The sequence below is a fragment of the Leucoraja erinacea genome, chromosome 27, assembly GCF_028641065.1.
Source record: "Leucoraja erinacea ecotype New England chromosome 27, Leri_hhj_1, whole genome shotgun sequence".
Taxonomy (NCBI): domain Eukaryota; kingdom Metazoa; phylum Chordata; class Chondrichthyes; order Rajiformes; family Rajidae; genus Leucoraja; species Leucoraja erinaceus.
Window position 1 is genome coordinate 24,334,549 of NC_073403.1, and position 144,179 is coordinate 24,478,727.

The window sequence follows — 144,179 nt, forward strand, 5'->3', positions numbered from 1 at the left end:
TTAGCCTTGCTGTACCAATACCTCGAAGTGTTCATAAGTATAAAATGTCCCAACCCACACCATGTTCAAAAAGAACCCTGGACTTTCACACTGCCTCCACTTTGTATGTACAGCCTGTACACACACTCATTTCATTTTTGTTACTCCACAGGCATTTAGTTCAGAGAAGATTCAGAGTCAAGCCATGGCACGGCTTGCATGCTTTCATCTCCTTCAAGGCAAAACCATGCAGCATAAGTGGCAGCGAGGCATCATTTCTGGAAGAGCTCGATGCAGGTCATGCACGCTTTGAAAGAGGAAAACAATGATGCACCTCCACAAGCCCCTACAGCTCCTGGCAAGCCTGTGATCTCAGTCTCTGAGGCCGGCCTCACAAGCTTCAAAATATGCTTCAAAATTCCACAGATGCAGAAAGTATCCTGCTGGTTGCATCAAGGCCTGGTATGGCAATTCCAATGCGCAGGAACACAAGATGTTGCGCAAAGTGGTGGAGTCAGCCCTACCCACCACTAACAGCATCTACTTGAGGTAGTGCCTCATGAAGGTGGCATCTATCATCTAGGATCCCCACCATCCTTGCCATTCCATCTTCTCACTGCTATCATATAGGAGCCTGAAGTTCCACACCACCAGGTTCAGGAACAGATGCTTCCCTACAACCATCAGGATCTTGAACCGACCTGCAACCCTGGTCCTACCTTGGCAATGGAACACTGTGGTCCATCTCTTGCATGGTCATGGACTTGTTTTCTAACTGTGTTTTGCACTAACATCTTGTTTGTGTATCGTGGTTTACACTGTCTTATACAATTTATGTCTTGAGTTTCGTCTTAGTCTATGTGTCTGTAATGCTGCCGCAAGCAAGGTTTTTATTGTGCCTGTATCTCACCATAATTGTACATGTGGCATTAAATGACCTAACTTGATTTGAATGTTCCATGGCAGTCAATGACAAAGAAACAAAGAACAGTAAATGCTGGTTTATACCAAAGATAGACATAAAAAGTGCTGGAGTAACTCAGCAGGGCAGGCAGCATCTCTGGAAGAAAAGAATGGGTGACGCTTCGGGCCGGGCCACTTCTTTAGACTGAAAGTAGGGGATGAAGGAGGGGGTGAAGAACTGGAAGTGAAAAAAGACCAGGACCAAACAAGGCCAGCCACAAATGACCTTAGGCCTGGTAGGTCCATTGTTGTCGTAGGTAAGTGTGATCTCAAGAGAAACAATGTGGAAATGTATGGAACTGATAAAATGACTGGGGAGGAGGAAGATGGAGATGGAGAGAGGGGGATGGAGAAATGAGTATGAGATGAAGTTAGTTAAATTCGAGAAATTAATGTTCATACCGTTGGGTTGTAAGCTACCCAAGCAAAATATGTGCTGTTCCTCCAATTTTCACTAGGCCTCACTCTGTCAATGGAGGAGGCCGAGGACAGAAGGGTTAATGTGTGAAGGTGTGTTCTGCAGGTGCCTACCCTCTGGAAGTGTTCAGGTAAACATTTTGCAGTGACATATGATGGCAAACAATCTCACTTTTTGTTTCACCTGCTATTTCACCGACTTTCAGATATTTTGTGGGTCATCCACCTGGATTTCAACTCTACACGACAACACTTGTTACCACACAAAAGATAAGCTTCAATTTCCAGGCTATGTTGCCCACGCTGTTAATCAACTCAGGAAGAATGTAGTAAATACTGAACAACTGCAGCACAAAAATAGTCCTGTTCTTCGTTTTCAAGCTACATGCCCAAAGAGTTAGAAATATCAACCCTTAAGCTGGACGTCTGACATCTTGACAAAGGCTTCAGTCATTCAAGTAAATCTCTCTGTTTATAACTGCAGGGAGGAGTGTGGAGAGCAGGAATCGTGTAACTATGAAGCACATGTCCATTAGAATCTCATCAGAAACACAGTTCACTATCATTACAATTAAGATATTTGTAAAGCCTCCGACTGGAAGTCCGTGCAGAGAGTGGTGAGGACGGCTGAAAAAATCATCGGGACTTCTCTCTCCTCAATCGGGGACATTGCGAGCAAATGTTGCTTGTCTAAGACCAGCAGTATTATAAAGGACCCCACACATCTCCATCATGGATCGTTCACTCTGCTGCCGTCGGGCAAAAGATATCGTAGCATAAGGAGCAGAACGTCAAGGTTTTGCAACAGCTTCTTCCCACGGGCCATCAGACTCTTGAATGCCATATAATGGGCCGCCACCATTATCTATTTTATCTTTTTATCCATTTTGTCTTTTTATCCATTTTATCCTTCTGTTTAATTTTTGAGTTGCACGGGGAGCTAAATGCAACGGAATTTTGTTTAGAATTGCATATATTGATGTATTTCTAAATGACAATAAAGTTTTGATTGATTTGATTGATTGATTGTAATGAAAGTTGAAACAAGCAAAAAATGTAAAACCAAGAAAGATAATAGATGGAGAATTTTTGTAACAAAGAACATTTTCTCAAATGGCTGAACACTTGTCCACTGCCCTGTCCTCATGCCAGGTTCAGAAATCTGTTGGCCATGTCCCCACATGGTTAGATTGGAGAGCTATGAAATTGCACTGGCATTTTCCTCATCCGTCATTGGCCTCAATACAAGTACAGAATCACTTTCAAAAACCTTTATACTTTCGACTTTAGACTCAAGAGATACACAGAGAAACAGGCCATTCGGCCCATTGTGTCTACGCCGACCAGCAATCACCCCATACAATGGCACTATCCTACACACTAGGGACAATTGGCAATTTTACCGATTCCAATTAACCTACAAACCTGTACGTCTTTGGCATGTGGGAGCACCCAGAAAAACCCACGTGATCACACGAAGAACATACAAACACCATACAGACAGCATTCAAAGTCAGGCTCGAACCCGGGTACTCTGGCACTGTAAGGCAGCAACACTACCTCTGCACCACTGTCATGCTTGGCCCATTTCCAAACTGTCAAGGTTGTTATCTTGCTTGGTTAAAACACACATATGGACAAACTAAAATTAATCCTGGCAGATTGAATATTGAAATGAACCGATAAAATCCCATCTCGTTGCATTGATTTGCTCTCTGCGAATTCTCCGAAAAGCTGCTATTAAAATGCCCAATTAGTTTTTAAGTCCATATAATCACAGCTTCCAAGAGGGCTTCTGAGAAAATATATACTCAGCATTAGGAAAGGAAGGGAAATGCTGCTAGAATTGGTAAAACGAGTTCTGATTCATAAACGAACCGCTGAAATGTCACTAACTTTGCTCAAGCAGTTATGATTCAGTAGCGGGTTTGTATATTATATATTGTATTTAATCCAGGACCATACCCCTCCAGTCACAAACATTACATTATTTAAAGAGTGATCCTTCAAAAGATAACTGGAAAAAAAATGGTATAATCAGTCATGTTTAATTTCCAAGCTAATTTATTCCTTGTCCCATGATTTAAGCTGTTGGAAATACAAATGGCATTTCAGCAATAAAGACAAGAGACGACTGGCTATGTATTCAAAAGCATTGATGTACAATGGCACAGCTGGTAGAGCTGCTGCCTCACAGCGCCAAAGATCTGGATTTGATCATGACTTTGGATGCCGTTTGTGTGGAGTTTCCGCATTCTCCTTGTGACCACGTAGGTTTCCTACAGTTTTCTCCCACGTCCCAAAGACGTGCAAGTTTTGTAGGTTAATTGGCCTCTGTAAAATGCCCCTAGTGTGTAGGATGTGGAAGAGGATATGTAATAAATGTGATTGATGGTTGTTGTAGGCTCAGTGGGCCGAATGGCCTGTTTCCATGCTGTATCTCTGAACTAAGCATTGGACATTGCATATTACTATAACAGATTGATCGGTCAATACTGGAGAGAACCAAAACTCTGTAGGATGTGTGAGATCATGTACCTTTAGCCCTTCACTGATCAGTCATCCTGGCACTCAAATAGATGGGAGCGCCAACACCTCCGATTTCTGAATCCGCTCCCCATTTAGAAAATAATCCACGCTTTTAGTCGTACTACCAAAGTGCATGTCTCCACATTTTGCTACGCTGTATTCCATTTGCATTCCATTTGGACCTTCTGCACAGTAATCCTGGGAAATCATGAGGAGAACACAATTGAAGCCCTGCTGCTTTCCCTCTTCTTGTCGGCAATTCCGAAGGAAAGAAAGACCCTTCATTTTGGTGACCAGACCGACGTCCCATTCATCCATATTTTTCCGCAATCTTCAGTATGATGCCCCTTGATTCCAAGTGGAAATGTGTGTAAGAATTCCTGTTTTTCACATGAGATCATGAATATGTCTCTAAACTTTCAGTGCGTTGAAAACACTTCCATAAGATGAGAACAGTTCCAAACCAAAACCCTACACCATTTTACAGAAAGCAACTGTTGGTGGTAAAATATTGATTGGTGGTAACCTGTTGGTTGGTGGCAACATAATAATAATAATAATAATAATAATAATAATAATAATAATAATAATAATAATAATAATAATAATACATGTTATTTATGGGCGCATTTCAAGAGTCTCAAGGACACCTTACAAAAATTTAGCAGGTAGAGGAAAAACATGTAAGGGGAATGAAATAAATAGTAGAGACATGACTAGTGCACAAAGTAAATACAGAATTCAATACAAAACACAGTATGAGGCAATTAATGCACAGATGAAAAGGGACGGCACGTGGGGCTAAGGATAGGCAGAGGTGAAGAGATGGGTCTTGAGGCGGGACTGGAAGATGGTGAGGGCCACGGAATTGCGGATCAGTTGGGGGAGGGAGTTCCAGAGCCTGGGAGCTGCCCTGGAGAAGGCTCTGTCCCCAAAACTGCGGAGGTTGGACTTGTGGATGAAGAGGAGACCAGCTGATGTGGATCTGAGGGACCGTGAGGGTTGGTAGGGGGAGAGGAGGTCAGTGAGATATGGGTGGGGGCAGATGGTGGAGGGCTTTGTAGGTGAGGATCAGGATTTTGTTGGTGATCCGGTGGGAGATGGAAGCCAGTGAAGTTGTTTGAGGACTGGAGTGATGTGATGCCAGGATTTGGTGTGGGTGATGAGTCGGGCGGCTGCGTTCTGGACCAGTTGGAGTTGGTTAATGTAGGTGGAGCTGATGCCAAGGAGAAGTGAGTTGCAATAGTCCAGTCGGGAGGAGATGAAGGCATGGATGAGTCTTTCAGCAGCGGGCGGTGTGAGAGAGGGTCTGAGTTTGGCGATGTTGCGGAGATGAAAGAAGGAGGTTTTAATGACATGGCGGATGAGAGGCTCAAGGGAGAAGGTGGAATCAAAGATCACGCCAAGGTTGCGGGCCTGGGGAGATGGGGAGACAGTGGTGCCGTCGATGGTGAGAGTGGAGTTATTGATTTTGCTGAGTGTGGCTTTGGAGCCTATGAGGAGGAATTCTGTCTTATCGCTGTTGAGTTTGAGGAAATTATGTTGTATCCAGGTTTTTACAGCTGACAAACAGGAGTTGATATGGGAGAAGGGGGGGGGGGGGGTTGTGGGGGGGATTTGGTGCCAAGGTAGATCTGGGTGTCATCAGCGTAACAGTGGAAGTCCAGATTGAAGTGGCGGAGTATCTGACCAAGGGGGTGGATGTAGATGATGAAGAGGAGGGGGCAGAGTACAGAGCCTTGGGGAACGCCTTGAGTGACTGTGGCTGTAGCAGAGGTGTGGTTGTGGAGAGAGATGAAGTGGGATCTGTTGGAAAGGTAGGAACGGAGCCAGCTGAGTGCAGAGCCTTCAATGCTGAGGTCTTTGAGTCTGGTGAGCAGGATGTTATGGTTCACTGTATCGAAGGCTGCGCTCAGGTCGAGGAGGATGAGGATGTTGAGGGAACCAGTGTCAGCAGAGGTGAGGAGGTCGTTGAGGACTTTGAGGAGAACAGTTTCTGTGCTATGGAGGGGGCGAAAGCCAGATTGGAGGGGTTCAAGTAGTGCGCAAGGAGGTGGGAACGTATTTAACATGGCTAACGTATTTAATTTGCATCAGTGTTTCGGTTCAGATTGATCCAAGATGAATTGAATGAGATTTTTATTCCGACATCTGACTTCTTCGAGCATAGACAGTCAGAACCTTTTCCCCAGGGTGGAAATGTCAAAGACAAGAGGGCGTAATTTTAAAGTGAGGGAAAAAGTTTAAAGGAGATGTACAGGGCAGTTTGTTTTACACAGACAGTGTTGGGTGGCTGGAACACGCTGCCAGATGGTGGTGACAGCGATGATCAAGGAGTTTAAGAAGGAATTTAAGAAGCATTTAGTGGCAAGGTGTGGACGGATATGAATCATGTGCAGGCAGAATGAGATTAGCTTAGCTTGGCATCATGTTCAACATGGATATGTTGAGTATTGGGCCTGTTCCTGTGTTGTACTGTTCTATGTTCCATTTTGTTTCTCAGAATGGACATACTGTAAAATTTAATTTTTCTTTCATTTTCATTATAACTAATCATTAAAAGATGGTGGACTAAACCGCTGACATTTTTAAACTTCATTTATTAATAGGCCAGTTAGTAAAACGAGATGTTTCCTCTTAATATTTACAACAGATAATCCAAATAAATCAGTCAATTCAGCAATAATAGGTGGGGAGATTCATAGAAAGAGCTAATAATAAGTGAACTATTGGTTTTACATTTTCAACATGTGGCTCATTTACACAAAAAAAAATGTAAGTCCCAAAAAGAGATGGAGTTCGGCGAAGACAGTTAAACATTTTTTTAATCAATACACGGCAGCACAGTGGCGCAGCGGTAGAGTTGCTGCCCTACAGCGCTTGCAGCGCCGGAGACCCGGGTTCGATCCTGACTACGGGTGCTGCCTGTACAGAGTTTGTACATTCTTCCTGTGACCACGTGGGTTTTCCACGAGACCTTCGGTTTTATCCCACACTCCAAAGACATACAGGTTTGTAGGTTAATTGGTTTGCGTTTGTATACTTGATATGTGTAAATTGGCCCTAGTGTGAGTAGGCTTGTGTTAATGTGCAGGGATCGCTGGTCAGTGCGGACAGGGTGGACCGAAGGGCTTGTATCCGCTCTGTATCTCTAAACTAAACTAAACTTCTGGTTTAATGAAACCCAATGAAACACAAATTGGTCAAGTTGATATTTTTGGTCTTATTATAATTGCCATTGAATTTATTCATTGATGGCTAATTTATCCAGGCCTCAAAATACCCAACAGTTAAAGGGAGACCAGATCTGTTAGATCATCTGTAAGCTTCTTTCAGATTATCATTCAACCCTTCTGACCTCTTTCCCGTAGGCTCTTCTGATTTCCTCTACAAGACATCTTCTTGCTTTGGTCTCTTGCCCCATTTTCCCCTCTGGATTTTCCCTACTACCCACCTAGGCTCGGTGGTGATAAGTTGCTCTCAAAATGGCTGGCAGTGCCAGGGAAACTGATGGTGGACAAAAATGCTGGAGGAACTTCTTCAAGGTAGGCATGTTTGAAGTTTGTCTACCTTCGATTTTTCCAGCATCTGCAGTTCTTTCTTAACCAGGGAAACTGATAATAAGTGTTGATCAGGTTATTATTAAAATAATCAAAGCTTGTTTCAAATCTTTGTGCCTTGGCTTCCCCTCCCTTCGCTCCCTCCTCTCACTCTCTTGCTGCTTAATATTCAACTGTTAATATTCAAAATGAGCTTTCTAAATTAAGGTTATTAAATAAAGGTTAATAAAACACTGGACAAACTCTTTCATATTTAAATGCAGCACTCAATTTTCATACACGATCCTTGCTGGCAGCTCATTTCCCAATATGACCTTTTATTTTATCCTTGTGCATAACACCTGTATACAGCTTGAATAAAGATGTAGGTTGGCTGCGCTCAGAGGTCTGACTGAATGGAGCATGTCAACTAATCCTGAAACATGAGTAAGTGTTGGGCAAAAGCCCAAAAGGCAACATTCAAATCCAAATCTTTTCTCAGAATACAAAGTAACCTCCAATCTTCATAAGAATTCTGCTGAAGGTAATCATTGCCAGCCACAAAGATGTGCTTTTTTTCATTCTGCTACTTTAACAGGGCTGTCAGAAAAGTCTAGAGTCTGTAATAGAAATGACAGATTGCCGGCAAACATATCTGTACTATATTGTGAAAATCTGTATGTGGGTCTCATTCTTAAACGTCTTCTGAGAGTCCAAGCAAGAAGTTATAGTCACACAGTTCAGAGTCAGAGCTGCAAAGCAAATAAATAGGCCCTTCAGTCCAACTCGCCGATGCCCAGCAAGCTGCATAACCCAGCTAGCCCCACTTGCCTGTGCTTGGCCCATATCCCCCCCACATCATGCCTATCCATAAAATTGCCCAAGTCCCTTTCAAATGTCGTAATTATATATCCACCTCTACCACTTCCTCTGGTAGCTCATTCCATAAATGCGCCACTATCTTAATTAAGAAGATGCCCCTTAGGTTCCTTTAAAATCTTTCTTCTCATCTCAAACTAATAGCCTCTTGTAGACTCCCCTACCCTGAGGAAAATACCATGGCTATTCTCTTTATCTATGCCCCTCCTGATTTTACTAAGCTCTGTGTACATAGAGCAATGCAGCGCACAAACAGGCCCTTCAGCCCACAATGTCAACGCCAAATTAATCTAATCTCCTCTGCTTGCTTGTGCAAAGTCATCCATCAGCCTCCTTCATTGCAAAGAGGATAGACACAGCCTCTCCTTTTAACAAACTCTCCAGACCCAGTAACATTCTCATAAATCATCTTTGCATCCTCTCCAGTGTTTGACATTTTAGAGGATGAGTTCTACAAGCATTATAGCTGGATCCTCCTCACTTTAGATGTGCAGGTCAAGAAATGTCCATGTGCCGAAGGAACCAGAGGGAGGAGAAGCAAAGGGCACTATGTGATAAGCTTACCATCATTCACATTCATTTATCACACATTGCCAGCAGATAGAGACACAAAGTGTTGGAGTACCTCAGCAGGTCAGGTAGCATCTCTGGAGATAAAGGAGAGGTAGCATTTCTGGTCGAAACATCACCTATCCTTTATCTCCAGCGATGCTGCCTGACCTGCTGTTACCCCAGCACTTTGCGTCTATCTTTGATATAAACCAGCATTTGCCGTTCTTTGTTTCTTCACTATTGTCTGCAGTTTAGCTGTGACATAGCCACATGACATTGGATTAAATAATGTCTATTTTGATCGTGTCTGGGTAATATAGCATCAATGGCAAGCAGTTGAGCAGCATTAAGCAGGACAAACTACAGACTGCAACATGGCTGCAGATACAGTAATAATAATAATAATAATAATAATAATAATAATAATAATAATCTTTATTGTCATTGTACAAGACAACAACATTTTGTTGGAGCAGTCCTCCAGCTGCACAGGAATATGAGTATAAAAATACGTTTAAAAAAGAACTATAAAAAAAATTAGACTATTAACATATAGGAGTATGGGCGGGTGTGTGAGAGAGAGGGGGGGAATCAGTGTGGGAGGGGGATAGAGTTCAGTAGTGTCACAGCTCTATGGTAGAAGCTGTTTTTTAGTCTTGTCGTGCAGGCGCTCAGTGTCCTGTATCGTCTTCCTGAGGGCAGGCGGGTGAAGAGACAGTGTCCAGGGTGTGTGCTGTCTCTTGACCCTCCGGATGCAGCGGGTCCGGTAGATGTCCTCCAGTCTGGGGAGCTGGGTGCCAGTGATCCTCTCAGCAGTCTTAATGACGCGTTGGAGAGCTTTCCTGTTCTCTGCGGTGCAGCCAGAGTACCATACTGTGATGCAGTTTGTGAGAACTGACTCGATGGCTGACGTGTAGAAGCTCACCAGCAGCTGTTGTGGGAGACGTGCCCTCTTCAAGCACCTCAGGAAGTGAAGCCTTTGAAGTCCTTTCTTGGCCATCGCCGTGATGTTGACGGTCCAGGTCAGGTCGTGGTTGATGTTGACCCCGAGGTACCTGATGTTCTGCACAGCCTCCACTGTCTCGCCGTTAATGGTGATGGGCTGATGGACGAAGGTCTTCGGTCTCCACCTGAAGTCCAGGATCATCTCCTTTGTTTTTGCTGCGTTGAGGATCAGGTTGTTCTCACGGCCCCAGCTCACCAGGTTCTCTACCTCTGTCCTGTAGGCGGCCTCTTTGTTACTCGTGATCCTGCCTACCACGATGGTGTCATCTGCAAACTTTAATATGGTGTTGGCCTCGTGGATGGGTTTTCAGTCGAGAGTGTAGAGGGAGAAAAGGAAGGGGCTCAACACACAGCCCTGTGGTGCACCGATGTTCAGGGTGATGCTGGAGGAGACCTGCCTCCCCATGCGCACAGTCTGTGGTCGGCCGGTGAGAAAGTCCAGGACCCAGCTGCTCAGGTGTGTGTTGAGGCCCAGGTGGTCCAGCTTGGTGACTAGTTTATGGGGGGGGGATGGTGTTAAAGGCGGAGCTATAATCTATGAATAGCATCTGCACACAACTGTCCCGCTGGTCAAGGTGTGTCAGGGTGAAGTGGAGGGCCAGTGACATTGCGTCCTCCGTCGACCTGTTTGCCCTATAGGCAAATTGGTGGTGGTCTAAGGAGGGGGGGATGCTGTTCTTCAAGTGTCCCAGTACCAGACGTTCGAAGCACTTCATCACCACCGGTGTCAGCGCCACTGGCCGATAGTCATTGAGGGACCTGATGGCTGATTGTTTTGGCACAGGGATGATTGTGGCTGTCTTGAGGCATGTTGGGACGGAGGCCTGCAGCAGGGAGGTGTTAAACAGGTCCGTGAGCACTGCAGTCAGCTCCCCTGCGCAGTGCTTCAGAACCCGCCCTGGTACTCCGTCAGGTCCGGTGGCCTTGTTGGGGTTGATGTGCTGCAGGGTCCGTCTCATGTTGTGGGGGCTCAGAGTCAGCACCGGTGGTGAGGGTCCCTGCTGTGCCCGTATGTTGTCACTCCTGTCGGCGCAATCAAACCTGGCAAAAAAACAGTTCAGGTCATCAGGGAGAGATGAGCTTTGTACGTGTGTGGAGCTGTTGTAGCCGGTGATGGTTCTGATGCCCTGCCACATGCGTCGTGAGACTGAGCTGTTAAAATGCTCCTCGATACGCTTCGTGTAGCGGTGCTTGGCTTCCCTGATGCCCTTCCTCAAACTGGACCTTGCTGTTCTGTAGGCCTCTGCATCACCTGAGTGGAAAGCTGCATCCCGGGGCCTTCAGCAGACCAGTTACAGCGCCATTCATCCATGGCTTATGGTTGGAGAGTGTCAGTATTGTCCTCTGTGTGGTGACACTGTTCATACAGAAGGTGATGTAATCCAATACTGATGAGGTGTAGGTGTTGAGGTCTGTGTGGTTGTTGTGAGTGGCAGTCTGTTTAAAGATGTCCAAATCAGTGTACTCAAAGCAGTTCTGTAGCGTGTCCATGGCTCCTTCTGGCCAGACCATGATGGTGCGAACTGTTGGCTTTGTCCTTGCAATGAGGGGTCTGTATGCAGGTGTTAAGTACAGACTGATGTGATCGGATCGGCCAAGATGGGGGCAGGGGGACGCTTTGTAGCCCTTGGCAATGTTGCAGTAGACCTGGTCCAAGATATTGTTTCCTCTGGTCGGAAAATCAATAAACTGGTGAAATGTTGGCATTACAATCTTCAGCTTGGCGTGATTGAAGTCTCCTGCTATTAAAAACACGCCGTCTGGGTGGTTGTTTTTCAGCTGGTGGATAGCATCATGCAGACTAGCCAGTGCTAGCTTAGCGTTAGCTTGCGGTGGTATGTAAACAGCAGTGAGGAACACCACTGTAAACTCAATAGCAGTGTCAGGGATGTTCGGATTCAGCCAGGTTTCGGTGAAGAAGAAAGCTCAGCTACTTATCCGGTTTGAGTGAAGCCTCAGTCTGAGTTCGTCGATCGTTGACAATGGACTGGGCGTTCGCTATAAACAGGCTGGGCAAAGCTGGTCGGTCCGGTGAGCTCCTCAGCCTAGCGTGGATGCCGGCCCGCTTGCCCCGCTTTTCCTTCCTCTCCCGTCTCCGTCCCCGTCTGCCCCGCTTGCTGCTTCGGCTCGTTATCCAGGCAGGCACCGCTGTGCGGAGCAGCTCCTCCGATATAGCAGATGGAGGGGGTGGAATGTAGTTTGTACTCCGAATATTCAAGATGTGCAGTCGGTTATAAGTTATGTTCGTTCCCATTTGAAGGGAAAAGCTCACAGTGCAGAAAGTAAACATTAAAAAAAAACACGAAAAACACTAAAAACCGGCAACTAGAGGGAGAGCTCCGAGCTGCTGCGACTGTGCGCGCCGCCATCTTTCTCCGCTGATTGTTATAAAGTTATACTGATTGTTATAAAGGCCCATAGTGACCTTTGTAAACAGTATTGTTGAATGACACAGAAAAAAAATACAACACACAGCTCCACCTCCAGAATGACCATCAAACAGAAACTCGTGAATTAATAGACGCAAAATGCTGGAGTAACTCAGCGGGACAAGCAGCATCTCTGGAGAGAAGGAGTGGGTAACATTTCGGGTCGAGACACTTCTTCAGACTCGTGAGTTGAGTTGGTTGGTAACTTGTTCACATGCTTATAGACTCACGCCTTTGTTTTTGCATTCTGCTTAGAGCTGGTCATTCCTTGCTTCTCTCTCACTTCACCTTGAAGACCACAGATCAAGCATGAGCTGCTCTTTCTGTAACACATCCTTTATCGCCAACATTTAAAATTAGATAGAGCCAATCTTTCCATCTCACCATTCCTCTGTTCTGTGAGCCTATTAATAACTATAGCTGAAGTTGTACCATTGAGCAGATCAGAGAAATAAATGCTAACAACTTACAGACAAATAACTATTAATAGTTAAACAAGTATTATGAACACCACAAAGGGAAATACATTTGTATGCTTTTCACCATGTTTCATGCCATTAATTGCAGTGCAGTACTTTCCTATTAAATTTATCTCCATTAACCTGATCAATTACCAAGGAGAGCCATCTTCAGGTATACATTAGCACACCGGAGTGAAAATTTAGTGTGTGCTTTTCCATCTTCTACAGATGTAGCTTAAAATACATTATTACACAGGCTCCCAGCAAATAGTACAACTCCTTCCACAGTTTAACAATTCCCTCTCCACCTGCTCAAGATATTGTTTTGTTTGTCTTCTTTCCACAATGACAAAACTGGGATTACGAGCTTATTGGGAGCTTAAAAGGGACAATTCTTCCCCGGTTAAGGTTATGTGCTGCAACATTTCACACACTACATGCAAAGTGCATTGCATAAATTTGCCAATAGATGAATAAAAATAGCACATGAATGAAGTAGAAAACATTCACGTTAAGAATTTTGATGGAGGAAGCCAGTCCATACCTAGAAAACATTATCACCATAATGCTGTTTCTTGAAGTGTGTTGCATTAATTGGGTGTGATTTCCTGACTGCTTAACTATTCTGACAATTTCTGCACCATTACAGCACCAGAGACCCAGGTTCGACCCTGACTATGGGTGCTGTCTGTGCGGAGTTTGTATATTCTCCCTGTGACTGCATGGGTTTTCTCCGGGTGCTCCGGTTTCCTCCCACACTCCAAATACATACAAGTTTGTAGGTTATTTGGCTTTGGTAAAATTCTAATGTGTCCCTAACGTGTGGAATAATGCTTGTGTCGGAGCAGATCGCTGGTCAGCAGGGACTCAATGGGCGAAGGGCCCGTTTCCACACTATACCTCTAAAGTCTTAAATCAGCAGTGCCTTGGAACTTTTACTGTACAGTTCATGTTTCAACAAATTATTGTGGCGTGGACACAACATCCACATCAGGCATCCACCAGCTCTTGTCATTCCAGATGTTTTGAAACATTTTAAATTAAATTAAATCACATTGTTCGAAGAAACACCCATCAGTGGACATTTCTGGCAGCAATGCTGTAGCTGTTTAATGAAGGTAACGGGTTCCACCTCAGCACTCAGCCAGGTATGCATCCAACTTTCATGGCCTCTAGATGATTATGCCTTTGCAGCATCACAATGTATAACGTTACCTTCTCTAAATGAGGCCTTGCACCCATCTCATCCCACATCACCCTCACCGTGCCGACCCACACTGTCCGCCCAGATTCCAGTTTTGCAAACCACACCTCAAGCATTAGCACTGAACCATGCTACCAACAACTAGAGAGCAGCCCTGAGCTACTATTTATCTCATTGGAGACCCTTGGACTATCTTTAATGGGACTTCATCTTGCACTAAACGTCTTGGCCTTCATTATCTATCTGCACACTATAGATAGTTCGATTGAAATCAAGGATAGTCTTTCCGCTGACTGGTTAGCATGCAACAAAAACAACTTTTCGCTGTACTCCGGTACACATACACTGTACAAGTGACAATAAATTAAATTAAACTAAAGTAAATTAAACTAAAGACTTGACAAATTACTGAATTTTGGCGCAACAGACCCATGGCCAGCATGTTCATTGTCACAAAAAAGACCCACAATGCTGGAATAAATCTGGGATCAGGCAGCGTCTCTGGAGAACATGGATAGGCAACATATTGGGTCAGAACAATACTGCAGGCTGATTAGCCGTTGGGGACGAGGAAGTTGGAAGAGAAGAGTGGCAGAACAAAGTCTGGTGAGCGATAGGTCGGATACAGGCAAAAGGGATTTTGATAGGTGGATGATTGGACAAAGGAGGAAAGAAGATAATACTTTATTGCCTTCCATCACAGTGGGGAATGTGGAGGAGCCGCTGTGGTGGATGTTTATGTCAAATGTTTATGTAGATGTGTGTCTTGTTGCTTTTTTGGTATGGCTGTATGGCAAACCAAATTCCTCGCATGTTGCAAAACATACTTGGCTAATAAAATGATTATGATTATGATGAAAAGATAAAAGGTGTGAGGTAAGGATAGGAGAGGTGCAGATAGTGAAGCCAGAGGAAGACATATCGACGGCAGAGAAAGGGGAAGGGGAGAAATGGTTGCAAGTCCATGTGGAGCATAGGGAAGAGATGGGGGAGGAAAGGGGTGTGGGTAGATCCCTAAAACTTAATGTTCGCAGCTTTAGGTTGTAAACTTGCCAAGCAGAATATGAGGTGCTGTTCCTCCAGTTTGCATGTGGCCTCGCTGTGATAATGGAGGAGGCCCAAGACAGAAAGGTCAGCGTGGGAATGTGAAAGGGAATTAAAGTGGCTAGCAATCGGGATCAAGTTGTACTGCAACCCTTTTGAGCATTTTGAAATCTGCAGCTCAATTTCTAGGCCGTGGAGTCCAATTATTCAGCTGGAACTACCTGAGTGTGACAGAGATTATTTTATTTTCCCATCAGTAATTTATGGCCACTCAGAGCTAGAGTTTCAATATTCCATCTTTTTGTGTGGCAGGGAAATGCTGGAAGTGGAAAGGCTGCATGCATAATTTCCATCAATTGGCTCATAAAACTCAAATGTTTTATCTTGGCTTGAGGTATGATGCTGTTGGAAATTATGAATGGAATATGGCTTTTAATTAAATATTGCTTGTTGAAAATTTGCTCCTCTTAGGTATGAGTACCCATTCAGTGTAATGAAAGAGCTGTACGTTTGCATGAGGGACTGCCTGCCGAAATCCTTGAAGCATATTGCAAAGATCATTATTTCTTTGGAAGAATTGGTTTCAGCTGCAGAATTCCGCTCAGGCAAAAAAAAAAAAAAGACTTGTTGACACATACGCATGATTTACTGCTTCTCTAAAATCTTATTTGATTTTGAAGGAGCTTTAAAACCTTTGCCCTGACTGGCAATAACATCAAAGACTGAAAATTCAACTACTTTATGCAATTAAAGATTACATATTTTTTCCCTGTGATTGAAGCAGGGTAAAAAAAAACATTTCTCGGTCAATTTGTATCATGATGACAATTTGACCAGCTGCCTGTGTGGGAATCTCGCTTGTGAGTAGCTACAAATTCTTGGGCATTTAAATCTCAGATGTCCCGTCCTTGGTCCAGTACATAGTTGTAAACATGAAGACAGCGCACCATTTTATTTAAGTTTCAAGTGAGTATCAAGCGGCACGGCGGTAGAGTTGCTGCCTCACAGCACCAGAGACCCAGGTTCAATCATGACTGTGCTGTCTGTACGGAGTTTGTACATTCTACCTGTGACTGTGTGGGATTTCTTCTGGTGCTCCTGTCTCCTTCCATATTCCAAAGACGTGCCGGTTTAAAGGTTAATTGGCTTCTGTAAATTGTCCTGTATGTGTGTGTATCGGAATCGGCTGTTTCCATGTTGTATCGCTAAAGTATAAAGATTTGGCATGTCACAAAATGTTGGAACTAATGTCGACAGATGCATTGTAGGAAGTATCCCACTGGTTGCACCATGGCCTGGTATGGCAATTCCAACACACAGGAATGCAAGAGGCTACAGAGAGCGGTGGACTAAGCCCGGTCCATCACATGTAGTACCTTCCCCACCATCAAATGCATCTACATGAGGATGCCCCCTTAGAAAGATACAATCTATCATTAAAGGTGCTCACCATCCAGGCTGTGTCCTCTAATTTCTGCTACTGTTGGGCAGGAAATTCCATTGCCTAAAATTCCACAAAATCGGGTCTGGAGCAAGCACTTTCATAAAACTATCGACCTGCACGACCCTAATCCTAGCTCAGAAATGCAACATGATGGGCCACCTCTTCTAATGCCATGGACTTGTTTGAGTCTTATTGTATTTTACACTAATGTCTTGTTTCTGCACAGCCTTTTTCTTTTCAATGGCTTGAAGAATCCACGTGTAAATTAAGGAAACATTTTTGTATAATTTATGTTTATGTGTGTTGCCAGAGTACACATGTGCCTGTGACGCTGTTGCAAGCAAGACTTTCATTGTACCTGTACCTCGCTGCACTTGCGCATTTGACAATGAACTCGACTTGACTTGACCTTATTTTTAAAGTTATCTAAAGAAAAATACAACTCCAGTATGTCAGTTTTTTTGGGGAAAAGTGCTTTGTTCCCAGATAGTTAATTACTGCAGCGGTCAGTAATACTTCAAAAAGAGCTCAACTGGCTCCAACTAATTAATGTAATTAGTCAATTCTCTTTGAAGGGAGCAAATTATCCTCAACAGAATAAAACTTACATCTTGCAGCAGCTGATATGTTTCTGTGTCTGGACTTCGTGATGTTTCTACAGATTCAAAACACAAAAGCTGCAACCCAAATCAAATACAGTAAGGATCTAATTTTCTCCTTTAGGGCTTTTTAAAAATCATTTTATGGCAGATTTCAACAATAAATGGATCAATAAACCGTTACTGAATTAGAATAGAAATTGAACTTTAAACCAACAGTTCAGAAATATCTTGATCTGCTTTACAACAATTGATATATTGATCTGAGTGTGCGTTCGAAATCTGTATTTTTTATATAAAGTAATACTGAAAAAATTCATAAGCCTGTAGTAAAATCAATCAACATTCTGGACATTGTTTGCTTTGGGCTCCATTACAGGAGATGAATTGCAAATGAACCACATAGTAACAGCAACACATTGTACTCTGCCTCAGATCTTTCCTCAAGACTGTTATTGTATAGTGCATTTTGCATCACCCACCAGGGACTAATTCCTGAGCATGAATGTTTCCCTGCCCATTAGCAATCTGTTGTGCTTTCATAAGTCAGATACATTTTAGGAGAATTCCTGCAAAAATAATGTGTAAAGAAATGATGTTGATTTGTTTTTAAATAGGTGATAGTCTATCTTGCCAGAAATTAAGCGTTTAAAACAACGTCAACCTGCTTTTATTTCACAGCTTTTTTTTTTTTTTTTTTTTTTTTTTTTTTTTTTTTTTAATATTTTATTTTATTAAAAGTAAGCACAGTCATATGGCACCAAAGTGCCTAATATATATTTTCATAATACATTTTATGTACAACTTCTTTTTTTTTTTTTGTTACATTGAAAAAAGATGAGAATAAGAAAAAGAGGTTAGATAGTAAAGGATAGAAAAATGTGAAATATATAGTGTGTGAAGAAAGAAAACGAGTAAATGAAGAAAGTTGAGAGAGAAAATAGTGAAAAGAAAAGGAGATCATTATTTATAGTCTTGACCAACCCTCGTCCAGTCCTGAAACAGTTATTTTTTACAATTGTGTTGCACCATATGATTCCAAAAAAACGACGAATGGAGACCAACTCGTTATGAATTGGTCTGATTTATCCATTAGGAGGAATCGCATTTCCTCAAGATGAGCGGTGTCCAACATACTTGCAATCCACATTTTAAGCGTTGGTATTGATGTACCCTTCCAAAATTTAAGTATTAATTTTTTTGCTATTATTAAACCATAATTAAGGAATAGATTTTGAGATGTGTTCAATTTATTCCCATCTTCCATTACACCAAATATAATCATTTCAGTATTAGGTTCCATTCTTGTCTTGAATAATTTTGTAAGTATTTCAAAAATATCATTCCAAAATCTATAAAGTTTTATGCAGGAAACTAAGGAGTGTGTTATAGTTGCCTTTTGGGCTAGACATTTATCACAAGTGGCGGATATATTTGGATAAAATTTGTTCAATCTTGTTTTTGAATAATATAATCTATGTACAATTTTAAATTGTATTAGATTATGTCTTACATTAATTGAACATTTGTGAATATATATCAGGTATTTTTCCCATTTAACCTTCGTAATTTTTATCATTAATTCCCGTTCCCACTCTTCTCTAAGTACCTCTGTCGATGGTAGGTCTATATTTAGAATACTATTATATAAATAGGATATTAATTTTTGTGAGTCAGCTTCAATATTCATTGCTTCTTCCAATAAGTCAGGAGTTACTTTTTGATATCCTTGTATATATTTTTTCACAAAGTCGCAAATCTGAAGATATTTAAAATATTGGTTGTTTTTCAATTTAAATTTTAATTGTAGTTGTTGGAATGATAGTAGGTTTCCTGTTTCGTACATATCCCTGATCCTTCTAATTCCGAGACTTTCCCATTGGTTATATGTCTTATCAATAAGAGATGGTTTAAATAAAGGGTTATTCGCAATTGGCATTAACAGTGATAGATTTCTTAATTTTAAAGATAATTTTATTTGTTTCCAAATTCTTATTGTACCATATATAATTGGGTTCTTCTTATATATTGTGTTATTCAGTTTTTTGGGGGAAAAGAGGATCGTTCCTATATTACAAGGATGACAATCCTCCTTCTCCATTTTTATCCATTCTGTCTGTTGTGTAGAACTATCCAACCAATAAATCATATTCTTAATATGCACTGCCCAGTAATAATACATAAAATTCGGAAGTGAAAGTCCCCCGACCTCTTTTGGTTTACATAAGTGTTTTTTTGTGATTCTATGTGATTTATTGTCCCAAATATAATTTGTAATGTTAGAGTCTAATTTTTTTAAAAAATATTTTGGTATATATACCGGTATAGACTGAAATAGGTATAGTAATTGTGGTAAGAAGATCATTTTTATTGCATTTATTCTACCTAATAATGATAAGGGAAGTGTTTTCCAAAATTTAATCTGTGTATTAAGTTTATTTAATAAAGGTATGAAATTAGCATTGAATAATGCTTTATATTTTCTAGTAATCTGAATACCCAAATATTTAAATTTTTCTGTTGCGATTTTAAAGGGGAACTTCAGTAAGTGTGTAGGTTCTTGAGGTTTTAATGTCATGATTTCGCTTTTGTTCCAGTTTATTCTATATCCAGAAAAAGACCCAAATTCCTCTATTAAGTTTAATAAATTTGGTATGCTCGTTTGTGACTTTGTAATATATAAAAGTATATCGTCTGCATATAATGCGTTTTTATTCTTTGAGTCCCTGGTATTATAGCCCTGAATATTCAGATGAATTCTTATACTTTCAGCCAGGGGTTCTATCATAAGGGCAAATAGCAGGGGTGATAGTGCACATCCCTGCCTATTACCCCTTGATAGTTGAAATTTTTGAGATAACATGTTATTAGTTAAAATTCTTGCCATCGGTTTATCATATAATAATTTTACCCATGTTATAAAATTCTCTCCCATGTTAAATTTTTGTAGTACTTTATATAAGTATTGCCACTCTACCTGATCAAATGCTTTCTCTGCATCCAAAGAAATAATTGATATATCTTCTTCCTCTACTTTATGCGAGTACATTATATTAAACAGACGTCTCAGATTATTAAATGAGTATCTTTTAGGTATAAACCCCGTTTGATCAGGGTTTATCAGTTTACTAATATATTTGCTTAATCTACTTGCTAAAATCTTAGCTAAAATTTTCTGATCTGTATTTAAAAGTGATATAGCTCTGTACGAGCCCGGATCTTCTAAATCTTTATCTTTTTTTGGAATAAGCGTAATAGTTGATTCTGTTAGTGTTTCAGGTAGTTTGTTTTCTTTAAAAGCATGGGAGTATAAATTAAATAAATAAGGGGCCGTTATCTCCTGAAATTTTTTATAAAATTCATTATTAAAACCATCTGGTCCCGGTGTCTTACCATTTTTCAGCGATTTTATTGTTTCACTTATTTCTTTGATTGTAATTTCACAGCTTTAACATGGTAAAATGGTGAATCACACAAATAATATTTGAAGTCAAGACTATTTTCTGCATTGTACTTTTCCCCACCTCAAGATTACCCACAGCACTTCACAAGCAATAAAGTATTCTTGAAGCCTAATCATTGTTACAATATCTGAATTGTTACAACCATTTTGTGTGTAGAAAACTTCACAATGTCCCTTTATGATAATGTTTCAGTGACAGTGATCGATGGATGAAAATTGGCTTGGACATTGGGGCTAGAGTGTTTGCTTTTCTTCCATAGTATATCTTACATCATCTATGACAGTGGGCCAGACCTAGCTTTAAACATCTCATCTTCAAAATGGCATTACAAGTGGTATGGTCACCTCTCAATTCTACATTGAACTGTCAATATAGATACATGTAAACAAATCTACAGATTTGGAGTCGAGTGCACAATCTTCGGATGTACATTAAGTTGTGACTGAAAATTCACCCATCGCCCCAATGCTCACTGCCCTGCTATGAGTTCTTCTATGGCAAAGTTTAGAATTCCAATCCCTTTATTACCATCCAATCACTTTAGCATTATCAAACTTTGCAAATCTCCCAAGTTTTACTCTTCTTTCTGCATTGCCAATGATCTTTCATTAACTTCAAACATTAAACCGGCTTCTTTCTTCACAGCGGCTAGCAGAACTATTGTGTACTTCAAACAGTCACCGATTTTATTTCAAGTTTCCAACATCTGCAGTATTTTGTCTTTGGATTATGCTGGGGGATACCCAACAAACAGGTCAACATGGTATAAGTTCCTGAATAATATTCTAAAGGCATAAGGAATGATCTCCCCGTTGGATTGCAACCTTGTTGTGGTCAGGGAGCTTGTGTGTCTCAGTGACCCCTAGAGCTACGCCAGTGGGAGATTCATCTCCTGTTAGGGGTTCCCAAGCTTGACAGGTCGAAGGGTAGAGGCGAGACGAAGAGTGATCCACTGGTCCTCCAGGTTGGAGGTTGAGCACAGGGCTAACAACCCTATCTCGTAAAACAGATATGTTACGGAAACAGCAATTGAAGAATTCAACACTACTGAGTAAAGGACCTTCGTTGCTGCCCTACATGCCAGGAGGCATAATAGGCAGTAAGTAAGTAAGTAAAAGGAATGATGTTATCCAGTACACTCAGATGTGGAAATCATGTCAGGGAAACAAAGATAACTCGCAGTCAAAAATGCTCTGTCTATTTTCAGGAATTATACTACTTAACAATGGTTGTTATCACATTATCCTCCAGAGAAATGGAATTCCAGCTGCATAAAAACTAAACTAAACAGTATTTTGTGACTGAATGTCTGTGCATTACAGTAATTAATTCATATGGCCTCAGTTTGCATATGGTTGGCATGTTACATTTAGAGAGCTGGGCCAACTCTATCTTCTTCTTGCGTATGGCGTGCACAGCCTAAAGGACAACTTGTTCTATTTGATCTTATTTGATTGTGCACGCCGGGTTAATTGCATTCGTCAAAACAGGGCAGACCACGTGAAGGTTGCCATCTTCCACCCCGGCCAACTCTATCAATGTAGTAGGAAAGAACTGCAGATGCTGGTTTATACTGAAGATAGACACAAAATGCTGAAGTAACCCAGCGAGCCAGGCGGCATTTCTGGAGAAAAGGGATATAGGTGAGACCATCTTCAGATCGTCACCTATCATTTTTCTCTAGAGATGCAGCCTGTCCCGCTGAGTTACTCCAGCATTTGCTGTCGATCAATGAAGCAACCTATGCCAACTATATGCAAACTGAGGTTTGGCAGGCTGGGTTTCAACACAGTCTCTTTACATCTCATTTGTAATGGACTGGACTGTATCTGGCAATAGTTCTGCTATTTGCTGGCAAAAGGCATAATAATATACATTAAGTTCATGTCATGTGTTTTCAAAGCTATTCAGGAATTGTTTCTGATAGTAAATGGATGTGAGCTTGGAAAAATAAATAAATTGTTATACTATGAAAACTATCTGATGCAGGACAAGAGCAGTGCTACTGATTTAATGAATGAACCAGAAACTAGTGTCTGTTGACTTTGAAGTTCTTTAGTCAAAGTGAAATTGTATTAAAATTCACAATCTGGAATCCTAAGCAGGGTGTGTGAATCTTTTCCACTTTGACAAAGGAACTAAAGTCAATAGAAAATGTAATAAATGGGAACTACAGATGCTGGTTTGTACGGGAAGAGGCCGGACCCAAAGCGTCACCTATCCATGTTCTCCAGAGATGCTGCCTGACCCGTTGAGTTACTCCAGCACTTGGTGTCCATGTCTGAATCATTCTTTCATCTGGGTGAGGGTTGGTTCCTAGCAGAATGTCTGCATGGAATTTGAGTTGGATATCCACTGTAGTCCTCAAGCATGATGGAAATTCCTGAAGGTCTACCTACTGCAGCAGAAAGCTATCAGACCCCAAGAAAATGGGCTGTCCCTCCCACTGAAAACTAAAAGACAATACAGATGCAAGAAATATGAAATATAAAAAACAGAAAATACTGGAAATGAGTCGGGCAGATCTGTGGAAAGAGAAACAGAATTAACATGCTGGGTATTTCCAGCCTTCTGCTTTCCATAATTTTCAGATACTTGGTGCCGAAATGGGTTAAGTCTTCAAATGTAATCTTTCAGGAATTGAAGTTAGAACCTAATTCTAAATTTAATAATTCTGATTAAAAAAGACACAAAGTTCTGAAGTAACTCAGCGGGTCAGGCAGCATCTCTGGAGAATATAGATAGATGACGTTTCATGCCTGACTATCACGCAAACCAACCTCCCTTCCATTGACTCCATTTATACCTCACGCTACCTCAGCTAGGCCAACAGTATGAGTCGCACCCTGGCTACACCCTCTTCTCCCCTCACCCATCAGACAAAAGATATAGAAGTGTGAAAATGTATACCTCCAGATTCAGGGACAGTTTTGTCTCAGCTGTTATCAGCAACTGAATCATCCAACCACAACCAGAGTGCAGTCATGAACTACTATCTACCTCATTGATGACCCCCAGGATATCCTTGATCAGTCTTTGCTGGCTTCACATTGCATAAACGTTATTCCTTTATCATGTATCTTTGCGCTGTAAATGGCTTGATTGTAATTGTGTATTGTCTTTCTGCTGACACGTGACAATAAACTAAAATGGAACTGAGAAGGATCGCGACGTGAACCATCACCCATTATCCATGTCCTCCAGACCCGCTGAGTTACTCCAGCACTTTGTGTGTTTTTTTGTTAACCAACATCTGCAGTTAATTGTTTCTATTTCTTAATAATATGGATGTATCTGAGAACATACGTGAAGGAAGAAAGTCACATTTCATAGAACTTTATCTATCATTGCTTTCGATATTGCCTGATTTATAACTGCTGCTTATTATCTGCTGCTTTGAGCCACTAATTAATGTGCAAACCATTATAGTTATTCATCTTTATTTTACTAAGTAGTGAAGGAAACAGGCTGTAAAAAGAGAACTCTCCTAAATCTTTGCTCTCCTCCTAAATCTTGCAATGGTGACCATTGTTTCTTCAACAAAGAGATTCACTGTCCATGTAGACAATTAGAACCTGTTTTTCCCCAGGCTGGAAATGTCTGACTAGGGGACACAGCTTTAAGGTGAAAGGGAAAAAACTTAAGGGAGGTATAATGGGGGAAAGTTTTACACAGAATGTGGTGGGCGCACGGAACATACTGACAGGAGTTAGGTATGATAGTGGCATTTAAGGGGCTTTTTAAATAGGCACATGGATATGCAGAGAATGAAGAGACATGGATTATGTGCCGGCAGATGGGATGAGGTGATCTTGGCACCATGTTATTTTTCTGCTGCACCAGTACGGATACGCAGATGACCTGGCCCCACTGCATTTGGACAGGAGTTGGTCAAACGTGGTGGATGTGCTCTCAGCGGATATGGAACTTGTCGAGGGCCACCATATGACCTGGGGACTAAAACTGAGTGCGGCAAAAACCACCACAACGGCCTTTCACCTGAACAACAAGGAAGCTCAACGCCAGCTAACCGTCACCCTCAATGGATCACCCCTATTCTATACCTCATTTCCTACATACCTTGGGTTGAAACTAGTGGGCAGCTGACCTACAATCAATACCTTGACGCTCTCCGTGCTAAAGTCTCGGCACGGAACAACCTCCTGCGTTGCTTGGCTGGATCGTCATGGGGCGCCAGGACATCTACTCTCCGAACCAGTGCTCTTGCACTCGTGTACAGCGCCGCTGAATACGCCGCCCCAGCATGGTGCCACAGAGCTCATACTAGCAAGCTAGACGCCATCCTCAACAACACCTTGCGGATCATCACTGGCTGCCTACGCACTTCTCCGACAGATCTTCTGCCGGTGCTCGCAGGTATCGCAGCCGGCAAGCTTCGCAAAGAGTACTTCACCCACAGGCTGGTGTGCAAGGCCCCATCAGATGCCAAACATCCTTTGCACCACCTCGCCCAGGGCTCACAGCGACTGGGACCTCAACGCCTGTCATCTCGTCGCCCCTTCTCCCGTCATGCAGCGACCCTCTGTGGCTCCGGTTTCAACACTAGGAGCATGGAGAACCAGCTGGGAACAGACTTCATAACCTCCGCAATTCACTGTTGCACCGAACACCACAGGCCCACCCGGCTCAGACCTGCCCCGCATAGAGTGGGTCACCCTGAACCGGCTTTGTACAGGGGTCAGCCGGTTCAACGTCAACATGTATCGCTGGGGGGCTGCGTTCATCAGCAGCCTACATGTGTGGAGCAGAGCAGCAAACAACGCAGCACGTCATTTTCGACTGCGCTGTCCTCCGCACCCCCCCCCCCCCCCCCCGGTGCAGGGGTAGATCTCACGGCTCTCGACAACAGCACAATGAACGGGTCTGGAGGGCGTTACATAACCTCTGCTGTCTCAAACACAAGAAGCAGAAGTAGAAGAAGAAGGCACCATGTTCGGTGCAGACATTATGGGCCGAATAGCCTGTTTCTGTTCTATGGTGCATGTTCTATGTATTATCTTATTCTCCTCAAAATAATCCTCGCAATAACAAATCCACCTTCAACCTATTTTCAAAGCAATTTCTAGAAAGCTTATTGAAGTGCACATATAAAGATTGTCTCATAATACTGAATACGGGTTCAAGTAACTAATAGAACACATAAAATCTACAAGCACAAAGACGTCACATTCTCTATAGGAGGTTTTTAAAATGATAAATGAGCAAATTAAGATGATACTGACCATGACAATGGAAGCAGTGAGCTTTGTTAATACTTGCACATTTACCGTGAATGGTATTAAACATAGAAACATAGAAATTAGGTGCAGGAGTAGGCTATTCGGCCCTTCGAGCCTGCACCGCCATTCAATATGATCATGGCTGATCACCCAACTAAGTATCTAAGTATCCCGTACCTGCCTTCTCTCCATACCCTCTGATCCCCTTAGCCACAAGGGCCACATCTAACTCCCTCTTAAATATAGCCAATGAACTGGCCTCGACTACCCTCTGTGGCAGAGAGTTCCAGAGATTCACCACTGTGTGATAAAAGTTTTTCTCATCTCGGGTTTAAAGGAATTCCCCCTTATCCTTAAGCTGTGACCCCTTGTCCTGGACTTCCCCAACATCGGAAACAATCTTCCTGCATCTAGCCTGTCCAACCCCTTAAGAATTTTGTAAGTTTCTATAAGATCCCCTCTCAATCTCCTAAATTCGAGAGAGTATAAACCAAGTCTATCCAGTCTTTCTTCATAAGGCAGTCCTGACATCCTAGGAATTACAGACAGCCTCACCCGGTCCAGGAACACCACTGGGACCGTCAAACGGGCCCATCAGCGACTGCACTTCCTGAGGAAACGAAAACAGGCCTCACTCCCCACCAACATCCTCAGGACTTTCTACAGGGGTATGGTGGAGTCTGTACTCACGTACTGCATAAATACATGGTACTCCACCTGCAACTGCTCTGACAGGAAGGCTCTGCAGAGGGTAGTGAGGGGAGCAGAGAGGATCATTGGTGTCTCCCTACCCTCGGTACATGAACTGTTCCAGAGCCGCTGTCTGAAAAAAGCTCAGAGAATTGCTAAGGACAAACTGCACCCCCTCCACATACACCTGGATCTCCTGCCATCAGGCAAGAGATATCGAAGCATCAAAGCCCGGACTACAAGACTGCTAAACAGCTTCCTACCACAGGCTGTGAGGCTGCTAAACAGTTACTCTGTACTCACAGTCACTTGATTCTGCGGCTGGCACGGACACTTTAATAACTGGCACTGGCCACTCAAATCAGCTGCCCCGGACATTTTTATGATTGGTTTATTGTATTTTAACGTTGTGTTTTACCTGCTTTTAACTATTTATTTATACTGTTCCATCAGGGACTGGATTGTTTTTAGTGTTATTATGTGTGAAACGTTTTAAATTTCATGTGCGATGCTCCGCTATTCCCTGGGAAACGTCTTTTCATTTTGAACTGTACAACTGTTGCTTGCAAGATGACAATAAAGGTTGACTGATTGATTGATTGATTGATTGATTGATTGAATTCCCTCATCCAGATCATTAATATATATTGTAAATAGCTGGGGTCCCAGCACTGAGCCTTGCGGTACCCTACTAGTCACTGCCCGCCATTGTGAAAAGGACCCGTTTACTCCTACTCTTTGCTTCCTGTTTGCCAGCCAGTTCTCTATCCACATCAATACTGAACCCCCAATGCCGTGTGCTGTATTGTATTAGATGGCACAATGCCGTATTGTATTAGATGGCACAATCAAATTCTAAGAATTGTGTTGATTCAAGATTTGAGAGCTGACAGCAGTACCTTGGCAATAGTTCAAGGCAAGTTTATATGTTTCAACTATTGTGGTCTGTAATTTACTTTTATTTAATACCTGCAAGAGTTCCTTCTTGAATGTGCCAGCCCTGAATAAGCATTCAACCAATTTCTAAGGTTTGGTGGCACTTCATAATATCTTGATCAGTGCTTCTGTGCATCTGGCCTTCATTTTAATGCATGCTGATGGTGATGAGTCAGCTACAGAGCAGGTCAGCCACAGTTGACCAGGCAGATGTGAGGTCCTTAATATTCTGAACAGTGAGTTACAGAAATGGAAGTGTCGATGAAAAAGCAGCACAATGCAGCCAGTGGCTGTTCAACATTGTGATGCCAATCATCCACCTCAGCACAGGAAAAGAACATTATTACCTCTTAAATGGTTCAATATAATTCTTACTGATTTTTCCTTTATTCTTTCTCTCTTAATCTATGTTTACCTCCTTTCAGTATCTGGTGTAATTCTTCAAGGAGACAAGGGCAAAGTTTAAAGCCACACATTGTTTTACACAGAGCGTGGTGGGTGGCAGAAGCACCCTGCAGGATAGTGGTTGAGGCAGATGTAGTGGCTTTTCAGAGGCTTTTGGATAGACACATGGATATGAGAGACGGACTGATATTGAACATATACAGGCAGAGATTCGTTTGTCTTGTGATCATGTTTGGTACAGGCAGGCATCGTGGGCTGAAGGGCCTGTTCCTGAGCTGTACTTTTCTATAATTCACCTCCGTTGCTATTGCTATTTTTTGACCCTTTAATAAGTCTCGAGGAGCTATAAGATTAACCATCAGCAGTGGGTTTAAATTGTTTTGATTAAGAGATACATTATTTATTGTTCATTAATGCCAAGTTTCTCCTCTATGATGTTAACTCACTGCAATGCCACAAAATGAATAAAGCAAAAAACATCATGGCTAAAAGATGGTGGAAAAAATTTAATCAGAAAACAAAAATTCAGCAAAATTTTGTTCATTTTCCTCTTTTTCGTATAAATAAACTTAAAAACATTTTTGTGGATGTGAATTTTGGACAATTATATCACAAGCTATATTTTTTTAATCCAACGTCACTTTGACTTTTGATCATTTTTCCATATCTATGTTTTCTGACTGAAAGAAATGTTGAACTAATATGCAGAGCCGTATGTCCTAGACCTATAGTGTGCTTATAATATCAGGATTATGTTAATATACAGTATGTGCCAGTGGGCTGGAAAGAATTATTTTACACAAGTCAGTTGCTCATCCATCTGGATGGGAGTTACTATATGCTACTGCCAGGAAAGTTGGAGTCGGCTGTTTTGGCAGCATGGCGCTCCTTGGAACACAGAGCCAAGAACTAAATGCAATGCACAGGGACACAATGAAGGTCATTCCAGTTGGTGTAAGCAGATACTTTGTGTGAATGAGCATGCTGATACATTTTGCTTTCCCATTTAGCTTCAAGCTCAAGATGCATTGTCAGACCACAGCAGGGTTACCACGAAGGTTGTTCTTATCTTCAAAGACAGCATAACGCCTCGACAACATCCACATTGCAGAAATAATTAAGCCAAGGTTTAAAAGGGACTGTCTTGCAAAATTTCCCTGGTATTCCTCTTGCGCTCCAAACCTCTTGGTGCTCTACAAAAGGCTGAAACTCTGCATTCCATCAGATCAGATCATGAGGCATGGGAGCAGAATTAAGCCATTCGGCCCATCAAGTCTTCTCTGCCATTCGATCACGGCTGATCTATTTTCCCCTCTCAACCACTTCTCCCCGTAATCTTTGATGCCCTCTTTCCAGAAAATGGAACATAGGTCAACAATTGAGTTTTCACCATCTTATGTATTTTAGCATAAAACAGAGAAAAAAAAAATTGGAGTACAAAGAATGTGTTTGAGATGCTGTTGCTAGTAATAAAAATCCACCATTTTTGTATTTTGCACCAAGGCCACAAATTATGGACTTATCAAAATGATGTGTTAAACAGCACTAGAGTGCCTTAAGGGCCTGTCCCACTTGGGCGTCATTTGCACGTGATTTACGCAACATCATTTACGTGTCACAACGCACGACGCATGCTTCGTGATGCGCGCACGGCGTGACACATAAATGATGCCCAAGTGTGACAGGCCCTTTACAGTCCAAAACAAAATGATACAACAAGACCAATATCCCCATCTCAAAAAAAAATCTTATTGGATGTGCTCATCTCCTGGCTATTTTCTATGAAGAAGAATTTCTTTAGCCAGAGGGTGGTCAATCTGTGGAATTCATTGCCACAGACAGCTGGGGAGGCCAAATCATTGGGAATTTCTTAAATGGAGATTGACAAGTTCTTCTTTGGTAAGGGTGTCAAAGGTTGCGGGGAGAACGCAGCAGAATGGATTGAGAAAAATATTAGATCAGCCGTTATCGAATGGCAGAGCAGACCCGAAGGGCTGAATGGCCTAATTATGCTCCTATATCTTATGGTCATGTATAGCAGCATGTAGCAGTTTTCACATCAAACTGGCCAGGCTGTAGCAACATATTTTGTCTGCCGCGGAAGAGAATGACAGACCTCCCAATTTGACTCTAAAGAAGACAGCCACAAAATGCTGGAGTAACAGTCAGGCGGGACAGGCAGCATCTCTGGAGAAAAGGAATGGGTGATGTTTCGGGTCGAGATCCTTCTTCAGACTGAGAGTCAGGGGAGAGTGAAACTGGAGATATGGAAGGGTAAGGTATGAAAATGACAGATCAAAGCAGACAATGTTCAAGGAAATGTAGAATGGTTCATTGTTGGCTGAGGGGAAGGAGATAATGAGGTATACAAATAGTAAAATTAAGCAGGGGAACAGTGAAATTGCTGGTCAATGAACTGCATGCAAGTGGATCCTGGTGGTTGGTGGAGAAGACCCTCCAGAATGAGTCTGACCACAAAATCCTTCAGGCAGAATTGACAATCACCATATCACAGGAACAATTCTAAGAGAAATGGATGGGGGAGATAGAGGAAAAATATACTGATGGATTGCATAGAAAGTTCAAAACCTAGAGTGTGATTATAATGAGGGGTTTACTTTTGCTGACCGCAAAAGTGATTGTATGAAGGACAGATGGGTAAAATGTTTTTAAAACATTTTTACTTTTAAAAAGGTTTTGAGGGATATGGCCCAAACGTAGGCAAATATAAACTAGCTAAGTTGAGCACTTGGTCAGCATGGACAGTTAGGTGCTAGGACCTAGTTCTGTGCTGTATGATTGTATGGCTCTATCATCTGGCAACTTAAATAGGAATACAAAAGAGTTTGCTAGGAAAACACAGAGTGAAAGAGTAGTACATGGAGGAGTTGTAGAAGTCCCAAAAGCTATTGAAGGTGTACAATTCATGAATACATTAAACCAAGCTGCCAGTTAGTATCCGTTATTTAACATATTCATTTTCCCTGCTGAACTCCGCTCTATGCGAAGTTCAGAGGACGCCAGCTAGTACTTGCTATTTAACATACCCACTGTCATTATCATTATACCTCCAATACACACACTTGCCATTTACATGTTTGTTGTCATGACCTTTGAACTCCACCGCGTGCAAAGGTCAGAGGACGGCAGGCCGTATCAGTTGTCAACATGTTCATCGCTCTTACATGTGGCGCTCAGAAGCCATCAGCCGGTATTTGCTAGTAACACATTCACTGTCATTATCTTTGTATCCCGTTTCATGCACAACCGAGGTTGCAATCTAGTGCCAGGTATTAATACATTAAGCATCCTTATCTTTGTCCTCTGCTGCGTGCGGAACCAAGAAGTCGCGACTTTTGTAGAATGTCAGAGTAAAGTATAGATCCTGGAATTAATATATCAATCTACCTCACCTTTGTACTTCCTCACTTGTCATCTTTTTGGTGTATAAATGTCCTGCTCTCCCGAACTAACTTTGGACTTGTGATCACAGCCTTTGACTGAGACACTTCTCCCCTTGTGCAAGTTAAACCCACTGCTGATGGTTAATCTTATAGCTCCTTGAGACTTATTAAAGGGTCAACTTCATCAGAGTGGAACACAAGGCAAAATTTGGGAACTTCCACCTACATTTGGGAACTACCACCTCTGGCTTCACAATTCACAACTCTTTTGTCAGTCAGAGGAGGTTTACTGAACTAGTTGCTGGAATGGGGGCTTGTCTTAGAAACAAAGATTAAAGGCTTTTATCTAGCAGGGGTGACTATAGTAAAACATACAAAGGGCCTGTCCCACCGTATGAGGTAATTCAAGAGTTCTCCCGAGTTTTCCCCTAATTCGAACTCGGGGAATGTCCGTAGCGGGTCCGTAAGAGTTCGTGGATGCAGGGAATGGAGGAATAGGGATCATGTGAAAGCAGATGAGGTTAGTTTATCTTGACATCATGTTGGGCACAGATGTTGTGAGCCAAAGAGCCTTTTCCAGTGCTGTACTGGTCTTTCGTTCTATGTTCAATCTGTTGCAGGAAGCAACTCATTTGTCCATTTGATGTCACAGGAGGCCCTTTGACTGCATTGACAGACTGGACGGCCAAGTGACAAATCTTTCATGCCATTTTAACTGCTCAGTGGTAGAGTTTGCTGCAGTCTGTGCTGCTATGCCGAGAGCAAAGAACAAAGGTTGAACTGTGCCTGATCCTGAAGCAGGAAAGCTTCACACAAAGCAACAAACATCAAAGTTCTATTGATGGGAAAGATGTGTGGAATTTATTTTTTCATGGACGTAAACAAATCTAAACCAAAATTAACAAATAGGAAAAAGTAAAGTGAAAATATCAAATCAAAAAATATTTGTCGGTATGTCAGTAAATCAGAGGGCAAATTTCCAATCTGATCAACCAACTTTATATTCAACCAAGTAAGGAATTATAATTAATTAATGATCAAATCAGTTGACTGCAGACAAGACGAGACTGCAGACTGATAGACAAGAAGAGACAGATAGGCATTTTTTCAATGGTTTAATTGCGAAAGACTCTAATAATCCAACACCTCGGTATTTTGATGGTGCCGGACTAGTTGGATATTACTCTCTTGGATATCACTCATTAATACCCAAACACATATTTATTTCCTTACAAAGAAGTACAATAAATTTTCCAGTGAACCTGATAAGCTTAAATGGAACGGGAAAGATATAAGCACCCCAGACTTTACCTGCACCCAGTCCACAGCCCGGAGGTCTAGTCACAAAACCCACATGTACTTTGAGGTTGAGCAGACTAGGACTTTATTCTTTGGAACGCAGGAGGATGAGGGGTGAAATTATAGAGGTGTATAAGATCGTGAGAGGAGTAGATAGAGCAAATTTGCAGTGTCCTTTACCCAGAGCAGGGGAATCAAGAACCAGAGGATATGGTGAGGGGGGGGGGGGGGAGATTTAATAGGAACCTGAGGGGTAACATTATTACACAAAGGGTGGTAGGTGTACGGAACAAGCTGACAGAGGAGGTAGTTGAGGCAGGTGCTATCATAATGTTTAAAGAAACATTTGGACAGGTACAGGCTTGGAAGGCTATGGGCCAAATGCAGGCAGGTGGGACTACTGTAGATGGGGCATGTGGGTTGACATTGGCAAGTTGGGCTGATGGGCCTGTTTCCACACTGTATGACTATGTACTCTGAACCATTGGCTCACATTCTGAACAGAGCAGTGAGTATGGACCATCAGGATTTCCAAACACTCAGGTGCCAAATTGTTGAAGTTTAATTTTCTCTCACGATTTGATTTTCAGTAGATATTTTAACATTGAACCAACTATTCCAAATTGCATTTTCTGGTTCAGATCCTGTGGCAGCAAGTTAACCACCACCTCACCATCGCCTGTAGGGACGGCACAGTGGCCCACTGGTAGAGTTGCTGTCTCACAGCGTCAGAGACCCAGGTTCGATCCTGACCTCGGGTGCTGTTTGTGTGGAGTTAGCACATTCTGCCTGTGGTTGCATGGATTTCCTCCAGGTGCTCCGGTTTCCTCCCACATCCCGAAGGCATGCGGGTTTGGAAGTTAATTGCCTTCTATAAAATTACCCTTATTGTGTAGGGAGTGGATGAGATAAAGTGGAATCACATAGAGCTGGTGTGAATGTGGGATCAGTGGTCAACAAGGACTCGGTGGGCTGAGGGGCCTGTTTCCATGTTGTATCTCTAAACTAAACTAAACGTTCCACCCACAAAACATTACTGGGATTAGGTTAAAAGTGAGAAGTTTTTTTCAACTCGTACCTCACCCACCCAAATCTAGTTCTGTGGGAGTGAAGGATCGCTGGTGTCCATTTCTTCATTTAATGAGACTGCATTCCTGCATTTATTTTTCTCTCCGCCAACCTTAATACGGATTGGGTAGGTTTCACTTAGCTCGAAAAGTACAGGCAGCCAGAGTAAGATGTAGAGCTGTGTCTTCCCACGATTCCTGAGAGACAGGAGATACAAGCAGTTTGTCATGTTCACACAGAGCACCTTGTGTAGCACTGACCTGTGTTATTTGGGATTTCTAGTGACCTTAACTCCTGGTGTAAAAGCCCTCAAGTTGTTTGGGTATGTCTGTGCGGAACGGATGACAGGCAGCACTTGTTCACTACAACATTTCCAATGACCTTAGTCTAATATCTAATTAGATAAAAGAAGCTGCTGCTTGACCTTTGGTACGAGTCAATAAAAAAAAAAGACAAGTGCCATTTCTGGTTATCTTCTAACTCACAAAACACCTTCCACAGGAATGCAACAAAATAAGAACAGGAGTAGGCCACTGGGTCCCTTAAGCATGCCCTGCCATTCAGTCTGATCACGGCTGAACTCTTCTGGCCTCGAGTCCTGTACCAGTTCCACACAACCTTCAATTTTGCAATCTTTCACATATTTATCTATCTCCATCTTTAATATAGCTAATGATCTGGCCTGCACCACTCTCAGGGGCAGAGAAGTCCAGAGTTATTACCCTCTGAGAGAAGTAATATCCACACACTTGTTTTAAGTGGCCAGACCCTTATTTTGAAGCTATAATGTTGATGCTGCTATTTTATTATCATGTGCCTATGGACCTAGGTACAGTGAAATTCTTTGTTTTGCATGCAATCCAGTAAAAACATACTACAGATAAGCACAATCATACCTTCTGAACCTTCTGAATGTTGTAGTCAGCAGGGCAGTACTCTGCATATCGCCAACTTGGACAATTTAACATTTTTATCAAGCCAATTAACTTTGGAGTGTGGGAAGAAACCGAAGATCTCGGAGAAAACCCACGCAGATCACGGGGCGAACGTACAAACGCCATACAGACAGCACCCTTAGTCGGGATCGAACCCAGGTCTCTGGCGCTGCATTTTTTGCTGTAAAGCAGCAATACTACCGCTGTGCCACCGTGACTGCCCGGTCATAGATAACTTATCATAGATAAGTGGAAAAGTGCAATGGTTGCAGTGTAATGGTCGTGTAATAGTAGAAGCTATGTTCCTTTGTTCATGACTCTTCCACTTCTATCCTGTTGAGCCTTCTTAACATCTCAGATATTTGAATTCAGTCATTCTTCCAAACTCCGAGGAACACAACCCAAACCGTCCAGCGACTCTTGGCACGAGATCCCATGATTGAGTCCGATACATCTCCTCCAACTCCCTCCAATGAAACAATATCCTTTTTTGTGATAAGGGATCAAAACTGCGCTATCTGAAGGGCCTCAACCTGAAACATCATCCATTCCTTCCATCCAGAGATGCGGCCTGTCCCGCTGACTTAGTCCAGCGTTTTGTGTCTATCTTCGGTATAAACTAGCATCGGCAGTTCCTTCCTGCACATAATCAGTATTCTAGGTATGGCCTATGTACAACTGTACAAAACCTCTCTATTCCCACCTCTCCTTCACCATGAGGCCCAAAATGCCGTTGACTTTCTCAACCACATCTTGGGCCTACCTGTTAACTTTTTGTGGTCCGGGCACAAGAGCATCTCGAATCTCTTCAACGTCACTCATTTGCAGTCTCCCTCCATTTAGATGACAATCCATCTTTTGATTTCTCTTTGACAGCAAGCAGTCCTTACATTTTAAGAACTGTCATTCAAGAACACATTGCTAAATAGTGGTAACAATTCATCTCATTCAATGTTAGCTCTCAATGTCATTATGACATGATGTTGGCACAGCTGTGCTTGCAGCCTGTATATCTCTGTACATCTTTGTGACCATTTCCCATTCCAGCACTGGTGCACATAATTTAGGCTGACATTACAGTGCAGCGCTGAGGGAATTCTGCATTGTCAGTGATTCTGACTTTTGGATGAGTTGTTAAACCCAGTGGTTAAGCTCAAGCAAGTGTAATAGATCTCACTGCACAGCTCAGAGATGACAGGAGAGTTCCCCTAATGTCCCGGTCAATATTCATTCTTCAACTCACGCCGCTGAAAGAATATTAACCGACATGTAACATCGTTATTGTTCATGGGTCCTTGCTGTGTGCTGCTGAGTTGCTTTGCTGACAGCCTCAGTGATCGGATGTCGGTGGAAATTGACTGTAGTATGTATTTGGATATTCTAAGGCTATGATTTACACCATTTAAGTTCTATTACAATCACTTACTTGCTCCTGTTAATGTTATCATTTCATTATAAAAGCCCTTACTTCTTAAACATATTTATATTTGTGAAATGCAATGAACCAACACAACTGTGTAGGGCGTTCAAATAAAGGTTGCACTGAGTTCAGTAATAAAGGCACTCAGTTGATTTTTTTTTAATACCATTGTGTAATTTCATCTAGGAAGTGGGAAATTTGCCAATATTCAGAAAAGGCGATAAAAGCTTTCTCCCAATGTAAAAAAAAGATAAAGTATAATAGAACAGCTTGATTCTTATTTTAAAAAGTGCCCTTCTGCCAGCTGAAGTTATAGTGTGCCATATACACACACAGGCTGGGGTGAACCATTCATCTTAAGTAAGAGTTGAAGGTCTTGTACATTCCTTTTCTCTGCGTTATACTGCCATTTTAGAATTAACATTTTTATACCAATGGAATAAAAGCAAAAATAAACTTTCCAGCAAGGTCCTTACCACATCCAAATCCCAATTATCTGCTGGACACAGTTCCCATTTTTCAGAATAATCACAGTTAAAACTTGGGATAAAAATTAATTTCTTGCCAAATAACAGCACCTAACAAATCTCCTCACCTGCCCAATTCACCACAATTCTTTCCTCTTTGTTAATCCACACTTGTTAAGTGTGTCAGACAGGTTTCTGGCGCTTCATTAAGCTTCAGGGAGCTTTAAGGTTTTCTTCGCAATTCTAAGAGATTTTGAATTTAAAATGCATTATTTGAGATAATATTGTGAAATAATAAGAGATCACTCTTCCCAGGTCAATCCAAGAGCATGGACTGGACTTTGAAAATGGCTCTAAAACATGGTGCCTCTTCCATGCGGGATCAATAGGCTATTTCTGTACAATTTGCTAATCGGGCATGTGCGTAGCTTTGGCGATACTCTGCTAGATTGTAAGAAAATAATTTCACTGCGTTTGCACTTCGCTCAGGTGACAATAAATGCACCATTGAACCACTCAATTCAGACCATAAGACTTATAAGACATTAAGATCCAACTTCAAGTAAGACTCCACCCCACCCCATATGCACAAAACCCCCGCCCCCCCCCCCCCCTTTGTAGGCTCTTCTCCTATCTCACATTTTTCTTTATACCCACTCTTTTCCCCTCTCTTGTCCCTTTCCACCCATATTCCTCCCTCCAGTTTCACATTTCATTCCCCTTCTCAGACACCCGCTTGTCTCCTTTTTAGCTCTAGCCTTTGTCACTTGCTCCATCCATTTTGCCAATCAAAACCCCCCTCACCTGTCACTTGCCAGGCTTTGACCCACCCCCGCTCCTCCTTTCCAGTTTTCTCCCCACTAATCCTCTCCGTCACAACCCAAAATGTTGTCTGTCCATTCCCTCCACAGGTGCTGCTTGAAGCGCTGAGTTCTGGGTTTTGCATTAAGATTTGTAATTGTATTTGGATTACTTTCAGTACAGACAATCTCCAATAATTCTGATAATCAGACACCCTGGGGTCTTTGATGCCAGACTAGTTGACTTTTCAGACTATTCACACAAATATATTAATACCCGGCATTCAATTTTTTTTTTAAGATCAAGCACAGCAGTGTAATCAATTTTGGCCTGAACCCAGTTAGTTTAACCAGAAACACAAGGAACTGCAGCTACTGGAATCTTGAGCGATCCACACAATGCTGGAGTAACTCAGCACATCAGGCAGCAATGTAACTCAGCACATCACAATGCTGGAGTAACTCAGCAGGACAGGCAGCATCTCTGGAGAGAAGGAATGGGTGACAATTTGGATCAAGACCATTCTTCAGACTAGAGTCAAGGGAAAGGGAAATGAGAGATATAGAAGGTGATGTAGGGAGATAAAATAAATGAATGAAAGATAAGCAAAAAAAGTAACAATGATAAAGGAAACGGGCCATTGTTAGCTGTTTGCTCGGTGCTGGGATCAGGCAGCATCTCTGAGATGCTGAACAGAGATGATGAACAGGCAACATTTCGGATTGGGACCTTTCTTCAAACTACTCTTAACGTAACCTGAGAAATGGGACTTGGTGAGCCAGATGGTTAATAATTGGCATTTCTGAACATTGGATTCATGGAGTTTTACCGTAGCGACATTCTAGAACGGTAAACGGTGAACTTTCCCGAGCAGTTGTTTCACAGTAAATTTTGACATGGAAGACGGCTTCGAGAATATTTTTTGTTAAGTTGCAAACCTTATTATGTTTGAGCTGAATGCCATTTGGAAACACACAAAACAATTACAAAACCATCAGAGTGCTGGCTTTATTTAACTCTGCCACCATACATCAGGCAAGTTCCACTCATATATTTAATTCCTGAGCCTGATCCGAAGCAATACTTTGACAACTGGCATATTTGACCCCCAGGCACATGGCTTGATGTTTCATCTCAAACATGCTGTCTGATTTTATCAGGTAATTCGTGGATTGACTGGTCTTCCTGTATGCGTTCGGAAACGAGGACATTTGTTTTGAATTATTTGTTAGTCTTTTTTTATCTATACACTTCGATTTTTCAAAAGAAATTGTGAAAGACAATTATAGAATCAATTAAATATACAACACAGAATCGGCCCACCTTGTCCATGCCAACAGTGGTGCCTCTCTGCACCACCCCGCAGTTGCCTGCATTAGTCCCATATCCCAGTAGGAACTTACCTCCCCAAGAACCTGTCCAACCAACTTTTAAATGCTGCAATTGCATCTGCCTTTACCACCACCTCATCCCAGATAGTCACACTCTGAGTGGAAAAGCGTCACCCCTTAGATCCCAGGACAGCACAGTGGTGTAAGGGTGGCACAGAGTGTAATGGTAGAGCTGCTGCCTTAGTGCCAAAGTCCCGGGTTCGATCCTGACTACGGGTCCCGTCTGTACGTTCCCTAGTGACCACCTGGGTTTTTTCCGTGTGCTCCAGTTTTCTTCAACACTCCAAGTCATACAGCTTTGTTCTTAGTGTGCAGGATAGTGTTAGTGTACGGGATGATCGCTGGTTGGTTCAGACTCGATGGGCCGAAGGGCCTGTTTCCATGCTGTATATCTAAAGTCTAAATCTCCCTTAAATTTCTGCGTTTTCATCTTAAACCTGTAATTCTGGGCTCCCATGCCTTGCGAGAAAGATTCGGACTATATTTTCTATCTGCGCCTTTCATAATAATAAAAAAATTTACAAGGTCACCTCTTAACCTCCTACATTCCAGTGAGAATACAACCAGCCTATCCAACCTCTCCTTACAACTGTGGTCCTGAATTTCAGAAAACATTGTGATGAATGTAATCTGCACGCTCTCTCTCTATTGCTACCACATCTTTCTGACAGCATGACAACCAGAGCTGTACACAATGCTCAGTGCAGTCTGACCAATGTTTTTTACAACCGCAACATGACTCGATGACTCTTTAGGCAGGTGGGACTAGTGTAGATGGGACATGTTGGTCAGCATGGGTAGCTTGGGCCAAGGGCCTGTTTCCATGCTGTATGACCTGTTGACTATGACATACCAACTCTTTTACTCAGTGCCTCATGCTATGATATGATACCAAATGCTTTTTTCACTGTGTAATCCATGTAGACGGCTTCTTTCAACCTTGAACATACACTCAAGGTCCGTCTGTCAATCAATTTTCCTAAGGTTCCTCCCCTACATTTTGAAATATCCTACCAGAATATGATCCATCACTTTTTTAAATTGCCTTTGCCACCACTCCCAACTTTCCAACTGGTCTGTGTCCCAGTATATTCTTCGACAACCTTCTGCACTATCTACAAGTTCATCAATTTTGTGTTAAATAGATACATAGACAACAGGTGCAGAAGTAGGCCATTCGGCCCTTTGATCCAGCACCACCATTCAATGTGATCATGGCTGATCATCCACAATCAGTACCCCGTTCTTGCTTCTCCCCATACCCCTTGATTCTGCTAGCCCTAAGAGCTCTATCTAACTCTCTTTTGAATGCATCCAGTGAATCGGCCTCCACTGCCTTCTGAGGCAGAGAATTCCACAAATTCACAACTCTCTGTTTTGCCTCATCTCGGTTCTAAATGGCCCACCCCTTATTCTTAAACTGTGGCCCCCGGTTCTGGATTTCCCCAACATCGGGCACATGTTTCCTGCATCTAACATGTCTAATCCCTTAATAATGTTTTTGTTTCCCTGAGATCCCCTCTCTTCCTTCTAAATTCCAGTGAATACAAGCCCAGCCGCTCCATTTTTTCATCATATGACAGTCCTGCCATCCCGAGAATTAACCTCGTGAACCTACGCTGCACTCGCTCAATACCAAGAATGTCCTTCCTCAAATTATTGTCCCACAAAATTACAAATTATACCACCAACATTCTCATCCAAGTCATTTATACTTATATATTATAATAGTCTCAGCATCGATCGTTACGATACAACACTTGTCACAGATTTCCATTCAGAAAAACACCCATCCATCATTTCCCTCTGCGTCCCGTCACAGAGCTAATTTTTAATCCAGTTTGCCAATAGCCTCGAATCCCTTGTGATTTAACCTTTTGGAATAGCCTATCATGCAGAATCGTGTCAAATGCCTTGCTAAAGTCCATATAAACTACATGGATTGCCAACCCATTTAATGTTTACAGTTGGTGAAAAAATAAGAAAAATTGCATCAGATGATTGATAATCATTGCAATGGAACACAGCTGTCTAGTATTATTTTCCAATTGCATCGTATAACCAAATTATACAACAGTATGAGGAATGAGAGACACAGCATGATGCCAGAAATGTAAGGATATAAAAATCAAGAAAACACAGGCTCCTTTCTTCCCTGGGAATAGGGTAAAGAATGACTAATGACCTCATAGACTATCAAACATCAACAACTTCTCCTTTGACTACTCTTGCTTTCTCCAAGTTAAAGAAGTAGCTATGGTCACTCGCATGGGCCCTAGCTATGCCTGCCCTTTTGTCGGTTACATCGAACAGTCAAACTTGTTGCAAACGTACACTGGCACCGTACCCAATTCTTTCTCCACTACATTGCATCCGACACCTGTGCATAACTTGTTTATTTGCTTAACTTTACCACTATTTTCCACCCTGCCTTCAAATTCACTTGGTCTCCCTCGGCCGCCTCCCTCCCCTTTCTTGATCTCTCCATCTCCATCATGGGTGACACAGAATATTGACAGACCTTGACTACAAAACTACCGACTGCCACATTTACCAGGACAACGCTTCCTCTCACCCTGAGATCCTGAGCTGCAAAGTAGAAGGGACAAAGGGAAATGGTCAGGTTGGCTGGCATCCTTGTTGTTACTTCCAGCCTATCTGAGGCAACACGCAGTGAAGACATAAAGGATGGAAGGATCCTGAGATGGACTGAGCTGGGATGATGCCTGGATTGTAAAGTGTTAAGAAAGGTTGGAACTATTTGGATTGCTTTCTCTTGAACATCAAAGGCTGAGCATGGACCTGCTGGCAGTATATGAAACTATGAGAGGCACAAATAGCATAAATAGTTAGAATCTTTCTCCCAATGTGGAAATGTCAGGGTTATACTATAGGTTTAAGATGACTGGAGGAAGGTTAAAAGTAGATTTACAAGGCCATTATTTTTTAACACAGAAAGAGGTATGTGACTGGAACGCACTGTCCGAGGGTGGGAGAAGCAGACAGCAACTAGCAACATTTAAGAGGTATTCAGACCGGCACATGAACAGGCAGGGAACAGATGGATAAAGGCCATATGGAGGCAGGTGAGATTCGTCAAATTGGCATCGTGGCTGGTGTAGCCTTGGCGAGCCAAAGGTTTTCTTCCTGTGCCTACACTCTCCTATGATCCAAGTTGTATTAGATATTCCTGCTTCTGTTTCCCATGTATTAGGGCGAGCTAGATTTACACTGACACTGGAACAAATTTCAAGGCCTTTCATGGTGATGAAATCAGACAAAAGTCTAAATCAAGACACGAAGGATATATTAGCTAGGGCAAGTAAACTTTGGTCACACGTAAATTAGATTGTAACAAAAGATTGCAGGAGAAAGCATTAAGTAATGAATAAGTCATTGTCAGATAAATAAAGATCTTACTATTTGATTCGCTCCATTTAATCTCAGCTCATTTGGGCAATTCATGTGAGCTAATGCGGAATTCACAAAATGCTTAATATGTAGAAATTACCAAAGAAAAGTCATTAACAGAAAACAGCATTTTGATGCCAATAGAAATACTGCGTGCAAACCCATACAGACATCATAGACCTGTTGTCGACACCACAGTCATGTCACTTTATGTCCTCACAAAGAAATGAACTGAAAATATAGCTGAAAGAAGTCCAATTCCAGAATGAAAGGAACATAAATGTTTTAGTGGCAACATCAGTAAAACAGATTTTCCACTTCCCTCATCAAAGCTTGCCTAAATTGATAATTAAAGACTTATAATGAGACTGTCTTAGTTAAGAAACCAATTTTGTATAGTTTGTAAACAACATTGGATAATTTAAGAATACCTGGGTGTGAATTAGGTTGAAATCTAATCAGCAAATTTAATTACTTCATATAAGGATTAAAGATGGCTCTCCAACAATGAGCTACAGATTAGAATCTGGCAATTCGTTTAAATTATTTCTGCATAGAGTAACAGTCACCCAGAAGTAAAATGGAGAATAAAATCTAATCAAAGAATGCTGATAGCTTAGAGATAGACTCTTGGTTACCCATGAGTGAATTCAATGCTGGAATGTAATCAAATAATTTAAATCTTCATGTGTATAATAATGTTTCAAATAATTATTTTACAAGCTATGATTACGAGCCAACTGATTTACACACGGATTATCAATAGAATTATAAATTATATGCTCGAACAGAAAGATTCTGATAGTTTATTTACAGATACACGATGATATGAATTTCCTTGAATAAAAATTTGAACTATTAAATAAAGTTGGATTATTTCTTTAGAAAAGATGATCTTAGTAATGCTAACAATGGAATCACTAGATTGTATGAAAAAGCATCTAATTCAATAATGTCCTCCGGTGAAAGAAATTTGCTGGTCTACTCAATCTGTCCAAATATGTGACTCCAAACCTACCAATGTAGTTTTCCCTTAAATACATCCTTAATCCAGGGGCAATTCGGGATGGATAATAAATGCACACATTGCCAAGTACACCAACAATTCATGTTGCAGTCCAGTTATATCAAAAGATTAACAACATTTTACATTAAACCTGGCAAATCAATAAATCTAGGAATGAAACAACTCAATCTGAAGAAGCTCCCAACGAAACATCATCAATCCGTGTCCTCCAGAGGTGCTGCTTGACCTGCTGAGTTGCTCCAGCACTTTGTGTTCAAAGTAAGTTTCAAGCTTATGCAGTTCCTTGTGCCTCCATGAAACATTGCAACTGTTTTAAGGCTAAAAAAAATGGCCGGCTAAAATTTGTTGTTTAGAACATTATTCCAATAAGCATAGTTTTTCCTATTTTTAGCCAGTGAAAATAACTTACAAAAAACTGCAAGACCGTACTATTCTACATATCTATTTCGTGAAAAACATCAAATGAGACGCGACTTAATATCTTCAGAGAAGATATGCATCCTCTTGGTGTTGATATTGGTTATTATTATCACACGTACTGAGATACGGTGAAAAACTTTGTTTGTATGCTCTGAATTCAATTCATACTATGCACAAGTGCAATTGAGCTGTGTATAAGTACAACAGGTATTGCAAAGAGACACAGCATTATGGCATCCCAGTTACAAAAAAAGTGCAAATTAAAAAAGTGCAAAGATCACAATGAGGTAGGTTGGGGCATCAGGACTATGCCCTTAGCATATAGGAGGATCAATTAGTAGTCTGATAACAGCAGGGAAGAAGCTGTTCCTGAATCTGGCGGAATGGGCTTTCAAGCTTTTCTATCTTCTGCCTAATGGGAGAGAAGAGGGAATGACCAAAGTGTAAATGGTCCTCGGTTATATTGGCTGCTTTCCCGAGGCAGCATGGTATAGATGGAGTTAATGGGGCTGGTTTGTGTGATGGACTGGGCTGCATCCACAACATCCCGTAACTTCTTGTGGTCTTTGGCAGAGCTGTTGCCATACCAAGTTGTGATACATCAAGATCAAATATCAAATCTTGATATTTTCTATGGTGCATCTGCAGATGTTGGTAAGAGTTATTGGAGACATGCCAAAATTCCTGTCTTTCGAGGAAGTAGGGGCATTGGTATGGTTTATTGGCTGCTCCTTCATGGGACCTCTCTCTGCCTGTCCTTCCTGTGAAACTTCCTTCTCCTAATAACTATCTTCTCATTAATCCTTCCGTTCGGTGACCTTGTACTAGTTCCTCCTTCTCTCATCCTACCCCTCTTGTAAAATTTATAATTTTACCAAGCCAATTAGCCTACAAACCTGTACATCTTCTGAGTGTGGGAGGAAACCAGAGCACCCAGAAAAAACCCATGCAGGTCAAGGGGAGAATGTACAAACTACGTACATGCAGCACCAGTAGTCATGTTTGAAACTAGGTCTCTGGCACTGTAAGGCAGCAACACAACTACTGCGCCATTTGTGCGAATAGCTGATCAATGATCAGCGTGGACTCAGTAGGTCGAAGGGCCTGGTTCTACGCTGTAACTCTAAACTAGATTTTAATATTAATTGATAATGATATGGGAGGAGACAGCTCGAGGGTTAAGGAATAGGAGGAGACAGGGCTAGCAAACTTGGGAGAATTCAATGTTCATGCCATCCGGACGCAAGTTACCCAGGCGGAATATGAGGTGCTGTTCCACCAATTTCCGGTGTTGCTCACTCTGGCAATGGAGGAGACCCAGGACAGAGAGGTCGGATTGGGAATGGGAGGGGGAGTTGAAGTGCTGAGCCACCGAGAGTTCAGGTAGGTTATTGCGGACTGAGTGGAGGTGTTCGGTGAAACGATCGCCCAACCTCCGCTCAGTCTCACCGATGTAAATCAGCTGACATCTAGAGCAGCGGATGCAGTAGATGAGGTTGGAGGAGATACAGGTGAACCTTTGACGCACCTGGAACGACTGCTTGGGTCCTTGAATGGAGTCGAGGTGAAGGGGCAGGTGGGGGAGGGGGGGGGGCCTTCATAGCAAGAGGATTTGATTATTGGAGCAAGGAGGTCCTACTGCAGTTGTACAGGACTGTGGTGAAACCGCATCTGGAGTTTTGTGTGCAGTTTTGGTCTTCTAATTTGAGGAAGGACATTTTTGCTATTGGGAGAGTGCAGTGTAGGTTTCCCAGGTTAATTTGTGGGATGGCGGGACTGACATGTGATAAAAAAAATGGATTGACTGAGTTTATATTCACTGGAATTAAGAAGGATGAGAGGGAATCTTATAGAAACATAAAAATTCTTAAGTGATTGGACAGGCTAAATGCAGGAAAAATGTTCCCGATGTTGGGGGACTCCAGGTCCAGGGGACACAGTTTAAGAATAAGCGGTCGGCCATTTAGAACTGAGATGAGGAAAAACCTTTTCACCCAGAGAATTGTGAAACTGTGGAATTCTCTGCCACAGAAAGCAGTGGAGGAAAATTCACTGGATGTATTCAAAATAGAGTTGGATATAGCACTTAGGGCTAATGGAATCAAGGAATATGGGGTGAAAGCAGGACCGGGGTACTGATTTTGAATGATCAGCCATGAGCATATTGAATGGCTGTGCAGGCTCGAAGGGCCAAATGGCCTATTCCTGCACGTATTTTCTTTGTTTCTATGATTCACGCACACCTGAATGGTTTATGGACAACTGAGTGGAGTAATTCCATTTCATCCCTGTATAGATTGCCCACTCCTCAAATTGTCCCTCGATCCATGATCCAAACGCTCAAGATAGGGGAAGGAACCTCGCAAAGCTACTGAATTCTAACTAATTTCCTCTTCCTGAAATGCCTGCAGCAAGCGAGGTAAAGGCTTTTGTATGCAGAAAGCGTGCAAGGACCTGCATGAGGGAATCTTGCTGCATGAGGCCTTACACAAAGTAGGTGAACCTTCATCACATCTTTTTTCAATTTCCATCCAATTATCTCATTACTATTTTGGAACCTTGCCTTCTTTAATGAGATGCAATCTTCCTGATGTTATAACAGTACCTACACATGACTGACTGTGAAGAGTTTTAGATCATGGAATCATAAACAAAAATTCGAGATAAATGCAAAGCTCTGTCCTTTATGTGAAGAGCTGTGATCAAATTAAGGTCGGATGATAATTTTCAGCTGCTGGAATCAGACCCTTATGTTGTCAGACAAAATACATAGTATCTGTAAATATTATAAATGGGTTTTACTCTCCACAACTCAATAGTGACATTTCAAAGAGAAGAAATGAACACACAAATGATCCAGAGAGTAATTGCGGCAATTTTCAACCTGCATGTTAAACATGTAGAACAATTTGCTCACTGTTGTAAGGCCTGGTACGCTTTTCATTTATTAATTTTCAGTTATCAATATCAAAAGAGCACAAAGTGTTGGAGTAACTCAGCGGGTCAGGCAGCAACCCTGGAGAACATGGAAAGGCGACGTTACGGGTCGGGATCCTTCTTCAGTCTGTTTCTACTAATATCAATTTCAGTGGCAAATATTTGCACTTGTGTTATAGACATATTTTACAGTGTATAATTGAGACTGAATCCACCTGCAATAAATCCTTATGAAATTTTTATCTCTCTCCCAATCCAACTGTTGTTCAACCCCAATGTCCTTCATTCAACCAGTATTTACTCCGTCTCAACTGCCAAACCTTCAAGCTTGGATATTTCCTTCCTAAACCTTTCTTTCTTTCCGCCACTTCTTTAGGATGCTTCTTAAAAGCTTTCGTTTTAGTTTAGTTTAGTAATACAGATCAGAAACAGGCCTTTCGGACCACCGAGTCCGCACCAACAAGCGACACACACACACAAGGGACAATTTTACATTTATACATTAATACCAAGCCAATTAACCTACAAACCTGTACGTCTTTTGAGTGTGGGAGGACACCGAAGATCTGAGAAAACCCACGCAGGTCACGGGAAGAACGTACAAAATCCGTACAGACAAGCACCCGTAGTCAGGATCGAACCCGGGTCTCTGGTGCTGTAAGGCAGTAGCTCTACTGCTATGCCACCATGCCACATTTGGTTCATGAGACTTGGTTGAATTTTATGTGATACTGCTCTGGTACAATGCCTTGTGAATGAGATATCAGTTGTAGAAGCTGTTGCTAGTTGCTCTGTCAATGTTTTATCTCAATTTTTCCCAGATCACCAATCCTAATCATATTTTGTCTCTGATTTCACAACACTTTTCTTTTAGCAAAGAATTGTTCAATTTTGATTTGCTTTTAGAATACAGCGGTATCAGATTATGCACTCTTAACCATATAACCATATAACCATATAACAATTACAGCACGGAAACAGGCCATCTCGACCCTTCTAGTCCGTGCCGAATACATAATCTCCCTTAGTCCCATATACCTGCGCTCAGACCATAACCCTCCATTCCCTTCCCATCCATATAACTATCCAATTTATTTTTAAATGATAAAAACGAACCTGCCTCCACCACCTTCATTGGAAGCTCATTCCACACAGCTACCACTCTCTGAGTAAAGAAGTTCCCCCTCATGTTACCCCTAAACTTCAGTCCCTTAATTCTCATGTCATGTCCCCTTGTTTGAATCTTCCCTACTCTCAGTGGGAAAAGCTTTTCCACGTCAACTCTGTCTATCCCTCTCATCATTTTAAAAACCTCTATCAAGTCCCCCCTTAACCTTCTGCGCTCCAAAGAATAAAGCCCTAATTCTTTCAATTGCAACACTTAACAATTTGGAACACAATTAAGTGAAGTGCTGATAATCGAGTCTCAGGACCAACAGATTCCTGGGTTTATTAGATGATACTCCCAACATACTTTTATTATCCCCCTTTATCTCATACGTCTCTCTTCGGTATAAACCAGCATCTGCAGTTCCTTTCTACACATACTTTTATTTCACTTCTTTTGCATGTTACGCTGCAGTACAATAATTTTTTCATTGAATCCAATGAGTTCAAAGGAGGTGAGGGACTAAGTCCTGGTCAGTTTAAAGGGAGTGAGAGAAACAGAACCTGTTGAATTACAGTCTGTACAGTTCAGCTTGTCGAGTTTAGTTTATTGTTGTCTCGGGTAGAGTGAAAAGCTTGTAGTTGTGTGCTATCCAGTCAGCGAAAAGGCTATAAATGATTACAGTGTACAAATGCAGGATAAATGGTTTAAGGCTTTCATATTGTCAAATTATTCGGGTCATCAACTCCAGCCACCACCCGACCCACAACCTGGACCCCAGTGTCGTCCACAAACCTACCCACATTCCTGACCCCTGGTGCTCCCAACTCCAGCCCACATTCCCAGTCACACACGGGTGACTTTATGAAAGACAAGTCCATGGATTGAGGATTTAGCGTACTAATGAATTAATCCAAACACCAGATCATTGGAACATCTGAACAACTGGCACCAAATTGCCAGAGTCTTACTGACCCTAAATACATAATGCATCCACTGCACCTTCAACAGAAAGCATTTCTTACAGAGTTTGTCAGAGGCACAGTGCTAGCTTTTGAACTGACAGCCTCACACTGAATACATTTACTTCTGCAGCTCCACAGAGTTTCTCTGAGAGGAAGAAAGGAGGTTCAAAAAGGGAACATTCAACAGAAATCAGGTTAATAGCAAGTTGACAATCAGGTTGAACCCAAAAGGATTGGATGGCAAATAAAGAACAAAAGAAGAAGAGAAAAGAGGGAATATGGGAGTAGATCAGTAGCTGAGATAAAAATAAGTTAAAAAAATCCTCTAGAGACACAAGGAGTTGCAGATGCTGGAATCTTGGGCAAAGCACAAAGTAATGGAAGAACTTAACAGGTCAGGCAGCATCTGTGGGGGGGAATGGACAGATGACATTTCAGATTGAGACCATTCCTCAGTTGGAAGAAGGGTCACGACCCAACGCGTCATCTGTCCGATCCCTCCACAATGATGCTGAAAATGTCCTCTATACGCATATAAATAATAAATAACTAGAAAGTGGAATGGATAAGTAAATAAGTGTAGATCAGTGCATGTTCCTTTAACCATAGTGACCTCCCGTATTACTAACCACTCCCCATTGTCTCCAGTATAATTGTAGTGTCCCCACCTCTAGCTCGCTCTCTAGCTCCAGTGATGACCACGGACAGCTACAGCATAGTGATTAACAGTGACCTAATAAACAGTTATAGTAAAAGACTTGTGTGTGTGCAGTAAGTCCTTTTACATGGTGTCATAGCGGTAGACTTGCGTCTCCTGTTCATCGGTTTTTGTTTTATCATTTCTTTCTCCCAGTCCTTCCCTCCTTTCTTTTATCATGTCCCACCACTGTCGTCGACCAGACCAGTTGGTGTTCGACACGGACATTGTCCATCGCTGGACCGTGTTCCAGCGCGATTACGAGCATTATATTGCTATCGCCCATCCTGATGCCACTCCTGCTGTACAGGCTCACCTATTGCTTAACCTCGCGGGACCTGCAGCTATGGATCAGTATGCATCGTTCCATTTCGCCGCCGGAGAGGACCGCAACGACCCGGTATGTCTCCTTAATAAGTTCGCTGCCCTCTGTGATATTCCTACCAACAACATCATCGAACGCTTCAAATTCTTCCAGAGGCAGCAGCTGCCAGGCGAGCCTGTCGGCACTTTCATTGCCGCCTTGCATCACCTGGCTCAGCGCTGCCGCCTTGACACAATCACCCCTGACGAATTAATTAGGGACGTCCTGGTCAATGGTCTCCGCAACGATAGACTGCGTGAGCAACTCTTAGTTAAACCCGATCTGACACTGCGGGATGCTATGTATTCTGCACGCATGTCTGAAGCCGTTGGTTCCGTGTCCAGACAGGCTCCCCAGGACATTAACTTCACCGGTCAAGCCGGTCGCCTGACTACGCGACGCAACCCCGCGGCTCTCCCCATGAAAGTCGCCACCTCCACTGTCCCGCGACGCTGCCCTAACTGCTTTTTTACGGCTCATCCCTCAAACATTTGCCCGGCACAGGGCAAGACCTGTCTTTCCTGTGGCAAACTCGGCCACTTTTCTGCCGCCTCCCGTTCCCGTGGGAAGCCAGTCCCTGCTCCAAGAAGGAGTCTAAACAACCTTGCCGAACTAAACAACATTGCACTCCCTGATAGCGCTCTGCTTCCTCAGTACGAGCTGGAGGAGCTCCCAGACTCTGATGCACTCCCCTCTCGTGAAGATCCAACTATTTTTTCACTTTTGGGTACACCTGCTCTGATTACGGATCCCTCTGTGCATGTTACTGTGAACGGCCATTCCTTTTCAGCCAAGGTCGATACTGGCGCTTTCGCCAATGTTATGTCAATAAGCCTTTTCAAGCAGATCAGATCTGGTGAGAAAGTACTCCCTGGCGACACCTGCCTCCATGCCTACGGGGGGGGCGTCCTGGTTCCCGTGGGTAAGGCAACTCTTATCTGTACAGTTCTAGAGGCCTCTCGGCCCCTCACTTTCCACCTGCTGGACTCTGACAACGTCACCCTGCTGGGCGCCCGTGCGTGTCAGGACCTGGGGCTAGTCTCATTCCACCACAGCATTCACCTGGTGCAGGCCCCCATGGACCCACTGACCGAGTACCCCGACCGTTTTGATGACGTTCTGGGCAAGCTGCCCTGCGACTACAAGATTGTTGTCGACCCAGAGCGTCGACCCGGTGATTCGACCGGCACACCGCGTCTCCTTTGCCATGAAGGGCCGCGTGGAGTCTACTCTGCGCGATATGGTGACCATGGGCATCCTCAAGGAGGTGAGCGCTCCCACCAGGTGGGTCTCCACCATGGTCGTCGCAGCCAAAAAGGACAAAAGCGAGATTCGGATCTGCATTAACCCCAAGGACCTCAACCTTGCCATCAAGCGCCCCCACTACCCCATGCGGACGGTAGAGGACGTTGCTGCACAGGTCGGCCCTGCTACTGTCTTTTCAGTCCTAGACGCCAAGAGCTCCTTCTGGCAGATCCCTCTGGACGAACGCTCCTCATTCCTCACCACTTTCAGCACGACCACGGACAGCTACAGCATAGTGATTAACAGTGACCTAATAAACAGTTATAGTAAAAGACTTGTGTGTGTGCAGTAAGTCCTTTTACAATAAGGAGCAAAAAAGAAATCTACATGTAGAGACAGAGGGCACGTGAGAGGTAATAACTGAACACTTTGACTTCATCTATACCAATGAGAAAAATGCTGCAAAAATAAACCATGGAGAAGTAATGAATCAACTAAAAATTAATAAAGAGGAGACACTAGAAAGATTGAACAAGTCACTCGATCAAGGTAAGATGCATCATAGGGACAACAAGGAGGTGTAGACGCTGGAAGCTTGATCAAAACACACAATGCTCAAGGAGCTCAGAGGGTCAGGCAGAATCTCTGGAGGGAATGAATAGGCGACGTTGTGGTCCCTCTTCAGGTTGCTAGGGGTTCACTCTGAGGAGTCTGCACATTCCCCTTATGACTGCATGACTATCCCCCAGGTACTCTGGTTTTCTGCCGTATCTCAAAGAGGTTTGAGTTGGCTATATGAATTGGCTAGTGTGAATTACCCCCACCCCACCCCACCCCGTGAACAGTTGAGCAAAATGTGGTGGAAAGTTGGTGGGAATGCAGGACGAATAAAAAATGAGATTCGTGTAAATAGGTGATTTTTAGCCAGCATTGGACTCAGTGGGCTGGCCTTTTCCTGTTCCATACGACACATATTCTAATAATGGCAGGCTAGTAGGATGGGTGTAAAGATAGTCGATTAAATTTAATGCAGAGAAATGGAAAACACATTAGTTTAGTGAAAAGAATGAGTAAAATCAATATATTATTATGGCTACAATTCAATTTGTCATGTAACCACCTGCTTCACTAATGTCCTTCAGGGAATGAAATCTTCTGTACTGACCTGTTCTGGCTTGTATGTTAATTTATAATACATTATCATATATTATGATATCATATATCATTTATAATATATATCTATCTATATTACTAAAAGTCTGTTCTTGACCGGTTTTGGCCATCTGTGCTGCGATTTCTGAGAGAACACCGCCACCTACGGCCGTCATTTTTGGCCACCTTGCTCAGAGCCCCCCTCCGCCATATGTGTGCCGAGGATTTTTCCCGTCGATGAAAAATGACAGAGATATTAATGATTTTACAAAATTCCCCATTCTCTCTGCTGCCCCTGCTGGCGGCAGGGGGGAGGGACTATAAAACCAGGAAGTGGTGTGCCTCAATCAGTGTCTGCAAGCTGGAGGAAGGCAGAGGGTCACGTTCCTCTGAGCTGTGAATAACACTGAACACATGTCTACTCAAATGTAAGTGTCCTTAGTGGTTCTAAAACGCTTGCAGAATGTGTCTATTGGTTCTAAAATGTTTGCAAAAAGTGTCTCTTTTGGTTCTACAATGCTTGCAGAATGTGTCTTTTTTGGTTCTAAAATGTTTTTTAGGATCTCCCCTCACTTTCCTCCCCCCCCCCCCCCTCCCTCCTCCTCCCTCCCTCTCCTCCTCCCCCATCTCCCCCTCCCCTTCCACCCCTCCTTCCTCTCCTCCCCCCCCCCTTTCCTCTCCTCACCTCACCCCTCCTCTCCTCCCCCATCCTCCCCCTCTACTCCCCCTCTCCTCTCCCCCTCCCTTCTTTTTCTCCCCCCTCCCCACCATTCCTCCCCTAAACCCCCTCCCCTCCACACACCCCTACTCCCTTCCCTCCACCCCCTCCCTCCCCCTCCCTGCTCCCCACCTCTCCCCTCTCAGCAAAACCCCCTCTCTCTCCCCCTTTCCCCCCCTCATCTCTCCCCCTCCCCTCCACACCCCCTACCCTCATCCCTCCACCCTCCCCCCTCCCTCCCCCTTCCTGCTCCCCACCCCTCCCCTCACTCTCTCCCTCTCTCTCTCCTCCTCCTCCCCCTCACCCACCCTCCCTCTCTCCTCCTCCCCCTCACCCACCCTCCCTCTTATCCTCCTCTCCACCCCCCTATCCCTCTTGACCCTCTCTCTGTGTCTCTCTGCCTCTGCCCCTTCTCTCTCTGCCCTCACTCTTTTACCCCCCCCTCCCTAGATGTGACTGCAAGTTGGGGGCTATGTCAGTAAATAGGGTGGTTATGGGGTAAAAGGAGCAAATTAATAATATTAATATAATATCAAGGGGGTAATTAGCATGAGTGCGGGGGGGGGAGGGGAGAGATAGTTAGTGTGTGTGACGCTGCGTGCCGCCTCCCCCCCCCCCCCCCACAACCGCACGCTGGGGGAACAGATCCAACGGGTCTGCACTTGGTCTAGTAATATATTATAAATTAGGAGTCACATTATTTATATATGTGCGTGCGTGTGTATGTAAATATATATATTATATTTTATTATACATATTTATTTGAATTATTTCACAATTAATATAAATATAATAAGCATAATATTATATAAATAAAAATTATTATATATTTGTGTAATAATTATATACTTATATTTTATATATATTAGATTTCTATTTGAATTGTATAATATATATAACATTATATATTCTGTATCCAGCACATTTTCGTCTGTGAATATAATGCAACATCTATTCCCTGTCCAAAGACTGTTCTCTATTGTACATTCCAAGCTTAATGTACTGTAACATATATATAGTGCACTCTGATAATATGATGTGAGATTTGTCAAAAGTTCCTTGTGTGTTCCATTTGTGTATTTCCACTGAAAGGCACTATTTGTGAAATCCTCTCATTCTTACTAGGTTTCATCAAATTTTGTTCATATGCTGCATTAGCCTATTTAAGGTGATCACTATCAAAGCAAAGAAAAGAAACTCTTTTGATAATGCAAAAGTGGAACAGTGATATTTAAGCAGAATGGTGGCATGAGACAGACAATATTGTATTTGCATGCAATTTATATTCCAAACTTAATAATGATGAAAAATAATCTTCCCAGGTGCCTTTTTCTTGTGCCATCCCGCTGCATTGCTGCCTCCAAGTGTCACGAACTGTAGATACAATTTCACGTTTGTTTAAGAAGGAACTGCAGATGCTGGAAAATCGAAGGTAGCCAAAATGCTGGAGAAACCCAGCGGGTGAGGCAGTATCTATGAAGCGAAGGAAATATGCTAATTTTCAGGTCGAGACCCTGCTTCAGACTGATGTGAGGGTAGGAGGGGTGGGAAGAAGAAAGAAAGAGGCGGAGACAGTGGACTGAGTGAGAGCTGAGAAGGAGAGGAGAAAGCAGGGACAACCTGAAATTAGAGAAGTCAATGTTCATATCACTGGGGTGTAAACTGCCCAACCGAAATATGAGGTGCTGCTCCTCCAATTTACGGTGGTCCTCACTCTGGCCATGGAGGAGGCCCAGGAGATAAAGGTCGGATTTGGAATGGTAGGGGGGAGTTGAAGTGCTGAGCCACCGGGAGATCAGATAGGGAACCGAGTGAGGAGTGCCAGGAGTGGGGGTGGTTTGGGTGGGAAGGGACAAATTGACGAGGGAGTTATGGAGGGAGTGGTCTCTGCGGAAAGCAGACAGATTAAAGCATTGGTGCTACCTCCTGCACCCACACACAACTCACTGACTTCAGCCATTTTACCAATAACTTTCATCCGGCACTCAAATACACCTGGGACATTTCCGACACTTCCCTACCATTTCTAGGCCTCACTATCGCCATCGCAGGTGATAGACTACTGACCGAGATCCACTATAAACCCACTGACCCCAATGGCTATCTGGACTACTCTTCTTCCCACCCTCCTTCCTGTAAGGACTCCATCCCCTACTCCCAATTCTTCCGTTTACACTGCATCTGCACTCAGGATGAGGTGTTCCACACCAGGGCATCGGAGATGTCCTCATTCTTCAGGGAATAGGGGTTCCCCTCTTCTACTACAGATGAGGCTCTCACCAGGCTCTCTTCTATACCCCGTAACACTGCTCTCACTCCCCATCCCCCCACTAGTAACAAGGGCAGAGTCCCCCTTGTCCTCACCTTCCACCCTACCGGCCGTCATGTACAACAGATAATCCTCCAACATTTTCACCACCTCCAACGATCCCACAACTGGCCTCATCTTCCCATCTCTTCCCCCGTCTGCTTTCCGCAGAGACCGCTCCCTCCGTAACTCCCTGGTCAATCTGTCCCTTCCCACCCAAACCACCCCCTCTCCTGCCACTTTCCCTTGCAACCGCAGGAAATGCTACACTTGTTGCTTTACCTCCCCCCTTGACTCCATTCAAGTACCCAAGCAGTCTTTCCAGGTGCGGCAGAGGTTCACCTGCACCTCCTCTATTGCATCCGCTGCTCTACATCGGTGAGACCAAGCGTAGACTTGGCGATCCCTTCACCCAACACCTCCGCTCGGTTCGCATTAACCTACCTGATCTCCCGGTGGTTCAGCACTTCAACTCCCCCTCCCATTCTGAATCCAACCTTTCTGTCCTGGGCCTCCTCCATGGCCAGAGTGAGGATCACCGTAAATTGGAGGAGCAGCACCTCATATTTTGCTTGGGAAGTTTACACCCCAGTGGTATGAACATTGACTTCTCTAATTTCAGATAGTCCCTGCTTTCTCCCTCCCCTTCTCAGCTCTCCCATAGCCCACTGTCTCCGCTTCTTCCCCCTCCCCCCACCCTCGCACCAGACTGAAAAAGAATCTCGACCCAAAACGTTGCCTATTTCCTTTGCTCTATAGATGCTGCCTCACCCACTGAGTTTCTCCAGTATTTTTGTCTACCTTCGATACAATTTCACGAGTCAGTTTCCATTCACCTGTCAAAAGACAATGTTGGTCTGACTCAAACGATACGCCGGAATACTGTTGTAGTCGAGGAATTGTATATAAACACTGTCCTGAAGCCATCCAGTCTGGGCAGTAATCCGAGTGCTGTCTTACCCAGTTAGGTATGCCTGCTCATCACGTACATTTCCCCACAGCACTTATTAAAAACTGAAAACATGTTGCAGAAGAAGCTGTAACTCCTCAATAACAATGGATTGTAAAATAGCTGAGACCAGAAGATAGGGGAGCAGCAATTGAAATATGATGGTGAACATGAACTTGGTCACAAAGTGAAAAAGCAAAGAGTGCTAATAAGCCAGCTAAATTTGAAGGTTGAAGCACCCTCACTCTGATTGGCCGCAGTGCCAGGAATATAATGAATCATAGGCATGAAGAACGATTCAAATTAATTTCTTAATTCCATAACACTGCTCCCTTGTTGGGCACACATTAGAAAACCGTACTATTTTTGCTTTTCCCCATTTTGAACTGGGAGAGTATTTCACATTTTTTTGGATTTAACCTGCTCTCAGGTTTTGTGATCACGTTTAATCCTTTTCCAAGGAACTTGTGTCATTACCATCATATCCACCTTTTGACATGTGGAAGATGCCAATTCTTCTACCATCTCCACTGGATACAATTTTGGAGTGAACTCGTTATCACAAAGCTATTGGCATTCCCCAGCAAGAGTTAAGCGATTCCCTCTTCTAATTCAATCTCCAAACCACTTTGTACCAGAGACTTAAATCATCTCTCCAACATCCCATTTCCAAATCGTAATCGATTTGTTGGATAGTGATAACAGACAAGTTCTTTCGCTTTATTTTAAATGGTTCTCTTCATGGCTTGAATCACAATTTTGGTTTGGTTTTTTTCCCCCTCAGTCTTCCACTGCTCTGACAGGAAGTGGCTGAACTAAACTCAATGTTTCAAGTTATCCACTATCCTTAAGCTGTGATCCCTGGTTCTGGACTCCCCCAAAATCAGGAACATTTTTCCAGCATCTAGCTTGTCCAATCCCTCAAGAATTTTATGTGTTTCTGTAAGATCCCCTCACATCCTTCTTAATGAATACAAGCCCAGTCGACACATTTCTCCATACTTCCAACTGTATCATATTCCTAAACTAGTAACTGCACATTCAATTCATTCATCTTATTATGAATGCTCCCCTTACAAAGCTTCTCTTATTTCCCTTTAACCTTTTGCTTCTGTCCTCCTTTTACGGCCCTCTGTCTCCTTGCATTGGTGCCCATTCTCTTGCCGTGTTAGTTTCAACGTGACCTTTCCTACACTCTCTTTCCCGTTAACTGCACAGATACGCTTCCACATTGTTGCTCCAGCCCCCCCATTGTTTAGTTTAAACCCACCCGTGTAGCACTAGCAAACCTGCCTGCCATAATGTCGGTCCCCCTCCAATTAAGGTGCAAACCATTCCCTTTGTACAGGCCACCCCTGCCCCAGAAGATATTCCAGTGATCTAGAAATCTAAAACCCTGCCCCCTGCACCAACTCCTCAGCCACACATTCAGATTCGCTATCTCCCTGATCCTACCCTCACTACCACGAGGTACTGGAAGCAACCCCGAGATGACGACCCCAGAAGTCCTGCTTTTCAGCCTCCTACTTAGTTCTCTATTCTCACGATGCAGAACCTCCTTCCTCTTCTCACACATGTCATTTGTGCCTACATGCACAACTACTTCCAGCTGCTCACCTTCCCTCTTGAGGATGTTCTGAACTCTGTCTGTGATGTCTTGGACCCTGGCATCAGGGAGGCAGCACACCATCCTCGAGTCTGGTCTGTCGCCACGGAATCTCCTGTCCGCACCTCTGCCAATGGAGTCACCCACCACTGTGGCTGTGCCTGATGTCGGTCTCCGCCCGTCAAGCCTCAGAGTCAGGATTCGAGTCACAGACCTGTCCGCCGCTCGGACTGGAAGCATCCCAAGAGGGTTTACCTGTTTTCAAGGGGTATTTCCACCAAGATCTCCTGCACTAGTTTCATCTCCTTCCTCTCCGGCCCGAACCTTCACACCTCTTGTACTCTTGGAGTGACGGCCTTACTGTAGGTCCTGTCCAGAAAGCTTTAGTCATCCCGAATGGACCGCAGGTCATCCAGCTGCTGCTCCAGTTCCCTAACTCGGTCCTTATGGAGCTGCAACCGGACACAGTCCCACAGGTGTAGTGGCCAGTGACACCACACCCTGACTTCCCACATCCTGCAACCAACACATTGCAATAACATTTCTGCCATCGCAAGTTTAAATATTTCAATTAAATAAACACAAAACTGATTAAATGTAGTCTCCTCGCCGAAGACTTACACATTGCCTCTCCAAGGCACTTCACCTCCACCAGGCTACACTGCTACACCTGAACTTAATTTTATCTAATCAAGTCAACTATCCAATCGACTAATTAGGATGTTCCAGCCAATCCACTCACTCGCTGGTCTGGCTGCTGCTCCTCTGTGATTTTCAAGGTAATAGCCCGGGGCTGTCCCTTGGCACCCTTTTTAAACCTCCTGAACTTTACTCACTGAGAGTTTTTGATCTATAGCTATTGCTCTGAAAACAATAAACTGCTTTAGACAGCGGATGTTCAGCCAGTCAATACCACAAGTTGTCAGCATTTTTTTTTTTTAACATAAACTGATCATTATTGCCTGGAAAAGATAGAAAAATAGCGAGATAAACCAAAGCAAGTCATTGCATAAAATCTTGTTCCTCGCTATCTGTGTAAATGACCAGACGTTTGCTGTTGTTGAAATATAATTATAAATAATGTTCTTTAAAATTGCTATTTTATAATTTTGTTACTTTAGTTATAGATCCCCTTGGTTAAAATATGGATAAATGCAATATTAAATTTGAGCTTAACTTTCATTGGAACTTTTCTTGTCTTCAAGGTTTAGAATGATCAACAGGAACAAAAAGCAACAGTAAAAATGTGTAGAAACCAAGAACTGCAGATGCTGGTTTATATGAAAGATAGACACAAAGTGCTGGAGTAACACAGCGGGTCAGGCAGCATCTCGGGAGAAAAAGGATGGGTTAAGTAAAAGTTTGCGGTGAGACCAAAAAATGGAAGAGTGAGGGCCAAGATGTGATGAGCATATAAAATCCTGTGCCTAAAATGGAATAAAATTCCTTGTAGATAAGGCTTTTGGGTATACTGTGGGAGATTGAAGTCATTCACATTATAGAAGGACCAGGACGAGCACAGACCAAGGTAAATACTGGTGAATATTAGTTGTGAAAAATTGTGTATATTTACAATCCTAAAAATAACAACAAATCGTATCATTCTCAATTGTACTGCATGTATTTTCTCATTTATCATTACCATTTACCATTTACAGAGGCAGCTTTGCACTATTAGGGAGTCTTAAGTGACTTCAAATCTATTAGCGAGCAGGTTGTTGAGCAATCCCCCATTGTCACACTGCCATCTCCCTCTAACCCCATATACTGACATCTCTTTTGTCATTCAATTAACTCAGACCAATGTGTGCCTCAACTCAATTTATCCACCTTTGTTCCATATCCCTTGATACCATTGCCTAATAAAAATATTTCAATTTCAGCCTCAATGTGCAACTAATCATGCATCCGTAACTTCTTGGAGAACAAGATTGAATCATTTTGATTTTATTTCTAAACAGTTTAGCTCTAATTGTATGGTTACTCCCCATTTTTTCCAGGTTCTATCCCCAAGGGAAATAGTTTCGAAGTATTGAAAATACTTTGAACCGAAAAAGAAATAGAAGCCAAATTTATGTAGCTGTGTAATTTAACTCTTTAAGCACTGGTATTTTCTGGTTAATCAGTCTTGGAACCTTTCCAAGTGCAATACCAAAACACCAAGTGCGGGAGGAACTCAGAGGGTTAGGCAGAATCTGTGGAGGGAATGGCAGCCGCCATTTTGGATTGGCACAAGTCCCGAAATGTTGCCTATTCATCCTTTCCACAGATGTGACCTAAAGGGGCTGTCCCACTACGGCGACCTAATTGGCGAGTTTAGAAGAGTTTAGGAGAGTTTGAAAAAATGTCATGTTGAAGACCTCCTTCGACTATGTAGAAGACTAGCTTCGACTAGCGTCGGGAAAATTAGACACCGAATAGTGGAGAGTGAAGACAATCTCCTTCGACCTCCCTTCGACTATGTTGAAGACTATCTACGACCTCCCTTTGACTACCTACGATTACCTTTGACTACCCTCGATTACCTACGAATAACATGCTGACCTTCTACGACCTACTTCGACTAAACCTACGAGTAAAAATAGCATCGATTTTTTTTTTTCCATGGTGACGTTTTTTTACTCGCGGGCATTTTCAACATGTTGAAAAATACGCTGCGACCTAGCTGAGGCCTCGAGTATGCGGAGACTATTCTCGAGCATGAAGGAGAGTTACAAAGACCACCTAGGACCTCGTGTCGACCATGCTGCGAGTATGAGTCGAGGGCAAACTCGTCAGAACTCGCGGATTAGGTCACTGCAGTGGGACAGCCCCTTTACCCACTGAGATCCTCCAGCACTTTGTGTTTTTGGTCTAGATTCCAGCATCTGCAGTTCCTTGTGCCTAAAATATTTTTATCACATGGTTTGGAATTTAAATCAAAAATTCAGCACTGTAAATGTGATTTCACACAGCCTCTGTATATTTTCTGCAGTCTGTTTCAGAAGACATAGGTCAACTCTCCTTTGTTGATCACTTTTCCATTTGTGCTTTGGAAAGAAGGCAGCAATTCACTTACAGACACCCAGAGAGTTGTGAACCTGTGGAATTCTCTGCCACAGAAGGCAGTGGAGGTCAATTCACCGGATGTTTTCAAGAGAGTTTTTAGATGTAGCTCCTAGGGCTATCAGAATCAAGGGATATGGGGAGAAAGCAGGAACGGGGTACTGATCTAGTATGATCAATAGACAATAGGTGCAGGGGTAGGCCATTCGGCCCATCGATCCAGCACCGCCATTCAATATGACCATGGCTGATCCCCAATCAGTAGCCCGTTCCTGCCTTCTCCCCATATCCCCGACTCCGCCATCTTTAAGAGCCATATCTAGCTCTCTCTTGAAAGTATCCAGAGAAACGGCCTCCACTGAGGCAGAGAATTCCACAGACTCACAACTCTCTGTGAGAAAAAGTGTTTCCTCGTCTCCTTTCTAAATGACTTACCCCTTATTCTTAAACTGTGGCCCCTCGTTCTGGACTCCCCCAACATTGGGAACATGTTTCCTGCCTCTAGCGTGTCCAAACCCCTAACAATCTTATATGTTTCAATAAGATGCCCTCTCATCCTTCTAAACTCCAGGGTGTACAAGCCCAGCCGTTCCATTCGCTCAGCATATGACAGTCCTGCCATGATCATATTGAATGGCTGTGTTGGCTCGCAGGGCTGAATGGCCTACTCCTGCACCTATTTTCTTTGTTTCTATGTTTCTATTACTATGCAGGAGTGATAGGATAAGCAATTACCTCATCAGATTGTTGCATCCTCATCAGTAAATACAAGTGGCAGGAAGGCTCCCTGCATACATTTACCCAGAGAATTCGGCAAATTCTGGAGTGTAAAGATAGACACAAAGTGCTCAAGTAACTCATTGGATCCAGCATCATCTCTGGAGGAAAAAAAATGGATGTTGTTTCAGAATGGGATCCTTCTTCAGACTCGTACCCGACCCGAAACGTCACCCATCCATTTTCTCCAGCGATGCTGCCTGACCCATTGAGTTACTCCAGCACTTTCAACCAACATCTGTAGTTCTTTGTTTCTAAATTCTAAGCAGTTATATAGGAAGCTAATGGTTAATGCTTTAATGCAGATCAATGTTAATTGCCTTGAAATTAAAAAGTATTAAAATATTACGGTTAATTAATCTCACTGCAACTATCTGTAGTCAGATTGTTTTCAAAACTGCTTTAAGGAAATTTCCAATTACTCTTAAAGAAATGGGACCTACCTATTCCTAGATATTTCAGCCAAAAATTTACAAGGAAGCAAAGAGAGCTGGCAGGAATAGGTTTGGAGAACGGAGGGGAAAGGGAACGCCTCAATACTCCTTCTGGCTCTTATACGGAAGTAGAAATGCTTTACTACTGAATCCTGCCATTTATGTTTCCCATCAGCTGTCGTGTTTCCTAGTGCAAAATAATGATGGCATTGAATGGGCACCAAATTTATAAATCTATTAAAGCTTGAGACTGGCTGGTGGCACCATGGTAGAGTTGCACTTTCATTGCCAAAGACGCGGGTTTGATCCTGACTACGGGTGCTGTCTGTACGGAGTTTGCACGTTCTCCCCGTGACTATGTGGGTTTTCTCTGAGATTTTTGGTTTCCTCCCACACTCCAAAGACGTACAGGTTTGTGGGTTAATTATCTTGGTATAAATGTAAATGATCCCTGGTGTGTGTAGGATAATGTTAGTGTGCGCGGATTGCTGGGCAGCGCGGACTGGGTGGGCCAAAGGGCCCGTTTCCAAGCTGTATCTCTAAAGTAAGCTAAACTTACAATTTCATTAACACGTTTAAAAACTAATCTAATTCCAAGAACAGGTCTGTGATATTGTCTGAGTTCACCTCCTTTAATAAAGATGTGATACCATTTGACGTTAGGTTTCAGGTTTGTTAACATTTAACCTAGCTCTCAATGCTTTCCTGACCATTGAGACCTTGCTAGGACAGGATGAATGGTCTTGTATGTGTAGAAAGGAACTGCAGATGCTGGTGTACACTGAAGATAGACACAAGATGCTGGAGTAACTCAGCAGGACAGGCAGCATCACTGGATATAAGGAATGGTTGACATTTCTGGCCGAGACCCTTCTTCAGACTGAAGATCTTGAAAGTGTTCTTATTAATCAGAAAAGTGCCTCATTTACATCTCATCAAATTGTAGAGACTTTCATGTCTCAGAATGAGGCATATTTCCCTATAAATGTCCACTGACTCATTTCCTCGGCAAAATGGTGATCATTCAAGTCAAAGCAATTGAACATGGATGGACCATATCTTGGTGCTCTAAGTCAACTGCCCGGCTTACTTATTCCATCTTATTATACCAATGCATGATAAAACGTATTCTTTGATACTTAATTATTTCATTTTTATTTGTTCGAAGTTGACATGAATGGGCTCGTTAGTCCCTTCAGAAGCCAATTAACACTCACGCGCATTGGTGTCATCAGTGGATGAAATGATTTAAATGGCTGACTTTCTTCCTTGAAAGATATGGGTGAGCAAGCTGGATTTTTATATTAATTCACAAATACCATGGTAACTATTACTGTCCACAACATTGCAAACATTCAATTTATTGAACTTAAACTAGGGAAGAATGGCCTGAATCTGAAGTAAACAAAAAAAGACGCAAGGAACTGCAGATGCTGGAATCTTGTGCATAACACAAGGTGCCAGTATAACTCAGTGGGTCAGGCAGCATCTCTAGAGGGAATAGACGGGTGACATTTCAGATCAGGACCCTTCTTCAGACGGTCTGAAGAAGGAAGATAGACACAAAACGCTGGAGTAACTCAGCTAGTCGGGCTCTGGAGAAAAGGAATAGGTGACGTTTTGGGTCGGAACCCCTCTTCAGACTCGGATTCCGTCTGAGGAAGGATCCTGACCCAAAATGTCATCTATCCGTGTTCTCCAGAGGTGCTGTCTGACCCGCTGAGTTTCTCCAGCACTTTGTGCTTTGCTCAGAAGTAAACAACATTTCTGAGGTTGCGAACAAGGAAAAATTATTAGAATTAAGAATATGGAAAGGAGAGCAGAAGAGAATCAGAGGGGAGACAAGAGTTGATAAAATCAATAGCAGAAACATAATTGTCAGGTTCAGAACAGAGATGAACAGCAGCCAGGTGCCAAGTCATTTTACAAAGAGATTTGGGAAATAGAATTCAACATGCCAGGAGCAAGGAGTCTGGGTGTTTAATTAACACCTGCTATTTGGAGATAGACCACTGTCAAAAGTAAAGCTTTTGGAGAAATTATTCCTCATCTGATGATGTGAAGAAACTGTATTGATTTGTCACAAATTAAATCACATCAGACAAATTGTAACTCCTTGTTCAGGCATGTTGCCATCTTCATCTTTTCATCTCGGCAACAAAATTCAGTTAAATGTTTTTGGAAAGTGACAGGATATTCGTTGCTCTCGATGTGGCCTTTACATCGGTGAGATAAAATGGCGACTGCTTTGTCGAGCGTTGGGTGCCGACTCCATGGCCGCTGAGAACTCCTGGTTGCTAACCTGCACCCTCTCGGTCCCTCTCTCCCTTTGACTCATCTACTCGGGTCCTCCCACACAAAGTCATCTCTCCCACAAACACCCCACCCCCTCACTCAGCTTCCTCTCCACCCAATACATCTGCCCACCACTCACAGGTTCTTCCCATCGGATTACCTCCCCCCACCTCCCACTCCCACACCATTCCCATCTGCCCACCCAATCTCCTTATTTTGGTTCTATTCTCCACCTTCCTTTCCTAGGAGATTCCATCATCTCCAGCCTATTGTCACATAGAACAAGGAACAGAGAACAGTACAGCACAAGACAGGCCCTTCAGCCCACAATGTCTGTGCCAAACCTGAAGCAAACACCATCATTTATAACCCATTTCCCTTCACTCCCTGCATATCCATAGATTATCCCAATGTCTCTTAAATTACATCTTTCCTTCACGCACCATCCCTGGCAGTGTGTTCCAGACAATCACCACCCTCTGTATAATACAAACTGTCCCTCACATGTTTCCACTAGTGGGAGAGTGTAGGACTAGAGGTCACAGCCTCAGAATTAAAGGATGTTCCTTTAAGAGGGAGATGAGGAGGAATTTATTTCGTCAGAGGGTGGTGAATCTGTGGAATTCTTAAACACCGGAGGCTGCGGAGGCCAAGTCAATTGATATTTTTAAGGCAGAGATAGATACATTCTTGATTAGTAAGGGTGTCAGGGGTTATGGGGAGAAGGCAGGCGAATGGGTTTAAGAGGGAGAGATAGATCAGACATGATTGATTGGCGGAGTGGACTTGATGGGCCAAATGGCCTAATTCTGCTCCTATCACTAATGACATGACCCCACCTTTGAACTTTGCCCCTCTCACCTTAAAACTATGCCTTAAAGCTAAGTTACTTTAACTGTGACATGACAACCTTTGTTGCTATCTGCACTTCTCTCTCCCCCACTGACCATTTGCCAGTTTGCCTCTTTATAATGGCTGCTCCCCTTCACTCTTTGAAGGGTCTCGGCCTAAAAAGTCAACTGTTTATTCCTCTCCACAGATGCTACCTGACCCGCTGAGTTCCTGCAGCAGTTTGGTGCTCCAGACACCAGCATCTGCAGTCTCCAGGATATTCTTTGTGTTGCAAAAATGAAATATAAGTACTTTATTGTTCATGCTCTTGTGTGTTGAGCAAGCAGTTCACAAAAATAGCTTACATACATATTTTCGGGAGATCCAGAAAATAGCAGTTTTATTGCTTAATGTGTGTTTCCACATTCGGACACAGTACATCAGGCATCTTTGCTGCACCATTACACCAGATCTGTTGGGCTAACTCACTGTGTGGCATTGCACTCAGACACACGGACTGTTGATGGCATACATTTATAAATGGGTACTCTGTCTTATTATGTAAGTGTCACTTTAGTCGACAAAGAAGAAATGTAATGCAGAACAATATAAATTTACACAAGGATACAGAAGCTGTCAGATTGCATGTCAGAAAGTGCAATGAAGATAATGTTTCAGCATGGTAAGATTTTATTGATAACTAATCTCCTGCCTATGGAGAGATGATCAATATCACTATCCCTTTCACAATGTCCCAAAGTGTCTTGCACCCAATTAAGTTTGATCTCTTATTATATAGAAAATACAGCAGCTGATTGAAATAGCAGAAGCTTCATAAACAATAGTGTGCAAATCATTTTTTTTTTATTGCAGTACCCTGAAGGATAAATATTAGATGATGCACCTGGCATCCTGTGAAATCTTCCTACACCATAAAATCCTCTGGGAAAGTGATTTCCTCTCAGTTCATGGAATATAAATAAAAGTTAGAAACATGCTTTCACATAATGACACATCCATTGGAACAAATTGCATTTTATTGCACAAAATGATTAGAGCTTTTGCGTTTCATTACATATATATATCACATTACAGCCATCTGGCCATTCATGTCTATGCTAGCTCCCAAAAGAGCAGTTCCTTCAGTCCCTTTCCCCTTCTCTCCTTATTTCCCTGTAACTCTGCCACTCCACTCTCACATACCTAGCATCTGACCTTTGAACCTTTTGCCATTTAGTTACATGAGCTCCAATTGGCATTAGGTAGCTAAATTAACCCTGAAGAAGGGTCTTGACCCGAAATGGCACCCATTCCTTCTCTCCAGAGATGCTGCCTGGCCCGCTGAGTTACTCCAGCATTTTGTGTCAATCTTAGCCAATTAACCTACCAGCTTCTGTTTGGGATTTGAGTTGGAAAACCAAAGGGAGGAAACAATTCATTGTCCCCCTTGGTCAGGATCGAACTGGGGTCGATAGAGCTGTCAGGCAGCAGCGCTATCTGCTGTGACACCGTGCCAAGAGGGCTCTTTAACGCTCCTTCATTCTCAGTTAATGCCTAATTATGGTGGCCTGCTCTCTTAGCTTTGACAGCATGGTCCTGACAATAGACTGTGAAATAGTTTACCCAATATATTGATAAAGGAGGAGCAAAGATCAGAATAGAAGCAATTTGGAATGGAAGATCGGAATTTTGAACCACGTATTCAGCTAACAATGCCTGAAAATGTCAGAAATTAGTCAGGGCGGTCACGGTGGCAGAACGGTAGAGTTGCTGCCTTACAGCGAATGCAGTACCGGAGACCCGGGTTGGATTCCGACAACGGGTGCTGTCTGTACGGAGTTTGTACGTTCTCCCCGTGACCTGCATGGGTTTTCTCAGAGATCTCGGTTTCCTCCCATACTCCAAATACGTACAGGTTTGTAGGTGAATTGGCTTGGTAATTGTAAGAATTGGCCCTAGTGGGTGTAGGATAGTGTTATTGTGCGGGGATCGCTGGTCGGCACGGACCCGGTGGGCCAAAGGGCCTGTTTCCACGCTGTATGTCTAAACTAAAGTAAATAAGGGAAAGCTGGGAGGTAATTGTTTCAGGGCAAGTATCTGAGGGAGAAGAAGTCCATCAGTCTACTTCCTGTCACTGGATAAGGTGGCTGGCAAACCTTGCTGACATGGTCATTGGCTTGTTTGTGTTACAGTTTCCCCTTGCCAATACATTCAGTCTGGACGCAAGCCGGCCATAATAAAGAGATGACTATAGAAAGAGAGGGCAGGAAGAAGAGCAGACTGGTTGTACACTTTGGCACATTAATGCACTGTGCATTTTCAATGAGAATACACTTCTGCAGACAGATAGAAGCCAATTACAAGAAACAAATGAGAGCTATGTTGAATGCAGATTTTAATAATAAACGGAATCATCTTTAACCATATAAACAGGTATAGCGTTTCATTGCTTTGACTCAGTCAACGAGTTGTGGATCTTAGATGATGCAGGAAGAAAATAGATTCTTTTTTTTTAATTTGTATATTTTATTAGAAGTTAATACAGTACAAAACAATACAGTGGTACCTAATTTTAGGTGCCAACTATGTCATAACGTAATACATTCTATGTACAACCTCTGGTTTTATGTTTTTGAAAAGGAAGTAAAAAAACAAAAAAAGATAGAGAGAAGAAAAAGAGGAAAAATAGTAAGTAGAAAATAGAAAAACGTGAAGTGTGTATATAAGAAAAGAAAAAATAGAAAGTAGAAATAGGAGAAAAAGACCCTTAAAAAAGAAATTTTCAAATCTTTATTCGGAGATGTAAATCTATCCATGACCCGACCTGAAATCAGTAATCTTTACGGTACTGCTGCATCACATGATTCCAAAAAGTCGATGAAAGGGGACCAACTCCTTAAGAATTGGTCATATTTATCAATTAGGCGGAGTCTCATTTCTTCAATGTGTGTTATGTCCATCATATTCCTAATCCACATTTTCATAGTTGGTATAGCTGTATTTTTCCAAAATTTAAGTATAGATTCTTAAAACCACATGTCATGAAGCCCAAACATTAAAAAAAAATGCAACATTAGGCAAAACCATGATGAAATGATGGGGTGGTTTTTGGTAAGCTTCATGTGATAGTAACATTACCTGGGCATGTTCTCTCCATCATAGCCATAGACCATCTGCACAAAAAGATTTTATGGAAGCACAGGTACGCAGCTGGTAGAGCTGCTGCCTCACAGCACCAGAGTCCTTGGTTCGATCCTGACCTCAGCTGCAATCTATGTGGAGTTTACAAGTTCTCCCTGTGACTGCGTGGGTTTCCTCCAGGTGCACTGGATTCCTCCCACATTCCAAAGATGTGCGGGGTTATAATTTAACGACCTCTGTAAATTGGCCCTAGCATGTAGGGAGTGGATGAGAAAGAGGTGTAACGGAGAACGAGTGTGAATGAATAATCGATGGTAAGCATGGATTCAGTGGATCGAGGGGCTTGTTTCCATGCTGCATCTTTTAAAACAAGCAATGCAAAATGTGGCAGGCGAGCAGAAACACGAATACCCATGTGGCCAGTCATCATGCAATCCAATTTTAAAATGGGTCCCATAGACGTAAGGGCACCACGTTACTATGACTTTTGCAGGTTGACCGATATATCAGTATCATCATATACTGCCAAGATCGATAAGGTGAATCAATTCTCTGAGCAGCAGAGAACACATCATGATGCTTCTGCATATATACCAAGTAACAATTGAGACAATACAGTGGCCACTCTTATGTTCTTGCATCTGCTAAATCAATAATCATGTGATAAAAATATTCTGATTACCTGGTTTAATGGTATCCTAGTGACTAGCACTTTTTCTGACAGATGCTGGAGCTCAAGTAGTAATTGTGTCATATGTGTTAGACCTCCAACGCTATTTTCATCTTGGTCTGGATGCCATTGCTTCATGTTCCTTTGCATAAAATATGGGGTTGAAGATTTGGATGTGAACTTTTCAAATGAAAATTAAAGGGAACAAAAGAAAAAAATCAGTTGTAAACATGGAGAAGTTTTTGTGGCAATTAGATAATTAGGGTGGATTGGTGGCGCAGTAGTAGAGTTGCTGCCTTAAAGCGCCAGACACCCAGGTTCGATCCTGACTAATGGTGCTATCTGTACGGAGTTTTATGTTCTCCCCATGACCTGTGTGGGCTTTATCCAGGTGCTCCGGTTTCCTCCCACACTCCAAAGATGCAGTGTAGCGGCAGATTTTCATATCTTTCAGGTAATTACATAGAAACATAGAAAATAGGTGCAGGAGTAGGCCATTCGGCCCTTCGAGCCTGCACCACCATTCGATATGATCATGGCTGATCATCCAACTCAGTATCCCATCCCTGCCTTCTCTCCATACCCCCTGATCCCTTTAGCCACAAGGGCCACATCTAACTCCCTCTTAAATATAGCCAATGAACTGGCCTCAACTACCTTCTGTGGCAGAGAATTCCACATATTCACCACTCTCTGTGTAATTAACACCCTAGCTGCTATTTGGATGAGAATGGTGGAAGGGGGTGTCTTCTAAACACATGCAAGCTCACTCACAGAGACCTTCAGAGCTTCTTCTCAGATATGACAAAAACACAGTCTTTTGATGAATAAATGCTTTATTGTTGCTAGAAAACAGTGAAATACATCCAAGTTTCTTCCGACTCGTTATTACAACCTTCTTCGAACTCCAGCTTATTGCTTTAGACATTAGAAAACTCCTCGTGTCTCCGTAACACTGGCAAGATCTGCATGATCCCACATGATCTTACATGATCTTACATGTTCTTACATGTGGCTCTTACATGGTAGAAGTGTTAACCTTCCCCATGGCTCTGCAAACTAATCTAAAATCTAAACTTCTGCGCAAGCAGCTAAGCTCCAAACACGCCTAAACACGCTTCATAAATCCCACCCACAATATAACGGGCAGTTTAAAATTTAAAGGCACATGCCATCCTCAATGACATGCAAAACAGACCAAATGGCCACTCCATGTAGCTTTGTAAGTTGTTTGGCTTGCCATAATTGTAAATGGTCTCTAGTGTGTGTAGGGTAGTGTTACTGTGTGGGGATTGCTAGTCGGCGTGGGCTGAAGGGCCTGGTTCCATGTTAAATCTAAAAAAAAAAAATTAAAGGTTGAAACCTTCCAAATTGTAACAATTGCAGGCTCTTTAGTGATCTCTCAAATCTTCCATTGCAAATATATATTTGTGATCCCTAAACTGTCCATTTCAGATGCCCTCAGTTCTAGTCGATCACCACCTTCAGTGGGATGGTTGCCATTTATTTAGTTTTATGAATCCTGTGCCTCTTGATCATGTCATGCCTGTTGATGACTACATTGTGTAAATATAGTCACAATTCAGAGAGCCGTCAGACACCTGACAATTTTTAAAATTGTACCATTGGAAATTACATAGATCACATGTGTTAGTGTGGGAATTGTGGGAAGAACTGAGCTCTTTAGTGATCTCTCAAAACTGCCCGTTATATTGTGGGTGGGATGAACTGAGCTATTCTTCCATTTTGTCTTTCAACATGGCCAGCACTTCAATCTGTGAGAATCACATGTTTGACTCTAGGGGCCACCTGCACCAGATCTGTTTAGCATAGAGTCAAATGTTGGCTTAATGCAAAGAAGAGCTTATGAACTCAAGGCTACATCGAGACTCCCTAATCTTCCCACATAGATAAAGAAGCCTGTTTCTACGTGGAAAGTTACTGAATGCTGGATCACATTCATTAACCCTGTAAACAGACATGGTTAACCTTGCTTCTATGCTATCAAAAATTATATTAAAATACTGCATGCTTCATATCGTGAGGAGAGCCTCCTGCTTAGCTGTTCTCCTTCTCTGACAAGTTATTGCTAAGAAAGTAGCTACAGTTTGATAGTCACTCACGTCTAGTGTATATTATTCCAACATTAGTCATGGCTTGCAATGTAGCCAACCTCTCCCTGGGCAAATACCACCCTTTAGTTTGTCAAGATGGCTCAAATGCAGTCTGACATCAAATGAAAGCATCTTGGCTACTGCCAGAATACTGATCATTAGCCTGCTTGATAGCTGAGTGTAGTCACACATGGACTACTGAGAGAGTGGAATCCATTAAGCTTGCAATCCATCTCCCAGTTCACAATGCAGTCTGCATCATGAGGCTGCCTGAATTACCACAGAGCCTTGAGATGAAGAAATGTACTGCAGCTTGTTTTGGAACTGAGTGCGGTAACATAACTGTGGATTGTAAAGTGAATTTCATATAGCCCTATGCACTCGTGAACAAACATTTTACAAGCAAAATGCATCCAATACAATATCTCTACTACACGCTTTGAGTACAAACTTGAGCCAATCCACCTGTGAGGAGTTGTGCTGCTGGTCTCATCTATCCTGAACCCAATGACCTTTTTATTTTCCAAAGGTGACCTGACCCAACTATTTGAGTTTGGTTTGGTTCAGGTTGGGTTGGGTTTAAAAATGTATAGGTTATCAGGCTCAGGTCTGGCCACAAACGATTGCTCTTTATAATTAATGCATTTATGAGGTTCCCAGATATTTCATTAGTTTGCAGTAAAGTTTGTTATCTGAATAAAGCAAGGTCATTGATGTACTCGTACTGTTGTTCTATGTTGGCCGAGTCAGGGACTTTGGACTGAGGAGAAAGACGGCGTAATGCAAGGATACTTCAACACATAGTGCATGCAACATGAGGTGGTCACTTGAGATGAAGGGCCGATGCTCTCAGTGTAGGGGGAGGGGATGTAACCTAGCCAGGTAATGGGTAAACACGCTATAGAAATAATCATGAGGTACAGCTCTGGACTCTGAATGACAACACAATGTGGAGTCAGTGTGTTTATCTGTAAGAGGAGGAGGAATTAAAACATGGGAACCAAGTTTTAATTGTTGAACACATACAGGAGTTTTGTGATAATGGGCAAGATGTCAAGATTCTCTTGCTCAAGGCACCTCGCGAGGATTCCCGCCAATGGTTGGAGTGGATTGTTTTGAGTACCTGAAAGTCTGTAGGTTTTGCACATGTTGGGTTTGAATTGACCGTGGACAATTAGGTTTAGGTCATGTTAGGTTTAGGTCATGTTTTAGTTACAAAGCCATGCAGATCTCTATGTCAGGTCCATTCACTGTGAGGCATCAAAGAACAATCCAGCTACCTATCCCACAAAGCACCCCATGCCCACCTGGGAGACTGGGAGAGATTCTTTAGGACACTTAAGTACCTTCAGAACCCAAAGAAATGTGCTGGGAGCAAATGTTTCTTGCCCCCGATTGGCCATTTATGAAGAAGAAAGTCACACCAGAATACTATTTGATATTATGCCAATAAGAAAAACTAGCACTATACCCTTTCAGCATGTGATAAATTGGATTTGATACATCAATACAAATAGAAGAGCCTACAATTTAAAATTACTCATTAAAATTACTTCTCATTCAATCCCATCTCATAAGAATGGACAAGAGAATGCATGGTATTAAACATATCAGATTCAGGTTCAAACTTTATTTTCATTGTGCAGTGTACAGTACAGAGACAACGAATTGCAGTTAGCATCTCCCTAGAAGAGCAACATAGAATTACGAACTCTATGTACACAGAAACGGTAGGGTGGCACAGTGGCGTAGGGGTACCGTTGCTGCCTTTAGCGACAGCGACTCGGGTTCAATACTGACTGGGGGTGCTCTCTGTACAGAGTTTGGACATTCTCCCTGTGACTGTGTAGGTTTTCTCTGGGTGCTCCGGTCTCCTCCCATACTCCACTAATGTGCGGGTTAATTGGCTGATATAAATTGTCCCTGGCGTGTAGGACAGAACTAGTGATCCTTGGTCGGCATACTCAGTGAGTTGAAGGGCCTGTTTCCACACTATCTCCAAACTAAACTAAAGATACCGAGACCTTCTGGAGTTTGATGCTACTTAATGTTTTCCGGGATGACCAGATGAGTGGAGAGATGATCTGTGGCTGTGTTATACTGCATTTATTAGAACCAAGTCCATCCTTAGTTTAACATTGTTACTTTAACTGCCACTTCCATAAATCTACAGCTTCACATGACAGTGCTCATTATTTTCCCATTAAATTGCACAGTACAGCAGGGATCTAAAACTGTTAAAATTCAACAGATACATATCCATATGCAAAGCACAAAATATCCCAAGCAACAAATACAAATGCACAATGACGTTAAGTGAAGAGAAGTATTGTAAATAATTACGGACTTGTCTAAATTTGTTGGTTAAGTTGAAAACAATCATGTTCATTCAATAAATACCAACGCCTGACTAGCTCAATGTGGGTGACCTATGTTTCTATTTTGAAGTGAAATTAAATTGATATTTCCGAGTGAGCATCTGGGCTTCGCTATTGCTTGGTGGCTTACCTTTTTTTGTGAATGTGTTTAACGTAAATTGCTTTGGGTTGCCGTACTGATTTGGAATACAAAGAAGGAAAGCTCTTGTGTTTCAATTTCCCCATAATTTCCGAGGCAGCATTTTTACAAATTATACCGTAGTTCATGAAGGGAAGAATATATTGATTTATTACTGAAAAGAAAACACACTGCCTTCTCTCCTGTTGCCTCCTTGTTCCTGTATAGAGCAAAACTTTATACTTGCAGATTTTATTGTCAAGGCTGCAGAAAGCATGGCTCCGAATGGGGGAAGTGGTGAGCGGCACTGTGGTGCAGCGGTAGAGCTACTGCCTTGCAGCGGCAGAGACCCAGGTTCAATCCTGACTACGGGTACGTGTCTGAATGGAGTTTATACGTTCTCCCCGTGACCTGCGTGGGTTTTCTCCGAGATCTTCGGTTTCCTCCCACACTCCAAAGACGCACAGGTTTGGAGGTTAATTGGCTTGGTATAAATGAAAAATTATTCATGTTCAGTTAATGTGCGTGGATCGCTGGTCAGCGCGGACTCGGAGGGCCGCTGTTTCCGCACTGTATCTATAAACTAAACTAAAGTGATTGAATTCTTACATATGCAAAAGGTCCAATTAGAAAAATGCAGAAATCTCATGGATTATAAATCCGGAGGTTCCCATGGAGGTGGGGAAAAAAGTGGTCATGGTGGGATCTGAAATTAAAAATGGGTAACTTAAAGATGATGCAATGTTTCTATGAGGCAGTTTGACCAAGTAGGTGCTGTACATACATGACCAAACTTTGATGTATCAGGAATATTTGGGGAATATCAAATGATTAATGTAAGCAAGTTGTACAGGGGCTGGGGGAAACAGGCTGTTGTATGTGAGATAGCTTTAGCTTGGATTAAGGGCAGGTCTCTGATCATTACTTACTCCATTGGAGATTAAAATACTGACTAAATATATTTTTCTAGTGCTGCTGAAAATGCATTTATAGTGTGAGAGATGACATTTATACTAGAAGCTGGAAAACCACAGCACTGAAAGACGTCCACATCATTTTCCGGCTGATTGAGAAGCATGTGATTGCACACAATAAAACATGCTGATGAAGGTCAGGAAAGTGTAATTAAGAATAGTTAACAACTTTCACTTGCAGATGCTGTTTCCATGCCAATTAACAATTTTATTTTAAGTGAATTGATTCAATATCCCCTTCCTGAAATAATAGGACCAATAAGATGAAACACGGAAATATCTCTGTGTTCACCTTGATCTTTTGGTACAATCATCTCTTAATAGAATGGCTTGCCTCGGATGAGATGTGTGACCTGACACTGGGATGCTGCTGTGTGCGTAATTGTTATCGGCTATGTGCAAAGTAATCAGGATGCGATAAGTCATGGCGAATCATACTGAAGAATGGATCTCAGATGCGGCAATCGACAATAGACAATAGACAATAGACAATAGGTGCAGGAGTAGGCCATTTGGCCCTTCGAGCCAGCACCGCCATTCAATGTGATCATGGCTGATCATCCCCAATCAGTACCCCGTTCCTGCCTTCTCCCCATATCCCCTGACTCTGCTATCTTTAAGAGCCCTATCTAGCTCTCTCTTGAAAGTATCCAGAGAACCGGCCTCCACCGCCCTCTGAGGCAGAGAGTTCCACAGACTCACAACTTGAAGTTACTTGAAAACACTTGCACAATATGACATTGTTGGTAGAACATAACAGAACATAGAAATGTACAGAAAAATGCTGGAGGAACTCAGCGGGTGCAGCAGCTGTGCAATGTACAGCACTGGAACAGGCCCTCCAACCCACCATGTGTGAGCCAACCAGATATCTGTCTAGTTTAGTTTAGAGATAAAGCATGGAAACAGGACCTTGGCTTACCGAGTTCCACGCCAAACATTGATCAAGCTAATTCCATGTTATTCCACTTTCTCATCCACTCCATATACACTAGGGGTGATTTAAAGAGGCCATTTAACCTACAAATCCACATGTTTGGGATGTGAGAAGAAACCGGAGCACCGGAGAAAACTTACTTGGTCACAGAGAGAGCATGCAAACTCCACACAGACAACAGCTGAGATTAGGATCGAAAATGGGTCTCTGGCGCTGTGAGGTAGCAGCTCTACCCGCTGCACTGCTGTGCTACCCATGTTAATCTAACTAATCCCATCTGCCTGCACATAACCTCTATCCCTCTATGCCCTCCCTTTTCCCTTGTCTGTCTAAAGTCTCTTAAACATTGCTATCACATCTGCTGCCACCACCTCCCCTGGCAGCCAGCGCATTACAGGCATCTACCGCCCTCTAAATTAAAAAACATAATTGCATATCTCCTTCAAACCTTTCCCCCACTCACCTTAAACTTCAGCACTCCAGCATTTGACATTTTCACTCTGGATAAATGACGCTAACGATGTTACTCAGAGGCGCAAAACAGCATTTTAATTTATCAAGGCGTGTTGAAACGGAAGAAGAGATGGAAGTTATATCAGTGGCTGAGAGTCATGGCAAATTATTAACCAATAACCAAGGGATGGACAGAAACGAGCACGAGCAGAAGGTACATCCACATTTGGGAGTATACAGGCAATCCATGGATTATGGAAGATTCTGTCTCTGGCAACTGTCCGTGGGTCAATTTCTACATGTTAGAAACAGCCATTTTCTATAAAACCATACGGTCACAGGGAGAACCTGCAACTCCACACAAACAGCACCCGAGGTTAGGATCGAATGTGGGTCTCTTGCTCCATGAGACAGCAGTCTTACCAGCTGCACCACAGAGCTGCCAAATTGTTTGTTCAATCAACGGGGTCAGAACTCAATACTCTATATCCCATCCTCATTATACCTGCCTATATGGTGGACCTGGCTCCATGTCATTCTGAAAACAAAAGGGTGATCGGTAAATGAGACTTGATGGTACTGAATAGATCGGGGAGCTCAATTTTCTGATGAATATGACTTTGAGCTTCTTTCATTCGTTGGGGTTGAGATTGGAGTAGGCAATGGTTTAAAAAGATGGTTTGAAGTAGACACATGGGTGAAGGAGGTTTGAATGATGAATGGCTTAGTGATGGGGAGCGCAGTCAGAAAATACAACGTGTGGTCAAGCCAGATCTAGGAATTGATGAAATACTTCCTCACCACACCCAATCAAAACTACATTCCTCAGAATCAAGAAAGTGATGAGGTTAATAATGGGGGACGTGTCAAGATTGAGAAGGAATAATGGTAACAAAGGCTGCAAAATTGTCAGAGAGAACAAAATCTAGCACATTTTTATAGCTATTTTTTGTACTGTGGGTAAATATCTGGTTTACAGGCTTTGATAGTTGCTGTTAATACCAAATAGAATGAATTGATGTAAAAATGAAACATCTCCTAAAATATAATCTCATGTGAAAGGTCAACTGAGATTTAATTCACCGAATAAAGTAATAACCAATAAATTTAATTACTTATTATGAGACAGAAAGAGGCTATTCGGCCCATCCTGTTGATGCTAGCTCCTATTCGGGGAAGTCGCATCTGACCTTTTTCACTTCTCCTGATTTTCCTTTCAACGGAAACCTATTCTCCCTCACGTGCCTGATATTATGAGGCAGCAGTATTGTCCACTGCGAAGGAAGGAACTGCAGATGTTGGTTTACACCGAAGATAGGCACAAAATGCTGGAGGAACTCAGCGGGACTGGCAGCATCAATTTTGTCCACTGTCCACTGCACCACTGTGCCACCCTTTCCAGTCAAAGAATCAGCTCACTTTAAATACATCATTCAAAACACGGTCTTTCAAAGAAACTGTTTCCGGAGCCACACACTTACCTTCTCTTTATGTAAGGAAATTTAAGCAGTGAGGAGAAGGACAATCAGTGTATCACACTGATATTGGCAACGGGGTAACACAAGCACAAATTGAATGAAACAATTAAGAGAGGAATCAATAAGGAAAAGTTCAGCAGTAACATATTAATCTCAAGGAGTTATAACAGATTCCAATCAAAACTACAGACTGCAATGTGCTGCTATCATGTTAGATTAAACTCAATCAGATTCATGAGACATGACCTCCAACGTACAAACCTGTGCTGTTTATTCCAAGGTAGACAAAAATACTGGAGAAACTCAGCGGGTGCAGCAGCACCTATGGAGCGAAGGAAATAGGCAACGTTTTGCACCCACTGAGTTTCTCCAGCATTTTTGTCTACCTTCGATTTTCCAGCATCTGCAGTTCCTTCTTAAACAACTTTATTCCTAATCAGCCCTTGGCCATCTAATTACATGTATATCTTATCCCTCAGAATAATCCCGAGTAATTTTCCAACCACAGATGTTAGACTTGCTGGCCTATAATTCCCAGGCTTTTCCCGACAGTCCTTCTTAAATCGAGGCACAACATCTGCCACCCTCCAGTCCTCAGTCACCTCACCCATATTTAATGACGACACATACATCTCAGCCAGGGCATTTCCTCTCGAGCTTCCCACAGTGTCCTCGGATAGATCTGATCAGGCCCATATAGACAGAATATTTTCAGAATATTTTTCCCAAGATGGAAACGTCAAAGAACGGGAAGGCATAACGTCAAGATGAGCGGGAAACAATGTAAACATGATGTGTGAGCAAGTTATTTTACACAGAGTGATGGGTACTTGGTATGCACTGCCAAGGATGGTGGAGGGGACACATATGATAGTGGCTTTTAGATCGGCACATGGATATGCAGGGTCTAGAGTGATATGAATTATGTGCAGTATATAAAATTATATAGAAGCGTGAAAAAGCATGCCACCAGATTCGGCAACAGTTTCTTTCCAGCTGTTATCAGGCAACTGAATCACAACCAGGGAGCAGTGCTGAACTACTATCTACCTCTTTAATGACTCTCGGACTATCCTTGATTGCTGGCTTTACCTTGCACTAAACGTTACCCCCTTATCATGTATGTATATATACACTGTAAATGGATCGCTTGAAATCATGTATTGTCTTTCGGCTGACTGGTTAGCACGCAACAAAAAGCTTTTCACTGTACCTCGGTAATAAATAATTCACTAATTAAAGTGATCCCTTCTGTTAGTTCAGTTTAGTTTATTGTCAATAAACTAAACTAAACTGAAATGAACAGAAGAGATCACTTTAACATGGCATCAAGTCTGGCATGGACATTGTGGGCCAAAGGGCTTATTCCTTCGCTGTATTTTAATATATTCCAATTTAAAAGTTGTAGCACATACACCAATACGCAAGGATTCCAGAAAGAAAGGATCATTTTATCTCTTGATTTAAGTGAGAAAGGGTCGCACTGTCACTTTGGCTATGGTTTCACATGCTGCTTTAGAAAAATATCTCAGTGTCAGTGAATTCTTTATTATCTATCCAGTCGATGACTCACTCTTTGTTTTTCCGGGCCTTTGTTCTAATAGTCTGTATCATTCCCCTGGTCTTCTTGCTCCTGCTGTTCTTCAACATTAGCCTTGTGTCCTCTTCTTCAATCTCTGAATACTGATCTGCTTCTGCCACCAATTACTGTCTTTGGATATCTTGGTTTTACAGTGAACAGCACACAAGTAGGTAGTTGTGACTCTGGCTGGGCATGTACTGAAGGTTACACTCAGATTAATGCTGGGGCAAGCTAACCAGGAAAACAGGCTTTTGTACATGATTTGTGTATACAACTGGATGCCTATGGATCCAATTCTGAGGCATTCAAGTAAATGCACAATTACCTCAAAATCTTTACAGAGTGCAAAGAAATTACAAAACTGACTAATATTCACTTAGCAGAAAAGCAATCATAAACTTATTTATCACAGATGAGGGAATCAGATGATATTTGTAGAATCTCCGAGATATCAAGTATCAATCCTCACAGAAGATGAGTTCAGAGAATTGTGTCTCGAAGATTGTGGTAAAATCCTAATGAAAGCCCCATTGTTAGTAATCAACCTCCTCCCTCTGCAGCTTCTCCTGTTCTATGTGGCTTCTCTTCAATTCCCCAGCCATGCTCATAACAAGAGACATTCCAAGAAAGTTATTAATGTCTGAAAGTATAATATAATACAATATTTCTTTATTAGCCAAGAATGTTTTGCTAATTCGAGGAATTTCATTTGCCAAGTACAAATAAAAAGCAACAGAACACCCAAAATACATTTTAACATAAACATCCACCACAGTGACTCCTCCACATTTCTCACTGTGATGGAAGGCAAAAAAAAAGTTCAATCTCTTCCCTTCTTTGTTCTCCCGCGGTCGGGGGCCTCGAGCCCTCCGTTGACGGGACGATCTTACTCCCGTAGCCAGTGGTCGGGCCCTCCTCATCGGGGTGATCAATCCTGTATTGGGGGGGGAGGGGGAGGGGGATCTCAGCTCCCCCACGCTGAGCGATCGGACCCCGGATCGGGGCTGGTCAAACCTTCTGCGTCATTGGAGTTCCCGACATCCATGGCCTCTCCCGAGACTGCGAGCTCTCGATGATAAAGCCCGCAGGCTGCATTTGGAGCGATCCCAGGCAAGGCATCCGCTCCAGTGGCAAATCCACGCCCCATGGTGGGGCTCCAAGTCAGTCCCGAGGAGGCCTACAGCTCCAAGATGTTATGCCGCATAGTAACGGGAAATGTGACCCGGAAAACAATCGTATTTCCGGCAGGGTAAGAGATTGAAGAAAAAGGTTTTCCTCGACACCCTCCCCCACATAAAACAAACCAGAGAACATTACAACAAACTTTCAAAACACACTAAAAATAACAAAAAAAAGACAAAAAAACAGACAGACTGATGGCGAGGAAGTCAATCGTACGGCGCCCCTGGTGGTGCTTTTTATGTAGCGTTTTATAAAAATCAACATTTATTGGCAATCCCTAAGTGCCCTTGATGTGGTAAATTGCCTTATTGAATCACTACAGATCTCCTGGTAAAGGTATTCCTATAATGCTGTTTTTCATTGAGTTCCCAATTTAGGCTCAGCGATATTGACGGAGTGGTCATGTAGTTCAGTCAGGATGGTGTGCAACTTTGAATGGAGTATTCAGGTGGCAATGTTTTTGCACAGATAAAGCCAAGTCCTTCTTGGTGGTAAAGGTCTTGAAGAGGGGAGATGCTGTCAGACTTGCCTGGGAGAAGATCAGTATAAGGGATTATTCAGGGGTTATAAAATTACGTGGAAGTTCTGCAGTTGTACAGGGCCCCAATGAGACAACACCTGGAGTATTGTGTGCAGTTTTGGTCCCCTAATTTGAGGAAGGACATTCTTGCTATTGAGGGAGTGCAGCGTAGGTTCACGAGGTTAATTCCCGGGATGGCGGACTGTCACATGTTGATAGAATGGAGCGACTGGGCTTGTATACACTGGAATTTAGAAGGATGATAGGGGATTTTATTGAAACATAAGATTATTAATGGATTGGACACAGTAGAGGCAGAAAACATGTTCCTGATGTTGGGGGCGTCCAGAACCAGGGGCCACAGTTTAAGGATAAGGGGCAGGCCACTTAGAACGGAGATGAGGAAAACATTTTCACCTAGAGAGTTATGAATCTGTGGAATTCTCTGCTTCAGAAGGCAGTGGAGGCCAATTGTCTGGATGCTTTCAAGAGAGAGTTAGATAGAGCTCTTAAAGATAGCGGAGTCAAGGAATATGGGGAGAAGGCAGGAACGGGGTACGGTTATGATTGGGGATGATCAGCCACGATCACAGTGAATGGCGGTGCTGGCACGAAGGGCCCGAATGGCCTACTCCTGCACCTATTGTCTATTGTCTAAGTAGCAGCCATTAATTCAAACAAGAACCAGTCTTCAGGATATCTGTTCTAATATACAGTGAAGCCAGTAATGTTTGAAATGGAAAAGACATCTTTGCAAATAGACTCTCTTGACCATGACTGTTTCCTGTACTTATCACCCAAATGTAAGACAATGGAGTACATTAATTGGCCTACATCAAACCAGAAATCACCATCTTAAGTTATTTCACACCATTATGGTAGAGATGATGGAAGCTTCCAGATCAGACTTACTTTTGTCACCAGCCACATTAAGCATGGTCATAGGCATATTTGTCTGCCTCTCATTAATTGAGAGCTAAGTGTCACCCATCACAACTCTAATTTTTGGAGCTTTATCCTGTCATAGAATCGTACAGCGTGGAAGCAGGCTCTTCAGCCCAACTTGCCCACACCGGCCAAAATGTCCCATCTATACTAGTCCCACCAGCCAGTGCTTGGTCCATACCACATAAACCTGTCCTATCCATGTACCTGTCTAAATATTTCATAAACGTTGCAATAGTCCCTGCCTCAACCACCTCCTCCAGCAGCTTGTTCGATATACCTACCAACCTTTGCGTGAAAAGGTTGCCCCTCAGGTTCTTATTAAATCTTTCCCCCCTCACCTTAAACCTATGTCCTCTGGTTCTCGATTCCCCTACTCTGGTAAAAGACTACCCAATCTATTCCTCTCATGATTTTATACAGATCTATAAGATCACCCCTCATGCTCGTGCCCTCTAAGGAATAGAGTCCTAGCCTGCTCAACCCCTCCCTATAGCTCAGACCCTCTAGCCCTGGCAACATCCTTGTAAATCTTCTCTGCGCCCTTTCCAGCTTGATGACATCTTTCCTATAACACGGTGCCCAGAACTGAACACAATACTCTAAATGCGGCTTCACCAACGTCTAATCCTGCTTGTGGTTCAGATTTTTGAGGGCTATGGAATTGCACTCCAGCAGGTAAGCGGAGAGAATTCCCTTCCATTCCTGATCCGGTGGGACGGTGATGGTGGAACGTCTTCGGGATACCAATTGGTCTGTTGTGAGACCAGCAGCAGATAATGTGTGGTGTGATCAGAAGTAACGATTGATGACTAGATTACCCAAAAAATACATCTTGGTACTCCAAAGAAAATAATAGGTACATGTATCAAACTATTTTTTTAAATTGCAGTGTGTGGAACTGCACAGACAAAGATTAGTGAGAAGTTTATCAACAGAAGCTTCATTATAAACTTATGCCATCATCGATCTTTTAAAAATACTGAGTCAGTAATAATGTGAAGTCTAACCTTTTACTGTAACTGTTGCCAGTGTTTTAACAGTGGACTAATGCAACAATAATTTTCAAAACCACACACATATTTTTAGATATTTAGTTTAGAATAATTGGCTGTTGCTAAGAGAATGGTAGATATCAGTACACTGTTAGAAATGCAACAGAAAAATATTTCCCATGCATGTATAAAATTAATATAACTTAATTGAGCACAGCTATCAATCTCGGTTCACTCAATGCATATTTACTTTATCTACCGGGAATTAACTTGGATTATAAATTAATCAAACTATACATTACCTAATTGGCCACAAGCTTTGTGACTGCATATCTCCAATGTCAGAACATGTGTTCTAAACTTTACTTGTACTGAGATAAATCAATGTTGGACAAGATGGCAACAGTGAAGGAGGAGTGCTATTGAAATAAGCAGGTTTGTGCAGTGATAAGAGTTTCAGTGTCAGGTGAGATAAAAGAAGAAACAAAGGGCTATTCTTCAGATTTTTATGTTCATAAAATTAGCAGATGCTTGGAGAATTGAGATTGGAACAGTGTTAGTGGATGATAAGTGGTGAAAGATAGAATTGGTCAGAGGTGGCTTCATTAGCTATTTAGGATGCCAAATTGTACACTTAAATAAATAATCATGAATATGAATGGGAAGGTTATATGTTGGTTGACAAAGATGTTAGTTCAGGATTAGATTAGAGTTCAGAAGAGGGGCAAAAGTGATTAGATGCTTGATGCCGAGATGCTCATTACAAAATCTATGGAAGGTAAGGAAGGGGATGGCTTGAGGAGAAACTCAGGACAGGTGAGAGACATGTTCAGGGGATCACAAGGCTATTAGAAGTGGCTCAACCAGTGAAGTGAACAACCAGAATTTGATAAAGTCCACACAACCACTGTAAAGGTTTCAGCAGGGCAATTGATTGAAAGCAAAGCAAAGTAGTTTTGAAGAGCTTCAGAATTCAATATCCAAGTGCCAAGTTTCAGTCACAGTCAAGATTTCAAAGGTACTCATCCATCCATGGTAATTCTTGAAGTAGAAAATGTGAACTGTACTCATGAGTGTTGTGCCTAAAGAACTTTATATTGCTTTGTAGCAAATTTTATGACCTAATTCTTCGAAGGAATTGCTTTCTAATAGCAAATAACAAATTCTTACTTAATATCACAAAGCATGTCAGATGTTCCACAATGCCAAAACATCTTACAAACCCACGTATTATATACTGTTCTGCACAGCTCAACTGTCCCCATTATATGTGCATTATCTATTATCCTGTAGTTCCATCACCCAGTTACATATCATTTGACACAAATCCATTCCTCGTATTATTTGTCATTCCATATAGCTGCATGTTTCCAGTAATACATCACTCTGCACAATTTCTTCCATCTAGCTATGTGTCATCCTCTGCAGCTGATGAAGTGTACACATCGAAAACATCAAAGCCTGCCCTTCTTCACAAATGTTGATGAACAGTCAATGTTTAGAATATGTTCTGGTTTTCTTTCATTGGAACGGTACTCCGCCTCCTGGTATACGTGATTTTATACATCAGTGTAATTATTTGTTTCTCTCTATATAACGGACAGATTGTTTATCTATACATCTAAATATCTCACAAGCCTATCCAAACATGCCCTATCACTCCACTGTCAGAATGAGTTCATAGGCAAATTGCAGAAACAGCACCTCGTATTTTGCTTGGGCCCAACGGCATGAATGATGATTACTCTAATTTCAAGTAGCTCCTGCATTCCCTCCACCTCCTCTCTCCTCCCTTCCCCACCCTAGTCATCCAACCTATTCCATTGTACACATCATTCTGGTGAACCCCCTCTGCACCCTTCCAAAGCCCCCACATCTTTCGTGTAACGTGGCGACCAGAACTGCATGCAATACTCCAAAAGCGACCTAACCATAGTCCTATAAAGCCACATCATGACTTCCAGACTCTTGTATTCAATGCCCCAACCTGTAAAAGAAAGAATATCATACGACTTCTATACCACTCTATCTACTTCTGTTGCCACTTTCAGGCAATTATGGACTTGGACTCCAAGATCCCTCGGTCCATCAATGCTGTTAAGGCTCATGACATTAATGATATATTTTCCCCTAATATATGATGACCCAAAGTATAACAACGCATACAGATTAAACTCCATCTGCTATTTCTTAGCTCGTTCCTTTATCTGATATACAGTATACCGCTGTATACTTTGACAGCTTTCCTCACAGTCTGCAATCCCAGCAATCTTGGTGTCATCTGCAAACATACTAACCAACCCATTTACGTTATGTCCAAGTCATTTATATATATATGCTAGACCAAGTGCAGACCCGTTGGGTCTGTTCCCCCAACGTGCGGTTGTGGCGGGGGGGGGAGGGGGGGGGGGGGGGGCGGCGGCATGCAGCGTCACACACACTAACTATCCCCCCCCTCCCCCCCCCGCACTCATGCTAATTACCCCCTTGATATTATATTAATATTATTAATTTGCTCCTTTTACCCCTTAACCACCCTATCTACTGATGCATAGCCCCCAACTTGCAGTCACATCTAGAGGGTGGGGGGAGGGGCGGGGGTAGAGAGTGAGGGCAGAGAGAGAAGGGGAGAGAGAGACAGAGAGGGAGAGGGGAGGGAGAGAGAGAGGGGAGAGAGGGAGGGGGAGAGAGGGGGGGGGGGGGGGAAGAGGGGGGGGGGGAGGGGGGAGGGGGGGAGGGGGAGGGGAGAGGGGGAGGGGGAGAGGGAGAGGAGAGAGGGACGGAGAGAGAAGCAGAGGGAGGGGAGGAGAGAGGGAGGGGGGAGGGGGAGAGGAGAGAGGAGAGGGAGAGAGGAGAGGAGAGGGGAGGGGGAGGGGTGGACAGGGGAGGGGAGGGGGAAGGAGGGGAGAGGGGGAGGGGGGAGAGGAGAGGGGGGGAGGGAGGGGGAGAGAGGGGGAGGAGGAGAGAGGGGGAGAGAGAGAGGAGGAGAGAGGGGGAGGAGGAGGAGAGGAGGGGAGAAGGGGGAGAGAGGAGAGAAGGGTGGAGAGAGGAGAGAAGGGGGAGAGAGGAGAGAAGGGGAGAGAGAGAGAGAAGGGGGAGAGGAGGAGAGAAGGGGGGGAGAGGAGAGAGGGGGGGAGAGAGGAGAGAGGGGGGAGAGGAGAGGGGGGGGAGGAGGAGAGGGGGAGAGAGGAGGGGGAGGAGGAGGGGGAGGGGGGGGAGGGGAGGAGGGGGGAGTGGGGGGAGGGGAGAGGGGAGAGGGGGGAGAGAGGGGGGGGGGGGAGAGGGGAGAGAGGGGGGGAGAGGGGAGAGGGGGAGAGGGGAGAGGGGGGGGAGAGAGGAGAGGGAGGGGAGGAGAGGGAGGAGGAGGGGGGAGAGAGGGGGGGGGGGGGGGAGGAGGGCGTGGGAGATGAGAGGGGGGGAGGAGGAGAGAGGGGGGGGGAGAGGAGACCCCCCCCCCCCCCCCAAAACAACCATTTGCAGGAAGTGCTTTTTTCCTTCAAACTAACCATAACCATATTTTCATTTTCAAACCAAATTAAAGGTACTTACTCACAGCTGTGTAGACATTTGTTCAGTCATTCAGAGCTCAGACCTCCATGTTGTAGAGACTGATTGAGGCACACGACTTGCAGAAACTGATTGAGGCACACCACTTCCTAGTTTTATAGTCCCTCCCCCATCCCGCCAGCAGGGGCAGCAGAGAGCATGGGGAATGTTGTAAAAACATTAATATCTCTGTCATATTTCATCGATGGGAAAAATCCTCGGCACACATGCGGCGGAGGGGGGCTCTGAGCGAGGTGGCCAAAAATGACGGCCGTAGGTGGCAGTGTTCTCTTGGAAATTGCAGCACAGAGAGCCAAAACTAGTCAAGCACAGAGTTTTAGTAATATATAGATGACAAACAGCAGAGGTCCCAGCACAGACTCCTGTGGAATTCCACTGGTCACAGACCACCAGCCTGAATATTGTCCTTCCACCGGAACCCTCTGTCTTCTATCTGTAATCTAGTTCTGAATCCATGGGACCAAGTCATTGTTAATCCCATGCATCTTAATCTTCTGGATCAGCGTAACATAGGGAACTTTATCAAATGCCTTATTAAAATCCATGTAACAACATCCAGATTCAGATTCAGATTCACACTTTATTGTCATTGTGCAGTGTACAGTACAGAGACAACGAAATGCAGTTAGCATCTCCCTAGAAGAGCGACATAGAATATGAGCAATAAATAAATATATTTACGTGCAGTCATAGTAGTGCACGTCCCTCCATCCATCGCCCTACTCTCACTGACCAGCTTTGTCACCACCTCAAAAACACAATCAGATTAGTAAAACATGATCTGCTGTGTACAAAGCCATGCTGACTATTACCAGTTAACCCATTCCCAAACCCAAATCCTATCTTAATGACTTCTCTCCAATAGCTTCTGTATCACCAATGTGAGGCTCACTGGCCATTAATTCCCTGGATTATTTCTACTTCCATTCTTTAATAAAGGAACAACAGTAGCTAGTCTTCAGTTCTTCGGGACCTCGCCCGTAAGTAGAAAAGATGTAGAGATCTTTGTTAAGGCTTCCCGCAGTGTCCTCTCTTTACTTTCTCAATAACCTGGGATAAATTCCATCAGGTGGGGATTTATCCACCTTAATGCTCTTCAGGAGCCCCAACAACTCCTCCTTCTTAATCTCAAACTGCTCTTCCATATTAATATTCTCCACATTGATCTCACTGTCCTCCATGTCCTTCTCCTTGGTGAAAACAGATTCAAAATACTCAGGTAAGAGCCTGTCCCACTGAGTTTTTTAGGCGACTGACGGTGACTACGACAATGGAATTCACTGAAGTCAGCACCGGCGATAGCCCACGGCACCTGGCGACAACCTACGCCATCCTGCCGTCAACCTACGACAACCTACGACAGCATCTACGTCAGGAGAAGTCAAGCTACGACAAGCCCATGGTCGTCGACTGTCGCCAAAAAGCTTTGATCATTTCAAAATCCAGCGGCAACCAGAAAAAACGCCACGACTCTTTGGGCAACTGAGGAGACTACTTACGACCATACAGGCGACAGCCCGGCAACCGTGTGGCAACAGCCTAGTCGCCGGCAGTCACCTAAAAAATCGCCAAAGTAGGACAGGCCCTTTAATATCTCGCCAACATTCTCAGACTTCAACCACAAATTCCTTCCTTTATCCTTGAGCAGTCCCACCTTCTCCCTGGTTACCGTTTTGATTTTAATGTCGATATGAAAAACATTGGGATTTTCTTTAATTGGACTTGCCAAACCCATTTGGTCGTCTATTTTGGCCCTCCTATTTGCTTACCAGAGTTCTTTCCACCTTTCTTTATATTCCTCAAAGACCCTGTCTGATTTCATCCTTTTAATCCTTGCAGGCGCTTCCCTTTTCTTTTTGAGCAAATACACAACTTCTTTGGTCATCCTTTGCCAACCATATCACTCCCTCTATGCTAGTTCTGAACTTCAATCACTTGGCCTTTAAATGACTCCCACATGTCAGATGTGGACTTACCCAATAACAATTGCTCCCAGTTTACCTTCCTGAGCTCGTGCCTACTAATGTAGTGGTTTGCCTTGTTCCAATTTAATACTTTACTGCAAGGTTCAACAGTCTCCCTTTACAAACCAATATTAAGTATTATTAAGGCTGAAGAAGGGTCTCGACCTGAAACGTCACCCATTCCTTCTCTCCAGAGATGCTGCCTGTCCTGCTGAGTTACTCCAGCATTTTGTGTCTACCTTAAGACTTATGGAGTTGTGATCACTATCCTCAAAGACTTCTCCAGTCAACTGGCCAACACAAGGTCCAGTATGTTCCCTTCTTGGGTTGGACTGTACACATATTGTTTCAGAAATACCCTTGTATACACCTCACAAATCCTGCCCCATTAATGGCTCGTTTTTTGGTGCTGAAAGCCTTTCCCCAGTCTAAATTGGGAAAGTTAAAGTCACCCATTAAGACAACCCTGTTGCTTTGGCATCTTTCATTAATCTGTCCCACTGCAACACCAGTCCATCACACCCAGTCGGATAAACTAAAATTTCTACATTTATCTCTTTAAGGGCCTGTCCCACTTGGCCGTCATTTGCGCATCACGCAACCAGTGTCACTACACGCCATGCATGTGTAATGCGCTACATGCGCACGTAATGTGCACCATGCGTGCATCACGTGCGTGTCACGACGCATGCCGTCGTGACGAGTAAATGATGTCTCGTGAATTAGATGCAAATGACGGCCAAGTGGGACAGGCCCTTTACTCTCTCGTTTCCACCCCCTCCCTTCTCTCTCACACAGGCATGAATGGATGTCAACTCCGCGGGCCAGGCAGCATCTACGGAGGGAAATGGACAGACGAACCCATTCTTCAGGGCTGCCTTATGTCTCTTCCCCCCCCCCCCCCCCCCCCCCCTCTTTACACCTTGGCACCTACTCCATCCATATGCTAATCAACCTTCCCCCTACTCCTCACCTGTATCCACCTATCTCAAGCCAGGCTTTCTCCCTCCCCCACTGCGTTTCCAGCTTTCTTCTTTCTCCCCCCTACTGCAATCAGTTTGAGGAAGAGTCCCGACCCGTAACATCTCCCATCCTTTAACTCCACAGACGCTGCCTGACCTGCTGGGTTACTCCAGCACTTTTGCTCAATATTCAAACATCAGCAGTTTGTTTGTATCTCTGTTCTCCCTCTATTGTTGTTTCTGTCTCCCATAATATTTTACAGAGATCTGTATTTTGAAAATCCATAAGATATGACTTTGATCTGATATTCACAAAAAACCTAAATTATATTGCAATGTTCTATTTCTCTTACATTGATTTGTAATTAAGTTAACGATAGTTCATGATTTAATTCAATGAAATCATATTCAATTATCCGATTGGCCCTTAATCAACTGTAGTTCATGGATGAAGTAGAAAATATGCCCGCATTGTAATTATTTAATCAATACATCTCTGCACCGAATCAGATTTCTTACTATGTAACATTGTATTTGAATCATCAGTAAGTTAAATCATTTCAGCTACACCCATTACCCGAATTGGAATCCAATTCATAAATTTCTCTCGCAAAAACACAAAGTGCTCAGCGAGTCAGGCATCATATGGAGAGGGAATTGATAGATAACATTTCTGGCCAGGAACCTTCAGAATGAAGAATCGTCCAGACCCAAAACATCACCTGTCCAATATCTGCACAGTAGCTGCCTGACCTGTTGAGTTACTCCAGCACTTTGTGCTTTGCACAAGATTCCACCATCTGCAGTTCCTGGTGTTCTCATAATGTTAATGTTTTGGGTAATCAAACATTACCATGTTGAAAATGAGAAATGCATGAAGGGATGTGTAAAATAAATGAACATCCAGTTCAGATAATAAGGAAATGGCATCAATTGGCTCCTAACTTACCATTTTATATGAGCAGAACCCACAATTCTTTAAGGAAATTTACATTTAGGAATGATCAAAAAATTGAATCCATAAAGATACTTTAGTGAAAGTCTATAGAATGCACAGGGCTCAAGACAGGATCAATTCATTTAAGGGAGAACGAATGTTTCAGCAAAGTAGAATATCTATTTCCTCAAACAACAAGAAATATCATCAGAAGAGAAAATTGAAAAGAACATGGGGTTAGTTTTGACTGGTGGAACACTTACAAAGGTAGATACATTATGTTAAAGTTCTGGTCTAATTCTAAGTAGGTTTCCTTATCAAACCTGCTATTAACTGAACATTAGCTAGCTGCAGAAGGTGGGTAGGGAGCGATACTAACGTCCTGACCTTGTAAAAAGTTCAATTTTAACATTTCCTGAACATAACTGCACAGGATGTAACTTGTACGTGACACATTTTAAGCTCTACAAACGTGTTCCTTTAAAAATCAACTGAGTTCTAATTGTGCCGTGAGGATCTTAAATTTGCATGCAGATATGGCCAACCTCTCACCTTAGTTGGCACTGTAGCTACCGAATAGTAGACGCAGTGAGTTAGTGTTTGGAATATTTTACCTTATACCAAAAAAATGTGTAGTGACTATTTCTGCTGCCTTTTGAGGAAGAGAGTTCTAAAATCTCGCCCCACTGAGTCCGCGCCGACCAATGATCACCCCGTACACTAGTTCTATCCTACACTAGGGACAATTTACAGAAGCCAATTAACCTACAAACCTGCATGTAATTTGGGATGGAGGGTAAAAAAACTGGAGCATCCAGAGAAAACCCACGCGGTCAATGGGAGAACGTACAAACTCCATACAGTCAAGCAACCATAGTCAGGATTGAACCCGGGTCTCTGGCACTCTAAGGCAGCAACTCTACCACTGTGCTGCCCAAATGCCATCTTAAATAGGGTGATGCTTCATTTTTAACAGTGACCCCTAGTTCCAGATTTCACCCTCCTACATCCCACCCTCCGCTGCACCATTGAGAGCATCCGCTGCACCATCGAGAGCATCCTTACCAACTGCACCACAGTATGGTATGGGAACTGCTCTGTCTCCGACCGGAAGGCATTGCAGAGGGTGGTGAAAATTGCCCAACGCATCACCGGTTCCACGCTCCCCTCCATTGAGTCTGTCCAAAGCAAGCGCTGTCTGCGGAGGGCGCTCAGCATCGCCAAGGACTGCTCTCACCCCAACCATGGACTGTTTACCCTCCTACCATCCGGGAGGCGCTACAGGTCTCTCCGTTGCCGAACCAGCAGGTCGAGGAACAGCTTCTTTCCGGCGGCTGTCACTCTACTCAATTGTGGTAAATCGGTGACTGCCATCCTACACTAGGGGATTTACAGAAGCCACCCCCCCCACCTGCCCCCCATGGTGGGAAAAAAACTGGAGATCCAGAGAAAACCCACGCGGTCAATTACGTCAAATCATTTGCTATGTCGCTCTTCAAGGGTCTCTGCCTGCTAAATGCATTTCGTTGTCTCTAAGGCATTACTGTAACACTGACAATGACAATTAGTTCCGAATCTGAATCTGAATCTGAAGAGGAAACATACACAGTGCTCATTCTTGACCCTCTAAGTCTATATCTAACTTACTCAAACATTCCTGATTAGAAACACCTTTCATCCAGGAATTAACCAAGTGAACCTTATCTTAACTGCCTTCAATGTAAGTATCTCCATCCTAAACTAAGACCAAAATTGTGCGTATATTCTCAGTGTGGTTCCAGTAGCAACCCGTGAAGTTAGAGCATGAATTCACTACCTCTGTACTCCAGCCCTTTTCCAATGAAGGCACCATTCCAAGCACCTTCTTAATTGAATGCTTTACCTGCATATTAAGCATGGCTTTGGACAGTTTCCTGAAAGAAAACAATTGTGGAAATCTAAAATCAAAACGGTAGAGAGAGAAAATAGCCAACATTTCAGGTAAATGACCTGCCGAATGTTTGCAGCATTTTCTGTTCTTATTTAGGCAGATGCTCGTAAGAATACACTCAGATCTTTCCGAGCACAAACACTTGCACAACTTTTAAATACAGAACCCCATGCGATGCTACCATGTGGAATCTTATCAAATACCTTGTTGAAGTCCATATTGACAACTTCTACAGCTTTGCCCTCATCAACCTTTTTGTATACTGTATCAAAAATTCAGATTCATGAGGTGCAATCTCCCACACACAAAACCACGCTGACTTTCCCTAATCAATCTCTGTCTATCCAAATACATATATGTCTTATCCCCAAGAATACTCTCCAGTTATTTGCCAACCACAGATGTGAGGCTCACTGGCCTGTAGTTCCCAGGATTTTCCTTGCAGCTCTTCTTGATTAGAAGCACAACATTAGCCAGCTTCCACTCTTATGCCACCTCACCCATATCTAATGACGATTCATATATCTATGCCAGTGCGCCCGCAATGTCTTCTCTACCTTCTCACAGTGCCCTCGGATATTTCTGATCAGGACAAGATTTATCTACCTTTATCTCTTCTGACCAAAGTGGATAATCACTCGTTTCCTTATTTCATTGTGATTTTACACTTCCAGCAGCCAGCTTGCATTCTGACATTGCATGGACCAGAACACTGGCAGAAACTACACATTGATACAACAGGCACAATTGGCCCGCAATCTGGACCGGGGCCAAGTATCACACAGCTCAGTAGAACAGAGGGATCCTCACAAGTTGCTATAAGATTCCCTCTCATCCTTCTAAATTCCAGTGAATACAAGCCCAGTCAACCCATTCTTTCATCACACGTCAGACCCGCCACCCCGGGAATTAACCTGGTGATAAGTCTAAACTCCACAACAAGAAGTCTACAACTGCCAGGGAACGAGCAATAGACTTGAGATCCCCAGATGCCTATTGTTTTACTTGCACTATAATGTGCCAAAGACCATAATCAATGGTCTGGAGTTTTACTGCCACTTAAAGCTGCTGTAAAACTGAAATAATTCTGCAGTGTAGGAATGTGCCCATATATCATCTACCTTAGTTTCACAAGTGGACGGTCATGTGCACTAACTCTTTTAAAGAGAAACCCCATTAATTCCCAGAGGTCACATTGATCTCACATGGGGATAGGATCAGAACACGAGCCCATCGCAATGCAGAAATATAAATTTTGAAAACTATTCAAATTTTGCATAAATCAAAATTAGGTATTGAGTAGTTATACAGTAGGTGCCTGTACTCTTAAGGACCATTCTTTGCATCCTAAGCAACTATATGGGCATACACTGATCAAAATAAGACCAAGAAGATAAATATTAAAAGATTAACAAAATAGTATGAATTCATTATTTTAAAGAATTACTTTAAAAGGATAGGTGGCACAGTGGCACAGCGGTAGAGTTGCTGCCGTTCAATGCCAGAGACCCGGGGTTTGATCCTAACTGGGGATGCTTGTCTGTACAGAGATTGTACATGTTCCCTGTGACCATGTGGGTTTTCTCCGGGTGCTCCAGTTTCCACCCACATTCCAAAGACATGCATGTTTGTAGGTTAATTGGCCTCTGTAAATTGTCCCAAGTGTGTAGGAAGGAATAAGTGTACAGTAATTGCTGGTCAGACTTGGTGGGCCAAGGGCCTGTTTGTGCGGTGTATCTCTAACAGACCACCTGGTGGAAAGAGTATGAGAAATGGTCATAGAAAGCATAGACAAAAAATGTCCACAACCATTTCAGTTGTAGGCTTGCAGCTGCAAACTCCAGTAATCCACAAAACCATTATTCTTTACTATTTATGTAGTGTAGAATGCATCATGTGCAGCAGGTAAGGAAGAAAATAGTGTTGCAGATTGGAATTGCGTTTGAGGCCTAGGAATGTAGAAATATATGAAGTAGGAACACAACAGGCCATTCTGATCTTCAATCCTGCTGCACCATTCAATGTGATTTGCTTTTAAGTTTAAGTGACACTGCATGGAATCAGGTCCTTTGGCCCACCGTGTCCTTGCCGGCCATCAATCACCCATTCGCGCTAGTTCTGTGTCATCCCATTTTCACGTCCACTCCCTACACATTAGACGCAAGTTACAGAGGGCCAATTAACCTACAAAGCTGCACGTCTTTGGGATGTGACAGGAAACTGGAGCACCCGGAGGAAACACATGTGGTCACAGGGTGAACATGCAAACTCCACACAGACAGCACCCAAAGTCAAGATTGAACCTGGATCTCTGGCACTGTGAGGCAGCAGCTCTACCAGCTGCACCACCATACTGCATTTGTGAATGATCACTGATTATCACTGATTATGATTGATCTGACCACTGATAATCACTGATCATCTAAATTCAGTCCTTTTTTTTACCCTTTTTTTAAAGGAAAAAACAGAGACTTTAAGGTTTGCTTCAAGATACTTTATTGCATGATATCATGGACAGGTGGCGGCAGTTAACTGTTCACAGGTTCTCTGACCGCAGCAGAATTAGCCAACAATTATAAACAACTTTTTTTTGTTAGATACAATTATACGAAATCATACTTTGTCAATTGCTATGTTTTCCTGCTACTAGGATCTATTACATGCGTATTAATTATTTAATTAGTCATAATGCACTTTTTGTTTATGTTAATCTAATTCAACAACAGATGGTTAATACAAGTAGGGGCACTGCATGATGGCACACTCTGCCTACAGTCTGTCTGTTTTTCTAACTTTTTTTAATTTTTTGTTTGTTAAAAGTATGTTCTGGTGGATTTTTTTTGTATTTCTATATGGGGGAGGGGGAGAGGGTAAGGGGGAAACCATTTCCCAATCACTTCCTGGCGAGGACACGACTATTCTCCGAGTCACGTCCTCGTCCCCCTATCGCGGCCTACCAACTGGATTGGCGCGGCCTTTCTTGCCGGAGATCGGAGACCGGACCAGAGCTACAGCGGCGGCACTGGATTCATCGCGGAGCGGGCGATGCCTTACCTGGGGTCGCCGTTTGAAGCTCCGGAGTGTTGGGCCTCCTGCTTCAACATCGCGGAGCTGTGGTTGCAGAGCGGGCGGCACTGACCAACGTCGCGGAGTCCTGGGATCCTTTGCCGGGGGTCGCCAGCGTTGAATCTCCATCCAGCTCGGCCTGTGGACTTCGGGAGCCGCGGTCTCCGAAAAGAAGTGGCCGATTATAATACTAAATATACCACCAATAAGATTTCTTTATATGCAGATGATGTACTTATATACATTACTAATTCCCAAGTTAGTATTCCAAATGTACTAAACATTATAGAACAATTTGGTGCTTTTTCAGGTTGTAGAATAAATTGGAATTAAAGTGAAATTATGCCAATAAAAAATCAAGACCCTTCTCAACTCCAAAGATTTCCCTTCAGAATTGTTACCGAAAAGTTTAGATATCTCGGAGTTTACGTGACTAGAAAACACTCCTCTCTATTTAAAACAAATTTCCCACCATTAATTACAAAACTATATGCCTACATTCAATTTTGGAAAACACTCCCTATTTCCCTAATAGGTAGAGTAAATGCCATAAAGATGATTTTCTTTCCCCAACTCGTATATTTATTTCAATCAATACCGATATATCTCCACAAAAGTTTTTTTTTAATTTGATTCTACTATCACTAACTTTATTTGGGACTACAATACCCATAGAATACATAAAAGACATTTGTGCAAATCCAAAGAAAATGGAGTATCATCTCTTCCTAACTTTCTTTTCTACTACTGGGCGACTAGCATTAAAAATATAATCTTGTGGATGGACGATACATGTCAACAGGTAAATTGGTTAAAAATGTAGAGGGAAGATTGGTTGCCTTTTAACGTAGGCTCGATTCTCCTATCTCCAATACATCTGAATAAGTCAACGTATGAGCAAAATCCGATAACACACAGTACCCTACGTATCTGGAAACAGTTGAAATTAAGTCTTAAACTGAGAAATTTGTCTTTCCTTCTGCCTATTGCTAACAATCCGTCGTTTAAACCGTCTACTTTAGAGAGGGTGTTTGTTCAATGGAAAAACCTAGGAAATAATACAGTGAGAGACCTCTATAAGAAAGGGACTTTCTATTCTTTTCAAGAATACAGGAGAAATATCAATTGAAAGCAAACAATCTTTTTAAATGCCTTCAAATCCGAGATTATGTGAAAACATACACACAAGATTGTCCGTTTATGGGTCGAGATATATTAGACATGCCGACACAAGTAAGTTGACATCTTACATTCTCTTAAATGCTGATACCCCACCTTCTGAGATGTATTGGCGAGCTTGGGAAGACGAGTTAGGTTTAACTATTTCTAAATATATATGGGTGGGAAGCCTACTATACATACATTACTGCTCTTTAAATGTCAGGCATTGCCTGATACAATTCAAAATAGCCTATACTATTCAAAGACTAAATTGAAAAAGATCTTCCCAACTGTCTCCTCTATCTGTGATAAATGTCACCTCCAAGAAGCTACCTTAACCCATTCCTTCGCATCCTGTATAAAAATACAAAAGTTCTGGATGGGAATATTCAATATCATCTCTAAAACACTTAAAATTCAACTGGAATCAGATGCAAAACTTATCATTTTAGGAATGTCAGAGGGCTGTTCTAAGGTATCGACATTCCAAAGACGTTTCCTTGACTACGGCTTAATAACTGCGAAAAAAACTTATACCTGGAAAAAAAAACAGTTCCCACAGTGAAGATGTGGATCACTGAAATGACCGAGACACTACATTTAGAACAAATTAGGCTTGTTTTGGCTGATAAATCAGACCAATTCTCCAAAACATGGTCTCATTTCACTGAATTTCTTCAACAATAGAATGGTTGAACACAAATTTAAAACCGATGCTTGGGTTGGGTGAGCGGGGGGGAGGAGAGGATAGTGGGACATATACCTCCGTTTTTTCTTTTCTCTCTTCTCGCACTTCTTTGGCAGTTCAGGGGTCTTTTCTTCTCTCTTTTTTGCATCTTCCTTCTTTTTCTTCATTCTTTCCTTTTTACTTTTTTTTCCGTTTCATGTATCAATTTATAAAATGTTAAAAATGAAGCTGTACAAAATTGTATAATTGTTATGCCGATTGCTTTATTCTTGGAAAATTGCTTTTAAATTGCCTGAACATCGGGCTGCCCGTAGTGGCGACTACAGAGGGCTCGGGAGGCCCCGGCCATGGGTGAACAACAGAGGAGGAGGACTGAACTTTGGTGCCTTCCGTTTCATGTATCAATTGGTCTTTATAAATCTTTGTCTCAAACACAATACAAGGGCATCTTGACATTATTCTATCTCATCTTCATGCAGACCATGACACTGCCCCCTCTCCGAGCCAATCATAAGCCCCATTTACTGCAATGTTTCTACGCTACTAGTGGTAGGGGGAAAAGATCTTAGAGCAGAGCAAGATGGGCCACTCCTGCGAAATACAATGGGCTGACGTGTAGTACGCTATGGAGGGGATCCTGGACATTTTTCCCCGCCCATTTTAGTAACCGGAGCCTACCTGACCCGACCCGACTCACAGTGTAATCAATGTTGCGGGGCAACAGTTTGTGTATGTGATTATAGGGTTAGATTCATAATTCTGTCAGTTCATACTTCTTGTCAAGAATAAAATTTGACTCTGGTAATTGTCTTTTTTAATGTTTTTTAAATCATTTCTTTTTTAAATGGCTCACAAGCAGTGTTTGAGTTGATTTTGTAACCGGAACCGACCCGGCTCGCAGGGTAATTGACATTGCGGGGGATGTTTTTGTGCGTGATATAGGGTTAGATTCATAATTCTGTTAATTCTTGTTAAAGAATAAAATGTTTATAAACACACATACATGAATGTGATATAAATGTATATAATCATATAACACACTCAATTATATTTCTTCTGATCCAATGATGAACTTTATTTCAGACTGGACAAGGGACATTAAATAAGAAACATTGTAAATCCCCCCGCAACTTCACACACGCTAGGCTTTATCCCCCCCCCCCCCCCCCCCCCCCCCCCCCCCGGGCGGCACCCCCCCCCCTACAATGTCTCCCCCCCCCCCTCTCCCGCCCCGGGGCCCCCCACTCCCCCTCACCCCCACTCCCCGGGCCCCTCACCCCCCCCACCTCCCCCGGCCCCCACACTCCCTCTCCCCGGGCCCGGGGGCCGCGCACCCCTCTCCCCGCTGCCCCGGGCCGCACCTCCCCCCCCTCTCCCCGGGCCCCACACTCCCCTCTCCCTCTCCCCCTGCACACCTCCTCTCCCCTCCCCCTCCCCGGGCCCCACACTCCCTCCCCCTCCCCGGGCCCCACACTCCCTCCCTCCCCTCCCCGGGGGCCCCACACTCCCTCCCCCTCCCCGAAGCGGTGGGGGGGCCCCACTCTCCCTCCCTCTCCCCCCCTCCCCCAGGCCCACACACTCCCTCCCCCTCCCCGGGCCCCACACTCCCTCCCCCTCTCCCCGGGCCCCACACTCCCTGCCCCCCTCCCCAGGCCGCACACTCCCCCCCCCCCCCCCGGGGCAGCGCCCTCCCTCTCCCCAATGTGGAAACAAAGATCCGATCTTTGGCCGGAAGCAAGATGGCGGAGCAAGATGGCGGAACAAGATGGCGGGGACTGGTTGCTAAAATTAGTCCTATAATCACCCATGAATCCGCCCATGAGCGTACTACACGTTTGCGTGAGAGTAACCCATCTTGCTCTGCTATAAGATCTTTGGTAGGGGGTGCAGGTGGTCTACCCAGCTATTGCTGTTGTGTTTTTGATCACAATAGCTACCGACATTCCAGAGTTAACTATTGTGAACCAGCATTCAGTAACTTTCGACTGAGAAACAGGCTTCCTTATCAATGTCCTAATTTGTGTGCCTTATTTACCATGCTACACATTCCCGGTAAACAATTGTACAACTTATCAAAGCCAATTGGCCAAGCTGCGTCAGGTGACGGGTGACTCATCTGAAGCTTAAATACCAGAGTTTCCCAGGATTCTCTCTCTTCTTCATAGACCCTGACTTGTGAGCAGCCTGCTGGTGTGAGCTGAGGAAGGCCTGGCCATATGGCATAGAACTTTGTGTACTTAACCATTACTTGTTAACAAATATTGAATTGGGATGGATAAGGGTTGACCTTAGTGTTTTCGTGTTTTTTGTTTCAGGGTTATATTTCTTTAGGCAGGTTTTAGAGTCTCTGCTTCGACGGCCCATTACGTGGCTGGCTGGAGCACTGTTTAATTGTTTGTTAGTCCATCCCTATCCCTGACTTGGTTGTTTGAATCAGGTTTGGGTTTTGTGTTCCATTGAATAATTAAAACTATTTTTGAACTTGAGCCTGGTTTTTGAATTATGTTATACGGCTCTGAAGTACCTGCATTCGGGAGTCGTAACAAAGAGTGTAGCTTCCATCAGGAAGTTGGGATGGGGAACTATCAGGAAACCAGTGATTGCGGGCTTGACCGGATAGCTACAGGGATGAGTGATTGGGGAAACAAGGTGCAGACAGAACAAGACGGATTTCCAAAGTGACTTGAAACAACCTTGAAACTGGATTCACTTCACTCCAGGATATATAAAAAGATAGTCACCTTCCCAAGACATTGTATATGCAAAAGGACACAAAGTGTTGGAGTAACTCAGCGGGTCAAGCAACATCTCTGGAGAACATCGATAGGTTACGTTTCGGGTTGGGACTCTTTTTCAGATACTGCACGTTGTATGTGCAGTTATATATTACCATTCATTGCATTACTGGAGCTGTTACAATAATGGCCCTCATTTGGCTTCTCCTGATCATGAATATCATTCCACTGAGCTGTTCATGTAGTGTTTGAATGGTCTACTTGAGACGCTGGGTTTATAGGGTTTATCGAGGAGGAGGAGCCATCTTGGGGAACGGCTGCTAACCAGCAGCCGTCCTTTTAATTCACTTTTTTTTTGTAGTTTTCGTGAGTCCTGTGCTTTGTTTGTGAGAGAGATAGACTTTTTAATGTAGGGGGTAGGAAGTAACAATATTTCTAGGTCCCTACCTGGTCGGTGAGGCAGCTTTTTCTCCGGGCTGCCCCGTCGACCCGTCCTCGTGGCCTACCAGCGGGCATAGAGCGCCGTTTCCTGGCGGGGACCACCCAGCACCTCGGCTTCGGTGGCGGCACAGTGCTGGAGCGCTATCGTGGAGCGGAGCGGGCGATGCCTTGCCTGGGTCGCCGCGCTGGATCGACGCGCTGGAGCTCTGGTGAGCTGTGACCGCCGAGTTCAACACCTCCGGGCTGCGGGTCTGCGGAGCGGAGCGGGCGGCGCCGACTTCAACATCGGGAGCCTGGGAGCTCCAAACCGGCGCGGCCTTGTCGGCTTCGGAAGCCGCGGTCTCCGGTAAGGAAGCGGCCGTTCCAGGTGGCCCAGCCGCTGAGAGGACTCTCCCGACGCCGGGGCAACAGCACCCGGCCAGAACGGCCAGGAACATCGGGCCTCCGTAGAGGCAATAGCGGAGGCCTCAATAGGCCTGACTTTGGGAGAACTGGGGATGGGGACTGGACATTGTGCCTTCCCCCACAGTGGTAACCATTGTGGGGGGATGATTTTTGTGTGTAAGTGATTATTTTAGTTTGTGTCCAAGATGGCTGTCGGAAGGGAGAGTGGACGCTGGCGCGGTTTAGCTGCCGCTGCTCTCTCTTCACATTGTGTTTTTTAATTTTTTTGTCTTTGGATCGAATTCTGTCTTTAATTTGTGTATTGGTGATGTCTTTATTATTTATTTTACTCCGATTATATGTTTTTTTACTCTTGTTAATTTCTGTAAGGTGTCCTTGAGACTCTGAAAGGCGCCCGCAACTAAAATTTATTATTATTATTATTATAGGGTGGCAGAGAATGAGCAATAGACCTGAAATCCCCTGGACAGGAAGTTTCAATTGCTCACTTTGTCAAACTAATCCATGAGAAGATGGAAAGTATTCCAAGATAATAGCTCAATGGAGAACTCAATGGAATAACAACACTTCAAGCAGAGATATTATCATCTACCCCCTGGAACCAGCATATACTGTAGACCAGACAATAAAAACAATATGGGTAAGAAAGAACTGCAGATGCTGGTAAAATCGAAGGTAGCTACAAAAAGCTGGAGTAACTCAGTGGGTGAGGCAGCATTTATGGAGAGAAGGAATGGGCGACGTTTCGGGTCGATACCCTTCTTCAGACTGATGTCAGGAGAGGGGGTGGGACAAAGATAGAATGTAGGCGGAGACAATAAGACTAGTGGGAAAACTAGGAAGGGGAAGGAGAGAAAAACCAAGGGCTATCTAAAGTTATAGAAGTCAATGTTCATACCGCTGGGTGTAACCTACCCAAGCGAAATATGAAGTGCTGTTCCTCTAATCTGCGCTGGGCCTCACTCTGACAATGGAGGAGGCCCAGGACAGAAAGGTCAGATTGGGAATGGGAGGGCAAGTTGAAGTGCTGAGCCACAGGGAGATCAGATAGGTTAAGACGGACTAAGCGGATGTGTTCAGCGAAACGATCACCGAGCCTGCACTTGCTCGGCGATCGTTCCTTCTCTCCATAGATGCAGACTTACCCGCTGAGTTACTCCAGCTTTTTGTAGCTACAAACAATATGTGAGCAGTCCTGGACTAAATAGGAATCAGACAAATAGGATGCTGCCATCTTTTACTCTATTACAAATGTAATCACGTCCTAGTTGCTCCTGCAACAATGAAAATCAACCAATGAAATGTACTGTCAAAGTTTCCGTTCAGTTTAGTTTATTATCACGTGTAGCGAGGTACAGTGAAAAGCTTTTGTTGCGTGCTAACCAGTCAGCAGAAAGACAATACATGATTACAATCGATCCGTTTAGAGTATACATGATAAAGGAATAACGTTTAGTGCAAGGTAAAGCCAGCAAAGTCCGATCGAGGATAGTGCGAGGGTAACCAAGGAGGTAGATAGTAGTTCAGCAAAGACAATCCCCTCTGATATTTTCCTGTGTGTACAGCTGACATCCATGCAGCCACAGCAAGTATCATGACTTAATTCTATAGAGGACATACACTGGTCACTGTGTGATTCAATTAGGCTTCAGTAGTGCCCAGAATATACGTCAAGATGGAAATTCCTTTTGTCTCCATTCCTTCCACTAACATCAAGTGATCCCACAAACATCACTACATGTCCTTGGCCGTCCCAAGTTATTTACAGTCACAATGCTGTCTTCAATGCCAGACAACTTGTAAAGCCACTTGCTTGTCAAAAATCATAACTGGTGCAGAGAGGAAAACAGAATCGAATAACTATTCCAAAATGAATGTAAATTGAAACTCAACACTGTACCATTATGCACAACACTCTATGCCTCTGAAATTGTTTGATGTACTTTACTACCTGGACCAACTGATTGTATATCGATGATGCAGACAATGGATGCTCAGATTCAAGCCCTGTTAATTGAAATGTTCTTCAAAGGACATAAAGTGCTGAAGTAACTCAGCAGGTCAGGTAACATTGCTGGAGAACATGGATAGATAATGTTTTGTGTACAGTCTGTTCCACCCGACCATCTAGATATTAGGGCTACACCTGTTGTGCAAGAAGAATCAGTAGGAAGAACGGGAAACTCATTTGTTCCGAGAGACTGCTTCAATGTTCTTTGTCACCATCATCCTCTGATGGTCCCTGTAACTCTCTGCAAGGTTTGGGCAACTGAGCACTTTGCTGCAAAACATTCAGGTGTTCAGCAACCCAGGATATTTTTCATTATATCAAAGGTGGGGTTCACAATGTGCAATCCCTGGTGTGGATCTGCATGCATTCATTCAGTTGCTATATTGGAGAGAGCGGCCATTCTTTGCATAATTAAAGATATCATCACAAAGGCCTCTGACCCTATATTCCTCGCAGTCAAGGCAGGCACTCACAATCCATCCATAAAGTAACTAGGATGGACACAAAGTACTGGAGCAGCTCAGCAGATGAGACAGCATCTCTGAAGAAAATGAACACATGACGTTTCGGGTCAGAATCCTTCTACAGACTGAAAGTAAGGGGTGGGGTGGGGAAGGAACTGGAGATAGAAAAATACATTTTCCTTAGTGTTCCGACCCAAAATGTCACCTGTTGCTTTTCTCCAGAGATGCTGCCTGACCCGCCGAGTTGCTCCAGCACCTTAAGATGTTTGCCTCCATCACACATGCTCTTTGCTGAGGCTCTTGACGTGTCCTGTGTTGACTGCACTAGAGGAGCAACTAAGAACAGCAAGGAGTTTCCTTCGACTTCCTACATTGACATGCCCACATTGTTCCAAATGTGTTAACTCAGATGTAACATAGCAGACATTATGTGTAAAATCACATTTCAGTCCTAGTGATAGATAGACACAGAGTCTTGCACTCAGTTGGGGAATCAGCAATCAGAGGACATAGGTTTAAGGTGAAAAAGGAAAGATTTAAGGTGAAAAAGGAAAGATTTAATAAAAACCTGAGGAACAATTTTTCCACACAGAGGGCGGTGAGTATATGGAACGAGCTGCCAGAGAAGGTACAGTGGTAGAGGCTGGTGCTACAGCAACATTTAAAAGACATTTGGACAGGTTCATGGATAGGAAATGTTTAGAGGAACATGGGCCAAACGCGAGCAGGTGCGACTAGCATAGATGGACCTTTTTGTTCGGCATGGGCAAGTTGGGCCGAAGGGCCTGTTTCCCTGCTGTGTGACTATGATAACATTGAAAGTTTTCATGCTGTAACAAAGCATCCACGGAATGAGTGACATTATCTGAGGACTGATCACTGACTGGCACCCTCCTGCTGCACCTTCTGTGGGATGGGTGGAGGTTCTGTGGAAGGTCGAAGAGGACCATTCGAGCCATCGAATTGAGAATCTTAAGACATTACTGATACAAATGATTACTTTTCACTTGCTGCTCACATGCAGTCAGTGAATAACAATCTTTTGCTCAATGTCAGCAAGACCAAGGAGCTGATTTTTGCCTTCCGGAGGAGATAGCCGGGGATCCATGAACCTGTCTTCGTGGACAGTTTCAGTTTAGGTTTGTCACATGTACTGAGGTACAGTGAAAAAGCTTTGCTATTCAATCAGATTAGATCAAACTATGTAAAAATACAATCAAGTCAAACTCAAGTACAATAAGTAGTGCAGTATAGAGATACAGAGTGCAGAATAGAGTTGCAATGCTCAGGTGCCATCTTGCATTGTTACAGAAGTCATCAAATTTCATGCTTCCAATATCCTTTCAAATCATGCACAGAAATGTATTTTTGTGCATTGCTTCATGATCGCACCTTCCATATAATCTGGAACCCAAAACCCCAGAGAAAAGAGTTTATTTTGTCTGGGGATTTGGGTTCCAGATTATCTGGAAGGTGTGATCATGAAGCAGTGTACAAAAATAAATTTCTGTGCATGATTTGAAAGGATATTGGAAGTATGAAATTTGATGACTTCTGTAACAATGCAAGATGGCACCTGAGCATTGCAACTCTAAAGTCCTACTTTACTCAGATACTTTTTTACCTAACCTATTCCGCAGCTGCCTGTATTAGCTGCAATCACACCAGAAGATACATTTCCATCCACCTCTTCTCACTTTCAGTGCTTAGGACCATCAATTTATTTTTATGGTGTTCTTTGCCTCTCAGCAAAACGCAGATAGTGTTCTCAACCTTTCATCAGTAATAAACAAATTGTAAGTACAAACCAGCTACAGCCTACAGGAAAATGTGACATAAAATGTGGATACACCAGGAGAAAACTACACAGTGTTCCATCTCTATATAAAGCCAGACGTTTCCCTTAAGAGTTAATACCAAGAGCCCGTCCCAGATTGCAAAATTGTACTTTAGGCTCAGTTCAAACCAGTCGTAAATGAATCGATCTGTTTTGGTTAGATTTTGGATACTGGCATCAGAATTAAATGTTTGATGCAGAAGGATTGATTTGAACAATTTTTGTGGCTGTTTGGAAAACAGAAACGGAAAATGCTCAGTACACTTACCAGCTCGGGCAGCTTCTTCAGAGAAAGAAACAAAATTAATGGTTCAAGTCCAAGTCATCTTCTATCTGTGCATATTGCAGCCTTCCATACTCAAGCTCAATATCTCCAAGTCTTGGTAATCTGTTTTTGGTCGTCAACAGGATTAACAGAAGCATCAGGAAGACAGGCTCCGTCCTGGGGCCGGAGTTGGATTCATGGGAGATGGTCTTGGAGGGGAGAATGCTCCTCAAACTGCAGAGCATCTTGGACAATACTGCTCACCCCCTCCATGACACACTGGTTGTCAGTACCTTCAACAATGGACTGGTTCCACCAAGATGCAGGATAGAATGCAACAGGAGACCCTTTTTCCCTGTGGTTTCCAAACTCCCCCCCCCCAATTTTTACACATCCCCAATCCTTTCCACTCGTTACTTTAATTTTATGTTTCATGTATCGTGTATTTTATGACTGTTGGCAGTTTAATTTCCCTCCTGGGATAAATAAAGTTCTATCGTATCATATCATTGCTTTCCGTCACTATCCAAACTTGCCACATGTGCCAGTTCCGTCTGTCCTTTCCGTTCCATTTTTCATCTCTCTCCCTCTCTCTCTCTCTCTCTCCTGCTTATCTTTCATATTATGAACAAAGTACTACGCATCTCTCCCCCACCTTCTGTGCAACCAAAAACTAACGTGTTCTCTTCTTTCCATTCCTGGTGAAGCCTCTCAGATTTGACACACTACCTCTGCTTCGCTTTCCACAGATGATGCCTGACCTACTGAGTGTTTCTGCCATTTTCTGTTTTTTAGTCAGATTTCTACTATTTGCAGATTTTGTTATTTTCATTATCTCCACAATATGGCCTTGTTTGGCCTCATAGTGCTTTATGAATGCACTTCATTAGTTGTGATTTCATATGGGGTGCCTAGGAAACATCTTCTAGAAATGTTATTGCTTGATGAACATATTTGTCGAGACCTCAGTGGAGACTGATACAGTGGTTCCAATATGTTTCTGAGGGTGGATTTGGCTGAGTTTGGCCAACATTGGTCAGATCACCAAGGTCTGCACCAATGTTCCTTTGTCACTGATTTTTAATACTCCCTCCATATTCTCTTTCAAGAGAGCCAGAGCAGAGTATGTATGTTAATAGACTGGTGATCCAGAAGCCTGGCCTCATCTATATGCAAACATTCAAATCCCATCATGATATTTTCACTGGTTAATTAAATAATCTGGAATAAAAAGTGTGCATCAATGGAGACCATGAATCCATAAAAACATAATTGGTTCATTAACATCAGTTGGAGATGGAAATCCACAGCCATTAGATAGACACAAAATGTTGGAGTAACTCAGCCGGACAGGCAGAAACTCTGGATAGAAGGAATAGGTGACGTTTTGGGTTGGGACCCTTCTTCAGACCGAATGACTGCAGTTACTCCAGCATTTTGTGTCTATCTTCGGTGTAAACCAGCATCCTTCCTACATATTTTGTCTACAGCTATTAACTACGCTGCCCCATATCTGATCGCAGACCCAGTGTGATTGACTTCTGACTTTTGAAATGATGCTGCAGGCCACTCGGATCAAGAATGTCACAGATGTGCTTTAAATACTTGTCTTGCCACAGTTACACAGAGCTCATGGATGAAAAGAAAGACCACATCTGAAAAAAGTCTCCACAGATATGTACATTATGCAATAAGATTTCTAGAAGATGGATCCTCAGCACTTGTACTAAATCACAACTATCTGAGCCTTCATACATCATTATGATTAGTAGTCAACAAAAAAATCAAAACACAATAGACATTGCACTATGGAGGAACACTCACAACTCATAAGGGAAATTTATTACATCACAACAGTTACTTTTTTTTTCATTAAAAAAATGATCTGGATATTTTAAAAAAGGTTCTCTTACCTTTTCAAGAGAATCAATAAGTTTTACAATATCGTATCAGTCACCGTTTAGGCCACTATTTTTTACATTTATGAAAGGTTTTGCCAAGGAGATTCATTACTGTAGGTCCTCAGATTTCAAAACACCTCTGATATAATTACCCAAATTTAGAACCTATCTGATTTCAAGTAAGAAAAACTGAATTACGACTACTTACACAACGTTTAAGCTCATATGTAATGTCCACACCAGCTTTACCATGATGAATTTACAGCCAAAAGAGTTTATGCAGGTGAATGAGTCAATTATAATGAGAAGATTGAGGAAAAAGCTGATTTAATTCAACAGAATGACATAGTTTACTGCAACCTATGCTCACACAGCAGTCAAGGATAGGTTGTACAGTTTTTCAGATTGAATCATATATAAGGCATTATTATTGGAGCTATGCAAGAATTTCCTTTGTAGGCCAATGGTAAGCAGTTAAGAGCTTTTATCATTTGCAGCTATGCAACATCTTGGTGCGTGTTATGAAAGTTCATTTAATGACTTTAAGACTTTGCAAGTGATGGAAGGGAAGTTTCATACAGCCCATGCTCATAGTGCAATGCTCTTTTTTAGAAGAGGAGGAGAAAAATGTGGAACAATAGAAAATAAAGCCTAATATGGCCACAGACAAGTCCTAAAAGTTCACTTTGCTCAATACTTTGGGACTTGCAGCAAATATTCAATTGTTTGTTACAAAGTGAAGCTAAATGGATTTGGATCACACTGTAGAAGCATGCATGAGCAAGCTTATTTGCTAGACTATTGAGCAACTGTACCAGGGACTCACCTGCCCCAATATCACAACAGAGGATGCAGAAAATTTCCAATATAGTACATAAGAATTGACATACGAGTAAAAGTTTTTCTTCTTCCACGAATTCACAGGTTTTAAACAGTCCAAAATAATTTGTAAGCACTTCCATGAGAATAGCAGGCAAAGTAGTGTCTTGTGAAAATATTAGCCATTAGTCTGATTAAATCAGTTACAATAATTTCTAAACTTGCACCAATGCAGCACAAACTCAATAGAGCAAACTTATTTTCCCATTGGTGTGATCAAGAAATATCCACCCTAGAACAACAATTAAAAATGGCATAGTATTGTCAAATTGCCACCTTTTAACAATAAGCTTTGCTATATGTCTAGTGGCAGATTACAATTGTACCATCACATTCTTAACAAAACAATTGGCGTGGCAATATGAATGATTGGATGGCATTCTTAATTATAACACATATGTGAATAATTACAGTCACAGCTCCAAACACAACTAGACAACATTTCTTTCACGTGGTGAATAGATCAAACAGGTCAATTAATTTTAGGCCATGGGTTTGAAAATAGCAAAGACACACAAGAGACTCATATTGGATCCCATTCCTGCAGCATTATAATAGACTCTGCATCTGCAGAGAGTTGTCAATAGAGACATTCCTTCATACCTACTCAAAAAAATTGTCTCTTTATTCTATGCTTATTGTCCACAGAGTGATCTCACTGATCTTTTTATTGGCAGGTATATCCCAAAAGCAAAAGTTTAATTTTACTGCCACTAAATAGGACATAATCCTCAATTAAAATATATACTGTAAAATTTGAAACTATTCCAATCCACTATGTTAATCCATAGAGTTATTTACCGATATTATACTGTATTGTTATTTTTGCTGATGTGACATATGTTTTAATGATAGTGTGGACAGAAAGGACAATGAAAATAGAATAAACTGGAGTGATAGAAATGGGTCAAAATAAAACTTTTACTCACAGTTTTGAAGTCCTTGTGAGTACATTGCACTCCCCGGAACTTGCAGTACAGCATCATATCCTTGAGACTATGCCCAACGCGGTCATAAAACTCATGCATATTGAATACCCTTGGCTTGTAATGCTTGAAATCAGCTTTCTTCTTGAGAACTTTCAGCACAAGGGGATCAGCCAGCTGGGGGCTCTGGATCTCCAGGTGGACGTTGAGCAGACCCAGGAGCTCGCCAGCGTGGTAGAGATCATTGGCCGTCAGCTTCGAAAAGCGAAACTCGTTCAAGTTGCAGACAGTCACGGCAGGAAAGACCAGGTTGTTGGCGGCCACCTCTTCCAGCTTGGCGACGTGCGGGTACGAGAAGTAAAAGGCCACGCGTTCCGCGCATTCGACCACGAGTAGGCCCAGGGATCCCATAAACACCACAGTCCACATGAAGCGACGCATGGTCATGGGCCCATAGACAAATATGTGTCTGATTCCGTGAAGGGATGACGTGTTGGCAAAGACATGGATTGTGGACGGCTGCAGACTCCCCTCACTGCCTGTGCTGTTCTCTTTCTCCTCCATCTATTTATTTGTATGTGTGTGAGTTCACCTCTCTTCCAGCTGCTCAGTGCACTTAGAGCGTCAGTTTCATAAAGCAGTTGTTTTTTTCCTCCTTTTTAACCCTGATTTTGGCTGGTCTAGCTGGCCCTTTGTGTGGGGAGCAGAACATGAAAATCTTTCACAACAGATAGAAGCAAAACTCTTGCCTTTGACTTCCACAGCACCATCAAAAAGCCTTCGTCTGTTTGGAAGCAGCGGGGATGGAAAGATAGTGTGGGAGGGATGAAGGATCCCACCAATCGTATCAAAGATTCTCCAGCTGACAATGTTCCTGATGAAATACTTAAAACCACGAAGCAGTCTGCAGTCCGGTAGCTTGAGAAAATGCTCTGCTCAATGTCCACAGGGATGTCAGCCTTGTAGAGATGATTTATAAGAGAACAAATCCTTAAATTGATTGCTTGGCTTTTCTTTTTTTTTCTTATTGTGGTGTTTATTGCTGGACTCCAACCACCTCTGGGCACTTTCCTGACGCTCTCAATGTGATTCCAGGATCCTCGGACAGTGAGAATGGATTGCTGACTGAGAGAGAAAGAGAGCGAGGGAGAGAGAGAGCAAACAGATAAGGAGGGAGTGAGGAGAGACAATCTGCAAGTGAAACAGCAGCAGCAGCAGCGGCAGCGGCAACAGCAGAAGGCTCCACAGACTCACAATGAGCACATTAGTTATATTGCTATCCCAAGCTTTCCAGAGCCTTCAAGCAAAAAGCAGCTCTGATGCAAATTGTTTAAAAAAAAGGTAGTATATGCAATTTGCATGCCGATTAACTTTACAGAATGTTGAAAGGAAATAAATTCATCAAAAACATAAAATAAACCAAAGAAACAGTCAGTACTTGACGCCGAGAGCGAATGACATTAGCAAGCACTCATTGATCTGTTGCATCTGGTGTTCGTCTGTGTGGAGTTTCGGGCTAAATACATCATCCAGTTGAGGGAATTACAACAGCAGCTTCCAGTGGTGTCTGACTGGGAGCTTGCCGAACAGCAGAGCACAGGAGGGGAAGCCTGTATTATCGTGTGTGCAGAGACGTTTATATTGGTTTTAGTGCTTACACTCATCACGTATAACAACTAACCAAGCCTTCTAAAATAAAGCAACCATGTATGCCTCACTTGCATTAACCCTGATCCAGGTTTAAGCTGGCTGCTCAAAATGTTGCATTAACCTCCTCAGACACAACTGTAGCATAGATTTTGCCATTCTTAACCCATTACTGTAAGTGAATCTGGTCAGTCGAGTGCATGTATCAGTGCTGTGCTGCATAGAATTTAAGGGAAAGCACCAGTGAATGTGATGAGTACAATTAAAGCATGTCGCTGAATTCTATCCAAATAGATTGATCATGGATTATTTCTCATGATGAGCCAATAAAAGCAACAATTTAGACCTGTTAGTCAAAGCTCGGCTAATCAATTTGGATGCCTTTAAAAGATTAGACTTATCTGCATTTCTAAAGGGATATGATTTCAGATGTGGTTACTTTGAGTTTTTTAAGCTTTAATGCTTCAAACATCTTTGTTAGGCAGTATTCAGGTGAAATTATCATATACCAGTTAATATGTTTTTACATCAAAAACACACAAAGTGCTGGAGTAACACAGCGGGTCAGGCAGCATCTCTGGAGGGCACGGATAGGCAATGTTTCAGGTTGGGACCCCACTTTGGACCCCTGAGTCTACATTCTTATTGTCGTGGGGACCACCCATGTCATTGTTCACAAGAAGGAAATAAAGGAAGAAACTGCAGATGCTGGGAAACTGAACACAGGGTGGCACAATGGTGCAGCTGGTAAAGCTGCTGCCTCACAGCACCAGAGACACAGGTTTGACCGTGACCTCGGGTGCTGTTTGTGTGGAGTTTGCAAGTTCTCCCTGCAACTATGTGGGCTTCTCCAGGTGCTCCAGATTCCTCCCATATCCCAAAGACATGCAAGTTTATAGGTTAATGCAAAAGTGGGATAACATATATCTGCATGAATGGGTGATTGAAGGTTGGCGTGGCCTTGGTGGGCCAAAGGGCACTATTCCATGCTGTATCTCTAAAGCAACCTCTGATTTTTATTCAGACTGAGCAATTGTCCATATTTCCCCTCTCTTCACTATTCTTCTCCGCATCTTAAAACTTTCTACAGTTATAATGAAAGAACATTGGCCTGCTGAGTATGTTCAGTATTTTCTGTTTTTATAAATGCTTGGTAAAGGTAGTCACTATCCTCAAGAATAAATGTATAAATTGGTGTTTCCTTAAAATCCATATCGATAAAATGGGAGCATCCTTGAATCAATCAAAAAGTATTTTCTGTAAGCCTCTGTGAAAACAGTAGAAAATGACAGGCTGTCTATTTTCTCAGATACATATTTTCAAGGCATGACAGAACTTCCAATGCATAACATTAACATTTTGGCAGACATTATGTAAATGTTTTTTACATTATGTAAGATTAAGTTTAGATTTGATTAAATGTCAACGTCACAGGTAGGAAATACAAGCAATGTCTATGTCTCTTGTTTCCCTTTCCCCTGTCACGACCCGAAACATCACCTATTCCTTTTCTCCAGGGATGCTGCCTGGCCCGGCGAGTTACTGCAGCTTTTTGTGTCTATCCGTTTTAAAACAGCATCTACAGTTCCTTCCTACGCTCCAAAGCTTCACATGCATGTTCAAAGTACAAATGGTTATTCCCAGTCTCTTTCTGTACTCCCCCATTGTTTGCAAGCTCGAAAACTTTATTACTTTGGGCCTGTTCCACTTGGGCGTCATTTGCATGACACGTAGATGGCGTGCAAAGATTTTGTACATCCCAAAATCCTGGGAGGCTGCGCGTGACCGCACATCGCTGCCTACATCACCATGCACCATGCGTGCGCAATGTGCACCATGCACGCATAATGCGCACCATGTCGTGACGCGTAAATGATGTCACATAAATTATGCGCAAATGACGCACAAGTGGGACAGGCCCTTAAGGTCGTCGCACTACTGCATTATCAGTGTGAGGCTGGCACCAAGCACAAAACCTATTGTACATATAAAGTTCTGTTCCTGCTAGTTTATCAGATAAACTTTAATAATTCCACTATATATCGCTATGACTAAATGGATGGGGGCTTCTAAAGGATGCAGAAAATCATTCTGTCTTAATGCATTCTGCATTTCATTCAACAATTGGCTCCGAATTCTGAACAAAACCCTCTCAAAAAGTAATTCGCATGTATGCTAAAGTGGCAGCATTGCATGCATAACCTGGTTGATCCTTAACAGCAATCTTTCTTGCTGGCCAAATAGAGCAGAGAATCAGATACCAGAGAATTTAAAGAATGCATTTATTTCATGATAGGTTGAGATGAGAATTTTATCCACAAGATCCACAAGAGGAGCATCACACTGGGAAGAAAACAGCATGTTTATATTGATCATAAGATCGTGAGACAAAGATAAGGCTCGGCCCAATGAGTCTACTCCGCCATTCAATTATGGCTGATCTATTATTCCCTCTCAACCAAAATCTCCTGCTTCCTCCCTGTATCCTTTGAGGTCTCACTAATCAAGAACAGCTAAATCGCCGCTTTAAAAATTCCCAATGACTTAGCCACCACAGCCGCCTGTGACAATGAATTCTATAGGTTCACCACCCTCTGGCTTAAGAAATTCCTCATCTCCATTGTGAAGGTATATCCTATTATTCTGAGGCTGTGCCTTCTGGTTCTACACTGTCCCCTTACTGAAACCATCTCTTCCCTGTCCACTCCATCTAGGCCTTTCTTTATTCGGTAGGTTTCAATGAGATCCTCCCTCATCCTTCTAAACTCCAGTGAGTACAGGCCCAGAGGTGTCAAATGCCCATCATACATGAACCCAATCATCCCTGGGATCATTCTCATAAACCTCCTCTGGACCCACTCCAACGTAAACACATCCTTCCTCGGATATTGTGCCTAAAACTGCTCCCAATGTTCCAAATGTGGCCTGACTAGTGCCTTGTAAAGCCTCAGCATAACATCCTTGCTTTGATATTCTAGTCCTGTCGAAATGAATGGTAACATGGTGATCAAGTAAGTGTGAAGTGAACTCAATTCATGATGATTGATGCACTGTTTTAACCTTAGCAATTAAAATTAGAATTCCAAGTGCATCTCTGTGAGATGCTGGAAATTGGTTACATGACAATGGGCTATAATTTTCCCTGTGATCTACCTCAGTGTACTTTCACTGTTAATCCAAAGAGGGGGGCATCATTAGTGATTTGAAAGACTAATCACTGGTAATCTTAATGACTACAGCAATATTAACAGGAATGACTAATCCCCCTTGTACAACAGAATAGTAAACTGCATAGGTCTTTAAGTCAATTAACAAGTATTTATATACTGCAGTCAGAGGACTGATGGACCAGAATTTATTATTTTCAAAAAATGCTGAATTAAGTATTCATCACACTCTTTACTAATCAGTATATTTCAAAAGATATATTTACCCACTGATTGAAATTCTAATAAATATTTTTAAAGAGCTTAGATGACTTCTGTGGAACATATACCATTAGATGACATTTAGTTTAGTTTAAGGTAGACAAAAATGCTGGAGAAACTCAGCGGGTGAGGCAGCATCTATGGAGCGAAGGAATAGGTGACGTTTCGGGGCGAGACTAGTTTAGTTTAGTTTTGAGATACAGTGTGGAAACAGACCCTTCGGCCCATTGAGTCCACGCCGACCACCAATCACCTATTCATTAGTTCTACTCCACACACTATGGACAATTTATAGAAGCCAATTAATCTACAAACCTGCACTTCTTTGGAGTGTGAGAGGAAACCGGAGTGCCCGGAGAAAACCCACGCGGTCACAGGGAGAATGTACAAATTCTGTACAGACAGCACCCGTAGTCAGGATCAAACCTAGGTGCCTGGCGCTGTGAGGCAACAGCTGTACTGTTGCGCCACTGTGTAGATAACATGTAGATAACGTGATGTAATTGACAGGGGAAAATCAGGAAAAGATTCAAAAATGTACCATTAATATTGTGGGAATAACTTATGGATTTACAATTGATAAATAAAAGTCAATTTATACGAGTTTAGATATTTATGAGTGAGAAGGCATGAGAATGTGTTTGAGGGGCAAAAAAAAGATCAGCAATGATCAAATGGTAGAGCAGACTCGATGGGCCGAATGGCCTAATTCCACTTCTATGTCTCATGATCTTGTGAGTTTTTTGACTTTCAGTAAATGAAGTTCAAAATGTTCATTTTTATCCTTTCTTTTCAAGGGAATGCAATATAAAGTCAACCACTAGAAGGGGCCAGAGTACACTTGGAGTTCCAGCAAAAATTGTCATCATCCCATATCTGCTGGGGATCAGTCGCTTTCACTCCTGAATGACATCAGATCAACATGTATCGGCAGACCCTGCTCCCTGCAGGCTGCTGTTGCCCCTGTTGTGGTTCACCAGACGCAGGGCACCAAGCAAATGTATTGTACAGGTGTACATTAGAGCGCATATAGACTAGTTGCATCATGGTCTGGTTCAGCAACTTCGTCCATGATGTATGTGATGCTGGGTCACACTAATCTCTTCAGCCTGCAAATATTAACAGCTATGAAGGACACCATAAACTTATTAAATGGATTTTGTGAATTTATCAGTAACAAAACAGTGCACAAGAATGAATAACACAAGCCTGTTTGGCAACCTAACAAAAATAAATAAAGATGGTACATCTTGTAATCAAAATACTGGAAGAACAGTACCTCAATAGCAAATCGGTTACCTCATCATACATCTGCTGTAGTGAACAATGAGGATCATTTTCAGTTTTTAGTTTTAGCTTTAGAGATACAGCGCGGAAACAGGCCCTTCGGTCCACCGAGTCCGCACCGACCAACAATCCCCGCACATTAACACTACCCTACAAACACTAGGGACAATATATTATTTATACATTTACACCAAGTCAATTAACTTTGGAGGGTGGGAGGATACCGAAGATCCCGGAGAAAATTCACACAGGCCACAGGAAGAACTTACAAACACTGAATGGACAGCAGCCGTAGTCAGGATCGAACCCAGGTCTCTGGTACTGTAAGGCGGTAGCTCTAACGCTGAGGAAAAGTGCCGCTCATACGGGATGAAGAGTGGAAGGATCAGTAACCAACACTGTTGAAGTCGGTGGGGATCAAAACTGCAGTTGGATGCGAGGGAGCAGATGTCAGAACTCTTGATTTGAAAACGTGGATTTAGCCCAGACTGACTAACTGGGGAACGTTTGTCCACATCAGCCACCTGCAAAGCTAAGTGATCTGAAAACACTGTAAGTAGCTTGTATTAGCAACGGTGGTCTCTGATGAAGTTTAAACATGTAATCTCCATGAAACTATTTGTTCCAAACAGCGAGTTTTCCGTCTCCTTCTAAGTCACAAAGTCTAGCTCTCAAAGAAACAGAAAGGTGGAAAATTCTGTTTCCCACCAAGAAAAAGATTTGCAAATGCTAATGTGGATCTTTTCCAGACTGAGATAGAACTTGGACTGGGGAGGAGTAAGGGAATGGAGGCGAAATTAAACAAATACTCTGGCACTCTATTCATAGAAGACATGAAAAATCTCCCAGAAACAACGGAAAACTACAGGTCTAAAGTGAATGAGTGAAAGAAATTAGAATCGGTGATAAAAATGTATCGGAGAAATTAATGAGACCAAAAGCTATTATTTCCTCAGTACCCATTAACCTGCACACAATGGTTTAAAGAGCAATAGCAACAAAATATATTGGATTCACAGGCTGTCATCTTCAAACAATTCCATAGATGCCAGAATGGTTCCCACATATGGGAATGCAGCAAATGTAACTCAGTCACTTGGGAAAGGAGGCAGAGTGAAAAAGGTGGGATTGTAAGCAGCAGGTAGTGCTGCTGCACGTCTCCAGCAGCACTACCTGCTTCAGTCCAGACCTCAGGTGCTGCCCCCTGGTGTATGCACATTCTCCCTTGGACTGACTGAAATACAGAGTCTAGCAGAAAAAATTCAATGGCACAAATATTTTCCTTCCGTGTTCTAAGAAAATATGTGAAAAATATATGCCTGACATCCATAGCAGTGAAATTGATAGAATCTATTATTAAAGGGATGGTAACAAGCCTCCTTCAAAAATAATAATAGGATTGGGAAGAGCGAACATGAATTTATGAAAGGGTAATCATGTATAACAGATCTATTTGAGGTTATAATTAGCAGAATAGACAGCAGGGAACCTGTGAAGTGGTGCATTTGCATAATCAAATGGCCTTCAATGAGGTAACAAGAAAGAAATTATGAAACAAAGTCACAGCACATGGCATTGGAATTAGTCTCCTCGTCAGGAACTGAAGTTTGGTTAGAGATGGAAAATTAAATTGATCATTTTTTGGTTGGGAGTCAGTGGCTAGCTGGGCGCTGCAAGATTTAGGATTGGGATCTCAGCTGTTTATAATCTCTATCAACGAAGTGGACAAAATACAATCTATCCAGTCTGAGGAAGGATTCTTACTCGAAACGTCACCTCTTCTTTTTCTCCAGAGATGCTGCCTGACCCCCGGAGTTACTCCAACACTTTGTGTCTATCTTTGGTATAGACCGGCATCTGCAGTTCCTTCCTACACAATCTATCCAAGTTTGCTTGTGATATATAGCTGACCAGACGTGTGAAGTATGATTACAATACCGAAAGATTTCAAAAGGATACGGGCAGCTTAAGAGAACGAGCAAGGACATGGCAGACGGGAATATTACAAAAAAGATATGAGATCATCCACTGTGATAGAAAAAAAATGGTGCCAAGTCAATGATTTGTTGATGTTCAGAGGGACCAGGGTGACATTGTACGCACATGCAGATACACAAGGAATTGGGAGGGCAAGCAGTCAGAGAGTGATACAGTGTGGAAACAGGCCCTTTGGCCCAACTTGCCCACACCGGCCAACATGTCCCAGTTGCACTGGTCCCACCTGCCCATGTTTGGTCCATATTCCTCCAAACCTGTCCTATCCATGTACCTGTCAAATTGTTTCTTAAATATTAAGATAGTCCCTGCTTCAACTACCTCCTCTGGCAGCTTGTTTCATACATCTACAACCCTTTGTGTGAGAAAGTTACCCCTATTACATATTTTCCCCTTCACCTTAAAAAGCTTTGGTCTTTACCACAGAAATTTTGAGTACATGGATAAATAGGGGAATGGTGAGACCCCCATCTTGATTATTTTGTCCAGATCTGGACTCCCGACCCCAGTAAAAATATATTTGGAATGCACTGTGGGTTCACCAGATTGATTCATGAGATGGAGGAATTGTCCAGAAAGAGATTAAGTAGGTTGAGTCCATACATTATTGGAATGGGAGTTCTCATTGAAATGCCCCAAATCCTTCCTAGACTTATCAGGATAGATGCGGAGATGATGTTTCACCTGGCTGGGCGTCTACAATCACTCAAGTTAATGGTCAACCATTCAGAATGAAGATGAGGAATAATTTTGTCCGTCAGAGAATAGATAATATTTGGAATTCTCTACTCATGTCATCTATCACGTGGCCAGACCATGTGGGGACAAGACGATATTGATGATGGAGCCATACTGTTTTGGATTTCACACCTACAATTACTATTTGTCTTCCTCCTCCTTCTATTGCTTATTCAAGACCATAATAGATTCTTGGACTAGAAGGAAATCATGGGTAATGAGGTCGGGCTTGGAAATAGAACCAATGCCAACAATCTGAACAGCCAAAATCCGGCCAAAGAGCACAATCGAGGCATTTTCCTGCTCTTATTTCTTGTTATTCAGATTTACGGAGGACAGATTATTGATCCCGCTGACAGCAAATCTTTTGTTTTTCCTCCATCTCAGTTATGCCCAGATGGGGGGACGGAATTACTTGCACATCGTGTATGAAACTAATCATGATGCTTCCACAAAAACGTTGGTGTCCCCCAATTCTTGCACCAATTACAGGCTGCTCCATGTGTAAAATTAGAATTCAATCAGTCCCGGTTTAAATTGTTCTGAGATATGAATATAATGTGAAAAGTTCAATACAATTCACAATGTTACTGTTCCAATATAATTACATTGTTACGGTTAATTGCTCATTGTATTGAGTGCTCACATTAAAAATATATAATACACAAAAAAGCTGGAGAAACTCAGCGGGTGCAGCAGCATCTATGGAGTGAAGGAAATAGGCAACGTTTTGGGCCGAAACCCTTCTTCAGACTGAAGTCTGAAGTCTGAAGAAGGGTTTCGGCCCGAAACGTTGCCTATTTCCTTCGCTCCATAGATGCTGTTGCACCCGCTGAGTTTCTCCAGCTTTTTTGTGTACCTTCGATTTTCCAGCATCTGCAGTTCCTTCTTAAACACAAAAATATATAATAGTTGTGCTTTGTCTTTGTCTTTGTCTTAGTCTTTGCTGTTGCAGAGTGCCATCTTGCAACATGTTACTTATGACTGAACTCACAATAAAATATAACATGTACTTCCAGTTGGAAATGAGAACGTATTCCTCAGAACAGCATAGCTTTCATTTAACTCAAGCAAATTTCAAAAACTTCCAACCCCAAATATGAACACAAAATAAACATGCCACTTTACCTTCTGAAATAAGTGGTGAGACGGACAAAGTATAAAGGAGATGTGCAGGGCAAGTTGTTTTTACACAAAGGATGGTGTGTGCTAGGTATTCGCAGCCAGAAGTAGTGGTGGAGACAGATGCAATAGTGGCATTTAAGAGGTTTCTATGTAGGTGCATGGATATGAAGGGGTTGGAAGAGTTTGGATCATATGCAGGTAAATAAGGTTAGTATAGCTTGTGACCATGTTCAGCACAGACGTTGTGGCCAGGAGGGCCTGTTCCTATTGTGCACTTTAATGCATTCTATGAAATATTAGCCCCATTTCTAATATATTTAGAAGTATGGTCTTCTGCAAACCCCAAGCTGCTGATTCTCAGATTATCCAAATACCACCTACAGGCCAGATCAATTATTTTTATATCACAGAAAATATAGCTAACTCCTAGACCTCCACAAAACCCACAAAAATTCTAAAAGGAACTATTGTATTGTGATGAACAATATTTAGTTGACTGCAAAAGATATTTGATTCCATTTTTTTTCCAATTGGAGATAACTGTGATTCAAGATGTTTCTGTTTATCACAGTATAATTATGTTTACTATAACAAACATTTATTATCTGTCTTTAGCTTAAGTGAGTACAATTATCACAGCATGTGTATTTTGCACAATGAATCTGTTTATCAATGCGTGTGTAATAGTTGCAGCCTTGGTGTTATCTGTACATATGTCTTTTACAATTTGAACATATCACTGTGTCCAGTGTCATCACTCTGTGTTTACAGATGCAACACCAGTCACTACATTAAGTTGTAGACGCACAGAACTGCCGACGCTTGTTTGCCAACGAATGACACAAAGTGTATGAATGACTTAGCGGGTCGTGCAGCATCCCTGGAGAACATGGATATGTGACGATTCCAGTTGGGACCTTTCTTCAAACTAATTGCAGGGGTAGGGGGAAAGAAAACTAGAAGAGCACTACATTAATGATTTTTAGTACTTGATGCACTATTTTGTAGCAATTATGCAATCAGGTGAGCAATGGAAGTAACCTCAATGACTCCCATTTCACTGTAAAGTAGAAAGGGTAAGTTGAACAAAAAAGGTTGAAAAGCTTACAAAAATAAGCAAGAGCAGCTTATTTGACTTATTCAGCAGGTGTTGATGTTAAATACAATCCTGTACCCCAACTCCAATTACCTTGTGTTCCATGATTTCCTTAGTATCCAAAAATCCATCGATCTCTGACATGATTCTACCCGAATGAAGAAGCTTTCACAGCCTTCTGGGTACAATGTGCCAAAGTCTTAAATATCAACATTAAAGAAAATCTTCCCCATTTCAGTTCTAAATTACCAATTTATTTTCCCAATCTGCGGCCCCTATTCTGGACTCTCTGGACGTTCTGCAGAATCTGTGGAAGTTGATTCACAACATCTATCCATTTAATGGCCCCGAAGAGATTTATGTTTTTCAACATCATTGAGTATAGGGGCGATCTTGCTCAATCTACATTTAAAGAGTTCACACAATGTGGAAGGTTGGAAAGATTGGAAAGACGTCATGTTAAAAAATAATGGATGACCATGAGGGGAACAAGCAGAAACACAAGCACAAAGATCACCTGGAACTATGTTTTCTGAACAGGATTAAATATAAGCTCGTGCGATCAAAAGCCAGAAAAAGTGAATTCTTCTACCCATCCTGATCCTAATGCATTATAGGGACCAGGGGTTAAATGGGATGGAGGAACTGAGTGAAATCCAGGTTAGCCGGGAAGTGGTGTTAGGTAAATTGAATGGATTAAAGGCCAATAAATCCCCAGGGCCAGATAAGTTGCATCCCAGAGTACTTAAGGAAGTAGCCGCAGAAATAGTGGATGCATTAGTGATAATTTTTCAAAACTCTTTAGATTCTGGAGTAGTTCCTGAGGATTGGAGGGTAGCTAATGTAACCCCACTTTTTAAAAAGAGAGGAAGAGAGAAAATGGGGAATTACAGACCAGTTAGTCTAACATCGGTGGTGGGGAAAATTCTGGAGTCAGTTATTAAAGATGGGATAGCAGCACATTTGGAAAGTGGTGAATTCATTGGACAAAGTCAGCATGGATTTATGAAAGGTAAATCATGTCTGACGAATCTTATACAATTTTTCGAGGATGTAACTAGTAGAGTGGATAAGGGAGAACAGTGGATGTGTTATATCTGGACTTTCAGAAGGCTTTCGACAAGGTCCCACATAAGAGATTAGTATACAAACTTAAAGCACATGGTATTGGGGGTCAGTATTGATGTGGATAGAGAACTGGCTGGCAGACAGGAAGCAAAGAGTGGGAGTAAACGGGTCCTTTTCAGAATGGCAGGCAGTGACTAGTGGGTACCGCAAGGCTCAGTGCTGGGACCCCAGCTATTTACAATATATATTAATGATCTGGATGAGGGAATTGAATGCAACATCTCCAAGTTTGCGGATGACACGAAGCTGGGGGGCAGTGTTAGCTGTGAGGAGGATGCTAGGAGGCTGCAAGGTGACTTGGATAGGTTGGGTGAGCGGGCAAATGCATGGCAGTTGCAGTATAATGTGGATAAATGTGAGGTTATCCACTTTGGTGGCAAAAACAGGAAAGTAGACTATTATCTGAATGGTGGCCAATTAGGAAAAGGGGAGATGCAACGAGACCTGGGTGTCATGGTACACCAGTCATTGAAAGTAGGAATGCAGGTGCAGCAGGCAGAGAAGAAAGCAAATGGTATATTAGCATTCATAGCAAAAGGATTTGAGCATAAGAGCAGGGAGGTTCTACTGCAGTTGTACAGGGTCTTGGTGAGACCACACCTGGAGTATTGCGTACAGTTTTGGTCTCCTAATCTGAGGAAAGACATTCTTGCCATAGAGGGAGTACAGAGAAGGTTCACCAGACTGATTCCTGGGATGGCAGGACTTTCATATGAAGAACGACTGGATAGACTCGGCTTGAACACGCTGGAATTCAGATGATCTTATAGAAACTTACAAAATTCTTAAGGGGTTGGACAGGCTAGATGCAGGAAGATTATTCCCGATGTTGGGGAAGTCCAGAACTTGGGGTCACAGTTTAAGGATAAGAGGGAAGTCTTTTAGGACCGAGATGAGAAAATCATTTTTTACACAGAGAGTGGTGAATCTGTGGAATTCTCTGCCACAGAAGGTAGTTGAGGCCAGTTCATTGGCTATATTTAAGAGGGAGTCAGATGTGGCCCTTGTGGCTAAAGGGATCAGGGGGTATGGAGAGAAGGCAGGGATGGGATACTGAGTTGGATGATCAGCCATGATCATATCGAATGGCGGTGCAGGCTCGAAGGGCCGAATGGCCTACTCCTGCACCTATTTTCTATGTTTCTATAGTTTTGTCACTTTTGTCATTTTTCAAGTAACAATCTTTCAAAGATATGGAGATTTTTTTCTAATTTGCATGAAATACATATTATATTTTGGAGGTGGATTAGGAACAATGGAAGCAATCACACTCTTATTTTCACTGAGTATCATAGAAATTTGACAATAACATTCCAAGAATATAAAACCTGTATACATGAGCTGAAATAGATTATATGAACAATTAAACTTGCTCAGTTTTTCTATGTTTATGTTGGAGGCTTCATTTTTGCAGTAAGTATAAAGACTGCAGTTTAAATAGCTTACCAAGGAAAACCTCATAATGAAAATTACACAATGAAAATATACGCAGAAAAGAATGTACATCAGATCACTCCAGTTATGAACCAAGTCCCCTCTGCCTTCACCCAGTTTCTTGTAATAAACTGAGTACATTTTATGGACTTAATGTAAGTTCTTCCATTTTTCAGGAAACGTCCATGAACTGTTCCTGGTGATAATAGCATCCATTTTTACTTTAGACTTTACACCATGGGAACTGGCCTTTTGGCCCACCGAGTCCACCCTGACCAGCAATCATCTGTATACTAGCACTATCCCACACACACTAGGTTAAATTTTCAATTTACAGAAGCCAATTAACCTACAAACCTACACGTCTTTGGGTTGTAGGAGGAAACCGGAGAACCTGGAGAAAACCCACGCAGTCACAGGGAGAATGTGCAAACTCGGTACAGACTACCCGTGGTCAGGATCGACCATGGGTCTCTGGCGCTGTAAAGCAGTAACTCTGCCACTATGCTACTGTGTCGGCTTAACCAAAGGATAGGATAGAGCTAGTGTACGGGTGATCGCTGGTCAGCATGGATTTGGTGGGCCAAAGGGCCTGTTTCCACGCTGTATCTCTAATCTAAACTAAAGATTTGCTCAACTGTCTATCAATCATGGGAGACCAGCAGCAACTACATTTCCCTGCAGAATTCCCAAGTTTATAAGCTTATAAAATTGAATATTATTTTAAAACACTGAAAGCCAGATCACTACTGGAGTCAGAAAATCCGCAAGTTCTGAAATCCTGATGAAGAACAAGTTGATTTGTCAATATTAGCAGAACGAAGGACAGACTATGAGACTATCGAATGTCACAGCAGAAAGGAATATGGGTGATGCAAAGAGTTAGAGACAGATGCTCAATTAAAGAGCAAGGCTAAAGGTGGCCTTTGCTACAAGGGTATGGAGTGTTACAGTAAGTATGTTTTGAGGCAAGTTTGTATGACATATGCCTGTGAGACTGTAACACATGAGGTTAAGGAAAGGAGGAGGCATATAAGGAAGGATGTGCTTGCATTGGAAGGCTGCATAGTCCACATTCACCAGGTTGATTCCGGTATGAAGGGGTTGACATATAAAGAAAGAATAAGCAGACTGGACCTATGCTCACTGGAGTTTGAAGAAATGGAGATAGTCTTATTGGCACTGATGGATGTTGAGAAGATGCCTCCACTGGAAGTGGTTTCTAGAAATAAGGTGCATATTTTCAGAATTACGGATCTTTTATTTAAGATAGAGAAGAGGGAATCTCCTGGAGTTTTAGAATTGTCGGCCGAGAGACCTGTAGAGCAAGAGTAAATCAAGTTAGAGATTGACAGACATTGAAACAACAAAACATCAAGGGCAATGGAGAGAGAACCAGAAAAGTGGTGTTATAGCCAAGTCTGGATCTGCCAATGAACGATCGGGCTCGAGGGGCTGATTGGCCTTTACAGGCTCCTGTTTCTTATGTTCTTGATAGATAATAGAGAACAACCCATTCACCGAAACAATGAAAGTGTGAATACTATTAATATTACACTGTGGAATGAAATGAATGTAGATTATTCATCATACCTGCTGTGTAAAACACAATTATGCATGTATTCCCTTTATAGTATAAAAACTGATTGCAAGTATAGTATGCAAAACTGAGATTTTTATGTTCATTCATGGATTGGGAATATTTATTATCCATCCAGCATGTATTTCCATCCCTGTGCCCTTGAGCTGACTTCTTGAGCCGTCACAATCGACGGCAGCTTTTCATTGAAGCAGGATGGTAAGAGTCAACCACACTGCTGGTATGGTCATATTGGCCAGATCAGGTGAGGATGGAAAATCTCTTTCCTTACAGGTTATAATGGAAATAAATGGGTTTGTAGCAACAATCAGCAATTTTATGGTCATTATTAAGGGCCTGTCCCACTTGGGCGACCTAATCCACGAGTTTTGGCGTGCTTTCCCTCGACTCATACTCACAGCATGGTTGACACGAGGTCGTAAGAGGTCTTCGTAACTCTCCTTCATGCTCGAGAGTGGTCTCCGCGTACTCGAGGCCTCAGCTAGGGTGCGGCATTTTTTTCAATATGTTAAAAAATGCCCGCGAGTAAAAAAAGGTCGCCATGGAAAAAATTGATACTTTTTTTACTCATAGGTTTAGTCGTAGTAGGTCGTAGTAGGTCGGCATGTTAGTCATAGGTTATCGAGGGTAGTCGAAGGTAGTCGTAGATAGTCTTCATCATAGTTGAAGGGAGGTCGAAGGAGGACGTCTTCACTCTCCAATTTTCCCCAAGTTAGTCGTAGCTAGTCATAGCTAGTCGAAGCTGGTCTTCAACATAGTCGAAGGAGGTCTTCTACATAGTCGAAGGAGGTCTTCAACATGTTATTTTTGCAAACCCTTCTAAACTCACCAATTTGGTCGTCCAAATGGGACACCCCCTTTAGAAATAGATGCTTTTAATTAAATTCCCCAGATACATCCATGAAATTTGAACTAATTTCTCTAGATCTCAACCTCTGGTTACCTATGCATTCAGTTACTATACCCAAATAGCTAGTGCTGTTTCACGTTCACAAAATTGAGCTGGTATGCATGATTTATAAGCATACGTGTCAGGGCAGGAAAACAAAATATTGACGTTTATCTTTTTACAATACAATACAATATTTATTACATGTCATTTGAACCTCAGTGAGGCTCAAACGAAATTCCATTTCCACAGCCATACAAACAAAGACAATTTCCTACAGACATACACACAATTCAATTTACAGAAACATCCATCACAGTGAATCTCCTCCTCACTGTGATGGAAGGCAAAGTCTTTTCTCTCCCCTGCTCTCCATTTTTCTCCCGATGTTGTAGCCCCAGGCGGGCGATGGTAAGTCCCACGGCCATTTTAGGCCACGCTGGGTGATGTGCGGCCCGCTCCCGGTCTAAAAGTCACGAAGTTGGAGCCCCCGGCGGGCGCTGGAATGTCCCGCGGCCACTAAAACGATGTACAGCCCCGCTCCGGGTCATTCCAACCCCGCGACACGGGCTGGAGAAGTTGCGTCGCGTTGCGGGAGTTCCGGAAAGTGGTCACCCACCCGGACCCGCGAACTCCCGATATCCCGACAGTCCACAGGTCTGCAGCTAGAGCCTCCGAGCACCGGGGTCGAGCCACAGCAGCGAGCCACCACTTTTTCAAGGAGCTGGTACACCATCCCACACATACTGTCATGCAGATTGTACTAATTACCTATACACCCCATGCACACATTAAAATGCCGATTATTCGATATTAAACTGATGTAATGACGTACAATGAGAAAAAGTTTTGAGAAAAATTAACATGCATAAGTCTGGAAAGAGGTTTTGTGATCTTGCTTCTGGGACCTCTGTGCATCAGATGTGCTTATGCATGGTGGTGCCATCCAATGATGTGCACCATGTTTGGACACTGTTCAAGGAAATCCAGTTGTACATGAATTACCCATGGGTGGCACTGGGTGTTCATGTAGAAGAATCCTTCACAACAAACTTGAAGCCTGCAAAGACAATATTTACAGAAGATCTGGCTCAGAGGATTCTATCTGTTCCTGGGAATTGGCTCTTGGCAAATAGACTTTAGTTAAAGACTTAAATGTGGTACTTAGTCAAGATTGCATCACATCACACCGTACCACTGCCCAATTGCAACAGATGGCAACCCACCCCCCCCCCCCCCCCCCCCCCCCCCCCCCACTCCTCCTCTGCAAGCTTCAAATCCCTAACTAGAACAATGTTTACTCTAGCTATCTCCAGACTGATGCCTCCACTGCCTCTGGGTCTCATTGGAAAAAAAAACATTGCTGCTAAAAGCATATTGAATGTGGAGAAAATGTTTCCACGAGTGGGAGTGCCTCGGACCAGAGGCCATTGCTTCAGAATAAAAGGGCGTACCTTTAGAAAAGAGATGATGATGAATTTATTTCGTCAGCGGGTGGTGAATCAGTGGAATGCAGACAGCGGTGGAGGCCAAGTCAATGGATATTTTTAAGGTGGAGATTGACTGATTCATGATTCGTACGGGTGTCAGAGGTTATGTGGAGAAGGCAGGAGAATGGGGTTGAGAGGGAAAGAAAGTTCAGCAATGATTGAATGGTGGCGCAGATTTATAGACAATAGACAATAATGCAGGAGTAGGCCAATCGTCCCTTCGAGCCAGCACCACCATTCAATGTGATAATGGCTGATCATCCCCAATCAGTACCCCGTTCCTGCCTTCTCCCCATATCCCCTGACTGCTATTTTTTGGAGCCCTATCTGGCTCTCTCTTGAAAGCATCCAGAGAATCTGCCTCCACCACCCTCTGAGGCAGAGAATTCCACAGACTCACTTTGATGGGGCGAATGGCCTAATTCTGCTCCTAGAACTTATGAATTTATGAACATATTAGTTTTTAATGAACCATGCAATATTAGTGTTGGTCCACTGTGCATTCCCTATTTATTGCACTGTGAGAAGTTCTAGTCCATAGTAGGATGAAATAAGATATCAACTTTTGAATGCATTTTGGTCATTAATTTACCATAATATATATAAATATTGATAAACCTTAGATTACAGACGCCCTTTGGTGTTAATGAATCTTCGCACAATTTACAAAGCTATTTGAAAATAATTTAGGTCGTAGTTAAACATTTTTTTCCTAACAACTAAATATGGTCACACAAAAAAGCTGGAGAAACTCAGCGGGTGCAGCAGCATCTATGGAGCGAAGGAAATAGGCAACGTTTCGGGCCGAAACCCTTCTTCAGACTGATCGTGGGCAGGGGTGGGCGGGGACAAGAAAGGAAAAAGGAGGAGGAGCCCGAGACCAAGCGGAGGTTGGGCGATCGTTTCGCCGAACACCTCCGCTCGGTCCGCAATAACCAAGCTGACCTCCCGGTGGCTCAGCACTTCAACTCCCCCTCCCACTCCGTCTCCGACCTCTCTGTCCTGGGTCTCCTCCATGGCCACAGCGAGCAGCACCGGAAATAGGAGGAACAGCACCTCATATTCCGTTTGGGGAGTCTGCATCCTGGGGGCATGAACATCGAATTCTCCCAATTTTGTTAGTCCTTGCTGTGTCCTCCCCTTCCTCAGTCCCCCTGCTGTCTCCTTTAAATTCATGTAAAAGAAATAGTGCTTATTCCCAAAAGTGAGACCAACTTTATTCTTGGTGCCAACAGAATCTTTGGTGTTCAGAATCACAAATTCCTGAAACCAAATGCTTTTATTAAAGGTGCATTCAATTATCTATGTTCAGCAGGGCTATTTTTTTCTCATAGTCTGCACTGTAAAATGCAGTCCCCATGAGAGCTAAACAAGAGAAAGACAAATTCATTTATATCAAGAGGACTGGAATACAAAAAACAGAGATGTAATGCTGAGGCTCTTTAAGGTACTGGTCAGGCCGCAATTGAAGTACTATGGACAAATTTGGGTCCCATATTTGGGGAAGGATGTGTTGGCTCTGGAGAGGGTCCAGAGGAGGTTTACAAGAATGATTCCAAGAATTAGTGGATTAGCATATGATGAGCGTTTGACAGCACTGGACCTCTACTTGCTGGAGTTTAGAATGTTGAGGGGGGGACCTCCTAGCAACTTACAGAATAAGGAAAGGTATAGATAGAGTAGATGTGGAAAGGATGTTTCCACTGGTGGGAAAGTCTAGGACCAGAGGTCATAGCCGCAGAATTAAAGGGCGCTCTTTTAGAAAGGAGGTGAGGAGGGACTTCTTTAGTCAGAGGGTAGTTAATCTGTGGAACTCGTTGCCACAGAGGGCTGTGGAGGCCAAGACAGTGAATATTGTTGAGGCAGTGATAGACAAATTCTTGATCAGGACGGGTGTCAAAGGTTAAGGGGAGAAAGCAGGAGAATGGGATTAGGGTCTCATGGCAGAGATCAGCCCTGATTGAATGGCAGAGTAAGCTTGATGGGCCAACTGGCCTAATTCTATTCCTATAACTTGTAAACCTGCATGGGGCAAGGGTCTTCTTGCATGTGTTCCCCCATTGTAGAAATTTGACAAACCACAAAAGTGGAGGGGGTGATCCACAGGGCCTACAAACATCATCATTCATACTGTGGTTGGCATGGAGGAGACAGAGATTGCAGGGGAGAAGGGATAGAAGTGTAGAAAGCTGAATATCTTCATCAATGAGATAAATGCAAGATCAGCAGTCCTCAGTAACGGGGCTGAAGGATGGTCACCAGACCCGTGGAACCCACATAAGGAAAGGTGAGCGAGTTGGCTATGTTAGTCTCCTATGCTTGTGTGCATCTACACTCAATCAAGCATTGCTCAAAAAATCAGTTGTAGCACAAAATGGGTCACTTACTCAGCCAGGAATAATAAAGGCCTATTATTGGAGCCAAAGATTAAAAAGCAAGTGCCAGGAGTTAGAAATTGGTGGGTTGTGAATCTGAAGAGGAGGGACAGTGATCAGTAATAGGAGTAAGAATAGGGCAGACAGCGAGCAGCATTGAAAGATAGTGGAATGAGGGACAGTCTGGTGGGTTCCTGGATACGCTCAGGAAGGGTAGGATAACAATGGCCCGGCATTGGAAAAATGACAGTTTGAGGGGACAGGGATTGAACAGGATGAGGTACCTGGTGATGATGTATCAGACAATAGTGGGTTCAGTGATCAGATGTCAGCAGAGAAAGTAAGGGTCAGAGACTGGAAGTGATCAAAGTGATCAATGTTTAAGAAGGAACTGCAGGTTTCCCAGGTGCGACAGAGGTTCACCTGCACCTCCTCCAAACTCATCTATTGCATCCACTGCTCTATGTGTCAGCTGCTCTACATCGGTGAGACCATGTGTAGGCTTGGCGATCGCTTCACCCAACACCTCCGCTCGGTTCGCAATAACCAGTGCCGGATTTACGTATAAGCTAAACAAGCTATAGCTTAGGGCCCCCACTTTCTAGGGGGCCCCCCGAAAAATTTGATGGGCCTCGAGGTCTAGGGGGGCCTCTGGCCAAGGCAGAACACCTACTGTTCAACTCTGGGCGGCCCCCCTCTCTATCTCCATCTCCCCCCGCTATCCGTGTCCGGGCCGCCGGGCTCCGCTCGCTCCTCATCCGCCGGCACGGCAGGCCGCCTTGCACATGCGCACAACCACGGTCAGCACATCATCGGCCGCCCTGCGCATGCGCACTGCAACGGCAACTGGTCAGCGCTGGGCACTTTCTCCCTCGCTTTGAATTGTGGGAGATTTGGCCGCCATGGCTGTCCGGTCGTTGGGGGCCTCACAAGTGGAACAGCTTAGGGCCTCTCTTCATCTAAATCCGGCACTGGCAATAACCAACCTGATCTCCCGATGGCTCAGCACCAACTCCCCCTCCCATTCCAAATCCGACCTTTCTATCCTGGGCCTCCTCCATGCCCAGAGTGAGGCCCACCGTAAATTGAAGGAGCAGCACCTCATATTTCACTTGGGCAGTTTACACCCCAGCGGTATTAACATTGACCTCCAATTCCTGGTAGTCCCTGCTTTCTCCTCCCCTTTCCAGTTCTCCCTCAGCCCACTGTCTCCGCCTCTCCATTTCTTCTCCCCCCCCCCCCCCCCAACACCCAACCCTCACATCAGTCTGAAGAAGGGTCTCGACCCGAAATGTCACATATTTCCTTCGCTCCATAGATGCTGCCACACCCGCTGAGTTTCTCCAGCATATTTGTCTAAAATTATCAATGTGATCACTCTTGGTTGCAGTCAGGTGCCATGGATTAGTGGGTGGAGATCGGTAGGTTAGGGCAGGATGAAAATTGATCAGCAGTGGTTGTAAAGTGGGAGGGGTTGTCATTTTAAACCCCTCCCCCCCCCCCCCCCCCCCCATGCTCACCCTAGGTTTATGCTAGTAGAGTCACCAAGTTCGCCACCCACTCAATCCTTGCAGCCTTAGAAGCTCATTATGTCCTCTGACGAAGAGTCTACAACGTGAATCATTGACTTCCCACAGATGCGGCCTGCCTTGCTGAGTGCTTCCAGTAGTCTCTGTTTTGTGTTCACTGTAAAAGTGGTTTAGTTTTACTTATCGGTCATATAATTGATAAGAGAATCGGGCCACCCTTGTCAAGTTATATAGCTGGTACTAATGCCTTAATTTAAGAGAAGCAGAGGTTCAATTTACTGAACAAATGTCCTCATCTTTGCAAGGACTCAATCCAGCCAAGTAATATTTAATTACCAACTACATTTCAAGACTAAACTCCTAAACACAACCATGTGGAATAGAATCATTTACTTAGACATTGATCTTCATCTATTCCCAGAGCACTAAACCTTCATTGCATTTAGCACTACCACCCATTCAGATTCCTTGTAAAAAATTGTGAAATAGGCCATAAAATCATTTGAAACAGCTTTCGGTGCTTTACAGCCAGAAGCATGTGCTACAATAATTCCTGCTCAGCTCCCAATGGGACTGCACTCCATTGAGTGAAACTTCCAACTGTACTATTATGGGAGGGATGTCAGTCCATTAAGACACATAGGGCATCCAAACAACATCACTCACACTGTGATTTGCATCCAGCGCTTTGTGTCGTCTTGTGTAGACCAGCACCTGCAGTTCATTGTTTCTATCAAGGAGTCCCTCTATCTCACACAAATATAACCTGTCTTCTCTGTGCATCAGGGAGCATGGACACCCCCCACTAACATTTTCCCTCCTGCTTCCCTCTCTGCCTCATGGCCCGCAAGCTCAGGATAAGTGTAACTATCTACACTTAGATAGTTTGTGTATCACCCAGAACATTATAACATCTGTTATAATACATGGACCTTTGGACTGATACATGAAACAGTATAATTTATTTAGAAAATCAGTCACATTTTTTTGACAATGATTCTGGGATTTGAGCTCTCCTCGCACTGCAGTGAGAAGCTGCTGTGGCAGGAGAACAAATTGATGTCAGGAACAAGGGCAGTCGAGAACAACCCAGATCCCCAGGATCCATCTCTCCAGACAGTGCTGGCCTCTGACAATGTTTGGCACTGCTGTCTCCCCGAGGATGAAGGCATCATCTGAGCTTCTGACAACATGGCGTTGACCAGAGGAAAACCCCCTGATGATCTACAACCACTTGAACATGAAGTGTTGTTTTGTTGGTTTTTTTTGTCTTGTTTTAGTCAAATTTTAGTTATTATGTTGTGTTATGTGTGTGGGGGGGGGGCTGAAACATGGTTTCTGTCTCTCCCTTCGGGGGAATGCGACTCTTTCTGTCGTATCCCCCCTTCTCTGCCTCTGTCTGCGCTGAGGCCTAATGGCGCGGCTGGCGGCCTCCAACTGCGACCAACCTCGAGGCTCCGGAAGCAGAGCCAGCCAGGACTTACAACGCGAGGCTGGCCATCTTCGAGCTGCGGCGGTGTTCCGGCGTTCCAGTGGCAGCGGCACGACTCAAGGCTGGGACGGCGCTCCCGTGAGGGCGGCCCGGCTCTGGGCTGAGGCGGGCTCGGGGCTGAGGCGGTGCTCCGGTGGCTGAGGCGGTGTTCCGGCGGCGGCGACCTGAATCCGGGGCACGGCCGCGGGCCAGTGGACGACATAATCGGGAGCTCGCAGGTCACAGGTTGGTGCCTGTTTTCCGGAGCTCCCGCGGCAACAGCTGCGTCCGCTGGACTGGGCGGCGGCAGCTTCGACCACCCCGGGCCGCGGAGCTTGAACCGGCCCGTTCGCGGAGCTCGGTTGAGCCGCGGGGCTGACTACCGTCGCCCGGTGGGGTAACAACATATCGCCTCAGCGCAGAGGGAGAATGAGGAGGGAAGCGACAGTAACTTTAAGACTTTTGCCTCAATCACAGTGAGGAGGTGCCTGGTGAACTCACTGTGGTGGATGTTAATTTGTGTTAATTGTGTGTCTTGCTGTTTATTATTCTATTATGGCTGCAGGCAACGACATTTCGTTCAGACCGAAAGGTCTGAATGACAAATAAAGGATCTAATCTAATCTAATCTAAAAAAAAAGTGTATTAAAAGCTATAAGAAAATAATGCTGAATCAGTCTTACTGAATGGTGATTTTTTTGTTATAGATTCATAGATTTGCTGCACACAAGGGGACTATTTAGTATTGTGTTAGTTCTAGTTGAAAAAAGGAGCTGCTCGGCCCAGAGTCACCTTGCAGCTCAGCACCATAGCTTTGCTCTCCAAGTTGCATTCAAGTTTTTGTTTCATGTGCTGAGGGTTTCTGTCTCTATCACTCATTCAACCAGTGAGTTTCAGTTCCCTACAGTTCTCTTGGTGAAAACAAATCTTAACTCATCTCCCTTCTAATCTTTCCACCAATTACTTTAAATCAATGTCGAATCTTGAGACATTTACCCAAGCCATTGTTCAGTTACTTTGAACAGATTGGGGGAGTCTGTTTGGTTTTAGTCATTTTGCCAATCAAATGTAAAGATATTGTTATGGGCCTGAAACATGTTGAGAAATTAAGGTATAAAGTGAGCTTTCTGAATTTTTTGAGCATTGCTTGATTGAGTGTAGCTTCTCGCTACCAGAGGAGATTATAATGCCCCTGTCCCACTTAGGAAACCTGAACGGAAACCTCTGGAGACTTTGTGCCCCACCCAAGGTTTCTGTGCGGTTCCCGGAGGTTGCAGGTGGTTGCAGGTAGTGGAAGCAGGTAGGGAGACTGACAAAAACCTCCGGGAACCGCACGGAGGTTTCCGTTCAGGTTTCCCAAGTGGGACAGGGGCATAAGAAAGCCAACTCCTTAGTCTCTCCTTATCTGGGTTCCACAAGTCTGGTGTCCTCCCTTCACCCACATTACAGAAGACTGCTGAACTTGCATTTATCTTATAGATGAAGATGTTCCAGGTATCTTAATAGCCAGTGCTTAATACATGGTAAGCAATGCTTTCTAGTTGACTGTACAATGATGAGCTAGCTGTAAGTTGATGCCACAGATTAATTCCCATCATCATCGTTGGGTGCGGGGAGTGTGAGTACTGGAATTAACCAAGTAGAATGGTTGGCAAAGTGTCCGAGCTATTTTAAATTGATTATTCAGAAGCCCTCCACCTTAAACTTTATGTATATTTTACATATTTATTTTCAACTGCTAGTTATTTAGCATAGTTAATGCTATAGAACTGGAGTTGGGGGGGAAACTGATAAAGCCCAAAGATAAGGAAGTATTAAGGCAGGAAAGCAAAAACATGGAGAGAACAATAGACGTTAAGGAATGTATTAAGTGAAAAAGGGAGAAAAGGAGAGAGGAAGGGAAGGGAGGGATGGAAGAGAGGGAAGAGAGAAAGGGAGAAAAGAAAGAAAGAGAGGAAGAGGGAGAATGAGATGGAGAGGGAGAAGGAGAGGGAGGGAGAAGGACAGGGAGAGGGGAGCAGGGAATGACAGGGGAGAGGAGGGGGAATAGAGGAAGGGAGATAGATGGAGGGAGGGGAGAATGGGAGAAGGGGGAGGGAGAGAAGAGGAGAGGGAGAGCAGGGGAGAGGAGCAAATGGAGAGCGGTGAAGAGAAAAGTAGGAAGAGAGAGGGAGGGAGACCATAAGGGAGTATATTCAAGAGCTTAGGAAATTTGTTCCAGATGGAAGGCTTCCCAGCGGAGGAGTGGTTAAACCTACTCAGAGGGCTGAATTAGAAGAGCACAGAAACCTTACAGGTTCAAAGTTCTGAGGGAGATTGGGAGTGAGGAGGCCAACTGCTTCAGAGCCTCGGGCATGCAGTTCGTGCACCCAGCAAACATAGTTGAGTGATGACCTCGGTTCAATTAAAACTGAATGGAAACATTAGCCAAGAAGAATTGCTTTAGTATACGACAAGATGCAAAAATAAAAATGAATCAGCAAGGATATCTTAAATACTTATCTGAATCTGAAAGGCTGATACAACATAAAGTCATACAATTTCTATTCAGTGAATTTTATGCAGACTTAAGTTATCCCATAATCAGCTCCACCTAGTTGATATCATGAAGATTGGAGCAATTTTGCACACATTTCGCAGCACTTTGGGAGCCAGCAGGAAAATCAGTAAATGGAAACAACGCGCCTTTGTAATGTGGTACACGGAATTAATCTGCAGTGAGATGTTCAGCTTCAGGATCATTCCAGGCGACTGCTGATGATTTCTGTCACATCTCACGGTTTGCTGCCCACTGTTACATTGGGGGTGGGGGGTCGCCACAAGTTCAAGCTCGATGAGATAAGACATCATCTCCATTTTCCTCAGCTCAGTGGGGGCTCGAGAATCTTGGACTGGGCTAACTGCCTATGGCAGTAAGAACCAGCAGCTCATCTATAGAGAATGCCACACTGAAACCAGCAATGCGGGGAAATGTGACAACACTGCCCTGTGAACCGTTCAGAGTTTGCAGTATGTCCACACTGAGAACTCCTTGGCAACTTGTTGCCAGGAGCATTTGGCCACAGCCCTGAAGATCTCCGAGTCTCACGCATACAAGGAATATGCCTCAAAGGACACGAATTGCTGGAGTAACTCAGCGGGGCAGGCAGCATCTCTGGAGAACATGGATAGGTGACGTTTTGGATCTTTAGATTGACTTGGGGGGTGGGGAAGAAATCTGGAAGAGAGGAGAGACAAGACAAAACATAGCCTCCTGTGGCCTTTGCAGTACCTTTTACTTCATTTGCAGTGCCTTTTACTTCAACCCAAAACACCCAAAACCATCACTTCAGGGCCCTCTGGTCCCCTGCCCTCCCATTCCTGCATTCAATGAAATATGTCACTTGCCTTGTGGGTACATTGAGGACAGACTTCAAAGTCTGCACCAGCTGAGCTAACTGCTAACAGCAGTGATAAACTTGCAATATTTCAATGCAGATAAAGCCACACAGTGGTGGTTTCAGCAAGGTGACCATACAGGAACCCCCAAGAACGATCTTCTGTGAAGTGTTCCAATTTTATGCACCTTTCATAAACAGTGTCAGTGTATCGCACGATAAAATTTGAAAGTCATTAAAAGCAGTGATGCAATTGCTAGCTTTTTTTTTAAATGATTGCATGAATGATTCAACCTACTTTTCTCCTGAGATCCCCACCATCCCCGACATCAATTTCTCGCCAGCTGCCCAGTGTTTAATGCCCCTCCTTAAAAGCTTGGCAACAGGTGGTGATTGGTGATCTTCCTGGATGCCTAAGGTCCTTCTGACATTTGTTGCACCGAGAAACAACTGAATGCATTATACACAGCAATGGCAGTGGACACTCGAGTGTTCAGGAACCAGCTACTCTCAAGACACGCTGCCTAATGCACCATGGAATTGCAAATATCCAAACATGTTGTTCTGTAAAGCAAGAGGACCAAGATTTAAAGGGGATGTGCGGGGCAAGATTTTCACTCAGAGGATGGTGAGTGCCTGGAACGTGCTGCCAGGGGTGGTGGTGGAGGCAGATGCCATAGTGATGTTTAAGATGCTTTTCGATGACTTCCGGTAGCGCCATGCTGGACTAGCAGTCGCAACTTTTAGTTCCGCTGTTGTAAAATCGCGATTTTTCGCGTTAAAATCGGGTATGGAGGTCGGAACCAATTCAAAAACTCACCGGAGCCCCGGGACATCGCGCTGATGATGTCATCAGTAAGCGCTGTGCTTTAAAACGGAGGATAAAGGATTTTAAATGAAAAAAACCGTCTTCAGTTCAGAGCCCTCAGAGAACAATCTCAAAACAGCTGAAAACACAGGAAACTGAAGAACTGAAGTGGATTCTGGAATGGATACAAGGGCCAAGACTGAGATGGCTACTAAGGAGAAAAATGAAATGGAGGAAATAAAGAACTCGGTAAGAGAACTGAGAAAGGATATTGAGGCTGGAAACTCAAAAATGATGGAAAATATTAATGTTAAATTGATGAAAAATATGTCGAACATCAATGCTGGTAATCAAAAAGTTATTGACTGCATTGGCATTATACAAAAACGAATTGAGGATGCGCATGAAGAGCTAATGGGGAGAATTAATAAAGGGGAAGAAGAATCTAAGAAGAGGTTTGAGGCTGTGCATGTAATTGTTTCTTCACATGTAACTGAAATGAAAGACATGGAAACAATTGTTGATCAAATGGCTGAAGATATGCAGGGAATGAAGCTAGAACTAGACAGCCTCAAGAGTCAACTGGCGAAAGTCTCAGATAAATGTCTTGATCTCGAAGCTCGCTCAAGATGCCAAAATTTACGAATACTGGGAGTAACAGAAGGGGCAGGGGGGAACAACGCCCGTGAGTTCACTGCCAACTTAATCAATCATGTACTCAATTTACCTGTGGAACCGGAAATTGAAGTGGCACATCGAATACCTAGATTTAAGCCAAGATCACAAGCAGATCCAGCCCACCCACGACAGATCATAGTCAAACCGGGACATTTCAGCACTTGAAGAGCTGATGAAAAAAATCAAATTCGGAGTGAAGATGACCTTTGGAAACGACTCTATCAAACTCCTCCGGGATTATCCCTATGAGATGTGTAAAAGAGAAGAAAGTTCTCACAGACAAGACAGATTCTCCATGGAGTTAAAGATGTCAGATGTGGCGTTTTTTATCCGGCCAGGATGCGCATTACTTTCAAGGGAAAAGAGAAAACTTTCACTAATTCGGACGCGTCTTATAAATATGTCCAAGAGGTTGTGGCAGAAACAGAAGATTAATCAAGGCAACGGGACGATATGGACAATTTCTTTCCTTTTATTACTTCACAGAGAACACCTGAAGATAAGGGAAGAAACACCATTCTCTAAAAGTTTAAAATGGAAGAGCATTTCCACGTGTGCTGGTCTAGACACCTTATCTCCTTTGGACGCTTTGGAATTCAACTCAAGGACATTCTTTGTTCAAAATGAAGGAAAGACTGATAAGCAACGCAGACACGAACAGCAGAGCCGAATGTGGAAAACACTACAAGGACAAATGGCGGTTTAAGATCTTAAAACAGCTTTACAAAATATAGAGAATTAATAATAATTAACAATACTAATATAGAAATATAAATGGAAACTAACCTGAACTATATAATGGGCAAAATATAATAATGTGCTAATAAGACTGACTAGCGCGTATAGAGATAACAAATTTTAGAATTAAAGTACATAATACTGAAAGGTTAAGTGTTATGTAGTTCGTGTGGAGATGGGAGGAGACTCAGGCACCTGGCATAATTCCAGGAGCCTGTTTCTGGTTAACCCTTACAGCTAACGGCTTACTATTATCATAGGTATAACTAATTATAAATAATTTGTAGATGAAAGTGTTAGATAAATACATTTCACAGTAGCTGAACACAGATCTGATAAGTCTGAATGAAATATACATATATATATATAGTGTAATTGGGTGAAATATAATTGATTTTGAAATGGCACCGCCTTCCTAGGTTTAGTAATAAAAGGAGCGGAGCTAATTGTACAACATCAACTTCGGAAGTCGAATAGATGTCGAATCCCACAGACGCGTGGGACACGCACTACAGTGTCGAATACTTCAGACACTGTAATTTTACTTGTTCCATTTTTTTTTATCACAATAAGTCACTACTATGTGTTTTTTTTTCAAGGAAAATCACAAAAGGGATCTACCAAGGAAGTTAATAATATAAATGCCCCCAAAATATCCAGAGTCCTGAGGTATGGATGCACCGTAATAAATAAGAGTATTAAAATCAGAGAAAATGCAAGATGATAAACAAAAGAAAATGGGAGGAATCACACTGTGTAGCTGGAATGTAAGGGGTATTAATGAACCAATTAAAAGGGGCAAAATACTAGCTCAGTTGAAATCCTATAACACGGACATTACTTTTCTACACGAAACGCACCTCAAGATCAGATGAGATTGAGGGCAAATTGGATAGGCCAAACATTTCACTCCTCATATACTTCGAAATCCAGAGGCACCGCAATTATTATTCGCAAAGGAATACCATTCAAATCAAAGAACATTATATCAGATAAGGAAGGGAGATATCTTATAGTTACAGGAGAGATCCATGCTACGCCAATCACTTTGGTAAACATATATGCGCCCAATTTTGATAATCCTCAATTTTTTAATAAAATCCTGAATACAATCGCAGAATTTAACTACCAAAATGTTATAATTGGAGGAGACTTCAACTGTGTTTTAGATCCGTACTTAGATAAATCGATGCAAAAACAAAGAGGTAATATGAAATCTAAAACTAGTGAACTCTTAAATACATATATAAAAAATACAAATATAGCAGATGTCTGGAGGATCGCGAATCCGACTGGAAGGGAATGCTCATTTTATTCAATGGTACACAAAACATACTCACGTATAGATTACTTCCTAGTGGATACAAAACTAATCCCTTATACCATGAACCCTAAATATCACACCAATTCGATTTCAGATCACTCCCCGCTAACTTTTGTTTTAAAATTAGAAGGAATGTCTACGAACAAATCGTTCTGGAGGTTTAACTCGCAAATTCTGAAAGACCCACAAGGGAGTATACATCTAAAAAAACAGATGGACCTATTTTTTGAGACAAACGATACACCAGATATATCGCCCACTTTATTATGGGAATCCTTCACAGCATTTATTAGAGGAGTCATTATCTCGTATCAAGCTTTTCAAAACAAAAAGAATAAGAATGAACAAAGACAATTAGAAGAACAAATCAGACAACTAGATATAGATAATGCTAAAGAAAAACAAAAGAGATGGGTGGTCTAGCGCTCCCTAACTTTATGTACCATAATTGGGCAGTAAATATTAAAAAGACCCAACTATGGATAAACATAATAAAATTTTAATACTGAAATGTAAGCTAAATAAATAATTATCAGAGAAGATTATAAGATTATTCCAAATTACAAAACAAGAACATTTCGAATTTGGGGATAAACCCCATAAACATTTTGCACGCCAACTGAAAAAACGGGAAAAAGATCATACAATTTTAAAGATTAAATCAGATAGAGGGGAATTATTAACACTACCTAATGATATCAATAAAAGATTTGCTCAATTTTACAAGAATTTATACACATCGAAAACGTTAATAGACAATAATAAAGTTTCAGAATTTTTGGACAATTGTAACCTTCCAAAACTAGAATTGAAGGAACAAGAGGAACTGGGAGCACAAATTACATCTAAGGAAATAGAATACACAATAAACACACTTAAGAATGGAAAAACACCAGGACCAGACGGATTCAGTAATGAATTTTATAAATGTTTTTACGACATAGTTACACCACGTCTACAAAATATGTATACATACACTTTTAAAGAACAAATCTTGCCTGAAACACTAGCAGAATCAACGATCACATTAATACTTAAAAAAGATAAAGATATAGAAGAACCAGGCTCATATAGAGCTATTGCTTTGTTAAATACAGATCAAAAAATATGAGCAAAAACACTAGCTAGAAGACTGTCAATATGTTAGTAAATTAATAAATGAAGACCAAACGGGATTTATACCTAAGAGACATTCATTTAATAACCTGAGACGTCCGTTTAACATAATGCACTCTCACAAACCTCAAGAACAAGAGTTATCTATCATTTCGTTGGACGCAGAAAAAGCGTTTGATCAAGTAGAATGGGATATATGATTAAAGTATTGCAAAAATTTCAAATGGGGGAGAACTTCATCGCATGGATAAAATTATTATATAACAAACCCACGGCTAGAATATTAACTAATAATATACTATCTACGAAATTCCAATTAACAAGGGGCAATAGACAAGGATGTTCATTATCACCACTGTTATTTGCTCTGGTAATTGAACCTTTAGCTGAAAAAATTAGAACACACCCAGATATTTACGATTATAATACAAAATATTCAAATAACAAAATATCCTTATACGCAGACGATGTATCACTACATATCACAAAACCCCAAATCAGTATACCAAACATATTAAATCTAATTGAGGACTTTGGATCTTTCTCAGGATACAGAATAAACTGGAACTAAAGTGAAAATATGTCGATAAAACCGAAAGACTCAACACATCTCTTGAAATTCTCCTTTAAAATAGCCACAGAGAAATTTAAATATTTAGGAATTGAAATTACTAGAAATTATCACGCTATATTTATCCTATGCCAATTATAGCCCCTTACTTAAGAAACTAAATAATCTAATCAAATTCTGGAAAACACTCCCGATGTCCTTATTAGGTCGAATAAATGCTATAAAAAAGATATTTTTACCACAAATCCTATATTTATTTCAATCAATTCCAATATATCTTCCAAAAAAGTTTTTCAAAAAACTACTCAGACATTACAAATTTTATATGGGATTACAAATCCCACATAATACAAAGAGCACACCTTAGTAAACCAAAAGAGATGGGTGGTCTAACACTCCCTAACTTTATGTACTATAATTGGGCAGTAAATATTAAAAATATGATTCACCTGCTGGACAACTCTGCCCAGCAGGTGGACTGGATTGTAATGGAGAGAGAGGACTGCTCTCCGTGTAATACAGGAGCGACTCTCCTCTCACCAATGAATCTGAATAACAAAAATTATAATAAAAATCCAATGATACATAGCACAATTAGAACTTGGAAACAAATAAAACAGAATCTAACATTAAGAAATCTATCTCTTTTAATGCCAATAGTCAATAACCCGTCGTTTAAACCCTCAATTATAGATAAATAATTTACACAATGGGAATGAATGGGAATCAAAATGCTCGGAGACTTGTATGAATTAGGAAAATTATTATCATTTCAACAATTACAACTGAAATATAATTTGAAAAATAATCAATATATTAAATATCTTCAAATCCGTGACTATCTGAAAAAATACACAAAAGACTATCATAACATGCCCCCAGACTTATTGGATGAAGCCATGAAGACAAAGGCTGAATCAGCAAATCTAATATCATACTTATACAACATTATTTTAAATATAGAAATACCTACAACCGATGGTATTAGAAGAGACTGGGAACAAGAACTAGCTATAAAAATTTCAAAAGAGAGCTGGGATAAACACTTACTATATGTGCATAAATGCTCGATCAACGTACGACATACTCTAATTCAATATAAAACATTACATAGACTATATTATTCAAAAACTAAAATAAATAAACTTTTCCCCAATGTCTCACCCATTTGTGATAAATGTCAGTCACAAGAAGCTACCATAGCGCACTCTTTTGTTTTCTGTATAAAAATTCAAAAATTCTGGAACAAAATATTTGAAATCTTCACAAAATTATTTAAAATAAAACTTGTACCTAAAGCAGAATGGATCATTTTTGGAACATCGGAAGGTAACCCCGAATTAAATGTGTTTCAAAAGAACTTACTTAATTACAGGCTAATAATGGGAAAAAAGCTTATACTCGAATTTTGGAAAAATGCTCCAATACCAACAATAAAAATGTGGATTTCAAACATGTTCGAAACACTACACTTGGAAGAGATGAGACTCCTCCTAGCAGGCAAACAAGACCACTTCCAAAAGACGTGGTCTGCATTTACGGAACTATTACAAGCATAAGGTGCAATAATAATTTAAAATATAAATGGTACCAGGATCTGGTAACGGGGAGTATAAAATATATATTTTTTAAAACACGGGTGGTATATCCTTTTTTGCGGAGTTTTGTGTTACAATAGAGCGATTGTTTTTCCTTTTTTTTCTTTTCTTTCTAGGGTCTTATTTCCTTTCTTTACTTCCTACTTTAACTTCTTCCCTAAGGGGCTTTCTTCTCCCAACTTTCCTGCACCTTCACGATTCTTGCTCACTTTCCTTACTTCTTTTATTTCTACCTTTTTTAAAGCTCGAAAAACGAAGTGGTACAACAAAATGTAATAAGATATATGTGATGTGTATTACTGTAATTTACTGTACTTCTAATAAAAATAAAATTTAAAAAATATATTTTTAAAGTGCTTTTCGATAGGCACACTGGCATGCAAGGATATGGATCATGTACAGGCAGATCTATTCTACATTTGCCTTGATCTCCATCCCGTTTTCACACCTTACACTGCCTTATCTTTGCATCCTCTCTCCTGACTCAGTCTGAAGAAAGGTCTCGACCCGAAACGTCAACCATTCCTTCTATCAAGAGATGTTGCCTGTCCCGCTGAGACTCCAGCTTTTTGTGTCTATCGTCGTTTTAAACCAGCATCTGCAGTGCCTTCCACAGGCAGATGAGATTGGTTGAGCTTGTCGTCACATTCAGCACAGACATTGTGGGCTGACGAACCTGTCCCTGTGCCATATTGTTCTACGTCTCGTGTTCTTTGTGAGATTTTATCCGTGCTTCTTATCTACACCATTTGTCTATTGTAGCCAATAAACATTCTATTGATTGCCACATAATCATTATCAAGGCAATAGGTTTTATCATTGAGTGTTGACAATAAACATATTGGGTTTCTTCTGAATTATAGACTTGGAATGCCTTTTCCCCCGATGCAATATTCCACCTCTCCACCAATTCCAATATTGGTGGCCAGTGCACTGGTATGGGTGTTGTGGGCTGAAGGGACTGGTCTCCAGAGGGCTAGTATGGACATTGTGGGCCAAATGGATTCTGGGGGTGACAACTCAGTCCCTCAAGCCTGATGTGCTAGCAGCTCGCTCACGGCTGGTGGGCTGGCAGTTGACTCGGGGCTATTCCTTGAAATTACATTTCAAGCAGGGTGCAAAGCCATCACATTCAAATGCACCTTCATACCATTTCATGCAGGGTGCAAGGCCACCACATTCAAATGCAGTTTCATACCATTTCAAGCCGGGTGAAACCACCATAAAACCACCATAAAATCACACAAAACACCACATATTTCAGTAGACATTCAGTGTGTTCAGTTGATTCACAGTTCAAACTGAGTGGTGACGTCTCCCTCCCCCATCATGCAGAGACTGAGCCACACCCACACTTCATGGTTTTATAATCCCTCCCCCTCCCACCGGAAAAGGTGTGGCTTTCATGGCTTGATTGACAGGAGAGAGACTCTCAACATTTTTTAAACACTTCTTCTTCTTGTGTATGGCGTGCACAGCCTAAAGTTGTAGGACAACTTGTTCTATTTGATCTTATTTTACTGTGCACGCCGGGTTGATTGCATTAGTCAAAACAGGGCGGACCACGTGAAGGTTGCAATCTTCCACCCCTTTTAAACACTAATAACACTTTTATTTTTCATTGATGGGAAGAATCCTCTGCACCTGATGAGTGGAGGGGGACTGAGTAAGATGGCCAAAAATCACAGCCGTAAGTGGTAGCGTTTTATCTAAAATCAATATACAGTACACAGGAAGTTGTCAAGTTTAGACAAACAACCATTTGCAATGCCTTCTACTTCAACTCAAAACCCCCAAACAACCATTTGCAGTGCCTTTTAATTCAACCCAAAACCCCCAAACAACCATTTGCAGTGCCTTTTACTTCAACCCAAAACCCCTAAATAACCATTTGCAGTGCCTTTTACTTCAACCCAAAACCCCCAAACAACCATTTGCAGTGCCTTTTATTTCAACCCAAAACCCCCAATCAACCATTTGCAGTGCCTTTTACTTCAACCCAAAACCCCCAAACAACCGTTTGCAGTGCTTTTTACTTCAACCCAAATCCCCCAAACAACCATTTGCAGTGCCTTTTACTTCAACCAAAAACCACCAACCAATTGCAGTGCCTTTTACGTCAACCCAAACCCCCTAAACAACCATTTGCAGTGCTTTTTACTTCAACCCAAAACCCCCAAACAACCATTTGCAGTGCTTTTTACTTCAACCCAAAACCCCCAAACAACCATTTGCAGTGCTTTTTTACTTCAACCCAA

At 42.7% G+C, this 144,179-nt stretch overlaps 1 protein-coding gene across 1 annotated transcript; it reads right to left on the minus strand.

Annotated features, from left to right (window-relative positions):
- Positions 1–33,575: 33,575 nt before the first annotated feature.
- On the minus strand, positions 33,576–111,876 carry LOC129710031 (acid-sensing ion channel 2-like). The gene is made up of 4 exons (XM_055656717.1): positions 108,483–111,876; positions 104,589–104,735; positions 35,249–35,385; positions 33,576–33,747 (listed from the first exon to the last, which is right to left on the minus strand). The coding sequence occupies exons 1-4, from the start codon at positions 109,041–109,043 to the stop codon at positions 33,576–33,578; spliced, it is 1,017 nt and encodes a 338-aa protein (XP_055512692.1). The 5' UTR covers positions 109,044–111,876.
- Between the last annotated feature and the right edge of the window lie 32,303 nt (positions 111,877–144,179).

Bases quoted from the DNA above. Each gene is read 5' to 3' on its own strand.
- LOC129710031 (XM_055656717.1), bottom strand. From the start codon at position 109,043: ATGGAGGAGAAAGAGAACAGCACAGGCAGTGAGGGGAGTCTGCAGCCG. The intron at 104,736-108,482 runs GTGAGTAAAAGT...TTTTCCAAACAG, and splicing joins CTCACAAGGACTTCAAAACT to CCACAAAAATTGTTCAAATC. The intron at 35,386-104,588 runs GTATTAACTCTT...CTTGAATGACAG, and splicing joins CAATCTGGGACGGGCTCTTG to TTCTTAAAATGTAAGGACTG.